At 39.5% G+C, this 144179-nt stretch overlaps 1 protein-coding gene across 2 annotated transcripts; it reads left to right on the top strand.

Annotated features, from left to right (window-relative positions):
• Window positions 1-30518: 30518 nt before the first annotated feature.
• On the top strand, window positions 30519-92772 carry APC6 (anaphase promoting complex 6). Of its 2 annotated transcripts, none has more exons than XM_087674732.1 (16): window positions 30519-30965; window positions 31253-31384; window positions 49157-49230; window positions 75917-75956; window positions 87267-87312; window positions 87555-87634; window positions 87775-87959; window positions 88118-88243; window positions 88646-88720; window positions 88807-88932; window positions 89019-89088; window positions 89333-89415; window positions 89501-89614; window positions 90895-90994; window positions 91084-91119; window positions 91407-92772. In XM_087674732.1, the coding sequence occupies exons 1-16, from the start codon at window positions 30717-30719 to the stop codon at window positions 91548-91550; spliced, it is 1680 nt and encodes a 559-aa protein (XP_087530858.1). In that variant the 5' UTR covers window positions 30519-30716; the 3' UTR covers window positions 91551-92772. The 2 variants fall into 2 exon arrangements, with proteins under 2 accessions (XP_087530858.1, XP_087530857.1); XM_087674731.1 differs by having other exon boundaries at window positions 30521-30965; window positions 31250-31384; window positions 91407-92771.
• Window positions 92773-144179: the final 51407 nt, after the last annotated feature.

Here is a 144179-nt window from a genome sequence, read left to right on the forward strand (position 1 = left end):
TGCATGTGCAGGTACCCCCTTGAAGAACTAAGATATTGATTTGGCACTGTTGTATGAGACGTATTTTATGATGTATGGATGTATTCTTGGCTGCAAATGTATGGAAAAATACTACTAAGGATGTATTTGTAGACATGAGAATACATATGCAAACAATGGTAGTGAATACAATGCTTGGAATGCATGGGAGAGGTCTGTGCATGGGGAATTATGCTAAGAGATGCTTATGACATGCTCAAATTTGGAATAATGTTGCAAACAATGAATTTGAATGATTGGGTGATGTATTATGCCATGTGGGATGACCTTTCAGTCATGCATTGACAAGTTGATCCCTTGCAACCCCTTTCTTGACCCCCACAGAAGGTGTTGTAAGCAATTTTCTTGCATTTACAGAAGTATACAACATAAAGTTTCATTTGATCTTGAGCTTTCTTTAAGTTCAGCTTACATTGCTAAAGTAGGTCCTACATCCTGTCCAATTCTTCATTGCTTTGAGGGTTGATCTTGTCATTAGAGATAACTGTGGGGGGAGAGGGACCTTATACCCATATAAAGCCTCGAAAGGTGAATCTCCAATGCTAGCATGGGTGGAGCTATTATAGGAAAACTCAGCCAAATGTAACCGTGCATCCCAAGCATATTGAACATCATGACAAAATTTTCTTAGATAAGTTTCCAGCCATTTGTTGACCCTCTCTATTTGACCATCAGTTTCGGAGTGATAAACTATAGAGGGAGCCAACTTAGTGCCCATAGAACCGAATACTGCTTGCCAAAGATTTCTCATAAATTTTGTGTCCCGATCATGCACAATGAACTTGCAGTAAACCATGCAATTTGAACACATGTTCCATGAACTGGATGGCTACTTGTGATGTAGTAAATTGGGCTTTAGTGGGAATTAAATGAGTTGCCTTTGTGAGCCTATCCACCACCACATAGATGCTATTCCACCCTTTCTTGGTGAGAGGCAAACCTGTAATAAAATCCATGGTTATATGAGTCCAACCCACCTGGCTTTAATGTGTTGTACTTGTTTTGCTAACAAGGCATGCATCTCAAGACAAATTCTTTAACATCTCTTCAAAGGCCCTTCCAATCAAAACTCTTGGAAATTTTGTCATAGGTTTTGAATACTCCCAAATGACTAGTTGTAGGTGTTGAATGCATTTCTTGCATGATCTTTTGCTTGAATGGGGAAGTGTGAGGGATAGAAGTCTTGCCATTAAGCCATAAAAGCCCATTTTTTAGTTGAAATGGAGAATTTTTTGGACATTGACCTGGCTATAATTTTTGAAACATATTGCTGAAATTAGCATCCAATAGGTAAGTCTCCTGAAGCTCATGTATCCAATCGCTATGCAATTCCATGATGGCAGAGACTTTACATGCCCACATTCTAGACAAGGAATCAACCACTACCTTGTCTTTCCCACGAGTATGGATAATGTCAAAGTCATAATTTTGCAACGTGGCCACCCATCTATGTTGCTTAGGAGTAAGGTTGGACTGAGATAAGAAATATTTGAGGATCCTATGGTCACTCTTGACTCTAAACCTACTGCCATACAAGTAATGGTACTATTTCATTATGGCATGAAGCATAGCTAGCATTTTCTAATCATAAACATTCATTATCATCTCGCTTTCAGCAAGTTTTTGGCTTTCAAAAGCTATTACCCCATGTTCTTGCAGCAATACTACACCAATACCTCACCCACTAGCACCAAATTGAATGGTAAATTCCTCAGAGAAATCAGGGCAAAAACCAAGATTAGGGTTGAAGTAAGAAAATCTTTCAGCTAATTAAAGCTTTTAACTGCACTGGCATCCCAGAAAAATGCTTCTTTCTTCAGCCTATTAGTGAGAGGAGCTGCAATAGTGGCGTAATGTTGAATAAATCTGTGGTAGAATGAAGAGAGAATCAAGAATCATCTCAAAGAGGTGGTATTTGCAGGTGTAAGCCAATCTCTAACACATTGCACTTTCTTTGGATCGGCTCAAATGCTTGCCTCACTAACAATGTGGCCCAAATACTCTACCTCAATCTACACGAATGAATATTTTGACTCCTTAGCAAAGAGTCTATGCTCTCTAAGTACATCAAATACTTGCCTCATGTGCAATAAATGAGCTTCCAATGAACGGCTATAGATGAGAATGTCATCAAAAAATACCAACACAAATATGAATAAAAATGGCTAAAGTATTTTATTCATTAGGCTTTGAAAATTGGCGGGTGCATTTGTCAAACCAAAGGGTGTAACTAAGAAGTGATAAAGCCCATGATCAATCCTGAATTCTGTCTTAATCTCATCCCCTTCATGCATGTGTATGTGATGGTAGCTAGACCTCAAATCAATCTTTGTGAAATATTTAGCCCCTTTCAGCTCATCTAATAAGTCATCCACCTTGGGGATAGGGTATATGTTCTTCGTGGTGATCTTATTCAACCCATATCCAATAAATCCTTGACCTACTTGGCCACTTATTCTCTTTCACATTTGGACAACTTGTAAGGAGGATTATTCACTGGCTTTGAGTGTGGTTCCAAATCAATGGGATGGTCAACTGCTTTCTTGGGAGGTAATGTTGTAGGTAGATAAAACAAATCATTATACTCATCAAGAAGAGCCTTTAAAACTGAATCATCTTGCACATTGCTGGAGTGATTTGTATTTTCCTTATTTAACTGCAATACAAAAATCTGAGAACATTTCTTGAACTCTTTCTTCAGTTGTTTGGCTATAATGAGCTAATATTCAATGTTGTTTTAGATTCCCTGCAAGTGAACAAGCTGTCCACCAGCACTAAAAAATTGCATATATAGCAAAGAGAAATCCATAGAAATGGTGCCCAAAATCTTCAGTCAATCACAGCCCAACACAATGTCTATTGGTCCCATGTCAAGTGCAATTAAGCCTACATCTTGCCCACAATTTTCAGCAAGTTGAATATGTACCGTTGGGCATTTTTTAGTACTAATTTTTTCACTCCCATTGGCAACTTGCAACATCAATGGTTGTTGTAAATCAGTGGCAAAAAATCTCAGCCTATCCATGACTTCTCTATTTATGAAACTGTGTGTGCTACCAGTCTCTACCAAGATAAACACATATTTCCCATGAATATTGCCTTGAAGACAAAGAGTATTAGGGACTCTTTGATCTTGTCCAAGTATCTTGGGAGATAGTACAAATAGTGGCAGTAGCATGTGAATCATTCTTGTCACCCGTATCTACACATACATGACCACCGGGGTCAAAAGGAAAGATGTCTACAGGGTCAAAGAACTCTTTTTGCCCAATTTCGTCATCAACCTCATCATTTTCAACAATGATTACAAAGGCACTTGCATCTTCATGGTCACCTTCTAAGTCTTCAAAGACCAGACTCTTACCTTTGCATTTCTATAAGCACATTTGGAAGCGTGTTCAGCTATGTACTTTTTCCCACACTTCAAACAAAGTCGTTTTTCTTTCCTTTCTTTGTACAAATCCATAGGAATGGATCGTTGACCATCAAAGACTGAGACATTCTTGTTCTAGTTGTCCCCTTATTTATTCTCAGCCTTGCTAATTTTTACTGCCTTGAAATTATTGGTTTACCTTGAGGCATTGAAGGTGGGATACGTGGGCACTCTAGGGGTGCTAAATGACATATTTGCACTACCATAACCGGCCCCAAACTAGCCCTGCTTTATAGCAGCTCTTTAATGTCCAAAATTGGATTGTGCATGCCCTCTAGGCTGCCCAAAATATGGCTGAGGCAAGTCTCTTTGCTATCCATACTGTGACTGAATTGAAGTATCCCTACGATACTTATGAGAGTATCTTTTAGCCAATTCAATAGCTTTGAACAAATCGAAAGGTGACTATGCTAAAACATCCACTGATAAACTAAGGATCCAAGCCATATATATACTTATGCAGCTTTGCATCATCACTTATGGACTCAATATACATCATGAGATTAAGAAACTGATTTTTGTAGTCTCGAGTTGTCAAGCCATGCTGCTCTAAGCTGTACCACTACCAAGCAAGCTTCTCTTTCTCTATGGGAGACACAAAAACTTGAACCATGAGTGCTTTAAATGCATCCCAAGTATCAACTTGCTAATTTTCCCTCGTAATGTACCACCACAATGTAAGTGCAAATCCTTCCAAGTGAATTGTGGAAAAGTGGATCTTTTGGTCATCGTTTCTTGACAAAATATCAAAGTAGCTAGGGAAGAGGATTGGCCATTAAATTTGGAGAAGATAATCTTATCTCTTAGCTCTCTCGTTCATGAGGTGTGGCTAAGAGTGATTCCTACCCAAAGATTGTTGAAACCTTGTTGAAGGCATGGGGGTTGATGGAAGCTGAGAATTTCCCAATGATGCATTCCCCAATTGGTCCTCTTGCCTCTAAGAAGGCTAGCCAATCTCAAAGCGACTATTGGGAATGCCCATTTCCCTTATGGGAAGGCGGTTCTTTCAACATGTACATGTGACTGATCTTCTTGCCCTTTTTCCTCAGTTGAATCTCCAACCACTTAGAGATATTGGCATTAAGTGTGTCCATGGTGGCTCTCATTTGGTGCATTTCCTTCATCAACTCAGCATGATTTGTTGTGTTTGCTGCTAGGCCTACAAGTATAGCCTCCTGTCTTTCCAAAATAGCCTCATGTCTTTGATTATGCCTTGTCTCATGTCTGCATAGAGTGTCATTAAGAGCACAGAGGCTTCCAATGTCATGAGGATACTCCTCGTAATCCATTTTAGAGTTATTCTCAGTCCTTGGTTCTTATGCATCCTTGATTTGTTGCTAAACATCTTTGTTGGCCTTGGTTTTTCCCTTATTCCTTGCCATGGTTAGTGCAATCCAGTTAGACAACTTGCCATGTTTGCATAGAGTGTCATTAACAGCACTGGAGCTTCCAATGTCATGAGGATACTCCTCGTAATCCATTTTAGGCTTATTCTTAGTCTTTGGTTCTCATGCATCCTTGATTTGTTGCTGAACATCTTTGTTGGCCTTGGTTTTTCCCTTATTCCTTGCCATGGTTAGGTGCAATCCAGTTAGACCACTTGTCACATTGTTTTGCACGTAACTTGAGCTAGGAAGCTCCAATTGACCTGCCTTTTTGTTCAAATGGAAGTCAGCAATGCCCTCTTCAAATTGAGCATAAGCATGTGCTCCCAAGTTTAGTAGAAAAAATTCTATAATAGGAAAAGTACTATTGTACTGTGCAGTCCAGAACCCTATATACGCCTATAGGAGGCTTGTTTTGACCTGTAAGTATCTTCTAGAGTCCCAATAGAGCTCCAAAACTAAGGCTCCAACAACAAGTTAGCTCACATGTTCTATAGGCCCTATCGGATTATCAAACGGGTGGGTGGCTTGGCTTATCAGTTGGAATTGCTCCCTTCCACCAAGATTCACAATGTTTTTCATGTGAGTCAGCTGAAACCTTTCATTGGATCATTAGTGGACTACTTAGAAGAGCTCCCTCCTATGGATGAAGAGAGTATCATCCAATACATTCCAAAGGTAGTCATAGGTCAAAGGAAAAATAAGTTGCGCTCAAGATCAATCATGGAATACTTGATCAAATGGCAAGGATTGCCCCTTGAAGAGGCCTCTTGGTGACCAGCTGCAATCATGGAAAAGTTCCCTCATCTTATGGATTCTAACTTGGCTGAAATGTAGTCAACGGGTAGCCTATCCCAGTTCAAACAAAGCCTGGAAGACAGCTCTCTGTTTTCAACCAAAATTGATTTTGAATTATGGTTTACATCATTTAGTGCCATACATGGACTGAAAATACTCGAAGTAAGCTATGTTTCTATGTGTCAAACACCCCAATCGGAGTTATCTATCAAAACTTATTGTAGATTTACTGCAATAGGGTCGTGTAGTAAACAGCATGATGTCCACTGTCTGCAACACTCAATTCCTCATTGAATATGGGTCAAAATTAGATTTTTCTTATTCCCCTATCATGGCCATACATCATATTGTATCCATGACCCAACATGCATACATAACCCCCACATGGTTTATTGAATAACCCCTTGTGATCATATAGTAGAGTAGTACTCTAGACTGCCCTGCCCTATTTTGTAATAAGTGCCTTTTTTTTTTTTGAGAGCAAAAACCTTTGGGTGGGGATGGAATGTAAGATAAGGGGAATATAGGGGAAAATACAGTAACAAAATAATGGAGGAAAAATACATGCTACACTGGCGGGTATATAAGATGTAAGGAACTTTGATATTTTTTTCCATCAAAATATAATAACAAGTCTCCTTCATCTTCTCTCACTCTCTCTAGCTTTCATGGCTTCCTTCCTTCCTTTTCTGTCTTTCTCTCTCTTTAGCTTCTATTACCCATTTATGCGCTTCAGCAGTGACTACTTCTTCGCGTTAAGGAGCTCTCTAATCATGACCTCACTCAACATCTTGACATCTCTTGGGGGCCATGGAATAAGCTTTATGGATTTGAGCAGCGCTTCCACGTAGGTATGGAGAGAGAGAGGGAGGGGCTCGGCTGATTGCAACAACAAAGCTTCATCACGTCAACAGCAGAGAGAATTCTACATGGGTTGTTGTGTGTTTCCTAACGTGATACTCTATCCATGTTTATATAGTAATGGGGGGGGGGGGGGGCAAAGAGAAGATGCTTGCTTTTTAGCATTTTCGATGACATCATCGATGATAAAAAGAGAAGACTTTCTTTTAGCGTCTTTGATGACATCATTGATGATGTCAGAGAGAGGGCTTCATTTTTTTAGTATGAAGATAAAAATTTACAAATATATGGGCTCACGACCAAGACTCGCTCCAAGGCTCACGACCAAGACGGTGACCAAGGCATAGACCTTGGTATCATGGCCCTTGCATACTTGGCAACATGCTACAAAGGCTTTGTTGGTGCCATTGGCTGCATATAAGAAGCTCCCACTAGCTCTTGTAGGAAAATCTTCTCAGAAGGTCACCCATCTTGGTAGTGTCATCACACAAGTGCACTTAACTGCCAAGTGAGTATCCACTAGGCTAGTTATTCTTGTTGTTCTATTCTACAAACATAGTTTTAATAAGCTAGTCTTGGGAGGGTTTTCCAATGTCTTTCTTCCATGAGCTAGCATATAAAACCTCATTAATAATAACAATTATCTTCATATTTAAAACTAGTTTTAAAATGTATTTTAAAAAATCATCATAAATAATTTTTTGGAATATATACGCACATTGTTTATTAAAATAAACTAAGTAATGGGAGCATTACAATATAGCTTTAATGGATAGCATGGCGTAAATACACAACATGGATTTCATGGGTAGCATAGTATTTATGGGTAGCATGGCATAAATACACAACATGGATTTCATGGGTAGCATAGTATTTATGGGTAGCATAGCATGTATGGATGGCAAGGTTTTCATAGATAGCACGGCCCCAATTTCCTCCATGATAAGATGATCCTCACCAAGTACAATGGACAATCACCATCCCCATCTGACTTGGAAGAATGAATATCCAAGCTAGGAAGGGTTTAACCACACATTAGCAACATGACCAAGGAAACATTAGAGTAAGGGAATACAAAAATTAGTTTTCATAAGCTTGACCATGTATGTTGAGAGCTTTAATGATAATGCCAAATTGCACAAATATGTTTATGGGTTAGAGCCAAGCCACTTTGTTGATGTAATGGCTTAAAAATCATCTACATGCAATCAAATTGGTTGAATGATATGCAAGAAAATACCACAATAATGAGAGATTTCAGTAAGGTTTTGGGAAGCAAAGAACTCCCATGAGGGAGGGCCAATATGATGGCATTTATAGAGGAAGTCCCATGCCTATTACCAACCCCAAAATCCCCACATACCCCTCCTTTACAATGAAAATTTGGGATAGCATTTAACCCACATGGAGATGGTAATTCTGCTAAAAATAGACTATGAAATGCATCAACCTAGAGTGGTCAAAGTGATAAAAAATTTATCGATCAAGTGTGAGGCCAACTATGTAGCACAGAGGATACACCTAACACTATCGGGGGTAAGGATAGTCACGACCTTTAGCAAGGGTGACCTCATCGAACCTCGAGGGAAAGGCAAGGAAAGTGCTGACATAATAGTCAAGCCTACTAACGAGAGCAAGGACTTGTTGGAAGAGTTGATACAAGCACATGTCGAACAACGAGAACCAGTGTGAGTGAGGCCATGCCTAAAACAAGAAGGTCAAGAGACAATGCCAAGGACGGGCTTTGGACTTACAAATATCGTAGAAGAACCCAAAAGAAGCCCAAGCCTTATAGACGAAGGCATCAACAGAGAGCCAATACAATGCCGAGATGGATATCCAAAGCGTTGCTACGTTCTCAAGGATATTATGCAGGTAACCGATGGATTTGGGTACCAAAACCCCCTGCTAAACCACCTCTATCAACTAAAGGCCAGATTGCATCAAAAGCAACAAAGCATAGGAGGAAATCTAAGAGAAACTCTAGGTCTCGAGGCAAGAAACCAAACATGAGTGTTCGAAAGAAAGAGCCTCAGTCTAGTATGCTTAATAAGCAGATGTCATATGTAACCATTGAGCGTGCACAAAGACCACTAGTGCTCAAGGAGCTTTTGACTTCCCAAGAGGATAATGAGCACCAGAGGCACAACGCTACTCATGAGAAGGCTGATTGCTCAACAAAGAAAATGGCACAATCGTCTAATAGCCTCGAGCAAATCATTCAGCCAGTGCCACGTCCACCTAAGAGTCCTAGATCTCCTACACTCTCTTTTCCCAAACAGACACAGGAAGCACAACAGCAGTCGTCAAGGGCGGCTGCTCAATCCCAATCTCTATCTCCATCTAAGCTTCCAAATGTCCAAGAGGTGGGACATGACACCATCCGTAGCTCTTGGCCCAAGGATATGCCTGTGCAACCTAATGTGGCTAGATCAACTCATGCTCGATCTACACAAGTGAATGCTCAAAGGGCAACAAAAGACACGACCACTTTCGATCGCCCTAAGGACTTGACACTGCACTCTACTAGCAGTAGAGCCAGTCCACTGAAATAGTTGCTACTACTTCCAATCAGGGATCACAGTAGTCACAGCCCTTGGCCATGACAATGCCCCTTGCGGAATGTGTCCTTAGTAGTTCACCTGTGGAGGAGGTATCGCAACCAACTTCCTTGACAACTCTAGCACTTCCAAAGCACCTAAAGCCTAGGCTAGAGGAGTTAAATAGAAGGAAATCAATTGAAGAGCTAGACTCTCCAAAAAGAGAGGTAGTTATATCCTCACAACCTAGCAAGGCTATTCAGCAGGCTGTGGCTATGTCCCAAGAGGACACACTAGAGAAAGAGAATGCTAAAGCCCAACTAGGCACATCAACGCGGCTGACCTAGTTCAGGGTCCTGAGTTGTTAAGTTATGCACCTTCACTGACCAAGAAAAAGAGGAGAAAACAGCGAAAATAACAGTAGTTAGAGGTGGTTGTGAACCCCAAGAACATTGAGACCGACTGGAGAGCTGGTGAATAAAGCATCGATTCCATCCACCAATGAACCCATTGATGTCTCTCCTAATAGCGGTAAAGCCTCAGACACATCCGTGTGCTCTGAAAAATCAAAGCAGCCATTACCATCAACGGTTGCTTTCAGCACTCAATCCATCGAAAATAGAACTCGCATTAACCAATCAAGAGTGGATACAACATTGCCACAATAGAGTGACAAATTTATATAAGTCACATCCAAGGAGAACCATGACACAATAACAAAGCCTCAGGAGAAACATGGAAACCCCGAGAGCATAAGTAATCCTAGCGTTGACCAATCTTGCTCGTCTAGGCCTGAGCCCCCAACTATGCTAAAGCCTAGGCAAACTCCTTGAACCTTGCATGAGATAGCAACCGAGCAAGCCCTCCTTGAACATAGAAGTGTCGCACAATGCTTAATTGAGTTGGATGCTAAGCTTAAGGTGTTCGCACATGTCTACGTCCTTGTGGACATGGGTGCATTCCCTAAGGAGCAGCTTGGAGAATACTTGCCATTTTCCCTATCCTGGGAAGAGCAAGAACATCTTAACGAGCACTATGATAGCCTCATGCATGAACGCATGCGAGTCACCTCTGACGAGGAAGCCGACGAATTACACTTAATTGTAACATTCAATGATGTGCTCTGCCAACCAAATCTCTTAGAGATAGAGCAGCTAAAGCAATAATCAGAGGGTCAAAGTCAATTTGAAAACGTTGGTTTGAAAGCGTGTTGCAATGGCCGAACTAGGAGCCCAGATTATGACAGTCTTAGAGGAGCAATTGGGGTCTCAAAGAGACCCAACCTATGTGGCACCAACTTTCTTTCGAGTGATGACTGCCATTCGGGGTATGGACTTAGCTGGAACTAGCCAAGAGAACTCTCTGGCTGATAAGGTTCTCACTTAGGAGGAGCTACATGTTGCAAGTAGACATGGACAAGGTGCCATGATACTTGACGCTGCAAATTGCCTGTTGTTATTAAGAAGGCTACCACGAGTACTGGATGCATGTGTCGCACTCTAGTACAATCCCGAGTTCTACAATTGGTTTTTATCCTCGTGAAGTGACATGGATTCGTAAATATGTATATAAATAAACAATGACTTTTGTGACCCTGTATAGATAAGATCAACACACACAAGCAATGATAGTCAAGTGCAGGGGGAAGAGTTGGGTTTGACAGGCTGAGCTCCTTAGGTCCTTCTCTCCCCACACATTGAGAAGTCCTATGACCATTCCCGCCTACAGGAGGAGGGCATGCAACCCTCATTATTACCATACAAAACCCTGACCAACATCTCTGATGGTATAGATGGGGCACCGTCCCTTTCTATATACCTTTCCCCTTTTTCGGTCTATCCTTCCAGGGATGAGCCCTGCTCCACTCCATGAAAACTAGTCCACGCAACTTAGCATAAGCCAATATCTGCTAATAGCTCGAGGCAAAATGAACATCATCATGGGGGCCATCCCTCTACAACAAACACTGCATGCCTCACCTCTCCCCTCCTCATCATATGCGCTTGATAACTCACTGTATAATCCCTTCCACGTGAATAGTTTTATCCTGTCTCAAGGCTTAATCCTTGGTCTACATTTTGTAGGTCCCCCTACAGTAGCCGTCATGGAGCACCCAATGCAGCTGGCTTGCAAGGACGCTATCCGCTGTCGAAGGGAGCATGCAGCACAAGCTCCTCTGCCAAGACGCTATGTACCTACCCTTAAAATGTACGCAAAGAAACAAGGCCCTAAACGACACCGCCCAAGACGTAGGCCGAAAACCCCCCAAGCCAAGAGGACAAGATCTCAAGGAAGCACACAAGGCGTGGCAACACCGGTCATGCGGGCCCCCAACAAACAATCAGGCACCAGGTGCTCGAAAGAGGAGAGGGCAGCTCGGGACAAGCAGGAATTTGACTCATTGTTTAAAAGTATTTTGGAAACAGTTGCGGCCAAGGACTACACCATCCGGGTTCCAGCTGATATCTTCCCTACCCAACCTCACAAGAGCCCCGCACCAACAGAACTTCAGTCGCCCAACCACCCGGAGTCGCCCCGCCTCGTACAAATAGAGTAGCCCCATGTTGTATAAAAGGCTTATCAAATGCTACCTGGCCATGACTTTTTGTCTTTAAAGGGTTAAGTGCTGACATGTTCCCCAATTGTACAAACTTTTCATATTTACATTTAATATATTTCATATCTTTAGCAAAAGAAAAAGCTAATCAAGTGCAGGTGATAAGTATCTAAGTCAACACCATGGAATTCAAATAAGCGATGTCTCCTTGTGTTGCACTGGTTTATTATAGTTGCGGCATATGCCGTGCATGTACTCTCATGAAGTGACAAGTGGATGCAGGATGACGCATATCTTTATGCGAAAGTGTTCAATGCCCAAGTCACCGCAAGACCACCGACCCCACAAAGAGCCGTGACAAAGGCACGTTTTTGAAAGCAAAAATCACCCTTGCCGACCACCCACATCGCATGGCCCAAAGCATAGTTATGGGCTACGCTCTCTTTCTGGGTCAAGCTCTACATTTGGCTCACGACAGTTGTTACCTCAATTGTACCAACATTGTATGTCGCAAAGAGGTTTGCAAAATCTCAAGATACAAAGCACCCACGATCATAGCACAACACTTAGGGGTCCTCAAATTAGGTACGTCCAGTGACCTTGGTCGACTAGCTCCGTCCCTAGTCCCCTAGCCCTTTAGCATCACCCACAATTGGTAAGGGCACATCAAGGGCAGGACATACCTAGGGAGCTTGTCTCACCTATGGTTAGACCTATCACCCTGACCCATTCGCACGATTCCCTCTTGCACTCTGCCTTAATACCATTGCAATCACTTGTGGTAAGCACCACACGAATGGCCATAAAAAGTACACCGTCCTCATCAAGCAGCAATAGTTCAATGAGGTTCATCTAGATTTCTCGAAATAGATTCTGAAAAAAAATGGACGGATTTGCTCGACACCTTTAAGTCCAATAGCTCCCAGCTACCGAAAGTGTGGTGTCCTTGTGTTCAATTATGCTACGTCGTGCAGTCACAACGTAAAGGATGTCTCAAACACCTTCATGCGTACTTCTTCTCCACATGGACAACTTTGCTTCATCCACACATTGTTACGAGAAACCAGCCCTCGGTCTTCTAACTACGTAATATCTAAGTATGCTCAAGCACTCATATAATATCTGCACTGAAATATATACACATTTTGGGTCCTCAAGTGCAGGACAATACTCTTAGCTTTCTTAGAGTTCGACCTATCTCCCAAACTAATTGAACTATGTCTTGTGCACGATAGAGAATACTAGCACTACCCCTAGGGAGAGACCACTCATGAGAGGTTTTCAAATTGCAGGTATTGAAGACTCCAACGAAAGTGTCGTTTGCTCTTTATCGACACCCAACTCTGAATGCTTATCCTTTATCATCCTGCAAGCCTACAAAGAATCATCATGTGCAGAATCCCCAACAAACCAACACTTGTGCTGGCCATCAGTGCAATCCCCAACAAAGAACATCCCTACCATCAACTCCAACAACCCTTCCACCAACCACCTAGGCCACCAACGTGCCCCCAAGGACCTTCCTCCACACCACCACCAACACTCCTCCACGGCAACCACAGGCGTCCTTACCACCCACGTCTTCGGTGCATGCTAAAGCCTGCTGCCTACGACAGTGAGTGCCATGGGACTGGCACTCGTCTAGGAGGGGGGTAATGTTAACTGGTAGACGAACAAGGTGGAAATTTTGGAAAAGCTAAAGTAGAAGACAAAGGCCAAGGAAAAGTAAAACGGAAGACAAAGGTGCACAAGGAGAAAAGTCGTAAATAAGGAAGAAATGTGCACAAGGAAAAGCGCAAGTCAATACTTTTGTAAAAGAGTGCAAGTGCATCATGATTTAATTTAAGGAGCGTTGGGCTCTCACCTGTGCAATTTGTAAAGGTAGATGGGTGGTAGGAAGGAAGCTAGGAAGATAGAAGGACAATGGGAAAAAGGGCCTAGGCCACAACCGGCCATGTAAAAAAGGGGATAAGGGGATTACCGCCCAAAAGGGATTCAGGGTTTTGTATATAAAGTTGAAAAGTGAATGAGAAGCTCATTCTTGTGTGGGTCTCCTCTTCTTCTTCTTCTTCTTCTTCTTGCTTGCTTGAGCTTATGCTTGAGAGAGGGAGTGTGAGAGTGTGAGTGTGTGAGGGTGAGGGACCGAGGAGGAGAAGCTCTCCATCTTCTTCTCTCTTCTTCTCTTCTCTTATCTTCTCTTCTCTTGCTCATGGCGATGGAGCTTGAAGCATGGAGCTTGAGGATGGAGCTTACTTGAAGCTTGCACTTGGATCGTGGAGCTATCAGAGTGCGCGGGAGAGGAGATAAGTCAATCGGCATGGAGGTAAGTTCACTACGCATGTAGATATGGATGGCGCATCGGCTATGTGAGAGGTAGCCATTAATGCTCGGCTTGAAACGCTTGAAACGATAAGCGGTCCGTGGGTCTTGGCAATTGAGTGAAAGCTCCCACAATTTTCTTAAGGACTTGACACCATAGTCTACCACCAACAGTAGCCAGTCCACTAAACTAGCTGCTACTACTTCCAATCAGTATTCACAGCAGTCACAGCATTTGGCCGTGACAATGCCCCTTGCGGAACGTGTCCTTAGTAATTCACCTACAGAGGAGATGTCGCAACCAACATCCTTGACACCTCCAGCACTTTGGAAACACCTAAAGCCTAGGCTTGAGGAGAAATCTCTCAAAAATTTGGCCAAGGAGATGGCACATCGTTCCAATGAACCAGAGATGAAGTGCTTGATGAAGCTTAATCACAAGCTGATAGCCTTCACATGTGCATATGTCCATGTGGAAATTGGAAGGCCAATACCAAAGCACACAAAGCTCATAGCTGAACCTCTAACTTGGGATAAGCAACATGTTTGCTTCTGCTATGTAGCTCTCACTGAAGAACTCATAAAGCGCATCCCAAAAGCCAGAGCTAGAGTATTGCACTTGATACCCTCACTCTATACTACTCAATGTGTGACAAACAAGGAAAAGCTTGTAACAATCAAACGAAAAGGGAAAGGACAAGGTGAGTTTGTGCAGAAATGGTACTCCAACCAAAGTTTGGCAGCCAAAATTGGTCAGCGACTAATGACACTCGTTGAGCAAAGGAAAGCCCTTTGGACATCAATACATGATTCCACGTACGTTGCCCCAACCTCATTACGAGTGTTGGCAGCAGTCCACGAGGTCCACCTTTCTGCCAAAAACATCCCTTGTATGATAAATTACTTCTAGAAAAATATCTATACATGGCTAGCAGGCTAGGAGTAGGGAGCATGGTTCTTGATGTTAGCGCACATGTCTTCAAACTCACTCAAGGCCTTGCATGCAACTCCTCTCTGACGACGAAGCCGACAAACTATGCTTGACTATGACATTCAAAGAAGTGCTTTGCCAACCAAATCTCTTTGAGATAGAGTAGCCAAGAGAACTCTTTGATTGATAAAATTTTCACTGAGGAGGAGCTACATGTTGCCAATAGACTCGGACAAGGTACCATGCTACTCAATGTTGCAAAATGTATGTTGTTATTGAGTAGGCTGCCCCACAAGTACTAGATGCATGTGCCACACTCCAATAGAATCCCGAGTTCTACAATCAGTTTTTATCCTCACGAAGTGACATGGATTTATAAACGTGTATATAAATAAACAATGTGTTTTGTGACTATGTATAGATAATACAAAAAAAAAAAAGCAACACATACATAAGCAATGATAATCAAGCGCATGTAATATGCATTGAAGTCAATACCATGGGATTCAAATAAGTGGTGTCTCTTTCAGCTGCAAATGTTCATTATGGTTTCTCGAAATAGATTCCGAAAAAAAATGGATGGATTTGCGCGACACCTTTGTGTTGCCGGCCCATTGTGAACATGTGCATGAACTCATTTCTTTGTTAATTGTATTACAATATGGTACATGTCACAATAGTTTAATCTCTCTTGTACGTGTTTGTGAACAGATAATCTTCTATCCAAACCCTCGACAACCTCGATGGTGGTATGTTATACCTTCATCTCCCCGAAGTGCGAGAGTATATGATCAAAGCGATGTTTTGAGCCTAGATGAGGATAATATGCAAAGAGAGGGGTCGATATTGCCAGGGGTGGAGGCCACCAAAATCTTGGAGCATGTAGAGGAGCTAGAATCGGGTAACAATGATGGAAATACAGGAGTCGTTAAGAATGAGGTGGACTCATCCTTTTGTGGTGGCATGTCTATCAACCTTTCAGTGTATACGGAGTTGTGTCATGAGATTGACATGGGACCATAGGATACTTCATACTTGGAGCATCCACTTACTCAATTCGTTGCCTAATCGCTTATAAGGGTACATAAGATATGCATTTTAAGTGAGATTATTTTTTTAGGATTTATATTACCGTTCTTTGTATAATTTAAATTAATTATGCTAACATCATTGTTTGTATGTGCAGGTGACCTTTGTGGATACTTAGGTCATCGGGATGAGTCGAGGGATGAGCGATGAGGAGTTGCAGGATATCTTCATGCGCATGTCTCTAGATCAAATGGCGAGACTCAGAGACATGGCAGACCAGGAGTTGTCTCGAACATTGTCAGGCCGCTCTATTAGATCTACTTCAGCGCGATCAGATGCTTTAGCTTCGAGTAGATGAGGTCGACGCTCCAAACTTGGGCCAGAGGGAGGGAGTGCTTCAGGGTCAGGGGGATCCTGCAGAGATACAGAGGCAATGAGCCCACGGTCAGTACGGGATACATGTGCTACTCCTCGCTCTCGTGGCTGTTCTAGAGAGCATGGCTCAAGTGGTTGCTGTGGAGGCACAAACATAGTGTCTCCATCTCGTCGTTCTACTGGAGTTGGATCACCTCTAGGATTTGTCACACCTGTGGGGACGTCTACTCCAGTTACTCCGGCTTTTGCTTAGCCATTCCACAGGTGGCACTCCTATGGGTGCTACACCGATAGATACTACCCCAGTTGGTACACCAGATGTACAGGGGTCTCCTGGATATGCCCATGAGCGTGGTCGCAGGTGGGAGAGGACCCATCTTAGGCATGCCCCAAAGTGGTATGCCTATCTTGTCGATAATAGGTCAGGAGCCATCATCATGAATGATGAGGGGAAAAGGATGATGGCTCGCATGAGAGAGTTGTGCCAACCAGTTTTTCGACACAACGTCTTAGATCATTGGAAAAACATATCGGAGGGGAGCAAGGACTACATAGTAGCATCCTTGCATGAGGAGTTTCCGGTTCCAGCCACAACAGATAGGTTTTCTACGGGTTGGATGATGGAGTGCATGCGTGCATATATGTCACACAAACGATCGGACGCACGCAAGGCACTCAAGAGTGGGGCTGCAAAGCCCGAGTGGCTAGACACAGAGGACTGGTGCCGACTGAGGGAGAAGGCTACAGATTCTCCAGGGCGTTGGAGTCAGCAATGCGAGGCGATGAGGGCACGACTAGACACCAGAGTGATCCATCATCTTGGGAGTGGCGGCCACAGGACATATCTGGAGAGCTTTGTAAGTTTTTCTTTTGTTTTTCTTGCTTATTTTTTTGCAATATCCTTTGTACTGACAATCATGTTTCTAACAGTTAGTATTGTGTTTCCTTTGTAGCACTCCATCACAAATCGCGATCCGACCGGCCTTGAGACTCGTTATGCAGTGAGGCACGGTCTCACTACATTGATCGACCGATTGTATAGACGCGACGGCCCTGTAAGTCACTCATCTTTCTTATCCGTAGTTACCATGTTTAATTAGAATACATTATTGTATGGTGGACTAATATGTAGTTATTTCTTTTTTTGCAGAGTCCATTCGATGCTCCTTTGCGGCGAGATGAGCTTTCGGATGGCAAGGATGTATAGCTCGCCCTTGGATCCCTGGAACCCACACACCCTTCTTTTTTAGTCAATTGATATGTGTACACATTTTCTATGTAGTAGTGATATCTTGCCATGATTGTACCAATCGCTTTCATTATGTGATCATGTATTTATTTCATGTATCCGTGTTATGATTTAAGTACACTTTGTCTTTATTTACTCGAGCATTGTACACTGTGTAGATACTATTTAAGCTGCCCTGCCACAATTTTTTTTTCATGTTACCGTCGCTATTAGCGTCGCAAATTTATATGCACGCGTCGTTATTGGCATCGTTATTAGCGGCGCAAAGCGTCATTATTTATGTCGGTATCAGTGTCGCATTTGCGACGCTGATACCAACGCAAATAGCGACGCTGATAACGACGGTAATACCGACTATTCTATGGCGTCGCCAATAACGATACTTTTTGCGACGACGGGGGCAAATTTATTTATTTACATTTACGTCGCTTTTAACGTCGATATAAGGCCTATATCTTGTAGTGATTTAATCTTGATCAATTATTTAATTTAGCTTGTATTTGTGCCGGTTGCAAGCATAGTTATTTTTAGTCTCGTTAGTATTTGCGTCGGTTCATGGTCATAGTCATCTAGGTTAGGTCCACTACTCCACGTCTCTAGCTAGCTCTCACATCAATTTGCTGCTGCACCTCTCTAACAAGCTAATGGACCACGATTGCCTCATCATCTTTGTCAACACCATTTTACCAATTTTGATTTAGCAATTAGCAATAGGTTTTTTTTTTCAATTAGTTCGTAGCGATTAGCTATTAGTTTTTTAAATAAAATTGTAACAATGAATTAGTCTTTTCTCTTGATTTATTATTCGCTATAATTTTTGAAAAATAAAAGCATTTGTAATAGCGATTAATTTTTCTTTTGAAGTTAGTTATGATTTATACTTTTTTTCTTTTGAAGTTAGTCACAATTATTTTTTTGAAAATAGAAGTAGTTAATTAGTATTTAGTTCGTTTATGTGTGCATATTGTGTTTATCATGTCTTAATTAATGCGTGGTATTAATCATAGTAGGTATCTTTAAAATTTAATTGCTTAGTTAATATTTTTTAAGTTAGTATTTAGTTCATTTGTGTGTCATGTCTTGACTAATGTGTGTCATTAATTGTAGTAATTAATATGTGGTATTAACAGTAGTATGTATGTGCCACAATTATTAATGTGTGTGGTATTAATCATTGTGTATATGTGTCATGGTGATTAATGTGTGTGGTATTAATGATAGTGTGTATGTGTGGTATTAGATTGTAATATGTAATAATTTAGTAATTAATTAGTAATAGTGATTTATTATATGTTTATGATATTTTTAATTAATTAGTTAATAGTTAATAATTATCATTTACTACTAATAGTGATTATAATTTAGATACTTTAGTAATTAGTAATAATCTAAAAAATATTATGTTTAGTAATAAACTTACTTTTAAAAACAACTATTTTAAAATAAATATGATTATTAAATTATAATTAGTTAATTATTTTAACTATTATAAACTTAATAAAAATTTGATTACCTAGTAGTCTAATATTTAGTTAAATTTAGTAGTTGCTAATTAATTCGATTGATAATTGATTAGTTAGTTAGCATGAATTTAATTACTCAATTAGTATCAATTTGATGAATTCATTTACACTTGGTGCTATATTTTTTCGATTAGTATGAACTAGCTTAGTTCGATTATTTGGTAGTTTATCAGTTAGTTAAATTTAGTAGGTTAGTAGTACTTAATTAATTTGATTAGTAATTGATTAGTTATAGTCAACACTAATCCATTGCTCCGGGTTATACTTTGTATGGTGTTGTTAGTAAATAATTATTTATTAATAATTAATTAATTATCTATTATTAATTTGATTACATGTTAAGTTTTAATTAATTAATTTTAATTCAATTATTATGGGCTAGTACTATATAACTAGCTATATATGATTGAATAGTGCATGATTGGTTATTGTTATTTTCCATCATGAAACTTAGATTTCTTTGATTGGGATTTGTTACTTGTTTGTCTTTGTCTTATCATTGTAGGTGTCATCTTATCATTTCAAGCTTCAATTTAGGAAACTAAGCTACAATCATCATATATATAATCTTTGGGACAAGGTTAGATTTTGCCTATTCCCCTTTTTTTTTAAATCATTAACGATAAAGCAAAGTGATGATTTTTTTTAAAAGTCCACATCTTCTCAAAAGATGCAAGAATGATACCTTCCTGCATTATTATAAAACAACAAAGAGACCTATGCTAACTCTTTGGCATGCTACTTGTATATGATGTTTATGTGTTATTTTTTCTTACTACTTTGCTTTTACAAAGTTATATGTTGAATCCTAAACAAAATTTGTTTCTAAAAAAATGTCAAACATAAAAACATATCTTAGATTTTGATCAAGTAAGCTTTTGGTTTTCCATTTTGTGTTTTGCAAGGTGCTCATCATCGACAAAACGTGTGAAGCTATCTGAAAACTTTATAAGCAAATATGATAAGCTCTAAAAACTCATAAGTATTGTTCATGTAATGCATGGTTTAAAAGAAACAGCATTTGATTTTGCTTAGATATAGTTGAAGACGTTTTAGGTTTTTTCAAGCATACGAATTAAGATGAAAAAATACACTCAATCATGAAATCATACTATTCTGATGGATAGATATATATTTTTATGCTAGTGGGATACACAACAATAATGGACTCAGCACATATGCCAAATCAAAGGAGTTCGTTAAGGTGTTCTAAGAAGAGGCAAAACTATGGCTTCTAGAAAAATGTCACTAAAACCATATGCTACAAGTTGGTATCATATATACAAATTTCAATTATATTGAGCAAATGAATATGCAAGCATCATGGATGCACTACCAATATGTTCAAATTGTGGAATAGTTACATTGCAATATTAAACTATTGCCTCATAAATAAGCAATAGATATATAGAAAAAATGCAAGCTTTGATAGCTTTGTCAAGGACTATCTCATCCTTATATGCCAATATTACACCACTAAGATATCATAATAATAAAATGTGCACCATGTCATGGAAACAAAGACCAAAACAAGTACGTAGTGGCCCTATTACTAGACTACGCAAAAAGGATTATTTATGCTAAACCATTACAACTACAACTTCTAAGCATCATTGATGTATCTATGCGAATCTCCAAAATGACTACAAAAATTGCAAACGAAACATGGGATCAAGGATCGGTTCTTGATAATCCCTCAGTCTCCTGGAATGATACACCACTTGTTCATCCATCCGCCAGACTTAACTTGACGACATCTACCATGGTTGATGTACTTGCGTTTAATATGGTGCATTATCCAAGTATCCAAATATACATCACAATAATGGAACATCTGCATCCAAACACGTGTCTTTGCATCCTTGGTAAGAAATCAATTGGAAGGATTCTAAAACTTCGTCGTGAAAGATCCTTGTTTGACTTGATGTTAGAAATAGAAAATGAAGTAGGTTATCCTTTACTCAAAAACAAAATTTAGCCGAGCTGATGACAAGCATTCAAAAAGGGCCAATCAACATGAGTCTATATGTATCATTCTTCGAGACAAAAACTAGCTTCTACAAAGAACAGCAATGCTCAAAACAGACGACTTACCTGCATATGCTCATTGTTCTCAAACATCACCTTGAAGAACATAGTATTCCCATTTCTCTTTTCACTTGGATGTGTTGCATACAATGGTAACATATATCTCAATGAATACATCAAGATGCACATGTCAATGCTATTTATTGTCTATAACTTACACAAGCCTTATATCCTAATATTATACCAACTAAAACAAGTAGCGTTAATGGGAAATAGCACAAGCACAACTTACTTACAAAGAGACATCAACATTTAGAAGCAAGCAAACAATGAAATTTCCAATGACAAAATGGTCATTCATATGCTTTACTATAGCATACACGCATCAATACTAGGGTCTCTTCTTTGCACTGGTGTAACTCGAATATCACAATGGTGGATGTATAGGGCATGGCTCGTTTTTTTTCTTACATTCACAGATGAGGTGACTACTACAAGTCAAGCTAAGATTAATACATTGTCAAGCTCAGCAGACTTATGGAAAGATTGCCGTGTCAAGTACCTTATCCTGTTTCATACTAGGTTTCACTTGTTTTTCAATCAACCCAACATTACTAGTCCTATGGTAAGCCCATATGAGCATTTAATGAGTAACAAACTCATCCATCTCATTCTACCTATTGAAGTTTGCAATGAAGTTGAGCCAATGGTTAGATTAAAAGCATTTACATAAAAGATGCCAAGAGACTAGGTGTGCAAGACTTGGAAGCAAAAACTAGTCTCAATTGCAATACGTTCCAAGCTAATATCTCCCATAGATGCTGTCTCAAATTGCACGCAGGTTTCATTAATAATAAGAATAAAATCTATTAAATACATAGACACCTCGCTTGCTAGGATATAATGATAGAAGCTCACAAGAACAAGGAATATCATCATGTACCTCATGGACTTATAGTATGCCCAACCATCATGCATAGACAATTTGATATTCTACGAGTACCACAAAATCTACAATATCACTAAGGATACATCTATCTACATATGATCTCGAAGTCAATCTATGAGACGCTTATGTAGACATTATCCAGTATCATAAAAGACTAATACAATTCATCGATTTTCATTTGGGCCAGCAAACTGAAGGTTTCCTCAACACATGATTGTAGTGACTAACATTCAAATTTGAGAACAAGCTAATACGCAACAAAATACAACACAATCATACTACATATAGTGTCAACTCCATTATCTCATTGTAAAGGATGAAGACCTTGGAATGCATGTCGATGAGTATACACAAAAGTAATTTACTTGGATTAGACCGGACCCACTAGCTAATGAATATGATCGTCCAAAAAATTCCATTCAATAAAGAATTCCCAATAATATTCACGCATCTCCAATATCAAACAAGTGCCAAAACAATATTGCATTAACACAAACTAAGATATTATAGCCAATAAAAGAGTTCAGAAGAATACATAGCATCACTTTAACAATAGAATAATAAATAGTCTACAACCTAAAAGGTGGAGTAGAAGTGGAAGCACAAGCAAAAGAAAGAAAGAAGCAATAGATATGGAGGTTCAAGCAAGAAAGAGCAAGACAATATGAGGAAACTCCAATAGTCATAGTGTGTGACCTGCCTTCCCTTATTCTATTGTCAGAGTAAGAATAAAGAATAAAGTAATAGTAATAGGTGGCTACCACTTGTAGTGTAATAGGTGTATGGGTGGTTAGTACAAGTAAACATAAATGGCTAGGCACATGTGACCTTTAACACCTAACAACCTTCCACTTAAAGGTGAAAGCGCCTTAGTATGGAGAAAACAATTAAAAAGTGACAAAGCACAAAGTGTATATAGAAGTACAATAGAATAAGAAACAGATATCATCTCATTGTATGCCTATAATCTTCCTAAGGAAGGTATAGCATTCCATTGGGAAACTTTTAGTGAGAAAATCTATAAGATTCTCATCAGTTTTGAGATATTTACAAGCTTTATTTGCTTGTCCTTAATCATCTCTCGAATGAAGTGATAACAGGCCTCAATGTGCTTAATCTTGCATGAAAAATTGGATTACGTGCCAATTGAATGGCACTCATATAGTTTGAATGCAATGTAGGAATCATAGTCATACCATGGTCTACCATCAGATGGCCTAACCATAGGGTCTCCTTGCAAGCCTCAGTCATCATTGCAATATACTTGGCCTTAGTAGTAGACAAGGCCATACATTTATGCACCCTGGACATCCAAGAAATACTACCTTTGGCAAAGGTAAAGACATAGGCGAAGGTGAACTTCCAATTAGTATATATAGATGGCTAGGTACACATGGCCTCTAACTGCGAACAAAACCAACTCATTAATGAAACATCCAACATATACATTGTCAACAACACACTAAGTAGTGGAAAAATATTCATCGTATGCTAATATAATTACAATCTGAATGCAATGATAACATTGTTTTGCTAACAACAAGCAATAGGAATAGTTGCGACTAGATTATCTAGCATGTCCACCATGGTCCACTACCAATTCAAGTTACCAATGTGTGCTTAATAATATCATGTATCATTGCAAGAGACGGATGAGCAGTTCATCACAATAAGAGAAACAAACACAATCATCATTGACAAGGTGTCCATGTTGACATAAATAATATTTGATATAATAGTATGCTAGATAGTTAACATTTGCCAAGGCTCTCTGCTCAATCCATGAAAAAAATAACTTGTGATATTGCTTAGTGATTGTGAAAAATCAAACTCATTTATTATCCTGACATGACAACTTTAGACATTAATTTTCACCATCATGTGTATGATGACTAAATCAAGCAGACTTGACTTAACTCTAGTTAGTATTATGGTCAATTTGACCTAATTAGTGTTAGGTCACTATTGTAGAGTGTGAAATATGAATAATGACAATGAAGGCAACGAAGAGTGCTCTCCTCTCTGAGCTTACCCTATTTCTGTGTGTGTGTGTGGGTGTCTCTCTCTAAATCTCAAACATGGTATAGTTAGTATTATGGTCAGTTAGACCTAATTAGTGTTAGGTCACTATTGTAGAGTGTGAAATATGAATAATGACAATGAAGGCAATGAAGAATGCTCTCCTCCCTGAGCTTTCCCTAATTTTGTGTGTGTGTGTGTGTGTGTGTGTGTGTGTCTCTCTCTCTCTCTCTCTCTCTCTCTCTCTCTCTCTCTCTCTCTCTCTCTCTCTCTCTCTCTCTCTCTCTCTCTCTCTCTCTCTCTCTCTCTCTCTCTCTCTCTCTCTCTCTCTCTCTCTCTCTCAAACATGATATGAAAGCTTGAGACCCTAAGAGCCAGTGACCCCAACATCGGCATTGCAGGAGTTGGAGAGTGAATCCATGTAGAAGTCCTCCTCGAGGTCACCATTCAGGATTGTTGATTTGACATCCATTTGGTAAAGTGGCCACTTCTTATGAGTAGCCACCACCACTATAAGTATTGTGCTAATAGTGGTCATTCTAGCACTTGGAACAAACAATTCTTGAAAATCAAATCCTTCGATGTGTGAAAATCCTTGTGCAACTAATGTAGACTTGTACTTTTCTAAGGTGCCATCGGCCTTGTAGTTTACCTTTCAAAGCCACTCGATCTGAGCAAGGAGCAAAGAACACACAATAAATATAAGAAGAATAGAGATTGCTTTAATTTTAAATGAACTAATACAAAGATGGCTTTGTCCACCCATGCACTTCCATTGTAAAGCTTAGATGGCGATCCATATAGAATAGACGAAGAGCTTAAGGATAACTGAAAGAACTTTGAATAGGTGAAAGATAGATTGATGATGGCTTCAAAGGGGTATTTCTTTTATAGCTTGAGAAGGTAGTCTAGTCGACATGTCCAACCATATTATGAACCTTCCCTAGTCAGCCAAGGAATATTCTAGGAAATATATTCTTTAGTGTCGGGCCCTGATAACTCCCACACTTTGCAACTCGATGCATAGTATGGTTAGAGATGCTGATAGAGTTTTACACTGATTATCACTATATATTTCAGATGTCATGGTAATGCAGATTATGAATTGCAAGACACCCAAAGGTGCATGGAATATCCTGATGTGATATTATGGTACTACCACCGATGCAAGAAAGATACAGTTGAAACATAAGCTCGATATTATGGACACGAAATTACACTCTTTTCAAGAGTATGTAACAAAGATGGAAACCATGACAGATCAGTTGGCAAATATTGGAATTGACGTAGATGACAAGGATTTGGTTGTAGTGACCTTGAATGGTCTTGGACCTGAATATAAGTTGTTTGACATGTCTATTGTAGTGAGATTTGAAATGCCAAACTTTAATGAGCTGGTCTCATTCCTTATTCATGAGGAACTGAAACTGGGTTTGGCTACTAGCTCAAGTAGGTTGAAAGGTAGAGATGTAGTTTTCTACTCTAATCAGAGAAGTCATGGTAGTTGTGGTAGGGGTTAATTCCATGGTCGAGGGACTCAACAAAATGCATCCCAGCATATGCAAAATCAACAAAGTCATAATGCTAGAGGTAGTGGATACTCTCGAGCAAGGGGGAGATCCAACTTTAGGGGTAGAGAATCCTGGTAGTCATAAACTATACATGATATTGCAAAGATGGATAAGGATTGTCAGTACCATGGCAAGTATGGCCAAATTGCTAAAGAATGTCAGAAAAAGCAAGCAAATCAAAGAGGCAAATAGTAGGTCACTACGCCTTGTCAAGTCACGTAGAGCATGAGAGTGGTGATAGGTTATTTGCCTTGACTTAGGTATGGAACAAGGCTACTCAACAAGAAAAGACACATGACATTTGGTATATTAATTTGAGAGTGTCAAATCATATGACATCACACGAGGAGTGGTTTGATGAAATGAAATTAGGTACAAATGGCTATGTATGTATTGGAGATGACACTCATCATGACATATCCCATACATATGTTATTCTATTGGTCATGCCTGATGGAAAGAAGAAGAAACTATATGATGTTTTGCATGTTCCATCAATCACAAATAATTTGTTATATGTTGGCTACATAGTTGACCAAAACTTGTAGATACGCTTTAACAAAGATGGTTGTTTTATAGAGGAATATGATAGAGATTACAAAATTGATTGCAAAGGGAAAAATACATACTAGAATATTCCTAAGCTGAAAGCTATAATGTTTGCTCATGATGATGTGAGTGTTAGAGACATAGATATCTGGCATAAATGTTGGACACATATATCTTCGAAGGAGGCTGAAAAAAGGAGATTGTTTTGGATCTTCCAAAATTCAAATATAGTGATTTGGGATAGGTATGTTCACCATGTTAGTTTGGGAAACAAGCCCTTTTCCTTTGTCAAACATACACAGAACAATAGTAGACTCTTGCAGCTTGTTCACTCGAATGTATGGGGACCCGCACATAATGTATCTCTTAGAGAGTCTTGATATTATGTGACCTTTGTGGATTATATTAGTAGGTATTCTTGGGTATACATTTTGAAGCATAAAGATGAAGTTTTGGATAGCTTTATGGATTTCAAATGCCATGCAGAGAAAGAGTTCAATGATTATGTATTATGCTTACGGTTTAATGGTGGTGGTGAATGTGTCAAATGAGTTTCACATGCACTTGACTAAGCATGGGATTAGGAGAACAACTAACATGCAATTATACTCCACAACAAAACGAAGTGATTGAATGAAAAAACAGGGTCATTATGGAAGTAGTGAGGGCAATGCTAAATGAGAAAGATATGCCTCTTTCTTATTGGGTTGAAGTAGTTCTAATTGCTATTTATGTCATGAATGAGATACCTATAGCTGACATACATGAGAAGACACCATCTGAACAACTTTGTGGTTATAAGCATGACATTAGACAATTGAAAGTATTTGGGAACATTGCATATGTGCATGTACCTTATGAAAAACGGAATAAACTTGATCCAAAAGGCTTTCTTTACGAGTTACTCATAGGAATAGAAGGCTTATAAGTGCTATGTTGCATCTACTCATGAGGCTTTGATTAGTCGTGATGTAGTATTTGATGATCTAGCATTCTAATGTGATGCTAAGCAAGTAATAGTTTATTATGGCTCTTCACAAAGTATATATGATGGAATGTAGGATACTACTATTACTACTACTAGTGGACCTATGCATGATGTATTTGCTAGTATGAGTCCTTGGACAGGAAGATTACACAGTCATGGATCTCATTCCATTGACACAGATGTGTCAATGAGGAGGAGATTGGACATGGATAAAGGCAAAGAGAAGGCACTTGATGGTGTAATAGGTTTGTTGACATCAAGATATGATTCCATTGATAGCTTGGAGCTTGGCATACCTGTAATTGTTACACCTAGTGTTAAGCAAAGGTATGCATTGCCTCATGAGAGGGCAGAATCACATAGTGTACTATAGCTACAAATATCACAAATAGAAAGATAACCTGTTGATAGATTTAACAAAGTTTGAATGAATGCAACCAAAGAGCCAATATTGCATAACTGCTTACAAGAAAAGAACTGCTACGAGATTGAAGAGATAGCATTGGAGTGACCGCAATGATAACAAAGAATATCACTCTTATCATAGATGCCACAAATGATGCATATGTAAAATTGATCATATCAATAGAACAAACGATGAGATGATATTTGGAATCCAAGTCATAACGCAATCTATGAACCAACAACTAATACTACAATGTAGCAAGCACCCACACAAGGCATTGAATAACAAAGTGGTACCACAAATCAACATTCTCACTAATACTTGCTTGTACAATCATCAGTTTGTAAATCTCAAGGATCACTCAAAAAGCACTTCTATACATAAGGAGAGTGTTCATGCTTAGACTAGTCTATATGATGCTCTCTTGGGGGTTTTTTTTGGGGGTATAGTTGGACTTCCAAATCCATCTACCTTTGCACCAATATTGTACACAATACTATCATTCACACATACATAAATAACATATTTCGACACAATTCAACATAGATCAACTACAACACACTGCATCTTAAAAACATTGCAAAGACTTCTTCCAACAAGTAGAAAAAGAAAGAAAGAAAAATTATTTTTCAAAAACTATCACTTGTATTAAAATGTTTTTCAATATACTAACACAATTACATTTCCCTCATTTCTATAGATTAACAACATCTACAAAGGTAAAGATGACTCCAAACGATGTATATACAACACAAACGATGCTACTTAGAATCCATAAAGCTCTAACAGAGGGATCCATGTTTCATGCTATGGTTGGTCATGGTATTGTCTCTTTTGGTATGTAGGGTACACATCTATCTCATATGCAACTAGAAGTTCATGGACTTCATTGGGCAAATGTATCCTTGAATGGTTGATAGAATGCAAAATCCATGCACAATTCAAGTATGCAACTGGGCATATTTGGCAATGCATTAGGTTCTCTAAACATGTTTGGTGTACATGAGATTGGCATTGGTAAACTAGATGCAATGTAAAATAGTAATCAAGTTGGAATTGTGGCAAATTTGCCATTTTTGCAATGATATGAAAGTTTTTAGGATCTCGGTGATCCTAAGGATAAAATACCTAGAATATTGTGCCCATGGGTGTGTTTTGGGGCAAGCAAGGTTAAGAAGTTAACTTTCCATGTAAATTCATCTAACCACATTGAATTATGTATGGAGATGTCCAACCTATACATTCAAAATCACAAGAACACCCAACAACAAATTGAGTATTATCCTATTCATACACAACATTGTAGGTACTTGATAATAAACTAGATGAGAATGTGAATGTTGTCGGTCAAAGACCATCTACATACATTGATGGCTTCACAAATTACAATGATCTCTAAAATTTGATGGACACATCCAAGCTTAAACTCAACAAGAACTCGATTTGAGAATATAACAGGATTGTAAAATGGTATAAACCTTTTTATTAACTTCAATATTATCTTTTTCATTAGAATCTAACTCCACTAACACAAACACATTTGATATGTAGGACTTTTAAAAGATATACTTGACAAATTTGAACTCCAATACGAAGATACACACAGTAATCCACTACAAATAAGTGTTGCCCAAGTTTTACTAAACGCAAAAACAAACAACATCTCCATATTCATAATTGAAATTCTACATTATGGATTCAACATCTTGCTTGAGGCCTTGGTAGAAGTAACAAAAGAAGAAGTTAACAAAACACCAAAAATATACATGCAAAAGAATGACTACACTCATGGTTGTGAAAAGCATATCGTGACCATTGAAAAGGTAATGTAGTTACTTAACAAAGAGGTATACAACCTAATCTATGGCACACAAATTTATCCATTTAGTGCTATCATATACCTCCTAGGCAAGTATTCACACACAATTTTTTTAAAACTCACAATATATTTAATTAAAACCAAAAAACTATATCTAAAAACAACAACATTTCTCATAGAACAATAGAATCCAATAAACTAACAAGAAATCAAACTTCTAACGGCACTAGAACAACAACCTCATCTACTATGAATGCTGCCATTAGCTCAAGCACAGCTACATTATCCAACACAAACTCCAAGTAATACCTACCCATCATTTCAAAAGTAATATAAAAAATAAACAAGATCAAGCATTTCATCTACAACATCATATGCAAACAAAATGAAAAGGTCTACACAAGCCACAACTAATATTGAAAAAGAACTCTAGCAATACCATTAAAAAAATCCAACAAAAAAATGAAAAAAGACTGCCAAACCTATTAGTCATTCGAAGAAAAATTAAGGTTAGCATTGAGATGATGGAGAACAGCATAGAGAAGGCCAGGAACTTAGAGCAGAACATAAATTTGAAAAAGAATGCAACTAATGCAAGATACAACAACCTATATGGACACCCAATAAGATATAAAACATATCACTTTTGAAGATAAGAAACTTGATTTGGCATAGAAATACATTATACATGATATATTCCATGCTTCTTGATGCTGAATAAATAAGTACAATTACTCCACTTTGTACATGATTATTTAAAAAAATGCATATTGAAGTAAATTCGTTGTTTCTTGAACTACAATAAGATATACAATAATGTTTAATAGAATTGTTAATTTTTCAATATTCATGAACAAAATAGCTTATCTACATTAGATGTTAATTGTTTTGCAGAAGATTCACAATGCCAAAACAAATGTGTTATGTTCATCTTTCATTTCTTAGTAACAAAAACTAAAGCACCGATCTCCAAACGATTCAAAACCAACCGCATGATTGCATGTGTCAACCTAGTTCATTCCATATTTTAGAAGGATCATGGCTCTTGGTCACATGTAGTGAAATTCTTAAGATCCCTTACTCCACGTAGTGGATGAGTAAGAGCAGGTCTTCAAAAGAAGGAATACTATCTTATGGCAGGTTATTAGGTAGCCCCTCAGCTCCCTATACAGCTGCTCAAAACGCTTGCTTATGAGTCGCCCACTATCTAAATGTCCTACCGATTTTCCCTCTTCTTTTCGAAGTCACTCTCGGAGAGAGAGAGAGAGTGTGTGTGTGTGTGAGAGAGAGAGAACAGCTGCGCGGGCGCAGAGAGAGAGAGAGAGAGAGAGAGAGAGAGAGAGAGAGGATGCGCGACAAAGTGCTGGAAAGGCTGCGGGCCATCGTGAGGGACTGCTTGAGCAAGCACCTTTACTCCTCAGCCATCTTCTTTGCAGACAAGCTGGTGACTATGGGGGGGCATGCCACCCAAGACCTGTACATGCAGGCGCAAGCCTTGTTTCTGGACAAGCAATATCGCCGGGCGCTCCACCTTCTCAGAAGACATCAGCTAGTCACAGCAGACCTTCGATTCCGATACCTCGCAGCAAAATGCCTGGTATGCATGTAAGGCTCATTTCTCCAGTTACATTTTCGATATTCCAATGGATCACCAAATCTTCATGTTATTGTTTCTGTTTGAGCTTTTCGACTTTATCAATCGTGTTCTAATTTATGAATAAGATTGACAAGAGCTCATCCTTTGACAAAAAATTCCTCAAAGTTGAGGGAATTGATGTGTGCTTGTAGCAAGGCATGTTGGAAGTTTAGTTTGTGCTATTTCTGTTGGGCTCTGATCTAATCAATTTACAGCAGCTTATCAGTGTGTTGCCTTCCTGTCAGGAGGAGGTTAAAGAGTGGAACGAGTGTCTTTTAATGCTGGGGGATAGTGATGTTGATGAACAGTCGAATGCTCATATGTCAGATGATCAAGATTCTGACTTGATGGAGAAAGATGCTGAAGATCAGGAGATCAATGTGAGTGTCGGTTTGCATGAATCTCTCTTATCAATTGAATTAGTCCATGGACTGCTCGTTCTGTGAAGTCAATCTTCATGCAGACTCAAAACATTGAATTGTCAAACTACTTGCAAAATTCTCCATTCTTAGGAGCCTTTCATACAGTAATCAATCATTTAGACAATGATCTACTTATTGTAGTCTAGCAGATTTCCATACTGGAGCTAGACAAGCTTACCTTGCTTATTGTATGTTTATTTTGAGCAAGTGGAGGCTTGGAACCGATGAGTAAAATGCCATTTTAGTAATGTACTATGCTGATGTGTTCATGAATTGATTAATAAGTCTTTACATCAATTGAGCGTTTTAGAGAGAAGTGAAGAGGGGACTCGGGAGAAACAGTTGCTATGAAATGTTTGCAATAGAATTTAGATTCATCTAATAGAATTTAGATTCATCCGATGTTTAGCCTAGTCAAGAGTTATTTTGATGGCTGTGTTGGAACATTTGAAAACTAGTAGTTTCTAACAGTTTGACTATATATCCTAGTGTAGACTACAAGAGTATTTCAAGTAAGGTGGTATTTTTCGATGTGTGGATAATTGTTGACATGTGACTAGTATGCAACATCGATGTGTGAACAATTGTTGACATGTGACTAGTACGCAATATCTTCCTTGTAAGTAAAATCTATATTTGGGTATGAAACAAAAATATTAATACTACGCGTTCGATTGCTCCCTTGCTAGGAGACTTGGGATATAGTAGGCCCACCCTCTCTTGGTGAACTTGTGAAACAACAAACAAATATGAAGCTTAAAACATGGAAGGACAAACCACCACTTATGGAAATACACTAGGGCTAGTGGAGAGGCATATAAGTGTATGGAAACGAAATATTGATATTGCATCTTGGATTGCTCCTTAACTAGGAGACTTGGGAGACATAGTAGACCCAAATTTCCTTGTTGAAATCTTGAAACAATAGACAAATAGAAAGCTTATAACATGGAAGGATGGGTATCTATGTGTGAGAATACACTAGGGCTAGCAAATTGTTATAGAGTGGATGAGCAACACAACCAACATAGTGAACTCAATGAGAAAGTGAGATCCAAATAAGTAATGAATCAATGTGGAGTACTAGGAATGGTGTTCATATTAGAACGAGCCAAACCAAGTGTGAAGACTCAAAGCAAAGGATGGAAATTGGAGCACATTGGTCAGGGATACTTCGAAGAGATGGTATGATTTGTGCAGAATTGCAAGACAACATTGAAGATATCATGAACATAGGGAGGGGGTGTGAAGTCACCCAAGTAGGTTTTGGAAAGCATAGACAAGAAATACTTGATACCAGATAAGTTTGGGAGCAACCCAAATGTGGTTGTTTAGTGTAGAGGTTGAAGGATAGCAACGACACATTTGGAGATTGCCCACACAATTGATATGAGCATATTTGATGATAAGGTAGCTTGATGTATTTGTGTTTTGCATGCAAGACAACGATGTGTCAAGTATAGGCAACAATAATAGTAGTAGGTATCAAGAAAGGATTGAGCAACCAGAGAGACAGTAGGGTTTGCAGGGAGAAACGTAGAGTGTGTGTAGCAAACACTGAGATGAGAAGAGAAGAGAAACTTAGATGAATGAAACGAAATAATGAAGTGAATTTGATACAAGGGTGCTGTAGCATGAAGGATGCCGTGGAGCAAGGAGATTGCCAAAGAATCCTCTAAGTGTGCAAATGCAGGGAGGATGAGGTGTCGCTTTGAGTAGGGAGATTGCCAAAGAAGCCTTTGAATCTACAATGTAGGGATGATGAGGTGTTGCCTGGAGCAAGGAGATTGCCAAAGAGGCCTTTGAATCTACAATGCAAGGATGAAGAGGTGATGCTTGGAGTAGGGAGATTGTTGTCAAAGGGTGAGGAGCCTCCAAGTTGGCAAATGTAGGCCTGAAGGTTGACGTAGCTGTTGGAGAGTGATGGTGGAGAAGATGGAAGAGCCAGAAAATGAGAACACAAATGCCAATAGTCTTTAACGATGATGACGCCAATTAGGAAGTGTGACATTTGATGAGGGGATCAGCTAGGATGCAAAACATAAGATCCAACTAACTTTGATGATGATGCTTGCTAGTAGATGAAGACAGTCAACAAAGAAAAACCGCCCCGACAGTCAAACGCAAGGTCAAGATGAATGCTTGGAGGAGGAGGAAGCTATTGGCAAGGTTGGGGTATTGACGCTAGAGTGAGATGTGTTGTCGCCAAGTTGGAGAAGCTAACAGAAGAAGAAACTCGGACACAGAGGAAGAGAGAGACAATTTGCAAGAAGAGAAATCTCATTCAACAAAGAATGAATGTTGAATAGAGAAGGACTGATCAATCCTTGTACATAGCCCACAGTGCTAGTGAGGCACTAAATTAGGCTGATGATGACGGCAGCACTACAGACGGAGGAAGATGATGTAGCCAAAGAGCGCACTTGCCAAGGAAGGAGGGAAGATGATAATATATTTGATTGCCAAGTGGGTAATGGCTAGAAATAGCCAAATATCCCAAAAACTGGTTGACTTGAAATTTGAGGCAAAAAATATGGCCGACTAGCATTTAATGTTGATGCTAGAGATGCTGAAAAAAATCTTGGAAAGGGTAGATAATGTCTAGTAGGTGAGGCAAATTGAAGAATGTAGAAATTGCTCGGGAAATGCATATAAAATCTTGATTGGAGGAGAAAATGCATTGGAATGCAATAAATTGAGTGCTCTAGAATGAGTTACCTTCTTTGTCAAAACAAGTGATAGGCATGTTAGAGCTCCTAAAGTTCTCGTTTGACTTAGATCGAGGCTCACAAGCAGGAGATGATAAGGCATGGCAAACATGATTGCTAATATCTTCTCTCAGATCTTGGATGTGGTGGAAGGCCAAGGGAGAAATGGATCTTGGTGTGGCAAGAGGAATGTCAATGTTGATGACATCTGTCAATGAAGATTGTCGATGAAGAAGTGTTGAGCTAAGAAATGTCATTAGCCACTTAAACAACCCCTAAATGGCTTATTTTATGCCTATTTTAGGCTTACTATACTTAAACCCTAAAATAGGGCGCGGTTCAAGAGAGTCAAGAGTGGGACAAACTTTCTCTAAATAGGTAGTTTGCCCTCCACTCTTCTCAACCTCGTTTTTGCAGATATCATGTCTTTTTGCTTGTTGTCCACACCTCAGACGTAGAGGATATCGTGGTCCAAGCTGGCCATTGTTGTCTACAACAATCTGGCGCCTGTTTGGAGTCCATTTCAGCCTGTTGACTGTTACTATTGCGTTTCCTTGTTGTCACTAGCTTGCCATGCCATCAACCGGCTTGTGTTTTGCTGTTGGCACTGTTGCTTGCACAGTTTTCTCTCTCCTTAGCTATTGCCTCATCCTGCAAGCTGTCGCCTAGCCCTAACAAGCTGCATTTTACTATTTTCTCTCTCCTCAATTTGCATTTATTGCATATTCTCTCTCCTCGTTGTTTGTATTAGATCCAGTACTCACTGTTGCGTTTGGTAGTGTTCGACATTCGGAGGCTGCCTTGTTGCATTTTGGGATCTGTTTGAAGCATGACACACTCTCCAACTCATTACCCTTGTCCTAATCCTCCAGATACAAGAGTTTGTGGTACAATATTCACTCTTTGCATAGTGTGTTTGCTGCATGAGCATCGTATATTCAATAGTCATTTACTTTTTTATTATTTGTGCTCATTGTCTCTGAGTTACCCTAACCCTTATTGTGTTTTGTATTATCAGTTTGTGCTTTGTCGTACGATTAGTATTGTGTTTTTGTGTTTAGAGCATTTCGTCACATGGTATCAGAGCCAAGTTCTCTTTGAGAAACCTTAGACTTGATTGGAGAGCTCATCTGTAGAAGTAAGAACAACAGAAGGTTTAGATGACTTTGAACATCGACATACCGTTGCAGACTCTATAGGCAAGCATGTCAAGAAATGAGCAGGAGTAGGCCTCCTAGCTTGCCCTTGCTAGATTTGGCATGGGTGAAGAAACTTCGGACTACCATGGAGTCCATTGAGCGTACGAGATTTCAGCCATTTACAATCTCATCCTTATGCATAGTGCTTAGTAGCAGATTGAAGGTAAGCTTGAGTTTTCTTCTTTAGATTCAGTCCACAAAACTTTTAAGCATGTAGTTAAGATGGAATTTGCACTTTAGATTGACCATCCTCAAGTGGAAACTGACATGGATTACATACCACTTTCATCTTACTTTTTTTCTTCAATGCTAGGTATACATAGTCTCGTTTTTTATTCTATGCTTTTTAATTCTTCTATTTCTAATGGTTAAGAAGATTCTCTTGAAGAAGAAGTAATACATAATATCTTTTGGTTTAGAAGTAATTAGAAAGATAGATATTTCTTTAAAAACTCGAGACAAGGTAAGAAAAAGAAGCAAGAACTTGTAAGTATCCTTTCTCCTCCTTTTCCTTCAAATAATTTTGTATCTCATGGTCATATTGGAGTAGATACATCTCATTTTCTTTCCTTTAATTGACAAAAGGAACCCATGACGTTTCCTGCATCTTCTCTCGTCACAAATCCATTTGGGCTCCATCCATCCCTCCCTCATCTTTTGTTGCACATTCCTTTCAGTCTTCATTAAGTGCACCTATGTATTCACTACACACCACACTGGGGGGTCCTCCCTTAGACAACTTTTGGGACTCTTTTTTTCTCCTATTCGGGTGGAGTCCTCATGATGAGATCTCATCCTCCCATATACACACTTTCAAGTTTTCCCCCTTCAAGGCATTCTCCGAGTGTGGATCATTTGGTGCTACAATTTGCCTCTATGATTTTGCCTAGTGGACCACTTGGTCATTCTATTGTGTCCCAGTCTACTATTAGACAAGATTATCGTGTCCTAGTGCCTCCACCTCCACCTTCGACACCTTATGGAAACACTTTTGTTCTAGTGTCTCCGCAGCAGTCGACACTCATTGGACATCAGTAGCCTATCTTTGCCTATCCTACTTCTTATCCCCTTCCTTATTTTCCATTATCTTATCCACCTCCATCGATACCACATGGTTCTAGCTCCTCATCTGCCAAGAACTCATTCAATGAAAGACTCATTTCAATGGGTCTAACTATACCACTTGGTCTAATTTGACAAGGAATTTTGTAGATCTAGAATCTATGGGATCTTGTGCAGACCTGCACTTGTTTCATAGAAGGTTAATTGCTTATGGAAGGCTTGTAATGCATCCGCTATAGTTGAGTTGATGCAGGGCTTACTACTTGAGTTTCATTCTTAGCTTCAACATTTTGACTTAGCATCAGACCGCTCGGTATACTTGATTGACTGCTATGTGGCTTGGGATAGGACTTCTTTGATTAATCTTGACCATAAACTTTAGATTTTCACCATCAATGATAATGATGACCTTAAGATCAAGTTGTTCGAGTATCGGCAACTCCTTGTTGAGTTTCCCACAAGGGGGGCTCCTAAGTCTCTTGATGACCAACAAGGTCACATTGTTTCTAAACAAGCTGCTAAGGAAATACTTTAACTTTGTGCGGCAGGTCATCTTGCAGTTCACTATGTCTACATTTTATGAATTTGAGTCTCAGCTCTTGTGTTATGCTAGGCTAGTTGATCAGTTTCATGGGGCATCTCTTGTAGTGGGGGCCCTTGTTGCCACTTCTTAGAAGGGACAACAAGGAAAGGGTAAGAGACCTTAAAGTTTCACTCATACCTCATCTAGTGAGAACTAAGAGAACAACCAATCTTCTCAACTCGATCATCACACCTCGAATGCGGCATGCATATGGGAGTCCACTTCCACTTCACCAGAGAGCAAGTTAAGCTAGACACTATTTGCCTAGAGTTTGTGCCTTTAAGTAACAATTTTGCAGACATTTTGACCAAAGTGGTTAATTGGCCGATCTTATAGTACATCCTATCTCGGATTGACTTGGGTCCACCCTCCTCTACTTCAGCTTGATGGAGAGAGGGTGCTTTCCTCTTGCTTCTCTCTTTGGTTTGAGAGGGGGTGGCTTCTTCTCTTGTTCAATGAGGATAGTGTTGATGTTTACAATATAGCTTTAGACATTTTAGACATTTATTATTTATATTGTGCTTAAGGACATTTGTAACTTTCTCTTGCTTCTTTCTCTGGTTTGAGAGGGGGTGACTTCTTCTCTTGTTCAATGAGGATAGTATTGATGCTTACAATATAGCTTTAGACATTTTAGACATTTATTATTTATATTGTACTTAAGGACATTTGTAATGTCATCCGCACTGTGAGGATGACATGATTGTAAAAGGCATTGGGATAGGTGAACAATTCCCTTGTGAGGGCACTGTTGCATTGCATTTTCCATGAGCATGATATCTTGCATAGCCCTTTGCATTACCCCATGCATTGGCGTTCTGTTTATGTAAACGTGCATCTATGCGTATTTATTCTTTTTTGGTCTCTCATGAGTGGTCGGCTCTAGATTCACCGTATTGCACATGGCAGTTCTCCACTGTTTCCCTTGTAAAATATTGCACGGCGTAGTGAATAGAATCTGAGAAAGAGATAGAGAGTACACAACAGATAAGAGAAGAATCAATAAATTCTTTAACTCCAAACAATTGATACAAAGATGGCTCTGTCCACCCGTGTGCTTCCACTGTGTGAAGCTTAGATGGTGATCTAGACAGAAGATAGGTGAAGAGCTTAAGGCTAGCTAGAACAACAACTCTGACTGGGTGAAAGATGAGTGATGGACGGCTGTGAAGGGGTTTAGCTTTTATAGCCCGCGAAGGCTGTTAGGTCGGCCTGACTGACCTACCATATGAGCCTTCACTAGTCGGCCAGGGAATATTCCAAGGAATATTCCCTTTACCATCGGGCCGGGGGCGTTGCCCTCGGATTCTCGCCAGGGGGCCGTTGGCCCCCTTGGGACCCCCCCAGCCAGGGGCCGCTTCCGCGGCCCCCGGACCCCACAGTACGGGCCCCTTTTAACTCCCTTACCCCGCAACTCGGTGCAATGCGCCTCGAGTTGCTACCAGCTTAACCACTCCGTCTAACCCAAAGATTAGACCCAGAATGGTCACCTTTTTGCCATTCGGTCACATAGATCTCATCTGATATATAAGTCAGGACTCAACCAATGTCTGGGCTTGCATTTGGCTTCTCCTGATAATGGGGGCCTTACAACTTTGAGCACCATGGATCATTGGTAGCACCTAATGAGGGTGGGGCACTGATCATATCTAACATCCCCATGCTTCTTAGCCCACTTTTCTATCCTAGTTTTGGGTTTGAGAGGGGATGTTGAGCTAAGAATTGTCATAAGCCACTTAAACAATCCCAAAACAACTTATTTTATGCCTATTTTAGGCTTATTTTACTTAAAACCCTAAAATGGAATGCGGTTCGAGAGAGTTAAGTGGGGACTCCCAAACTTTTTATAAATAGGCAGTTTGCTCCTTCCACTCTTCTCAATCTTGTTTTTGTAGATTTTAGGTCTATCAGCTTGCTGTCCACACCTCGGACGTGGGGGACGTGACAGTCCAAGTTGGCTATTGCTGTCTACAATAGTTTGGTGCTTGTTCTTAGCATTCCACCCGTTGTTAAAAGTTGATTTCAGCTTGTTGACTGCTGTTGTTGAGTTTTCTTATCTGTCGCCAACTTGCCATGTCATAAACTAGCTTGCGTTTTGCTATTGGAGCTGTTGCCTGCACAATTCTCTCTCTCCTTAGTTGTCGCTTCATTTTGCAGGCTGTTGCCCAGTCCTAACAGGATACTTTTTGTTGTTTTCTCTCTCCTCACTCCACGTTTATTGCATATTCTCTCCTCTCTGCCATCTGCATGAGATCTAGCACTCACACTACTACTTTTGTTGGTGTTCGAAATCTGGAGATTGCCTTGCTGTGTTCAGGGATCTATTCGGAGTATGATACACTCTCCAGTTCATTATCCTTGCCCTAATCCTCGAGATATGGGAGTTTGTAGTACAGAATTCACTCTCTGCAGAGTGTTTGTTGCATGAGCATTGTATATTCAACAGTCATTCACTTCATTATTATGTGTTTATTGTCTCTAAGTTACTGTAACCCTAACTGTGTTTGTGTTATCAGTTTGTGCTTTGTAGTATGATTGGTGTTGTGTTTTTGTGTCTAGAGCATCTTGTCACAAAAAGCTCTCAATTCCCTTTGAAACAATAGGGACTAGAAAATCCATAGGTGCATCACCGAGATTGTACCCCTCTGAAAGGGATGGGGGGAATAAGGGAACCACCAAAGGAGAGGGTAGGGAATGGGAAGAAACATGTGGAAAAGATGGTACACATGTGGGAATGGGTGTGGCAAGAGACAACTGCCTCGGAGGACCCTACATAAGAGAAGGGGAATGGAGCCTGTAAAGCTTGTTCTCTTGCCAACCTGTTGCGATAACAGCCCTTGTAGAAAAATTCTCAATACAATGGCTTGTTAATGAAGACAACTCAAGTATCAAGCATAATAAGGTCACAAACTGAGAGGAGTAGAAAGTCCAAGTTTGGAACATAAAGGGCTTGTGAAAGGGAGCTTGATGCGCGGTTGGGAAATAAAGACAAAGTGCCAACACCACGAATAGGCATCGAAACAATGTCACCAATAGTGATTGAATTCTCAGAAGGGCATTGATCTTGCAACAAATCACCTTGTGGAGTCGTATGACTAGAAGCTCCATTATCAACCAACCAAGGCCTCTCAGAAGATGAGGCAACTAATGAAGAAGGCTCCTCCAAGTCAACAATATGAAGGAACACTGACATATGGGTAATTGTTGGAGTAGAGGTAGAAGGCTTAGATGTTTTAGCTCTATCCTTCGCTTGCAGACGAAGATGAGGGTACTTTTTTCGACATTTCTCCTTTGGATGTGTCACCTTTCCACAATATGGGCATTCGGGCTTTTGCGAGTCGGAGGCGGAACTTAAAGAACTCTCATGTCTTTTAGCCTTTGACTTTCCTTTCTTCTTTGTCCCCCCTCTCGAAACTTGCAACAAAAGCTTTGGTGGAGGTGGATCCATTTGCTACCTCTTTGGTGTGCTTGTCATGCTCCAAAACAAGTGGGGAAAGATTCTCCCATAGGAGCTTCTCACAGGTTCTTAATGTAAGAAGGTTGGTGTAGAAGACATCAAATGGGGGAGATGACAACTGAGTCAAAAGAATCATGATCATATCCTCTAAAGAGATTATCCTACCAAGGCTTGCAAGCTCATCCCTCATGTCCTGCAACTTGTTGATATGATCCTTCATGGAAGGAGAATCATCAACAACGAGCATCCATAATTTCTTCTTGAGAGTAATCCGGTGGGAAAATGTCTTTGGATGATACAAAGAAGCAAGCTTTGTCCACACTTTTGCCACTTTTTGCAACTTGCATACATGCACTAGGACAGAATCTTGTAAGCTCATAAAGAAGAAAGATCGGGCTCTAGAGTTAAGCCAATCCCATAAGGCCACACGATCCATCGATGATCCAACGGTGGGATGCTTCACTGGATGGGAAATAGGCGGCGGGTAACAAATTCCCAAATATATTGAAGGTACCAAGGATACACTCCACCTTACACGACCAAAGCGAGTAGTTGGAACCAAGCCGGTCTCCTTTGGGTAAGCAAGGGAGTACAGGCACCTGTATCGAGGTTGCCATGAATGCCATATGAAGGCTAGTAGAACGGGCCTTTTGTGAAACATGGAGAGAACAAGGAGGAGAGGGATCTCATACAAACGAGCTAGATGACCTCTGGTCGTTGCGTGAACTAGTATGAAAATCTCTCTGTCTCTTAGAGGAAGGAACAAAGACCTCATTCTTTGAGTCAGCAAAGAAGTGGTATAAGACTTCTTCGATATCCTGCAAGACACCCACAAGAAATTTGCGTTTTGGCAATAGACATCCCTAAAATAGGAGGAAATAGCTATAGGATCACAAGAAAGTTGATGTAGAGGGTTCGCGTGGGGGAGATAGTTGCATGCACAAGGACTATGTCCATTTGCTGACGAGAGTTGTCACCTGACCAATGAACACCACATTTGCAATAGAAGATTGTTGCTTGACCGAGGGAGCTTGTTGCCTCTAGCAGGAGAGGAAGTGAGCAACAAAACGGGTACCCTGCACAAGAAATAGTAGATGCCTCCAAGTAGAAAGTTGCATCTTCAACAAAACGCTAATGTGGCAAGGCCGCCTGGCAGTCTAAGGTGGTCTCATCTACAAGAAGTCAGCTTTGTGTCTCTCTTAAGCAATGATACCATGCTCTGATACCATGTGAGTGTGCAACGGAAGAAGGAACTTGAACACAGACGAAGAGAGAGAGAGAGACAATTTGCAGGAAAAGAAGAAAAGAAACTTGTAGTGAACAAGGAACAAATGTTGAATACATAAGGATTGATTGGTCCTTGCACGTAGCCCACAACATTAGTGAGGGCAAGAGATTAGGTTGATGATGACGGTAGCCTCGGAGACGGAGGAAGATGACATAGTCGGAGAGTGCACTTGTCAAGGAAGGAGGGAAGATGATCATATATGTGACTGCCAAGCGGAAAATGGCTATAAATAGCAAAATGTCCCAAAAACTGGTTGACTTGAAACTTGGGGCCAAAAATATGGCTGACCAGGATGTAATGCTGGTAAAAATGCCATAAATGCTCAGAAAAATCCCAAAAAGGGTGGATAATGTCCGATAGGTGAGGGAGGTTGAAGAATGCATAAATTGTGTGGGAAATGCACATAAAATCTTGATTGGAGGAGAAATTCACTGAAATGCAATAAATTGAGTGCTCTAGAATGAGCTACCTCCCTTGTCAAAATAAGTGACAGACAGGTCAGAGCCCCTAAAGTCCTTGTTTGACTTAGACTAAGACTCACAGGCAGGAGATGATAAGGCATGACAAACATGATTGCTTACAAAGTTGATGCTAGGCTGGGAATGGACTCCAAATGCAAACTTGATGTAGAGTAGATAGGGTGCTTGAAGAAGATGATGGAAGGAGAGAGGAGAGACAAAAGTCTCAAAAGAAGTGAGGGTGGTGAGACTTTGAAAATGGGGAATGTGCCGTATATACCACCTATCTCGAGTCTCACCCACTAAAGTCTTTCAAGCAGTGCTTTGACTCTCTTAGAAGGCCCTAGAAAGCTTTTTTGGGGCTGGAAACTGAAAACGAAAATGAAAATGAAGAAGGAAAACTGTATGGAAGCAAGTGCAAGTTCTAGAGCTTGTTGATTGAGGTTGACATCTTGTGTTTAGTGGTGCAAGAGCAACATCATGTTGATGTAGACTTGCATGGACAACACAAAGCTGCATTTGGACAGCCACTAGGTTTACTATATTGGGATGATGAAAGCACCAGCAATAAGAGCACGTGTGGCGGTTGGAAATCAAGCATTGAAGTGTGGAGTGATGGGATGAAAAATGGCACAATCCTTGGTTTGTTTTTATAGAACTTTTTGTAGAGAAATACTTGTCCAAACATAACAAACACAATTGTACGACAAAGAGAACATAGTTAGGGTTAGGGTAACTTAGAGATAATGAACATTGAAGAAGATAATGAATGCTAAATATATGTATGATGTTTAATACAACAAACACACTTTGCAAAGGTGAAATATTGATCCCAAACTCGTGTTTCTAGGATCAAGGTAGAGAGTATGAGCAAGAGAGTGTCATACTTTGACATATTTTGAAACGTTGGAGACAACTTTTGTGAATATGTTTGACAACAACAAATCCCAACAAGATGTACATTGGTCGCTAGCTATGCAAGAAGAGTTGGACTCTATTGCCAATAATGGTATTGGATCTTGTTGAGTTCCCGCTTGGTAAGAAAGCTATTGGCACTAAATCAGGTTTTAAACTTAAGCACAAGGCTGATGGCACCATTGATAGGTATAAAGCACGTTTGGTAGGCAAAGACTATACCCAGAAGAAAGGCATTGATTATGAGGAGACATTTGCTCATGTCTCGCATGAGTACAATAAGTTGTATTATTGCTACGGTTGGGCATCATGGTTGGAAAGTGTATGAGTTGGACATAAAGATAACATTCTTGAATGGTGACCACAAGGATGTTTATGTGACATAACCACTAGGGTTTGTGGTGAAAGGAAAAGAGCACTTAGTTTGCAAGTTGCATAAGGTTCTTTATGGATTGAAACAGGCTCCTTGTGCATAGTATTCAAAAATTAGTGCTTACTTAGCCATCATTGGGTTAAAAGACAGTCCAACTGCTCCTACTCGCTATGGTAAGAATGAAGGGGAGGACTTGCTAGTTATCATTCTTTATGTGGGTAATATGTTGCTCATTGGACCTAGAGAGGATAAAATTGTAGATTTTAAGGCTGATTTGAAATATGCTTTTGCTATGTTAGATAGGGTCTGCTTACATTATTCTTTGGGAATTCGATTCACCCAAAATCAACATGGTATCATCTTGTCACAGTCACAATATATGGACAAGCTTTTGCATATGTTCAACATGCAAGACTGTAAATCTATGAGTACTTCGAAGGTGCTAGGGCCGAAGTTGTCCATGAGCACTCCTATGGAGCTAGGGCCAAAGCTGTCCATGCATGATGGCAGTGAGATATCTGATGTCGGAATTCACAGCCAAGTTGTTGGCTGTCTTATTTGTCTTTGCAACACACGCCTAACATACATTTTGCAGTATCTTAGGTGAGTAAGTCTATGCATAGCCTATGGACAGTACATGGGCAAGCGGTTAAGTGGATCTTTCGCTATTTGCAAGGTAGTCAAATGTATATATTACCATTTCTCGGGGGGTGAAACTTGCAACCACAGGCTTACAACAATTTAGATTGGGATGGTGACTCAAACACTCGGTAGACTACTAGTGGACATTGTTTCTTTCTAGGCCGTTCATATGATCTCATGGCTTTGCAAGAAACAACCGATAGTGCTTATCTCATCTTTTGAGACTCAGTATAGGGTTGCTCTCATCGCAACAATTGAATGTGTATGGCTGCATAGATTGTTGGCTGATCTATAGATCTCATTGGAGGGTCCTACATGGATTTTTTTTTTTTTGACAATTAGAGCGCTGAAATCCTATGTTTCATAGTCGCACGAAATACAATGAGATTCACTATCATTATATCAAAGAATGATGTTATGCAAGAGAGATCAGCTTGATGTATGTTTTTACATCGGAAATATTGTAGACGTTTTCACTAGAGCATTACCACACGAGAAGTTTGAGGCTTTTCGAATGTCCTTGAACTTACTACCCTTTGGTGATCCATTTTTATTGTACTTCATCCCATTGGTAGTGCAGGGGTGTTAGAATTTGCCAATTTTGGGCAGTGCCTAATGTAATTTGTGTGGCATGAACATTTATTAAAGTCTCAATATATAGTGTGCACCTATTGTCATAGGATATCAAAGTAGTGACATTAGGCTCTAGAGACTAGAGTAAATAATCATAACTCTAGTTAGTAGGTGGAAGTGTGGTTAGGTCAACCTTAGGCCTAAACCTTAGTTGTACTTTCTTTTATGTTTTTGTTTTTAGCAAGTAAATACATTGCCATTTAGCTCATAGTCTATTGCTCACTGTCTACTCTCTTGTTTCTTTCTCCTCCATAGCTGGCTGCTTGCTTTCATAGCCCTTTAGGATGAGGCTAGCTCGTTGTGAGGACTCTAGCCCCCTCTAAGAGAGTTTATGGAGATTTTCCCTTGATAGGAAAAACTAAGTGTAAGATGAGGTTGCTCTCTAGATTGCCTTTGTTTTTGGGGAAATTATAATGTTAGGCTTTATGCATGCCAAAGTCGAGCTCTAATATGCTAAGATGATTTGCCTTGAGTAGAGGAAGAAGTCAGCAAAAGATAGCTTGAATAGATTTGGTTTGCTTTGCTCTCACGAAGCCCCCTCCAATGGCAGGACTTGAAAGATGCACCACATACACTTGAGAGTGGATAAGATGCACTTAATCATGCAACTCTTGACTTAATCATGATACCAATGTGCTCAAAGGTGTGAGAGGATGAGATTGGGATCTAATACCATGTTGCAAAATGCATTATAGATATAAAAAACAAGTATGGAATGCAAATGTGATGCAATAAGGCACAATATACAAGAGGGGTTTCTTGTTTATTAGTCGCTCACAATTACAACTAGAATGCTCTCGCTCATTTGTCGAAGAGCTCTTTGTGGTCCTTAACGTAGGCACCTCTAAATAGGTTTAGGTAGCCCCTACCCTTAAGTTGTGTTTACACACAAGCCCTTATCTCACCCTTGTTCACACGCCATTGTAGGAGGCCATAAGGAAGTGAAAGAAGAAGACTCATCAAAGATATCCATGTTGAGGAAATTCAAAATTATACTTTATTTTTCACAAGCACTAGATGCTTGAAGATGGGAGGGGCTGTTCATCAACCGCAAGAACTTCAAGTTGGTCGAAGGGGATGTCCACCTCAACTTATAAGGTCAAGGACTGCAAAAAATGTATCCTTTAGCTTTCGCAAAGGCATGACTTTTTAACCTAATGCTCTTAGGACAGTTACGTTGGGATATTTAAGTTGTGCATATGTGAGACTGGGTTTATTATGGGGCAGTGAGTAAGTCCCATAGATTGAAGGTGTGGGGGTTGCACTCCACATTGAAAGACCACAAGGAGGAGTTGGAGCCATCCAAATTTTCCCTCTTGGGAAGGGAAAGTAACACAGGCGCCTGAACAAAGGGTGAATGATAGCAAGGTGTGGATTCTTTGTGGCATGCGAAGTGAAGGTGGGTGGGATGGAGCCTGATCATTGTCCAAATTAGGATCCGGTCTATGATATCTTTAGGCGATGATCCTCTTCATGTCTATCTTTTCGATCCCACTAGTCTGCGTGATCCTTGTCTTTGTATCATTCATCGTGGTTTTCATCATATTGACGGTCCATCCGATCATGCGAGTCGTATTGGTTATCCATTATTCTTCAATCAAGATACCTGCAAACACACAAGGAAACACAAGAAAACTGCTACATTTGAATGTTGGGGGCTCTATAGAGTGAAGAGGCTCCACAAAGGCTGAGAAAAGAGGGCAGCCTGCTGTAGAAGGGTCTTTGGGGCCAGGGATGATGAAATCCTCCCAAGAAACTCGTGTTTTGTTGGTGTCCAACAATTGGGAGGTCACATTATGCTGGAATTGGTGAAATCCCTCCAAGAGAACTTGTGTTTTCATGTCCTGCAAGAACAGGAAGGCCAGATAGGGCAGTAATGTAGAAAATATGGTGTAATTACAGCAATTCTATGAAGTTTGGTCTTTGGGCCCTGGGGGACTGCCCGAATTCCTCTTGTTTGGCAATGATATCATGCGAGAATGTGCAGTGGAAGGTGATGAACATGGAGAGGGAAGGGAAGAGAGAGACAGAGGGAGCACAGAGAAAGGAGGAACAAAACTGCACTGATAAAAAATGGAGGCTAGATACAGGTTTGCTTACTGCTGATCTGTGTCAGTGAGGGGGCCAAAATGAGGCAGAAGATTGCTGAAAAGCAGGCGATCATGTGAGAATGGAGGTGCTCAAGATCTGATAATAACAGACAACCTGATGGCAGCAAGCAACAAATAGGGTGTGTGCAGCAAATTGACCAACCTGCTCTTGTAGAAGGGGAAAATGCTGCCGACCGGCATGTAGTGCTGACGCTGGGTCTGACTTGCAATAAATGCAGCTGATTGCTGCTGTAAATCTGCTGCTTGCTTACCATGTTGCAAAATTGCAATGCAGCCACGAACAGTTGGAACAGGCCTGCAATAAATGCTATGAGGCTGGGAAAAAATGTAATCAGGTTGGAACACTGAAATGCAATGCAAAGATAGACAGAGCTCCTCTGTCTCTATCAAACTTTGACAGAGCTCACAGTGAGAGGGAATGCATGAATATATGGAATGCTAACACGGTTCCCATAGCACCAGCATTCCTTTGAGAGTGAAAACACAGCACTGGCAGGTTGGGAGCACCAAAATGAAGTTTAAAACAGTAGATGCCAGGCTGGAAAAGCCTATGACATGTGCCTGGATGACCAGAAGAGGGCTGGCAGGTCAGATATAGCAAACAAGAGCCGTCATCAAGGTTGCAGTCTCTGTTGCCAGCTGAGAGAAGTGGTGTGACATTGCAAGAGCACATTGTCATGACTTGAACAACATGATAAGAACGATATGGCTGAGGAACCTTTGCTTTAGTAGGATACAACAACCAATGCATAGCTGGTGTATAGGGATATAGACTGGAAGAGGTATTGGGCAGCAAGCTTACAATGAAGTATGCAATAATGCCATGTCAGAGGTGTAGTCAGTGTAGTCACTAGTGGAAGATGATGCATGCGAGCAAGAAGAGAAACATTGAATAAAAGAAATAGGAAGATGAGAAACTCAATTGAATGATGAAAGGAAGCTGACACAAGGCTCAGCCATTGCATATGCTATAAGTGTAGCTTCTGTGAGGGTGTTGGGAGAGAGGAGGTGTCAGACATATGCCAATGTCTGAAGTGATGTTGCCAAATGACAAGTGAGGCCTATAAATAGGCAATACTAGCCTAAAGGACAAAATGATCAAATGTGACCAAAATGATTGGACCATGACAGAGCTCCTAATGTCCCTCATTGACTCAGTGCAGGGCTTACAACTAAGAGATGACCATGACTGCAAACAAAATGTGCTTATTTTAAAAATGCTCCTAGTTGCTCCCATAATCCATACTGAAATTTGACTAGTCTAATCTTGATGGCTTTCCCAAAGTTTGAGATGGGCTGTACAACTTTAAAGATTTAATGGACTGTGCAAACTTTGGTCCAAGTTTTCAATTTGTGTGGCCATGCCCTGAACTGTGGTCAAAACTTTCGCATAAAGATTAAAAACCTCTCTTTCATACTTAATTCAAAGTTTCAGAATCTAACATTTGGAATTATAAATTCCAATGCCGTGCCCATGTCTTCCAAGGTTACCAATGCAATGTTCATCATGCCCATTGTGTCTAGAATTTACTTGATTGCTGGTGACATGAGTCTTGTGAATACCTTAAGAGGCTTTGTATAGACTTAATGTAGGTTGTAGCTCTAGTTCTTTTGTGGAATCTCTCAAGCCTTTATTATTTCTTGATTTTCTCTGATCAATACATTTAGTCGCCCTTCTCATTGCCAAAAATGTGAAACATTGAGTTGATAGGTGACACTAATAATTTTTCTTTTCTGTAATATCTGTGACACAAGTAAATGGGAATATTGTGGTAGTTTGAAAGATTTGACTTTTTTCCGTAGGATTATGAGTAACTTTTACTGATTGCGTGGGGCTACCAGCCACAAATATCAAAAACAATATCTCATATAGAAGCTTTTGTTACATTGCTAATTAATGAAGGAAATTATTAGAATAGTTTCTTATGATTGTGAGTGATGCCAATGTGCTTGAGAGGTTTGTGTTTGGACTTATGAGCAATGCATATGCTCCATATACTTGCACCTTTAACTTTGAGAATGAAGAGAGATTTGAGAAAGTGAGTTTGTGATAGTATTTGATGCCACACATTGCACTGTTACTTCTTCTAAAGGAACATGACTGTTTGCTAATTTTGTATCCTGTATTGAATATCATGATGTTGCCTCTATTTTAGTTTTGGAAGGTCTCACTTCAGATAAACTGCTTGTAAGTGATATAGCTGTTAGAATACAAGATCGTTTGACAATATGAGATTAAAAAACAAAGGGAGGAGGAAGGTAGGTGCATAACATAACATAAATGACCCATGTCTTGGACAGATAATCGCAGCAATCTGCTTGCTTCGTGGTAGGGCATTTGAGGCGTTGGAAAATCGTGCACAAGCATTACGATGGTATGTGTTTCACACCTCTACGAGTTGTAAAAGATGGATGCTGCTTTTTTCCAGTTTTCTTGTGTTTGGTTAAAGTTTTACATTAATAACATTAATATTTATGTTAATCAGTTGAAACCGCCTATGTAGGTAATCTCGCCAGGCTTTATCCATTTCTTGGTGGGCCCATGGGGTTTTTTCCATTTCCTGAATGAGAACCATCCACTTGATGCATAAGTTACACTTAAGGTTTTTTCCCCATAGAAGTGTTCTTTGACCAAGCAAGGATGCGAACCCCAAGAGACTTACTTGGCAAAAAGCTGCTGATTCGATGCCTCCTTACTTCTAGATAGTTGTCCATTGGGCTTCATCCATTTCTTGGTGGGCTTCTTGGGGCTTTGCCATTTCTCAAAGGCTCGCCAAGAAATGGATAAAGCTTGGCGGGCAACTATCTACAAGTAAGGAGGCTGCCAAGTCGGCGGCTTTTTGCTGGGCGAGTCTCTTGGGGTTTGCATCCTTGCTTGGGTGAATAACTCTTCCATAGGGCAAAAACTTGAGAGTACCTTATGCATCAAGTGGATGGTTCTCATAAAGTTTTGATGAGCTAGATTCCATTCTTGCCATAGGGGTACTTAAAATTAGTGGTGCTTTGCCATATGATATTGGTTTATTTGTGGTTGGTGTATCTAAGTATCGAACATTTTGTTTATTTCCTTCTCAGGTCAATTGGCTTAAGTTATAATAGTACTATTGGGCTTTTTCCTTTTTTGCTGCACGTAGTGGTCATATGATTTTAAATTCTTAGTTTTTCCATTATCATTTTGATGTATGGTAAACTAAGGATACATAGTCTCATATGAGTCATTAGCAAAAACAATCTATTGAAAGGTGCTTAACAAATTTTCATACAAGAAGGTTGGAGTGTGCATTGGCACCTAGGTCAAGGTGATTTGAACATGTTGTGGGTGCTGAAATGAGTCAAAACTAGTGTCATGAAAAGATATCATTGCTCTTTGTCTTCATTATAGTGTAAGAGGAAGTTTACCATAATGTCCTCCCTATTGAATGATGAGCTTGAAGTAGAATTAAATGAGAAAACTACAACATAGATGTATCTAGATCACCCTTGTATAGTGCTACAATTTTCTCACATACACATACCAAATGCCCACCAAACCTTGGTGCCCCTTGCAATATTTGTTCATTATTATAGAAAGAATCGAATAGACTAGATAGTTGTGATATGCCCTCTTAACCTTGTCAAGAACAAGCATTACAAGCCAACTTATCTCTTAAGTAGGGTGCTTAAAAGAGTGCCTAGAAGTTGTTACCTTTGTAAGTGGACAGATCTCGAATTGCAACTTGTTGAAAAATGGTCCAAAATAGAGAAATCTCTCTAGGATTCCTCTATTGCCTACAACTCAACACTTATGTAAGATATGAGCAAATCTCAGAGCTTCGCATTGCATCCTTGAATGCACACACAAATGTGCAAACTTAGATTTGGCTAGAAATGTGTTTGCTAAATCTCTTACTAAGTGTCACCTAGTAGGAATTTCATGCATCTTGTAGCAATAATGATGCTAGAAGAAATAGACAATAATATGGGCGTTCAAAATTCTTGTTTGTCATGTTTCTCCAACTTGTCATGTTTCTAAGTTTGCAGAAAACGGGTAGACAATGGAAACTTAGCTATTTTTTGTACAAAAATAGCGTTGTTAGTTAAAAATAAAAAGCACAAAGTTTAGATAGTTTTCTAGAAACAAAATCAAAATTTCAATTGAAATTGATCTTCCTTGGTTCAATTTCGTGGCAAAAATGCCAGGCCATCAAATTCAACATCACCTTATCACTATCATATCATTGTCATGTCACCATGCTGCAACATGATGTTTACAAATAGACGAACTATCTTGGAATGCTCTTTTCAAGTTTTTATGCATAAATTCTATATGTGCCAAAATCCTTGATTTCAAGTTCATCATTACTAAAACTATCAACTATATTCTCCACCATAATATCCTATATAGTTACTAATCCTATATGTGCTAAAATCCTTGATTCCAAGTTTATCATTACCAAAACTATCAACTATATTCTCCACCATAATATCCTATATAGTTACTAATTTCTTTACTCTACTACACATATACATTATCGTTGTAACGTGATACAAATAGGAATTACAAGGACAATAGTTGACAAGAGTTTGCTAGAGCCTAGAGTTACTCAGGTTTGTAATATACTTCCTCTTGAAAAATTGCAAATTTCCTTGATCACATTCTTGTGGGATCAAAAGAAAGCTAACATGACATGCATGCAATCATTTTTGAATATGGTCAATAGTATTTTGATAGAGCTTTATACAAAGACTACTATAAGACTCAATGATTTCAAATCTATTATACAATGCCAATTGGTTGAAAAGTTTCCAAGTTGCAAACGTGCTTGAAAGAATTAGTTGAAAAGTTTTGAAGTTAAAAACATGCTTGAAAGCTTTCTTAAAACAAATGAACTCTCTAATGTTACATTGTTCAAAGAGCGGTTGACTATAAACCTTACCAACAATACCAAAAACTCATGTATCTAGGACACATAGCATTGAAGTCTCAATAGCAAATCTATGAGTTGCCCACATCAACTTGGGTGAAATCATAAAAGATCACCAATCCATGTTTAGATTTGTAGAGTGTGTTTATAAGACTAGGTAGTGGAAGAACTTTTGTCTTGAGTATCGGGTAATAATCTAGAGTATGCCTGCTGCCCTTGAACGAACATTTTCAATGTTAGGCTTGAATCCAAAAGCTTCAAACTAAACTTGCAAAACTGAAGGTGATTTTGCTAGTAGATTAGACATCTCATGTGTGAGTCCATGTATATTTTAGTGGGCATTTATTAGTTTGTGCCAGAGTTGATGCGATTGATTGCCCTATTTTTGGGTTTTAACTTTTTAACTAGTTGACTTGATATTTTGGGCGTTATTTGGGCTGGTTGATTTGTTCATGATTGTGGCCTATTTATGGGCAAGCAGGCTTCCTCGTTCACTATAGTCATCACCATACTTGCAAGTGTTGGAGATAGGGAGCCAATGCCCACAAATAGTGACTCAGAATTTGAGTTCTTGTAATGTCTTGTGACTTGGTATATGGATTCCATGTCTCGAGCATAATTCTCGAGTTCTTTTGTACTTTACAACGTTTCTTTGTCGTGTTTGTGTTTGTGCAATCACTTACAACGAGTGGGGACTATTCCTCTTTTATTAGATAGACATGCTTCTCTAGCCAAAGTTCTTTATGTACTTGGTTTAGGTTTTAGCCTTCTTTTTGTCTATGGTTTGATATAGCTAGAAACACAAGTGGTCTTCACCATGGATGTTGTGATCATTGAGGATTCTTCTATAGGTTCTATTCTTTGGATAGGTACATAGGAGGGTGGGCTTTACAAGCTCATCACCCTTGTTGCATGGACTTCATAGGTTTGGGCTACTTTGGCATGCCTGTTATGGACACTTGAAGTTTGACTTCATCATACACGCTTCTCATAAGAAGTTAGTGGAGGGACTTTCATATTTTCCTCTCATTCACATGTTATGCCCTAGTTGCTTACGGGATAAGCAACATAGGCAACCTCATCCATTGGTTGCTTCATGTTCGGCTACTACTATGCTTAAGTTGGTGCATATTGACTTGTGCAGCCCAATGGGCATTGCCTACATTGGGAAGCCTAAATATCTAATGCTTATTGTCGATGATTTCAATAGGTACGTGTGGCGGTATTCTTTGGAGTAAAAGAGTTAGGCCTACTTCAACTTTTGGCTTGGAAGGTGTTTGTTGAAACACAAACTTCTTTCCAAGTTCAAGTTGTACGAGATGATCATGGTGGAGAGTTTTGTTAGCAGAGTATTTGTCAGCTCATGTGTGAGTCTGAGCTTGATCTGGGCTAGGCATTTTTTATTAGGTATTTTTTTGGTGTGGCATTTTATGCCAGTGGAGCATTTTATGCACCAGTCGGCCAGCATTAATGCTGTCCGACCAGCATTATTGCTCCCCACTTTTTCAGCCTATTTATACTCAGTGGCTCCTCCTCAGTCAGTAACTTCATCTTCACCATCTGCAGACTCTGTGGAGAGAGGAGCCAGTGCCAGTGCCAGTGCCCACGCAGCCAGTGACTCACTGTTGTATGCGAATGTCTCGTGTTCAGATATATGGATTCCATTTCCCGTGCATACATCTGAGTTCTCATCTGTATCGTGTTCTTTCTTTTCTCTTTTTGTCTTGTGTTTCAGCAGTTTATTTCAGCACATGTTTATGCTTCCACCGCTGCTCCACTTCTGACAAGTTTTGCTCCTAGGTATTTGACAGTTTAGCTGGGTATTCGAATGGAGTATTCTCATTCAAACACACCATTTGAGAATGGTGTTGTAGAGCGTGTCAATAGAAACATACATGAGATGGCTTGTTCAATGTTGGAGCATTGTGGTCTTCCTTATTCCCTTTGGAGTGAGGTGCTTGCTACAATGGTATATATTTGCAACAAATCTTTGATTTTGGCTTTTTAGGACGTGACTTCCTATGAAGTTTTCTTCAGGAAGAGGCCTTCCATTCCTCTTTTTTGCATGTGTGGGTGCATTGCCTAGGTTCATATGGATAAGAAGAAATGGAACAAGCTTGACGAGAAGGGAGAGAAGCTTATCTTCATTGGTTATAGCACGACCATGAAAGGCTACATTCTCTATGATCCCAAGAAAAGAAAGATAGAGGTAAGTTGGAATATGGTATTTGACAAGGCTACGGCTTCGAATGATCCAATTGATGATGTTTCTATTGTAGTTGGTTCATCATCATCGATTGAAACAACCCTAAACGGTGCCCTCCCAAAACAAAAAAAAAAGAGAGAAAAAGACAGAGAAAACAAGAAACCTCACCACCAGCCCCTCCCCTTCCTTCTAGGTTAAACATTGGCACTCCTTTGTCTATATTTCTCCCTCTCCATCTCCTTCTTCTCCCCTTTAGCTTGTGAAATTGGTCTTCTAAAACAATCTAAAGGGTAGTAATTATAAAATAACTTGCACACACATGAAATAAATTAGGAAATAAACAATGCTCTTGCCCGGTAGATGACACACATTAGACCCCAAAGGTTGGCTCCCCTTTTGGTACTCCTTTTTCATTTAAAAATGCACACAAACACGAGCATTCGCCAAGACAATTGTCATGTGTAGGTCCATGTAATCCCACATTGTTCCTCTCACACATAGAGGGATTTTTTGCAATGAAACTGTGAGAAATCACATTTTTCATGACAAAGTTCTCCAAGAAGTGCACTAGCTTTGGGATCTAATAGAAGAAAAGAGAATCTCAGCCCATAGTTTGCTAAGAATTAGGTAAAAACCAGCAGCATACCTTATTGCAAATGGAGTTACAAAGCTGCCCAATGGATTCTCCATGCCGAGAAGAGAAGATTGGCTGCTGTCCCAACTTCATACACGCTTTCAACTCATATTTCATAGCTGAAAATTGCACGCAAAAAAGAGAAGAATGGCTGTCTTGAACTTAGGTTGATTTAAAATGATAGAGAAAGAGACCCCAAATAGTAAAGCCAAGTGCTCCTTAATCTAATCCTTGTTTTGATTAAGGGCCAATTAATGACTTGGCTAATAATAAGTGAGCTCCTCACTAGACCAAACTTAAGCTTGTGGCTTGCTTTATAACTTAAGTGAGTTGCTTATTGACGAAACTTTCAAATAATCATTAAACTGAAGGTGCAAACTTTCAATGAATAGAAGCTAAACATTGCATCTTGTTTCTTTTTCCCCATCCTTATGCCACATAGCTTGTCCACTTGTCCATTGCATACCTGGGTATGAAATCATTCACTTTTGGTGCAATGGTCACCATACCAAGGGCTAGGGGTACTGGAATTAGAGTTTGTTGTTCATTAAATCGTTAAGCCTATTTTTTCATTTTGGTGATAGCTTTGCTTCTACCCTTGAAGGCTTCTTTTTCTACTTTTTCATGGAGTATTTCTACTCCTTTACCATCCCCTTAGGTGTCTTTCGAGGGTATTGGGCCCTCCAATGATGAGCCCTCTTTGTTTGATGAGGAGAATGTACCCTTTCTTAGCGAGGGGAAGTCCCTCTCCTTGATAGGTGCATTAAGGGTATGGGAGGTCTCTTAGTCTCGATCGTAGTAGGATGAGCCTATTGTTATTCCATAGTGGTATAGGTAGCTTCTAAGCATAGGGAAGAATATGAGAATGACAATACTTTGAACTTAATCAACTTGATTCATTATCACCATGAAAATTAGAAGACAAAGGTGTTGAGAAGGCACATCATCCTGTAGAGTTTCCCTTTTTCATTTCCATTTTTGATTTCAATTTTTAGTCCCAAAAAGGCTTTCTAGGGCCTTTCGAGAGAGTCAGAGCGTGGCTCAAGACATCTGTGGTGGGCAAGATTTTAGACTATTCGTGCCTATATATTCGGCACCTCCCATTCATTCTTCACCACTTCACACCATTCTCACTCACTTTTGTTCATGAGACCTTTGTCTCTTCTCTCCTTCTCTCTCTCTCTCCCCCTTCACTCCTTCCATCATCTTCACCTCCTACTATCAGGCATCAATCTCCACCATCATTAGGGTTGTGTTTTGGTGGCACCTCCCTCTTCCTCAGCTGGTGCTTCTCCTCTACCCCTAGTGGCAGCACTTCTCTTGGCGTTGGCTCCTAACAATTGGCGTCAGCTTCCTCTCCTCCAAGTGGCATCACCAACTTGTGTTTGGTTGTTTGGGCGGCTGCTCCATCACTTGGCAACTTCCTCCATCATCTTGGTGTCGGATTTTCAGCCTTTGCACCTGTGTTTGGCAATTAAGAGGCTCTGCCTAGTTTTGTTTGTTGCTTTTGGGATCTCCTTCATAGCTAGCAATCTACTCCTCCATGAGGTGTCACCATCAAAGGCTACCTACATTTGCGTTTTCAGGTTTTGGCTCTTCCTTCACCAGCAGTATCACTCCCTAGTAGCTGGCATCAATCTTTAGGTTTGCGTTTGCAAACTTAGAGGCTCCTCACACTTCAATGGCAATCTCCCTGCTCCAAGCATCGCTAATCATTATTGTTACATTGCGGGGTTAGAGGCTCCTCTTTGATGGCAATCTCTTTGCTCCAGGGGATACCTCATCATCCTTGGGTTTGGAGACTTAGAGCCTTTTGGTAGTCTCCTTGCTCCAATGCATCTTTCGTGCTATGGTACCCTTGTATTAGATTCACTTCATTATTTCATTCATTCATCATCTTGTTCATTCGAGTCTCTTCTCTTCTTAGTATTTGCTATATACACTTTGCGTTTCTCCCTTCAAACCTTACTATCCCTCTGGTTGCTTAGTCATTTCTTGACATGGTATGAAAGCTAAAGGTGCTTAGTGAGCCGCAAAGATGCTCTGCATCGAAGAAGGCAAAGATAGGTTGCAGGTTCAACATCAACTATTAATTATTACTCTTCTTCCATTGCGTCGCCTAGCCCTCTGATCCTCCCTTTTACAGGTTGCCACTCCGGTACCATGGCGTCTCCATTGTCAGATTGCCACATCAGAGTATATGCGTCTTCCACAAGACACACTTGTACTGTCTTTCTTTTTTGGGCCACAGAGATTGTTTTGTCTCGGCTCTCAAGGTACTATGTTCAAGGCAATAAGACGCATTCGATGCGCACTAAGTCCTCACGAGCAAATGTAAGCACTAAGACATCACAAGACGATCAATCCTCTCAAAGATCACCACACTGTGCGGAGGTTGTTCCCATCCATTTTTGGATCCGATGGTAACCACAACTCACATCTCCTTCACAATCTACTCCATGGAGAGCCCATGATTGTTCCCCACTCTTGGCTCCCCGTGATCTGCTTCCTATCCCACCCTCTTCTACTTAGGTTCGAGAAGACACCTTTGGGCACTCTTGGGCTTTCGCTCCTCTTGAGCTCTAGATACCTTCTTCGGCATGACCCGCAATACTTCCTTTGTCATTAGACACCTTGGAGTCCGTGATCCTTGAGTTGGAGTCCCTATCTCTCTTAGAGGGGGATACAAAGGGGAATCCTTTTCCTTTACCATCTGAGGGGGCATCTCCTTTTTCTTGAGCTTCAGAGTTGGCTCCTAGTTTCAGAGAGGGACCTTACTACTCTCGAAGTTCTTCACACACCTTCTTTTACTTTGAGGTTTGGCTATTCTTCGGGCTCTTCTTCGGGCAATTTTACCTCCACTGAAATCGAATATCTAGAGGAGCTATCTTCGATTGGGACCCTTGGATTTTCACGAGTGACTTTATGATTAGGCCTTCGTATTCCTTCCAACATGGTGTAATAGAGCTAGTGGCTTCTCAGCAGAGGTTGTGTTTCAAGTTTTACTCATCCAGTCTCTTGATTGTCTTCATAGCTCTCCTTTTAGGTGACATTCTTGGATTATTGTTTGGATCTTCTTCTCTTCACCTCACTTCTCTTTTTGCTCTCTTTTTTGGGCTTGAGAGGGGGTGTTGAGAAACCATATCATTTCGTTTGCATTTGGCAATTCGAAGGCTCCATCCAGTTGCGTTTGTTCCTTCTAGGATCTTCTTCCCACAGTTGGCAACTTGCTCCTCCACCAGGCGTTAGCATCAAAGGCTGCCTACACTAGCGTTTTTAGTTTCTAGCTCTTCTTTCACCATCGGTGTCACTCTGGAGTAGGCTTGTGTTTGCACACTTAGAGATTCCTCACCCTTCGATGGTGGTCCTCTTGCTTCAGGCATCACCAGTCATTATCCTTGTGTTGCGGATTTAGAGGCTCCTCTTCGATGGCAATCTCCATGCTCTAGGCAACATGTCATCATCCTTGCGGTTAGAGACTCAGAGACTTCTTTGGCAGTCTCCTTGCTTCGGGGCATCTTTTGTGCTAAGGCACCCTTGTATCAGATTCACTTCATTATTTCATTCCATTCATCATCTTGTTCATCCGAGTTTATCTTCTCTTCTTAGTGTTTGCGGCACACACTCTTTGTTTCTCCTTGCAAACCTATTGTCTCTCAGGTTGCTTGGTCGTTTTTTGACAAGAGGGAGAGAGAGAGAAAGGAGTGAGTTGACACCATGTTGAGCATTTTCTTCAGATTCAACGTAGATCATGACTTCATTCTCTTCTTTTCTTGTTGTCTCTTTTCTCTTTTCTCTTGGTGTTTGTCTTTCTCTTTTGTTTTGCTTACTCTCACTAGGAGATCAACTTGATGGTTTGAACTACTCCCTTTGGTTTTGTAAAGTGGAGTGTATCCTTAACACATTTGACTTACGGGAGTTTGTTACTATCCTAATCTCTTGTTCAGTAGACGGTCCTTGTAGTAGTTCTGCAATGGAGCAAGCAACACTTTGGGATCAGCTCAATTCTAGAGTGCAATCTTTTCTCTTTACGACTCTGCAAAATTCTATCCTTGTGCATGTGCAGAGACTTCGGACCATAGGGGAGGTGTGGACGAAGCTCTCTTCTCTGTATCGTCAGAAGACCTTTGTCCATCGTATCACCATAGAGAAGAAATTGCGAATGCTTTTTGTTGATGATACCCTCTCTATGCAGGATTATATCAACAAGATGGAGGATATGCGAGATGAGCTTGCATCCCTTGGTAGGTCAATCTCACCGGAGAACATGGCTGTTACAATCTCATTGCAGGACAATCTCATTGGATGGAGCTAAATTATTTGAGGCATCCTCTACTTCAACAGTTATACACAAGTTTGTGTTTCTTTCCATCCATGAGATGGTGGATCCTTCTTCATTGGCTATAGAGATGCCTTGGCTTATTGACAGCGGTGCTTCGAGTCATATGACTCCTCGAGGAGATTTGTCGTTGGATCTTTGTCCCCATCAGAGGATATAGTCACGATTGGTGACATATTTTTGTGCCTATTAGTGGTGTTGACACTTTGGTGTTATTGTCTGATTATCTATTGAGCTCCGTTTCAAAAGTCTTATATGTTTTGAACTTGGGCTTTCTCTATGTTCATGGCCTTACTTTACTTGGTAGTTAGGTTGTCTTAACTGAGTAGGTAACCTTTATCAAAGATTCTTGTACAAGAGCCATTTTGGCGACGTGTTTTTATTGTAAAGGGTTCTTTGAGGCAAGCCTGCCTACCTGCACCCATTTCGGATTGTGGGCCATCTATCCCACATGTTTCATCCCATCTTCCTACCATCTCCTTTGGCAATTTGTTGGTACCTCCCTTCCCTTTTCTAGGATGCAGCTATGGGTTTCTTGGTCCCTTGTGTTTCAAAGGGGGATTCTTGGGATTATGAGGTGCTTCTTTTTTGATGAACTTCATCGATGAACTTCTTTGGCATTGGTACTTCTTCTGCCCACATTGGATCCATTTTGTCTGCTTTTGGCCTTTAGCCACATTCAAGATGTGAGAGGTGGTGTTGGTAGTCATGAGTACATGGCATAATCATCCCCTGCATGTGAGCCTTAGTCTGAGTCAGATGGGGATATTAGGAGCTTTGACACTCAGTCTGTTTGACGGAGGATGCAACTTTGTTTAGAGCATGCATTTCTTTTCCTGTTTGTTTTACGTGCATTCACACTGGGTGAGGTTTATTTCCAGCCTTCCATTACTTTTTTTGTGATTTGAGGGTGTATTCACACTGTGTTTGTTTGACGGAGGATGCAACTCTGTTTAGAGCATGCATTTCTTTTCCTGTTTGTTTTAGGTGCATTCGCTCACAAAGTCTTCCAAAACCCGAAGGGGGGGATCCAACGATGAGAGCACACTTTCAAGGTTGAAGTTTTTAGAGAAAACCTGGAATATCTCATCACCCTAGTTGGCAAAGATAGTCTCGTGGATCCACTCATCAAAGTGTGCACGAGCATCTATCGTAGCAGGTAGGAGGGATGTGGTGGATATGAAGAGATGAAGAGAGTGGGTTGTGTGCAAGGATTGATAAGTCCTCTTTGTATTCCACATTCTTTTGGAGTTTAGCCTTGGTTTTCTCCTTCCATTCTCTTCTTTTGTTGTAGTTTTTCTTTTTCCTTCTTTCTCTCCATGTTTGTGTTTCCTCTTCTTTTGTGTACTCTCACAGTTAGAACAAACAATCACAATTAATAACATGGCACTATCATCAATCGCTTGTTCAATGCATATATGTATGTTGAAAGTTTAGGATGCACATATCTTTGTATAGAAATGTTAGCTTGGGAATGTGGTAGTGACATAGCTTTTATATGATACATGTATTGGGGGTTCTTACATTTTAAGAGCCTTAGAATGGCCCAAAAATGCTAACCTTAAAAAGTAGCGATGATAACCTGAAAATATTAAGTTTTTGTCTAGACAGCTTTTGATAGATTTCTTTGTTCCCATTCATGATAATTTTTAGCCAACATTGGAACTGCCTTAAAGAGGAACCATGCAGTTACTATTCAAACTTCCAAGTGTTTCTACTTGTCCGACTTCACAACATGTGGATGGATACTTATATTGTGCTGCCCCAGATTCCCTCTTTGCACTCGAGTCTACATTTCCTTATTAAAAGAGCTCTCTTTCTTTCATTCTACATCAAGTTAGTTTGCTGAAATCTAGTATACAATAGCTGAAGGTTACCCAAAGTTAGCCGCAACACTCTTCATCATTGTATCATTTAGTTATTCCTCATATTGCATTGCCATTTTTCTTATTAGTTAAGATATTTTCTTTAATTTTCGGGTTGTGAAGAAACTCATTGTAATGAACTGCTCAATAAGCGTAAAGAAAGGTATCATGCCACTCTTGATTTTTGCTGCCATTATACCCATGCTGCCTATTTGCTGCAATTTTGGAATTTCTTCCACCATTATTGGGCTTAGAAGTCTTTGTTTTAGGCTCGCTCTTGTTGCTCTTAAAAGCAATAAGCAATTCATCAGCTGCAAGAGCATTCTTTATAGATTTAGAGATGCTATGCACCTTGGTCTTCATAGAGGAGTCTCTAATCTGCTTTGGCATTTGCAATGATATCTTTGCATTTGTTTTTCCATGGTAAGCTCCCTATAGCAACTGATGGATAGCAAAGCCTCCCAAAACTTTTTACTGGACTCTTTTGAGTCTTTGCAATCCAATGATTACAATTGGTTCCAAGTAATCTTCACTTCCATCTCAAAGATGCTAGTGGGCCACTTGTAGCAAAGCTTGAAGGATACCCAATTATTTGGTGCTTTTCCTCCAACCCAAAGACTTGTTCACCACTGTTGTGCATTCTCTTTGAGGACAAATGCCTCGAGCACCTGAGCCCATTTAGTACAATATTCTCTTCAATGAGCTATGTCAAACTGTTGGATGAAAGACAAGGCTTTCATTTATCTTGCATCCCATTGAAAGTTTCAAACTTTACGGATTGTCTTCCCTCTTTGTGATCTTTTACTTTCTCTTTGTAGTGAGATTGTAATAAACAGTTGGGTGAAAATTTGAGCTGACTTGCACTGCCAATTTTTTGGACATTGGATGCTGAATTTACATGACTTGGATCATGTACCAACATGCTTGGTCGCTGAGTTTGCACACTAGCTTGGAAACGTGGTTGAGTGCCCAGATTTGCATACATCACATTAAGAAATTTAGTCTGCATGCTTGTGAATGAGTAGATTCCCTTGTAAACCGGTGGGTTCACCGATGCTAGGGCCTTGGCTGGCCTAAATATGAGTTGCCATAGCTTGAAACCTTGAGCATCCACCAAACTAAGTTGAATGAGTAGATGTTGACTGAACTGCATACTATAACTACTGAAAATTATTCCCTTGGCCATTAATTTCAGTACCAAAGACAGGAGCAGTATGTTGAATCAGAGCACTAGTGGAATCTTTATGCTCTATCCAATGACAAATTGAAGTCCTATGGCTGTCTCCCAACCACACTTGTACTTGAATTGGTGTATCTTGTTGCCTGCCATTCGATGGCTACAAAGAATCCAATAAAGCATCAAACTTAGGATTCTTCATAGCCTGGGCAAGCATCTTCATTGCCTTGGAAGCTTAAGTAAACCTGTCACCTGCACTAAGCACTTATGCTTTGAATAAAGCATTGTCATCAGTCTGTCCAAAAGATCTCTCTCTCTTAGGAAAGTCCTTACTTTGTTCCTTGTGAGGCATCCTTCTTGTTTGCTTTTGTTGCTTGGTTGAATTCAAGACACTAGTGCATTCACCGTTAGCAATCATGGACTCACCCCTTTAAGGAAGTTGGTGATGTCTTGGCAATGGAACCATGAAATCGTGCTTTGGCCGGTGAAAGGATTGTGAATCTTAACTTTGCAAGCGTGCAGTCTTAAACACAAATTCAACAAGAGAACAATAGACTAAATAGTGGAGCTAGAATGTTCCTACACTATAACATAGATAGATTGGCCCCAAGCTCGGCATGGCTTGTGGTATTTCTTTATCATTATTGAAATATTAGTACCATTTTTTATGGATTTGTGGTGCTTTTGCACTTATCTCCAAATGCTCTCCCTAGTTGACACCAAAGATACTATATCTGAACCAAACTTACTGAGATTCCATGAAGGCACGCAAAGACGCACTTGTTCGATATTGGATCTTATTAGAAAGACCTAATCTAACAAAATGTGTTGCAACAGATCTCTCTTCAATAAGCCTTGAATCTCAGCAAAGTTTCTAAAAACAGTCATATAATTTGTCAAAGAGCTCCAAATCAGCTTTGTCCAGGGTAAAACAGCCTTTGCCAATAGCCATGCTAATACTTAGATGACTTTGTCCACTTGAAAACACCTTTGTCTTGGCTGGGAACAGCTTCGCCTTGCCAGAGACCGCTCTGCCTAGGTGGATATTAGCCTCACTAAGTCTTGAGACAGCATAATCAGTGGTAGAGTACTTCAGAACAAATTCTGCAAGTGATGATTTGCTTATATTGACATGGATGGCTCCTATTGCCGATGGATTCTCTTGGAAGCACACCCATCTTTATAATGATCCTTGGCAACAAAAAAGCTCCATTTTGCATTACTTTTGGGTTTTCAAGCTTTTCCTTGCATTAACAGAACTTGCCAAAAGAAATAATTGAAAGAATTAAAATCAACTATTATAATTTAATTATTTCACCTTGAATTTATAGAATTTAGGTATCCCATCTTGAAATTTTAGCATGTGCCCAATTTCAATAAATAAAAAACGAAAATTTATCTTAGGATTTTTAAATAAATTATTAAATCTATGCACCAAATGTACACATTAGCTACTTACGTTTTTAAACTAAAATTTTAATTATTGATGCACTTGCGCATATCAAGCACAAGTTGTGCATTTTTTTGGACTTACTATTAGAGAGGACAAAGATAAGTCACAAGCAAGGTGGGCGAGCTAGGGTTTGATCTACTTTCGATATAGCAATATTTTGCATGTCACTTTCATAGTTGCCAAAAATCTTATTTTCTACACATGAAATGTAGGAAATGGGTAAGGCTTTTAGGAACAGGAAAGTCAAAATTGATATTCCTATTTACAAAATTTCAATTGGCCTAGCTTTAAGTTGGGATCAAATTTTGCTTGTTTGAGTTGGATCAAACCGTGCATTATGCCCTATTATATTCATGAAGTTTGGAATATGTATAATGAATTGTCAAATATAGTGTACGATATATGAATTATGTAAATATTATAGCTTCTATAATTTTTATATTTGATGAAACTTGATGTAAAGAAATACTCATCTATGGATAACAAACACAATTGTACGACAAAGCATAGATTGATGAAAGAACTCAGCATGGTTAGGGTAACTCAGAGACAATGAACATAGAAGATGAACTAAAAATGATGAATAAATACAACGGTCAATGCAACAAACACACTATGCAAGGTGAATAGTGAGCTTTGAACTTGTGTCTCTAGGACCGAGGTAGAGAGTATGAGCAAGAGAGTATCTCGTACTTTGATGGATTTTAAAACACTTCAACCAAGCTCTAGATGCAATCAAAAGTAGCAGATTCAGATCTAAAGAGTTTGGATCAGGTTGAATAAGCGGTGGCAGCTTTGCATAGTGGGCATCAAGCTATAGATGATATGTAGGATGAAGGCGATAGCAGTTGTCTGCAGAACATAGCTGCCAGTTGACCTTGGAGTAGGGGATTATTGGAAATTGTCAAATACTGGCTAGGGCTTGGCTGCTACAAATGCAGCAGTTTAGGGCCTCTTTGATGGTAGATGACGGGAATAGTGCGAACATGCTGGAAAGCTGTTGCTTGCAATATAAGCATGGTTTAGAGTGTAGTAAACTGATTGCTTGGTGTTGAAGAAGGCTACTCATTGCCATGAATTGAGGTACCCACCATGAAGGGGTATAGATAGTAGTGGTGAAGTTGGCACCAACGATGAGGACTTGAAAATGCAAGATAGGGTTGAGTGGTGGATAACGTGTCTATTTATACTTGAGTTGATCCTCCCAAATTAGGGTTTTGACTTATGGAACAGACATTATCTAGGACCATGCACCCTTTAATGAAAATTTGGTTAATTTGAGTTTTGGGATTGTAATAAAGAGCTAATCAGTTTATAATACATTGTTTAGTGCAACACCCCCTCTTAGGCCTAAAACTCAAACTAGGAAGGGAATGCAAATAGGGCTCAAGCCCATAATCATTCCAAGGCATCCCACCCCAAGTAGCCAAGGTATCGGGCGAAGGGTGCATGTCGATTGCATAAGAACCTACCAAGACTATGAGGTGATGGTGGTGGCCTTATCTCATAGGGGTCACCCTAGAGAGGCCAAGACATCGGACAAAGGGTACTTGTCAACAGTTTCATAGTGGCCTATTAGGGCTTGTAAAGGCGGATGCAACCATGTTGAATCTTTTGAAAAAAGATTTTTTGATCTTGTAAGTATTTATGCCCCCTAGGCGAGATGAAAGGGAGGGTTAGATCCAATATACTATAAAACAAACAAGCTAGCTCGACCACTTGTGGGCGTCGATGAAGAATCTATGTGTGTGGAGTTGCCATAGGAATTGCCCAAGGGGATTTCCATGTGAGGAGCACTAGATATGGTGAATCTAGAGTGTACCAGTCACTGATCGAAATGCGATAAATGCATATTGATGCATATTTACAAGAACAAAATGCCAATGCACGGGGTAATGCAAACGTAACACAATATGTCATGTTCATGGGAAATGGCTTACAATGGTGCCACCTGGACAATACCCTTGCAAGGGAATTATGTACTTGCCCAAGGGCTTTTTTTATAATCATAATCATCTTGATGATGCGGTTAATGTTAGATAGTACAAATAATAACCTCTTTGAAGTAACCAAAATCTTGTAAACAACAAGAGAATAATACAATTTCCCCCACCATTGGACTGTGGAAGGGAAAGTGAGCACTATTGAACTAAAAATACATTAGCTTCACTTAAACAGCCCTAAAACATGCTTAATTAATGAAGTAACTTTGTTTATTTAAAAGAAATGCGTTCCTAGAGAGTATCTGTGTCCCATAAGCACAAACCCATTTGGGAGGGGCCAAACTTTCTATAAATAAGTATGCTGTCGTCCATTAGGTGACAAATCTCGTTTTTGTAGGTTTTATGCTTTTTCAGGTTGCTGCCCACACCCTTTCGCGGAGGACATTGCAGTCTCAGCTGTCCCTTGCTATCATCTACAGTCTGGCGCTTGTTTCCAACCTCTCACCCACAGTTTGCAGTAGTTTACAGTAGAGCGACTGTTGTTGATCGCTCTCTAGCTTCCCCCTGCTCAGTTTTCTCTCTCCTCAATTGCGTTTGACAGCTTTCTCTCCTTGGCTTGTCGCAACAGATTTTCTCTCCATTGTGTACGTTTTGCTGATTTCTCTCCTGTAGCCTGCGTTTTGTCTTTCTTTCTCCTCGCCTGCTTTTTTAGTCTTTCTCTCTCTTGCATTGTTGTTTGCATTAGATCCAACCTTCCTTGGCTACGTTTGTTGGTGTTCGACATCCGGAGGCTGCCTTGCTGCGATTCGGGATCCTTTCGGAGTACGACACACTCTCGAGCTTGTTATCCCTGCCCTGATCCTTGAGAAATAGGAGTTCGAGGTTTAGTATTCATTCACTGCATAGTGTGTTTACTGCATGAGCATTGTATATTCAATAGTCAAATCATTTCATTTATGCACTATGTTCATTGTCTCTGAGTCACCCTAACCCTAACTGTGTTCTTTTATTAGTCTGTGCTTTGTTGTACGATTGTTATTTGTTTTTATGTGTTAGGGTATTTCTTTACAAGCAACCCCTCTCTCCCCCTCTCTCCCTAAGATATGAGTGCACCCCCTCTCTCCCCAAGGTAGTTGCTAAACCCTAATTTTAAATTTAAATTAGGGTTTATAGCAAAGAAAATTGGAATTCCTCAACCTCCAAGGGTCCAAATGTCGAGGACTTCGAAGCAATTTTGTGAAATGGTTGGGGAATGAGAGAGAATGCTAAGGAGATGGAAAATTCAGAGTCTTGTCGCAAGAACTGATTGAAAATCAGTCAAATGTAGATACTGCTCTATCCCAAAAGTAATAAAATCTTTGCTTGCACCTAGAGACCCAAAATTTGCTGATGCCTTTAGCTTGGGGCTATCATCAAGCTGCCTAGGATCTCGTGCAGCCGTCGGCTGCTCGAAATTTGCAAATGCTTGTTGGTAATGGCTGAAACTCAGCTCATGATGGTTGCTCTAGCTCCTCATGATGTATTTGTAGCAAGAATGAATGATTCTCTCTTCCCCTTAGCCTTTATATTTGCTCTCCAAGCCTTTTCCACGTTTTTTTGAGTGTGCCTTTAGAATAGTTAGTGGTAGCCTTTCTAAATGAATTTCCAGCATTATCCACATTATTGTATTAATTTTCAGTCTAAAAATTACTGAAAATTAATACAGTAATTATTTGGATGCTCAAAATTTTTTTTTTTGGTCAAGCAATAATTGAATTGGCTAGGCCACTTTATCTCTGGAGTGTCCCTATGCCATTTTCGACCATAAGATCGGTGTTAATTACCATTAAATGCCACATCCCTATTGTCACAAGTTGACACTTATGGCCAAATATATGACTTAGGCCAATAATTGGCACTAGATACCACCTAGTATCTGTGTGATATTACTAATTGCAACATTTTCCTTTGATATCCTTTGATTTTCTTAGGACTCGGGCTTATTAATTTGCACTATCTTCAATTGCATCTCACATGTGTGATATTTGCTTTTAAAAATTAATCCACATGTTAAGTGGGGCTTGCAAAAATACATGTTCTTATGATAGCCCCCCTCTATGTCAGAGAGGATTTATGGTGGTTGAAACTTCTAGGATAGGCTTCTATACCTAGGGAAGAGGCCTACCAAGTTTGGTTGTTATCCGAGTTGGTATGCGAAAGTTACAAGGACAAGAAGGTTGATGTTTAGCCAAGATTGTGTGTAGTAAAAGACAGTTGCAAGATGCGCAGAAACTTTTAGGGTTTAAAATATTTGAAAATAGTTTTGAGTTTTTCACCAGAGATGTACATCAAAATCAAGCTACAACTTTGCACAAGAAAGCTCAATGATTCAAGTTACGGATCAAAAGATATGGGCAGTTTTCTTCAAGGTGGTCCTGTAGGACAATTTTTTGGGCACAAAGAGATTGAATCTAAAGAATGTAAAGTATTGAATGCGACATATACTTTAACAGAGATGGATAGGACTGACTTGAGGATACCCGGAGAAGGGAAAAGGTTCAAAGTGTGTAAGAGAAGAGATATAGAAGAGTATACAATGGAGGACTTGACAAAAGAAAGATACAGATGACAGAGTAGATGAAGAAGCACCCTTTTCCCTGCCAGGTAGCCTCAAGGCCTGGTGTAATTCACCCTGGCCATAGCATTACATTTTCATCCCTTTGATGCTTGGGTGGTGCTCATTAAGCCCCATATACCTTCATTCTACTCAATGAAGCACCTAGAGTTGTTGCTTGATAAAGGGGAAGCCTATTTCATACTACTAATAGTTGTGGTGTTGCCCGAGATTAGAGTGTCATTGGGTGGCTGGGCTAGAGGCATTAGTTGTCCTCTCTCTTGTCTAAGCCATGATTCTCTGCCTCACAGGTGGACTACTAGAGGAAACTCCTATTTGTAGGATTAGAGATGATGTCTATACAATTGAAACAAAAGGGTTCTATGGAAACAACCTGTGTAAAGATGCAGTCCAAATTTCTTTGAAGAGGGCAAATGAGACCATTGTTCAATTACAGCAAGGACTAGAATTGGCCACACTGAGAGTTCAAGGTTTGATACATGTACACTGCCTTAACAGAATTAACAAATGTACTAGTTTGTCCAACCACCAAACAAATAAAAAAATTCACAATAGTAATTGATGTGTAAACTACTTCACTTGTTGGTGATAGAATTTGCAAGACTTACCTAATGTTATTAGATATAATTTGATGGGTGCTATTAGGAAAGAAGTTGTTAATGACAATGACAGATGTCGAGGTTACTAAAGAGATTGATTGTGGATTACACCTCAAAAGGGGATTGCAATTCGTCGATGAGGCCAATCAGTCAGTAGGCTGTAGTTAAGGCGAGCCACCCTCCTTCTACACCCTCTCTACCCAACTAGTGAGTTCTCCAAAACCTAACAGGCCTAGATTAAGGATCTGTAACATCGAATGAACCAACCCCCTTTGGGAGGAGAGGGGGTGTATGGGAGCAGACTTCAATCCATATTTGTATGTCTAATGTGATCGAACATAGGTTAATGATGTGGATCTTTGATCTTGGCATATTCCATGTGATATACAAGATATTTCAAGCCAAAAGGGATGTCTTTCATGTATGTGCGCCTTCTTGGTCAACTATCCAATGGATGTTTGACCTAGATGTATCAAAAGCAAAGTACAGCACTGGAATTTCCACAATGCATCATAGTGAACACAACATTGCGCGCTCTTGTCCAAACATTCTATATGTCTAACGCATACTGAAAATTACTAGCCAATATAGTATAAAAATAAGACTCACAAAAATCTCAAAAACTTTGCTAGATTATCATGTGATGGATCCATTTATCATGAACTCAACTAATTTCACAAAGCTAAACCATAGTATAGCATAAAGCAAGCATAAACCATGGCTGAAACATCAATCATCATCATAACATATGCTGCTATCCATAAAATCAGCTGAATACGATTGAAAATTAATGACCATACATTGAAAACCAGCATTTGGTAATCAGCCCTTGATGATCAGCAAGTGATGGAAATGTGTAATTTCAAAGCTGCAGATAATAAACCATACTATATGCATACCAAGCATAGTGCGTAGGACATTGAATAGTGATCTCTTGGCAAACACATTGTCAGCTACCGTACCTTGAATGTATGCTGAATACATTCAAGATCCAATACATGTAGAGTTGTCCATCATTGAGGAGCGAAGGTGCTAGCTCCGTCACACGCATCAAGTAATACTTTGGACCCTCGCTTTGTTGAAGCGGACTGAGTGCAATCTAAAGTCATCTCTAATCGTACGCATCAAAGTAAAGCTGCAACAGCTTGAGATGGTTTTGCCAAGTCATCTTCCTCCATCTATTTGGCATCCATTGGTGAATAGTTCTAAAACTTCACCATGTACCATCTGGAAACCTTACCCTTGATCCTCTGCTCTTTGTGTGCCCAAATCTGCTCTGGTACCAATATCTCATCAAGCTCTTAACCTCATGCATAATTTTAGTAGAGTACGTCCTCTTCACAATGAATAGGCCTAAGCAAGCTCACATGAAAGGAATTGTGTACGTGCTAGTGTGGAGGCAATTTCAGTCTATAACATGCATTACTCATCCTCTCCAACACTTGAAATGGCCCATAGTATCATGTGCTCAACTTTTGATATAATCTCTCTTTGCCTTTTATCTGTTTTAGTCGTGCCTTTTCAAAACAGAGCAGCACATAATTGCCCTTTGCAAAGTGCAAAGCATATCATAAGCTGCTCTCTTTTGCTTATTGTATGATCTTTGAAGTGCATATTTAACCTTTTGCTGTATCCATGCTCTCCACATAGTGATTAGCCTCAAAGATCTTTTGTGTGTAAAATAAGGATTTCTTTCTTACCACCCTCTACCACCTCAAAAGGAGCCTTACTAGTGGAACTATGCATCATGTTTTTATATGCAAAATTAACCAACAGCAAATAATTTTCCCACTGCGCTTTGTGGTTTGATACATAGCACTTCAAAAGATCTAAAACTGTGGAGTTAGTCTCCTTGGAGTAACCATCAGTTTGTGGATGGAAGGATGAAGAGAATTTTAGCGTTGTATCCTTATCCTCACACAATCATTTCTAAAACAGTCTTGTCATTTGTGGGTCACAATTACTAATGATCGACTTTGGCATACCATGGTACTTAAACACAGTGCATAAAAAGATGTGCCATATGATCAACCTTTATTTGCCAAGGCCTATCAGGAATAGGCAAGGGTTGCAATAAACTCAGTATCTTTTACCTATTATACATATTTTTTGGCATACTATGCATTTCTTGACAAACTGCTCAACATCATGTCTCAAAGCTGGCTAATAAAAGAAGTGCTCAATTGCCTTAACTATGGCATCAATACCTCTATGATCCACATAGGGAGGAGTATGACTCTCAGTCATCACCTTGGCTCTCAACTGCTCTAACACAAAGTCATCCATGCATCATCAGAAAAGCCCTCTCAAAGTACAAATCATCATGCCTCTGGCCATTACATTGTTTGTGGCATCTATATACACAATCTGAAAGTGAAAATAGACAAGAAGTTTGCTCACTGTATATGCTTCTCAGATAACTTCGTTTGAGTCGAGAAGTAGCGTAAAGTGTGATGCTCTGTTTGCATTGTGAAATCAGCCCCTAAAAGGAAGTGTTTCTATTTGGAAAGTGCATGAATTACAGCCAAGAGCTCTTTCTCATAGACTTGCAAATTCCTATGTGCACCATGGGAATACGATTCTCATAAGCAATTACACGGCCATCGTGCATTAAAACAGCCCCAATGCTGTTCCCACATGCATCACACTGCACACCAAATGACTTCTTGATATCAGGCAATACAAGCACACGATTTGAAGTCATTTTATCCTTTACTGCATTAAATGCCGAAATTTCCATTGCTGTCCATCTAAAATGCACATTCTTATTGTGCAAAGCATGTAATGGAGAAGCAATTTGAGCAAAGTTTCATACTTATTTCTTGTAGTACGAATAAAGACGAATAAAACTGTGGTTCTCATGAACATTCAAAAGATGTGGGCATGAATGAATTGCCTTCATATGTCCTACAAAGTTTAGTACTAAGATGATTGGGTTGATTTGCCACTATATCAGACACTAGACCAGTAGTGGATTTGCCTTTCTGTCTCTTGTTATCGTCTTTTTCAGCTTGCTGCCGATTATGCATTTCTCTTGTATTATTTGGACACATTGGGTGTGGTGAACCATGCATTGGCTATTGCATACCATAGGGATTCGTGCCATACATTCCCGTATGCAGTGTTTGTCCAACCATAGCATGAAAAATGATACCTCCACTAAAGTATCCTTGTTGCTCCATGATTACATTTGCATGAATACCTTGCTGTCCATACTCCCATGGATTGGCACTACCAAGTTAGCCATGCATTTGTACTTGTTGTTCTAGAGGTACCAATTGTTTGTGCTCATCAAGCTTTTTAGGCTCTTCTAAAGAAGGCTTAGGCATCTCCTTTGGTTCTCTTGATTGTCTAGAAGCTTTAGAATAGGTCTTCTTCTCTTTGCCTTTGTTGTCCTTCCTTGGAACGGTCAAGGATCCAGTAAATTGGGGATCCTTTGCCAATTCAGCGAATAGTTTTGTAGTTGTTCGCATCAAATCCTTGAAGCTATCATCGAATTCTATAGCTTCTTGCTGGTCATCAGTGTCTCTTGATGCACAGAAGTGCCAACATTTGGGTCATTTTCCACCTTTTCAGCTTGCTATCCATGTTGAGAACCTCAGCCTCCAAGGGTCCAAATACTGACATCTTCGAAGAAAGGCTGTGAAATGGCTAGAGAATCAAAGAGAATACTGAGAAGAGAGAAAATTCAGAGTTTTGTCGTGAGAAATGACTCAAAATCAGTCAAATGTAGTTGTTGCCTTGTCCTAATAGTAGTAAATGTTGTTTGTTGCATGTGGAGACCCAAAATTTGTTAAAGCCTTCAACTTGAGCTCACAATGGTCGCTCCAGTGCCTCACGATTTGTTTCTAGCAAGAATGGATGATTCTCTCTCTCCTTAAGCCTTCGTGTTTGCTCTCCCAGCCTTCCCCTTGTTTCTCTGGGCCGTCCTTTAGAACATTGAATAAGTGGCAGCCTTTCCAAATGAATTTTCAGCATAATAATTATTTCTGTGCCTAGAAAAATAGTTTGACGAGTCAATAATTAAATGGCTAGGTTAGTTCATCTCTAGAGTGTCCCTGAGCCATTTTTGACCATCAAATTGGGGTGAAGTACCATTAAACGCCAGATCTCTAGTGTCAACAATTGACACTTATGGCCAAATAAATTACTTAGACCAATAACAGGCACGAGATATCACCTAGTATATGTGCGACATAACTAGTTGTAACTTTTGCTTTTGACATCCTGTAATTTCCTTGGAATCCGGGCTCATTAATTTGCACTAACCTAAGTTGCACCTCACATGTGCAACATTTACTTAAACACAGTTTTTAAAAATTAATCCATATGTTACGTGAGGCTTGTAAAAATACGTTCCCTCATGATACGAGTGGTGGTGAATTCAATGAACAAGTGCCAATACTCAGCCAACTTGATAGTCAAATTATCCCTCTCAATGATTTTGAACTCTTAGAGCTTATAGTCAAGGTTGTTTCATCGGGTATGATCACGAGCCACAAACCGATGAATTAGATGTGCCCAACGCTCAAATGCAAGGTCAAAGTTTTGAAGTTGAGATTAAAATTCAAGCATAAGGTCTTGCATCAACTTGATGATAGCTGTGGCATTTATGCTCTTCCAAGAGCAAACCACCTCAAAGGAGAACTAATGGGTTTAGACTAGGGTTGCTCTTGAACAAGTTTCCATAAGCTTTGTGAATCTAAGGCATGTTGCATCAAGTTAGACCAAGTGCTAAAGTTAGATTGGTTGAAACAAGTCTTATTAGTACATGCATGCTTGGTTGATGTGAATGAATGGATGGCTTGAGGAGGAGGATAGGTGGGTAGTATAGGATAAAAATGTGGGTAATTAGGTGCTACACGAGTCATTGAAGTGCTTGGCATGGTGACTTTAGATGTGTGCCCTGAAGGAGGTGAGTGACTTGTGGATGGTTCATTTGTTGAAAAGGTGTAGGAAGGCCCATTAGGTATTATCATGTTGGCAAACTATGTGGCCATCTAGGAGATGTGAGAATAGTGTGGGCTTTGAGTTGTGTGGATGGGATAGCTATGCCTATAGGTTCCCTTGGATGGTTGGGTTGGGGGATGAACACCCATTGCCAGTATGCCTTTGCTACCTGGATGTGCAAAAGCAGAGAAGATAAAAATATCGGAGGTGCTTATACTTGAAGAGCCCTCCCAGTGTGGTGTATGGTTGGATAGGTGGAATGTTGAATGGTGATGTGGAAAATAGTGTAAATGTAGATGTGGATGCAACGATAGAAAGGTTGGGATGGGTGGAATTTCACATTGTGTTGAAGATGTAGTGAATGGGATGAATGATTTTGAAATTAAAAGGATATTGATGGTTGAAATGATGATGCACATACTTCATTTTAACTTTTAAGAAACAAAAACATGAAGGAAAACTTGAAGAAGGAAAAATTTTAAGGTTTTATTATATGGAGCTCTTCTCATGTTTACATAAAAGTATTTGTCCTCTTCAAGACTTAGATTGTTATGAATTGAGTGAAGAGTACTTTTTCTTGAATATCACCAATATCTTGCAAGGAAGTAGAAACATAAGGAACGAACATAGCAATAAACACTTGTGTGCCTAACACTAGAGTGGAAGGGGGGGAAGTAAATGGAGATTTGTGCTCCGTGTTTCTCTCTCCAATAGGATGGCTAGTACCATATGGAGGTTCCATTCTTCCTATAAGATTATTAGACTTGTATGCATAGTCCAAGGGTAAATAAACTATGTTACCTTTTGATTGTTGGGCTCAATACATGAGGATTCAATTGTATTTGGCGCGTGAGATCTTACAGGGTTTGTGGACACCATGATAGTCAAATGTCTCTCCACTAGTGTTAGGGTAGGGTGTGAAGCCAACTTCTACTTGGTTCTCGCCACAGGACATACTGGATATTGAAGTGGAGTGGAGTATATGAAGTCATTTCCTTTGAGAACTTATTTTTGGTGGCGAGCTCTCCAACCAAAAGCCTAGGTTGCAACCATAACATACATCAAACTACCAACAACTGAAGCATATGGTATCTTGGCCATTTCAGCCTTCTTATCATCCGATGTAGGGCTGTCCTCTGCACTGAGCTTTAGATATGGAGGTTGAAGCCTATGATGGAGGGCCAGAAAATATGAGATAGGGCTGAGTGGTGGGCAGCTTGTTTATTTATAGATGAGTGGATCTAAACCAAATTAGGATTTTGACTTATGAAACAGACACTCGCTAAGACTACGCATCGTTTAGTGAAAATTTTGTTAATTTGACTTTTGTGGCTGTAATAAAGAGCTAATCCGTTTATAATATACGTTTTAGCTCCATAAAAAGCTTGTATGAAACTTTGGAAACGTTTTTCATACATCTTGTTTGTGAAATCCATGGCAACTTTGGTCCATTTATAGGGATGACAATGCTTGTTGGGAAATGCATTATGTTAGAGCAAATCTAATATTGTGAGGAGTGTGGACATAAGAGCTTATAGGAGCTTAGGAGTTACTTTGAAAGTTACTTGAGTCCAATTGTCCACATATATAGATGCTATGATACTCTAGCTTCTGATTTTGTGGGGATGATCTAGTCTAGCTTATTGTGGCTGGGTGGCGAGTGTGCTTGCATACTCACCACTCAACAACAATAAGCTGTTTTCCTTGTGTTGGTTAGGATTTGCTGTTTTTGTGCTTTTGTTGGTTTTTTGTAGATAATCCAAGTTCTTTTGGTGTATGTTAAACCCATTAGAGTTTAGCAATGTTATTCTTTTTTTTTTTTGTGTGGTTTTTTGGCCTTGCATTCTTGAGTTACAAGGAGCTAATAGTCACTTTTTGGATTAAGTCTTTGAAAATTTTTGTTGATGAACGAGCTCAATTTTTGATTGTGATAAATTGTGTTATTGTTAAGTCTTGCTTTCAACTGTTGTTAGAAGTTAATAACAGATAACTATAGTGTTATTGTATTTCGAATTGCCATCATCATATGAAGGGTTAAAGTTACACTATAATCTCTAAAGGCATATATCAATCTAAAAATGACAATCTCTTGATTAATGTTTCACATGCAATTATGCTTTTTGGGCCCTGGATATGTTTGCTTAGTTAAAAACATTAGTGCTAACTAAAAACATTGAATTGTTTTTTTGGATTAAGATAACTACAATATACGTAAGATTCTAATGTATTTAGTTTTTTGATTAGGATAATTGCATTATACATTCAGTCATGACTATACTTTTGTTGTTTTTTTAGGTATGTTGATTTGTCTTTTTCCTAGATGTGATTGTTTCATCCTTACATGTGATTGTTTCATAGGGTACTTGTAATTTTGCAGGTATCAAGCCGCTTTGAAATCAGACCCTTATTGCTACGAGGTAAGAATGAAATTTGAAGAGTTACTATGTTTTTGCAAGTACATGTATGCATGTATTGCTATTGGCCATGAGACTTTTACAGTTGAGGATGTTATGATTTAGTCTTAAATTACCTCCAAGGGATATGCTAAATATGGTTAGTCACATTAAACATGTTAAGTATAAACCCATGATTATTTGATCATGGAAAAATTCTTGGAATGTAAATGTGTGAGAGTGCGCACCAATAATAACTATACTCTCTAATGGTTGAAGATCTTATAACAAAATTTCCTAAGGAGCCATATGACTTGAAGCACCACTATCAATGAGTTGAGGTTTCTTTGTAAGACTAGACAACTGATGAAGAAAGCTTCTCCATCTCATAGATGTGAAGGAACATTGACTCATGATGAATAGTTATTAAAGAAGTAGAGGGGGGACTCAGATGGTTTTTACCCTTGCCTTTAAACTTGAAAATGATAGCTGTCATGAGGACATGTATTTTTGAAACCTTAACACGTGGATTAATTTTTAATCACATGGTTAAGTAAATGTTGTACATGTGAGGTATAGCTGGGGTCAGAGTAAATTTACGAGCTCGAGACTTAAGAAAATCATGGGATGTTAAAGGTAAAAGTTGCTATAAGTTATGTCACACAGGTACTTGGTGGTATTTGTGCCAGTTGTTGGCCTAGGTCATTCATTTGGCCATAAGTGTTAGTTGGTGACACTAGGGAAGTGGCGTTTAATGATACCTAATGTCAATTTTATGGTCAAAGATGGCACATAGACACTCGGGAATGGAAGCTGCCTAGCCAATTTAATTATTGGCCAATTAGATTATTTTTCAAGGTATTGAAATAATTATTAGATTAATTTTCAGTATTTAAAGACTGAGCAAGATTGAAAAAGGTCTTAAGAGGTTGGAGAGAGGTATTTTTAGTGTATTTAGTTTGCAAGAGAGAGAGAGGAGATGTTGTTGGTTTGATTTGTAGCCATTGGAGGACCTTTTGAGGTAGCCAAGGGTAGGAGAAGACCAATCAACAGCATGTGACAACATCTATAGGTTGTTGAGACAGGGCAGTAGTAGGAAATGACTGATTTTTTTTGGTTCTTTGCATCTACAAGCTGTTGAGATAGGGCAACAACAGTAAATGACAGATTTTCTTCAGTTGTTCGCAAAGAAAGTCAGAATTTTCTCTCTCCTGGGCATTCTCTCTCATCTCCTAGCCTTTCTATAGCCTTGCTTTAAAGATTACAACATTGAGATCACGAGAGGCTCAGAAATTTCAGATTTCTTTGTTGTAAACTCTAATTTGCATCAACAGAACTTGGGATTCAGTAGCAGCCCTGGGAAGCGTGTCAAAAATTGGAAGCTCCAAGACTTGGATTCAATAGGGCTGAAGTTGTTTTTAGTCAAATTCAGGTGGAGGGACTAGTAAATCAATGAAGTTGGGCCATTTTCCATCTCCATCAAAGCGGGTGAAGGCCAATTGATTGCTTGAATTAAAGGGAGAATTAGATTGAAGTCTTGTCAGTTATTTTGGACAGCAAGGGGAGTTGGAATACGGAAAGGGATTGGGAGAATCCCATTGTACATGTACTTTTTCTTCAATTAAGTTAAATAAATATCGAAAGAGGCGCGAGTTTTGGGGCCAACAAGGTGTGTAATATTCAATATTATATGGTAAAGTGTGCATTTCAGTTTTGTGAATTTGTTAATTGCTCTAAAGAGTGCTTAATCAGATTATTCACCACCCTAACTGAAGAGGAAGACTGGTTACAATAGCCACATCAGTTGAGTGCAAAGCAAGATTCTTGTGAGATCCATGTTTACATTTACCAACTCTTTGCAAAGGCAAGAGATCTAAGTTTCATTGTAGGCATCAAATATACACTAAGTATGTCCCATGCTGATTTTGAGGCCTTAGAAGATCGAATGTGCGCAATAATTTTTCTTTTCATTGACAAGGCAATCAAAGAAAGTGTATGTGCATCCTTTGAGTCCCATTTCTTCTGATTCTTCGTAAGAGGGGGAGAAGGGGCAGCAGAAGCAACAACACTAGCAACTTGTCCTAAAGTGTGATGTTGAGGTGTTTGAGGAGTGAGACCACTTGGTCGTTGCAAGTTATCGATAACAGAGTTCCACAAATCTTTCACAACAAGAAGATTGCAGACTAGAAAAGCCGACAATGGATAGTTGGAGCCATGAAGCTTGTTCTCTTCAGTGAGAACACCAAGGATGTTGCTTTAATCATTGTTGCCCTGAAGTGTCATATTGTCAGAAATGAGGAAAAATTTGCAGCCAAATACATCAAAGCAGAAGTATAGTGTATGTACTCCTTATAGTACTAGAAAGTTCTCAAGATTAGCCAAACAAGTGCCAAATTATCACACAAATGCCAAAGTATATGCTTTGTCATCCAAAATAGCACTCTGTGAAGAAATAAGAGCAATGCACTGCTGTAGACTATTGTACCACACCTACCTTGAAATGTGTATTCTTAAAAGTACAAATTACAGCAACTTAATGTTGATTCTCACCAAAATTTATTGAAATTTTCCAAAAACTTCTACTCAATTTGACTGTGGCAACAATTAAATGCTACTATACTACTTGTTTCTTGCCTTCGAATACATATTGGGCAAAAGCCTCACATTTCTTTGTAAAATTTCAAAGAGATTGAAGGAATTTGTATCTTATAGTTTGAATTTATGCAAAAATGTTGCCTTGGGATGTGTGTCAAAAGCAATCAGTAGAGTTGGAATCTGCTTCATGATGCATATCGGAGCCAAAAAACTGAAAAGCCGTAAATTTGTCCTACTTATGTTGAAGAAATTGTGCAATGTTGGCAATCGGTGGAAATTCATGCAGGGAACTTGAATTGGAAAAAGGTCCCAACTTTACTTGAAGAAATTTTAGAAATCGAGAAAGTTAGTAAAAAATTCTTAAATTTGTCGGCTTGAGTGTGAGAAATTCAAAATTTCTTTGAACATAGATATGAGATGAGCAAAACAACTAAGAAATTGTATAAACTGTTGGGATAAAGGCCCAATTTAACCTCCGTGTAAAGTACACACACATTATTTAGTTGTACATGTGAATGCACCCTTACGTGTCCTTAGTATAAATACATTTTATTCTTTGTGTACCAAGACATTGTTGGTACACTCATATCGCATTGTACTTTCACTCTACTCTCTCTCTTTGACTCTCTCACCAGCCGTCACACACTCACGCTCACTCCTCGAACTTTTGCTACTTTCAGTTGAACTCCAAAAAGTGGTATCGAAGCGCAAATTGCGCATGCTTCTAATAGGTGACTGGGCGGTGTGTGATTGTCGGGCAACATGTGCATACGACGTTCAGCAGCACGGGCCATCACCACAACAATAGATAGGTCGCGACCAGGCGGTAGGCACATGTGGGGACCAGCGTGGAGGCCAGGCGGCACGTGGAGACTAGGTGTGTGACTTGGTAGCGGGGTCCAGCAAAGATGAACCAGGCGACAGAGGCGTTGCGTCAGTCACGTGATCGGTCGACGAGTAGTGAGTAGCTGACGAGGCACATGTGGCAGACAGGCGGTCAGACTTGATGGAGTAGGGTCCTCCCTAGTCATTCCGTCAAAATTTTTTGAAGCTAAAAGCTTTATTTTCTTTCAAATCTCTTTTGAATTCCTTTCCTTTGATAGGGCTTCATGTGTTGAAGTACGGGTTACAAATTTGTGCAAATCATGCCCAAAAATTTGGGGCTTTTCTTGGTTTTAATCTCGTTTATGCTTATCAGCACCATTCAGGTTAGAAATTGCAAACCTTGCGTGTGGCGACCTCAATTAAATTGGGGATTTTGCCAAATTTGTCGGAATTTTGCACTTTTGAGTAAAATTTCTTAACATTGAATCCCAAAAATTTGGGCTTTTCATGTAATGGCAAAGTTTTGCTCAATTGGGTCAGATTGTCTGACATTTATGCAATTTTAGACTTGAAACTTTGGGGATTTGCGCAGAATTTGGTAAATTTTTGCATTTTTGTGCGTGTGGTGGTTGGTTCGTATACAAACAACAAAGATTTATTCCTCGTTGAGAAAGAACATGAGTGTATTTTGCTAGTTCATCTTGTGCTTCTATAGTTTAGTGGATTTACTCTTGTGTTCGTGATAAAATGGCTGCAACTTCTTCCAGTTGAGACATCAAGAGTTTGATGGAAATCAAACGGTTTGATGGTGATGGCTTTGACCTTTGGAAAGACCGCATGCAGGGCATTTTGTTCCTAAAGGAATGTAAGGATGCTTTGTAGGAACATAAACCCACACTAATGTCTATTGCAGATTGGGCCAGAGTAAATAAAACAGCTGTGGCTTACATTAAGATGGGTGTCACTGATGACATCTTGATAGACATTAAGGGTTTAGAGACAGGTTATGCAATATGGGAGAAGCTGAAAACTACCTATGAGATCACCACATCTGTTAATTAGGTGCATTTAATGCGCAAGTTGGTGAATATGCGATTGGATGAGTCAAAGCTTATAGCTGAGCACTTGAGTGTATTTACAGGGATTCTAAATTAGGTTAAAGATGCAAATTTGGACTTTGATGATAAGTTGAGGGCGATCTTTTTGATCATGACATTGCTTGACTTAGCAATAAGCCCAACCTCTCATATGATGGGGTAAGGGGTTCTATCTTGAATGAAGAAACTAGACGTATGTCTAGTGGAGAAGGCAACAACTCAGCTTATACTGTAAGAGACAGGGATGAAAAGAAAAATTTAGACGCAAGGCAGAGAAACAAGAGCAAGAGCAAAGGAAAGGAAAAGAGTGACATTACTTGCTATCACTGTGGTCGGAAGGGCCATAAGAACCCTGATTGTAGATATTACAATAAGGAACAAGAGAGAAAGAAGAATGCAAGAGACGAAAAGAAGAAAGAGGATAAGACAGTTGTATCTGAGGTAGCCAAAGGCAAGGAAAAGGTCAATGTGGCCTCCAATGTAGTTATAGAGGAGCTTTCGGATACATAGGCTGATGTATTATGTGCAGTTGATTATGATGTCCTTGTATGTCACATGCAGGATATGCAGATTACCAAGGCTGATGTGATTGATGCACTCTTATCAGTTGATGATGATGTTACTCAAACTTGGATTGTAGACTCTGGTGCCTCTTTCCATGTAACTCCTTGCTTGGAGTGTTTTGCTATGTTCAATGCAGGCAGTTATGGAAAGGTGTATCTTGGAAATAACCATGCTTGCAACATTGATGGGATTGGTATTCTACACTTGTTGTTAGACAATGGTCAAGAGCTTGTGTTGAAAGATGTCAGATATGTGCCTTGCATTAAAAAGAGTTTACTATATGTTGGTTACCTTGACTTGCATGGCTATGCCACACTGTTTGGTGGTGGTTTGTGGAAAGTGAAAAAGGGTTCCATGCTGATTGTAGAGGGAACTAAGAAGGGCACTTTGTATTGTTTGCACTGTAAAGCCTTGAATGGCAAGTTTCTGGCAGTTGCTGAAATTTGTAGCCACTTAGAGTTATGGCATAAGAGATTAGGCCATATGAGCCAGAAATGACTTGATGTCCTTATCTCTCTGAAGAGGGTTGATGGAAAAGGCTCTAAACTTGACTTTTGTAATGAGTGTCAGTTTGGAAAGCAAATAAAAAATTCCTTTTACTCTGGTGTCTCTCGCAAGTCCAATGTCTTGGACTTAGTACATTCTGATGTATGTAGTATGCCTGTGAAATCGTTGGGTGGTGTTGCATATTTTATCTCCTTCATTGATGACTGTTCCAAGAAGATTTGGGTATACTTGCTGAAAAAGAAAAGTGAAGTGTTTGCTGTTTTTAAAACTTTTCATGCATTTGTGACCATGCAAACATGTAGAAAGCTCAAATGCTTGAGAACTCATAATGGGGGTGAGTTCACATCGACTGAATTCAAGTCGTTTTGTGACTTGCATGGTATTAAGAGGGAGCTTACAGCCCCTTACAACCCTTCTTCAAATGGGGTGGTTGAAAGATATTATAGGACTTTATGTGAAGGAGTGCAGTGCATGCTGTCCATTGCTAATCTCTCTCATGAATTTTGGGGAGAGGCACTTAAAACCACAGTTCACAGTTGCAACTGCTCTTTAAATAGGGCCTTGAATAATGGCATCCCTGAGGAGGTTTGGTCTGGCAAATCAGCCTCATGTAACCATTTATGTATATTTGGTTGTGATGCATTTGTGCATGTTAGGGATGAGCTGAGGAACAAACTTGAACCAAAATCCACCAAAGGCATTTTCACGGGCTATGGTGATGAGGGTGAATTTGGCTACAAAGTGTGGTTACCTCAGCCCAAGAAAATTATTCGCAGGCGTAATGTTGTGTTTAATGAGGCAAAATTGTTGAAAGGTAGTACTTCAGCCTCTAATGAAGATATGAAAAATGTGAAATTTTAGAGTTTGCAGCCACCTAGTACTTCAGAAAATGAGCCTCAAGGTGTTGTAGCACAGGCTGAAACTGATAATCAGCCTGTTATTTTTGAGCCAGATGATGATGGACAGCAAGTAGGAGCACAAGGAGGTCATGGATAGCAAGATAGGCTTGCTGATTATGAAAATGCAAGTGCTAATAATGAAAATAAAGGTGCTTTACAGCATGAACATCATGCTGAAAATGGCTTATAGCAGCCAATAAATGTTGAAAATAATACACCTCCAGATGTAGACCCAATTCTTGAAAATGTTAATCATTGGGTACGTAGATCTACACGCATAAGAAGGGCAACCATATAGGTTTGACCCCTCCTTGCATTATGTAATGCTTACAGATGAGGGTGAGCTTCTTACATACAAAGAGGCCAAGTCACGTGAGTTCAAAAGTAAGTGGGAGCTAGCTATACAGGAAGAGATTAAATCTCTATATGCAAATGATACTTGGGATCTTGTGTCATTGCCCAAGGGAAGGAAGCCACTTCCAAACAAATGGATGTACAAAGTAAAGACAGTTGATGGGAAACCCAAGTACAAGGCAAGACTGGCTGCCAAAGGGTATGCATAAAAGGAAGGGATCGACTTCCAAGAGGTATTCTCACCTGTTGTGAAGATGACCACTCTACGTGTGCTTTTTGCTCTTATTGTTGTATTGGACTTAGAGCTGTATCAAATGATGTAAAAACAACTTGCATGGTAACATTGATGAGGAAATCTACATGAAACAACCCGAGGGCTTTGTAGTTCTTGGAAATGAGCAGATGGTGTGTAAGCTAAAACACAGCCTGTATGGGCTGAAGCAAGCACCACGGCAGTGGTACAAAAAGTTTGACACTTTTATGCTATCTCATGAGTTTACACGCAGCCATGCAGATCATTGCTTGTACATGAAAAAGAATACAAATGGCGGCCCCATCATACTTGTTTGCTGTGAAAAGAAAGACTAGCTTGGATGCTCTCAAAAATCAGCTTTCTCCATAAAAGATTTGGGGAGTGCAAAGCATATTTTGGGCTTGAGGATTCGCAGAGATAGAATGCAGAAATTGTTGTTTTTATTTCAAGAAAAGTACATTGAAAAGGTATTGGACAGATTTAACATGGTTGAAGCTAAGCCTTTTGGGGTAGCCTTACCTACTTATCTTAAGCTTAGTAAAGCCAACAATCCAAAAGATGACGTGGAAGCAAATGCTATGAAGGGAGTGTCTTATGCATTCGCTTGTGGCTCTCTTATTATGCTATGGTTGCTACTCGTCCAGACATTGCTCATGCAGTGGGAGTTGCTAGCAGGTTTATGTCGAATCCTGGCAAAACACATTGGGAGGTTGCCAAGTGTATTCTTAGATACCTCAAGGGTACACAAAGAAAGTGTATTTGCTATGGGTAGGGTGCACTTACTTTGCAGGGTTATTGTGATGCAAACATGGTAGGTGACTTGGACACTCATAGGTCCACCAGTGGGTATTTCTTTACAATTGTTGGTGGGGTTGTTTCTTGGTGTTCCAAGTTGCAGAACATTGTTGCACTGAGTACTATTGAAGCTGAATACATATCAGCTATTGAAGCTTTTAAGGAAGCTATATGGTTGAGCAGCCTTGTAGAGGATCTCGGCATGTCTATAGGTATTGTAGTTTAGGGATGTGATAGCCAGAGTGCTGTGTATCTGGCTAAGAATGCCATGTATCATTCACGCACAAAGCATATAGATGTGCAATATCACTTCATCAGACATATTTTGGAAGATGATCAAATCACATTGACTAAGATCAAAACACAAGACAATCTTGCAGACGTTCTCACTAAAAGCCTAAGCAAAGCTCAACACGAGCATTGCATACGACTAGTGGGAGTTGGCTAGAGATTCACATTGGACCTTTAAGTGAGAGGTTGTTGGGATCAAGGTCCGGTTTTAACCTTCGTGTAAAGTGCACGCACATTATTTAGCTGTACATGTGAATGGACCCTTACGTGCCCTAAGTATAAATATATTTTATTCTTTGTGTACTAACACATTGTTGGTAAGCACTTTCACTTTGCTCTCTCTTTGACTCTCTCACTAGCCGTCACACTCTTATACTCACTCCTCGAACTTTTGCTGCATCCAGTTGAACTCCAACAGAAACTTTCGAAAATCTTCCAATTTGAGAAATTATGGTTTTTGCATTTTTTCTTAGAGCTGTAGAAAATGGCGAGCAGGGCTGAGAAAATGGCGAGAAAGGTTAAAAAAATAGGGACATGGTTGAGAATATTAGGAGCAGGGTTGAGAGAGGTTGTGTGTGCAAAGTTGTGTGCAAGACTATATATGGGATTGCATGTAGGCTGAAAACAACAGCAACACCTTCTCCAAAACAACTTCCCTTCTAAGTAAGTAGCTCGTCCCTTGAAAATAGTAGCTCCTCTACCTTTATCGATTGAGTAGACTTAGGATGGGTGGCACTAGCGCGGCTGAGCGGTGGAGAGACATAACCCATGTGTCTAGCTCTGATACCAAATGTTGGAAATGGAGAAAGAGAGAATGAGAGTGAACACAAGACAATGAGCAAGATTTGGCAGCAGCTCAACATGAAAGGGCTACTGTAAATGTAGCAAAAACAATTCTGAGATGGCTGTAACAAACTCTCTAGGTGAGTAAAATGGATGTCCCATTACCTTAGCGTACTAGACAAGTTGCTAGGCATGCAACACACAATATAGAGGGGGCATATTTGATTGATATAACAAAAGTAGATGATTGTGATGAGCATGTGTTTGTGAGCTCACTATTGGATGATGATAAGTCTGCTTCCATGGACGAAGCTCAACAAGATGTACATTGAATGCAAGCCATGTTGGAGTTAGACTCCATTGCCACTGACTCTACATGGGATCTTGTAGAGCTACCCCTTTGCAAGAAGGCCATTGGCACTAAGTGGGTTTTCAAACTCAAATATAAGCTGATGGTAAAATTGGCAAGTATAAGGCACGGTTGGTTGCAAAAGGCTATGTGTAGAAGAAAGGCATAGATAATGAGGAATTTTTTACTTCTATATCGCATATGAGTATAGTGAGATGTGTGATTTTGATGGTTGGACATTGTGGTTGGAAAGTACATTAGTTGGATATTAAAATAACATTTTTGAATGGGGATTTGCATGAGGATGTTTATGTGTCTCAACCTTCAGGGTGTGGTTTGAGATTAAAGGAAAAGAGCACATGGTATGCAAGTTGCATAAAGCTCTTTATGGCCTTAAATAGGCTCCTCATGCATGGTATTCTAAAATTGATGGTTGTTTGGCCAGCAAAGGTTCAAAAATAGTCCGTTTGCTTCCACTCTATACATTAAGAATGAAGGGGGGACTTCTTGATTATCATTCTTTATGTAGATGACGTAAGAATGGAGGGGAGACTTGTTGATTATCATTCTTTATGTAGATGACATGTTGCTCATTGGATCTATGAGGGGAGAATTTCAGATTTTAAGGCTGAATTAAAACATGCATTTGCTATGTCAAGTATGGGTTGTTTGCACTAATATTTGGGGATTTAGTTCACCCAAAATCAGCATAGTATTATCATGTCAGAGTCAGTATGTGTATAAGTTGTTACATAGGTTTAATATGCAAAATTGCAAACCTATGGGGTCAAGCTTAAAGCTGTCTATGCATGATGGTGAAGAGATGTTTGATGTTGCAATTTACAGCCAAGCTATTGGTTGTTTTATTTATCTTTGCAACACATGCCTTGACATTTAGTATGTAGTATCTTAGGTGAGCAAGTATATGATTAGCCCACAGACCATACATTGGCAAGTTGTTAAGTGGGTCTTTAGATATTTGCAAGGTAATAAGTCACATGCATTATTATTTCTCGTGGGGGAGACTTGCATCTATAGGATTATAGTGATTTAGATTGGGCTGGTGATATAGACACTAGGTAGTCTACTAGTGGACATTGTTTCTTTCTAGGCGGCTCATGTATTTCATGGCTAAGTAAGAAATAGCCTATTGTGGCTAACTTGTCTTGTGAGGCTGAGTACAGGGTAGCCTTCACTGCAATAGTGAAATGTGTATGGTTTTGTAGATTGTTGATTGTTTTACAGATTTCTTTGGAGGGTCCTATATCCATTCTTTTTGATAGTTAAAAGTGCTATTGCAGTGGCACGAATCTTGGAGTTCATGCTTGTACTAAACACATTGAAGTACACTGTCATTATGTGAGAGAGAGATGCTATGCAGCCTTCATCACTTGCTAATTGGTTTATTGCCTTCTTTCACATCAGCATTTTTGGCATCCATTTCACTTCACCTTTTGCTTGCGCACACATTTATACAAGGTTTGCTCTTGACCAGGCAGGCATAGAGGGCTGGCCAGCAGTCAGTGGCCCTTGCTACATGATTTAGGATGGGGATACTCCAGTTTGCCATCTGTGTGCATGCACCCTTCATCAGGCTATTAATAAAACATTTGTCACTAGAAGATGCTAAATCTGCTGAACTAAAGTGCTATTCACTTTTTAAATAACAGGCTTACTTTATAAGCCATTCAGCTCTATTGCTGAGCTATAACCTGACCATTTCACTTTTCTTTGAAGGAGTTATACATGAGAAGACATTTAGATTTGAGCATGTGCTCTTGCATCCACTTCATTTTGAAAATTAGTACTCCATATGACTTTTATATCCATATGCTAGCTGATCTGTCCATCAGAAACTTAACTATGCATTAAACTACTCATTCAAATGATCTTTGTGTAACTCTTGGTTTCTTCATTCTGCAATAAAGGAAACGTTTTTTGATGCTGTTGCAATGAATTGACTTGCCATTGTCCATCTAAGAACTTACTGAGATTGAATTTAGTTATTTCTGATGATAACAGGCTTTTGAACGGCTGATTGAAAATCATATGCTGACCAGTGATGAAGGTGAATTTTACTTGTTTTTTATCTGAATATGATCTTCCTTATTCACCAAGTTTGAGCGCCTTTTCAAATTTATATCAGCCGTGTGCTATCTGAGTGCAAATGCATGCTACTTAATTTTGATGTAGGAAGAGCACCTTGGTGTTATAAAATATGAGTGCATGTGCATAATGATTGCCCAGAAACCGTCAACCTTAGTGATGTGCTAAAACTGGTCTTTTTGTATTTGCTTCTTGGTTTTGTAGAAGCAAACTTGCTTTCGGCACTAAAGTTTGAACCAGAAGACCAGTGGCTGTATTTGTTATATTCCTGCCATTTAAAAAAGGTGAGTCTGACAAATCAGTTTATCTCCAGGTTTGGTTAGTTCATAATTGACATGGAAAATGGTTTACTCAAAACATACATCTGAACCTTGCATCGATTTGATTATTGCTGATGCATAGTTCCTCGGTCTGCCAAGGATAGTATGATCAATCCAATTCAGTGGAGGCCAAATTTTCGGAGTTAGAAAAGGAGCCTACTGACACTAGTTCTGATGGAGATGGCACAGCATGCTACTCTCTCAAGGATAATTCTGATTTTCTAGCTTGCAAATCAGATTACCATTATCATCGTGGGGAGTACCAGAAGTGCTATGAAACAACGAAAGCGTATGTGAGAGTTTGGATTTTGTTTGCCTTTCTAAAACCCATCGGGCTAGATAACATTTTCTTAAGACAATGCACATATTTGCAGGATACCAGTTTTAGGCCTCAAACTTTTTGCTATCAAAACCTGTTGGTTTGAAATTCAGGCTAACTTCCTACAGGTTGCTGGAAGCAGATCCTTACCACTTAAAGTGCATGCCGATGCATTTAGCAGCTGCCTTAGAGCTTGGACGTAAAAATGAATTATTTCTAAAGGCACACAATTTAGTTGAAGAGTATCCTCAAAAGTAAGTCCTTTTCCGTTTCAGTTCTAAATCATTTAGTGCCTAATAGAGTATCATGTGTTTGATATTATTAGCAAGTTGGAGTTCTATGTATGATAGAAGTTGTCCAGATGTTTTTAAACAAACTTTAGGTTTGTGGTAACCTCATTATGTGCATGAGTTCTCTCTCAAAGAGAAAGCAGCAAAGCCATCATAATATGAACCATGCTGGAAAACTTACAAGAAGGAGAGCATTTATAGTTTGCACCGTGACACATAATGGACCAAAGAGATCATTGTAAAATGTTGGAGATTTATTTAATGACAAACTCTCATTAGACTGCCTGGTATCTACTGCTTCAATTTGCTACAGAGTTTGTTTTTTCATACTTATAAATTTCACCATTTTCTAACTCTCATATGTAGGGCGATAGCTTGGTTTGCAGTTGGATGCTATTATCTCTGCATCCGTCAGTTTGATCACGCACGCCGTTATTTCTGGTATAGATGTTGTATAGCCTGTAGCACTAATTTAAATGCACATGTTTGTGGAGATATGAATTTATGATGGATTCTGCCTTTTTCAGCAAGGCAACTACATTAGATCGTGCATTTGCATCTGCTTGGATAGGATTTGGGCATGCTTATGCAGCTCAAGAGGAAAGCGATCAGGCAATGGCTGCTTATCGAACTGCAGCTCAACTTTTTGCAGGGTTTGTGGCTGCCACCTTCAAATCTTGTTTTATACTGAGCATATTCATCCAAGTGAACTCTCTAAATTGTGTCCTTTGGTCATCAGGTGCCATCTGCCAGCCTTATGTATTGGTATGGAGTACCTTAGAACAAATAATCTCAACCTTGCTAAGCAGGTATGCCCAGTGAGTCCAGATTGGATGGCTCAACTGCGCATGTGACTCTGTCAAAAGCTTGCCATGATGTTGCTTTCTTAGCTTGCCGATTGAAAGTGTTTGCACCTTTTTTAACTTCACACTACCTACAAATGGTTTCTGCTTTGGCTGCACTGACTCAATTTGAATTTTAGGGCCTAATAAATTAGCTGCACTGTTTCAATTTGAATTTTATGGCCTACTAAATTAGCTGGAAGGGCTGCAGTTTTTTATGCAGGCAAGAAGAATATGTCCAACAGATCCCCGTATTTTTAATGAAATGGGTGTCATGGCATATCGGAACAAAGAGTGAGTCTCTACTTTTTTTGATTTGGACTTGAACTTGCCAAGAGGAGCAGTTTTCAGTCCTGAATTTTCATGCACATATTGATAGCTATGAAGCAGCTGTTCGAAACTTTCACACAACATTGCGGCTGGTTCCTCAACCTTGGACAGAGGCTTGGGAGCCTACTGTTGTTAACCTGGCACATTCTCTGCGTAAACTAATGTAAGCTGTTGCTTTTGATATTCTACGAGAACTTTTCATTGATTGAACAATACTCTTGTAGAACAAAATTTGACATATTGAAACATTCTGTACTTAAAAGGAAGGTAGGTCTCATGAGTATAAAATGCACCTAAGGCAAGAGTGTAAGGGCGAGAATCTGTACCGCAACCCACATGTCAAGTGCACATTTGTTTGCATGTAGCTTCATGCCAATCTAACAGCTTAAAGGTGTTTTCTAAATCTGGAAGTCACTGCATGTGTTCCTACTGTATCTTTTAGCAATGTATAATTTGGAAGCATTGAAAAGGATAAACATGCACATGTGCCCTCAGATGATGTATTCTACTGGGATAGGTAATTGGCCCGGAAAATAACTGATGATACGTTTTTGACTTCATATAAACATTCTGTATCTGATGTGCTCAATAGTGATCTGACCCAAGGTAAGGTGACCTTGCAAATTTTGCCTGCCTTAAGCATGTGTGAAGGGATGGAAAAGTAGACGTAGAAACTTACAGCAATGACCTTTTTCATAATCATCACTACAGAAAGGAATAAGGATTGGAGCTGTTTCAAATCCAATGTGGCATTGTATCAGGTGGTCCTAGGTGTGCACATGAATTTTAGCTGGTTTGCTTCTTGAGACATGCTGTTCTCCTGTACCTTGTCCTTGACGTCTTTTGCAAGGAAGTCAGTTGTTCTTTTGTGAATATTCATGTTCTCCCTAACGCCCTCTTAGACACTCTCCATCAAGAATATATCTGAGCCACATAATGGTTGATTTCAGTACAGACTTAAGAGACAAATGTTACTACAATAAGGTAAAGTATCGATGTGAATTGAAAGTAAGTCACCATGCAGTAACTGCTGTTGTGTAAAATTTACTCTATTAAGAAGAGGCATTCTCTCTGACAAGCATCAGAGTGGTATGAGGTTTTTCAAGCATCAATCATGGAGTCAAGATTTGTTATGGCTGATTAACTTGAGTTGCGGTATCATGAAATTTAAGTGGTTGAAAACTCTTATATTCACGTAGGAAGTACTTTAGAAATCAGGGCACTTTGATGTAGATGCTGATAAGACTTTTTCAGCACAACCTTTCATGATCAGATTTTAGATCTGGGAGGAATTCTTTAGGCTTTGTTGATGATTTAGACACAGGAATACACTTGTTTTAACAGGTAACTGTGCTGAGGCAAGCACATTTTGTAGTCACAGAGCCTAGTTAAGCTGTCTTTGGCAGATAGAGCACTTGTGTTTACAGTCTTTCATGTTAGCAGGTATTATGCCGAGGCAATCACATTTTATGAAAAAGCTTTAGCGCTTAATTCTAGAGGAGCAGGTACTTTTGCTGCTTTGGGTTTTACTCACCATTTGCAGGTAATGCTCTACTCTTTATTTCACTGGCAGTACACATTGACATGATTTTAATGACTTGGATATTTATATTTACCATTTTTTGTCTGCAGGGTAGCACATTAATTGCCATAGAGTTCTATCACAAGGTAAATCCAGCTCTCCGTAGGGTGTCCACCTCATTCATCATTTGTGCTCTTTTGGTTGGCCTATTAATTCAAGCCCTCTCCACCAGACATTTCATCGGTTTCTTTTTCCCTCTTCAAGAAATGCACCTTTTGTTTCTCAGCATAACATATAGCCTAGCATGTGATCTGGAGGTTCTATTATAGATGTTTATGGCTTGCATAAGGCAAACCCACATGCACATAAAATCGCTTAAACACACAACTCTCTGACATTCAAATTCTAAACATCAAATGTCTTCTGAAATCAGGCCCTTGGTCTAAAGCCCGATGATACTTTTACAACTGAGTTGCTGACAAGTGCCATAACAGAAGAGTGTATTCGAACGTCTGCTGTCCGTGATTCTCAGTATCATTCAGCTGGTATTGGATTCTCACAGCAGCATACAATTTAACCTCTCAGTATCTGACTGAGTCACTGATTTAAATCTGTGGCTATCGTAGAAAGATCCACTAGATGGCTTACTTCTCAGAGCAGTTACTTTTCTTCTGGGATTGGTCCTTTATCAGGTTTGTAAGACCTGAGACAACCTGCTTTATAGGGACGCATTGTCCCTGACTGAGATCTGCAGTAAAATTTTATCCACTGTTACCTTCAAATTTGATAATGATTGTTTCAAGCCCTGACATTAGGTTTTCAGAGAAGAACACTGCCATGTAATGCTGCTGATGTCCAAATGCATGGTAGATGTCCTGAATGTCTCCTTAGAACAGATAAAAGGTTGTGTCTTAGTGGTGTATTCTTCATGATGTAAACTACACGTAGTCTATGTAAGCTATTCAGACAACTGTACTCTCTCTTGGCACTACCGTGCTGATACAAGTCTACAGAAGTTCATTAATACACTTACGATCTGATTCGGTTGAATTTCTTGTGGGATGCACTGTTGGCAGATTCCAAAGGACCCTTGTTCTTACTATAGTTGCATGGTGAATCATTGGAAGCTCTTGCTAGTGAACGTGGAGACCTCCAGACCTCAAGTTATAATTTTCATGATATCAGAACTGGTAGCTCTTGCTCAACATCTATGAGGTGGCAATTCCAGAAGATAAGAACCCATACATTGTTGTGCTTCATGTGGGGACCCTTGTGTAATACTGAGCTTCGTTGCATGTGGATTGGTGTTCACACTTTGGGATATACATCAAGTGCCTTGCATTAAGGACATCCTTCAAGCATTAATGAAATAGAGACCTCAATCCTGCTTAAAAAGTTAGCTGTTAAAGGCACATATGCTTTGGCCATGCTATGGGAAGTGTTGGTTGAGCATGTTGACTAGGAAGATCTGGTTTGGGAATGCATCTCAAGTATATATTGGAAGAAAGATAAGAATTTCCTTGTAGTGTATCCCATGCTAAGCCTTGATGGCAAGAGAAGTTGGAGAACCAAACATGTATTGAGTGCAATGAAATTATCGGTAGCAGCGGTATCATACATATTCTGCTTGCTTCGTACATCAAGTCGACGATGTTTTATCTCGTGCAAGATAGCTGCGAGACCTCGTGTTTCACCTTTGGATAGGTCTGAAGCGAAATGCTAGATGGACTGGTTGAACAGTACATGTTGGATAATTTTCTTTATATATAATGAAGAGTAGAGACCGAGCATACGTACTCATCGCGTCGTGGAAGAAACACTTTCGAGGCATCATGGAACTTTGGTCTATTTTCATTGATTGGAAGTAGTTTTTTGTTTAGTTCGTTGACTCCTATACATGCATTTCTCCCAAAATTCAGATTAAGATTGGTAGTTGGACAATTTGATTCATGGTTATTTAAGTTATTCTTTGAAGGTTCTCAAACAACTTTGGGATTATCAAATTGCCCCTTAAGAGTAATCTAAACTCATTGTATTGTTGTATTGAGTTTGGAGTGGTATGTTTGTCTCTAGGCATGTTTACTTAAGGAGGTCTCAAGTAGTTATTATTTTTGTAAAATTTTTTGTTGATACACATTACATTACATTGAAGGCATGATACACGTTGCCCAAAGTGAGATACATGGTCCTTGGATAAGAAAAGAATCACTAGTTAAAAGCCCCACGAAAGAGCATGCACACTAAAATTTATCATATAAAATCTATATTGACATTTGAAAAAGTGCATTGTGTCCCCTTTATATAATGCAAGAATTCACCTAATAGTTCAAAGACTTAAAAGTCTTTCTTATGCTTAGCTATCTTAGTTGTATAAGAAATTGGGTGCATTTCAAGACACTATGTTTTATATGAGATTTGTATTTATGTACACATTTCCTTGGCAAGTATTAGGTGTCACTCCATTACATGTCAATCAAATTGCTTAGGGTTACCTTTGACATCTTGGGACTTACTTGAAATCAAATTCTCAGAATGGTGCAAAAGATTGTGAGGATGATTGTCCTTATGCTAAAGCACCACTACATATATTATGTTAAGTAACTATATATTAGAAGCTAATATAAACTAATGTCTTTGGCAATTCTATTATTGTTTGGTACCATGTCCTTGGGGTGTGCTTGAGCTTCAATATCTTCTTAGGTATGCAAACCTTGCTATTTGTCCAAAGCACCATATGTTTAATGTTGGAGCTTGAGAAGGTATACAATGCTTTTAGGTGTTTCCTCAAATAGTGTCATTTTTAAAATCCATAAAAGCGATCATTCTTGTAAATATCAAACACTAGTATTTCAAATGATTGTCATTCATGTGATAAGTATGCGAGTCTCTACACGGCATTTCATTTTCTAATGACCCATGAAATTTGTAATTTGTCTTCCATTCACATGTGATATGGATAACTTTCCTAGTGGGAATTATCTTAGTGTCATTGGTGATATTTATACTCCATTGCATTGGAGTTTCAAATTTGGATTGGTCATAGCTTTTTCGAAACTTATATTCTCACTCACTCCAATACGCTTAATTGTCAAGGCTATATTGATAATGTCCTTAGATATCCATGTTATGATCTTTATTTTCATTTACTTCTAAAGTGAAGCTTCACATAGTTCCTCCTTATGTTGTTTAGCTTCGAAGGTGAGGCTTGATAAATAATAAAAAGAATGCTTATAAATTAGCGAGTGGACACTTGTAAATGTGTGATATGACCACTTTTAATGCCCTCTCTCAAAGCACAAGTGAAGAAGAAAAGAATGAGAAAATCCAAGATGCACTATGAGTACTCTAAGAGCATGCACTTCATTGTATGTGCCTTGGTAAGAAAGCACCCTAAAGGAGCCTAAATGCCATAATTTCTCTCCAATGAATGGTTATAATTCAAAAAGATTTGGAGAAACATTTGTGAATACATTAGTAAGGAAAGATAATGAATCTAGAAATTGTTGTTCGACACCTTTCACATTGTAGTAACATAAGCTCCATAGGTAGCTCACTATGACACCAAGATTCCTCCATGAGAGTATATGCATGCCCGTCGGGTCTCCTCATGTGAGATGACATGAATACATCATGTCATACGTCCCAATATGAACTTGGCATTGGCCACACTAGTCCAAGGTTTGGATGGCGAGATGTGCACTTGATGACACACCAAACCCACCAACAATGTAAGAGCATGAACATGCCCTTTGTTCACCCTCACACTTTCCCCTTATGGCTAGATGCATGTGAGGGCATGTAGTTGTTGAGAGTATATGCATATGAACCATCCTTATGCAGGAGTGGATAAGGGCAGGCATGTGTAAATGGTCTTGAGGAAGGGGAAACCCTAACCCTAGCTAGTTGGGGCTATATAAACAACCCATGGGTCTACATCAACTTTTGAGTGAGAGTGATCCAAGTTGTACTTTCATAAGCAATTTAAGAAACAAGACTTGTTATTGTACTTGTGTGCTCTTCTCTCCCTCTTGTGCACACTCTCTAGCTTCCACTCTGATTTTGCACAGGGTATCAAAGCCATCTCTGATCCTTCAGCTTCCCTCAACCTCTCTACACACGTAAGTGCACAAGAAGAAATCTTGTTCTCTCATTTACCCTTATTTCCACCATAGCCAGCTTGACCCACCTCTGTTGGAAGACTTGGGGAGAGAAAAGGAGAGCATTTCAGCTCCTGATTTCTTCTGAAGAACTCCTCCCTAGCTCAAGGTGCACATGTGGTATGAAAAACCTCAACATTGTGGGCGCAGGATGGCGACATTGTTGAAAGAGCAAGAAAAGGCGTAGTCTGGGCAACGTGGCATCTTTGAGTGTGGCGTGATCTACGAGTGGTGCATTATTCTCCGCCACCATAGGGTTTTCATAGTCTACCTACTAGGCCATCTCCCTCTAAGAGGGTTTGATCTCATTCCCTCTCTATTGCTCACAATCAACAAAACCCTAAATGTGGGTTTCTTGGTAGCCATAGCTAGGAAGCTTCAAGCTCTCTCATTCTCATTTTTTTTTCAATTTGGGCATTATCAAAAGTGATTTTAATCACTGAAAAACCCTTATCAAGATTTGTTACTACCATGTGGAGCTTAAATACAGAGTTTCTTCTCATTCCATGGGCAATATTAAGCTCGTAAATATCGACCTACATTATGAGTAAAAGAATGGAAGTTAGTAAGAGTTCTTCTTAGCACTACTAATGCATTCAACTAATGCTTCTTACTGTTTGCTGGTGGTAAATCAAAGAAATGAGTGTTATTGTACTCTCTCTGATTCATCCCATAGCATAAAGTTGATTGATAAGCCGTGTTCCACCAATAACTTTTCTAATAGGCCACATTACCAAGAGGAGCCAGAAGTCTAGTCAAAGTTCACCTCATTGAAACATTGGAAAACAATAAAACTTAAATCAAGGGTTGTTCAAAGAATGGGACCGCCAAAATCCTACCTTGAGATATTACATATGTATTATTTCCAACCTTTTTCATCCTTAAAGCTTTAAAATTGGTTATCATTTGTAGGGCTATCAATTCTGCTATTTGGTTCGTACTTGGCCACCTGTAAAGGACTAGACACTGCCATTGCCTAAGGCAATATGTAAGACCTTCCTATAATGGCCATGGCCTAAGCAAATGTAAGGCCTCAAATTCGCAAGTTCAATGGAAAATACTTCCATCCCTAGCAAGTCTTGGTAAAATATAAAATGATGGAACGAGGCTACTGGCCCTTCATAAAAGGGACCAAAGTTATTGACCCATCAAATCTCCTTGATGTAGAAGACGATGAAAGAGCTTAGGCCATCATCATGCTTCATTTGGATGAACCTTTAATTCATCATATTGACCAACTCTCCACTGCAGAGGATAAGTGGGATGAGCTTGAAAGGCTCTATGGTGCTACAGGGAAGAACTCCAAGATCTTTTTAAAGATTGAGTTTTTTAGCTTGGAGTATAAAGAGGGATAAGATCTAAGTAAGTTTATTTCACATATGGAGGGGCTCATGGCACAGATGGCCTCCGTTCAAGCACCAATTCATGATGAAGATGCCATTGCCATCCTTTTGAAATTTGTAAAGAAGGTCTTTCCAACCCTTGTTACTACCCTTACTAATATCCCAAACCCAACTTTGGCAAGTACCATTCAGTCATGCCTAGATGAAGAGAAGAGGAACCATAATGAAGGCTCTTTAGCATTTACTTTCTGTGAGCAAGTGTTAGTCCATACAGCTTCTATAAAGTGCTCCTTCTGTCGGAAAAAAGGGCATATTGTAAGTAATTGTTGGAAGAAGTATCCTGAGAAAATGAAGTGGAATAAATGCAAAAAGGCTGAGTATATCACCAGTAGGCATCCTAGTGTTCTAGAAGTACTCAAGGAATTGGAGGCCAACTTTGTCTCCCAATCCACAGATGATCGACTCTTTTGAGTCCTGTATCCCTTCTACATATAACCATCCTTGTAAGCCTGTTCTATAAAGGCATCCAATTTGGGTTAAGGGGGGGCATTCTCTTATGCTTTGTATTTCAATGCCATTTGGCATTGAGGGGGGGTGTTGAGAGGCATATGAACCCTCCTTATGCAGGAGTGGATAAGGGCAGGCGGGTGTAAATGGTCCTGAGGGAAGGGGAAACCCTAACCCTAGCAAGTTGGGGCTATATAAACAGTCTAGGGGTCTACATCAACTTTTGAGTGAGAGTGACCCAAGTTGTAGTTCATAAGCAAGTGAACAAACAAGACTTGTTCTTGTACTTGTGTGCTCCTCTCCCTCTTGTGCACACTCTCTCGCTTCCACTTTGATTTTGCACAGTAGTATCACTAGAGTAGAGAAGAAACGTTCACTCAAGCCATCAATAGGCCTTGAGTGAGCCAAGATGAAGTTGATGTGTATGGGTTATCATGCTCTGCCAAGCATGACCGTGACGTCCATGACATGAAGTCGCATGATGCCTTTCACCTCTTTCTTCTTTGCAAATATGATGCTATGCCACACTATTCTTTCTTGGCACCATCATATGCATGCCCACCATGCTACCGTATCATGATTGAAGTAGATATTACTCCAAAAACTGGAGCAATCCAACACCCTCTCTAGAAAGCACTTCCAACACCCTCTCTAGAAAGCACTAGTGAGCACCATAGCACTAAACCAAAGCCTCGTAATCATAAGGAAACAAATAAGACAATAATGAAGTGCAATGATAAAGGAAAGTATTTACATGTTAGCTTGGTCAGCATTGGAGGTAGGTCTACTGCAATCCAAACATCAAAACATAGGTGCAATGCACAATAGATGTAGAGAGAGTTGACATGTCATTACAATAGACATCAATAACGACATGTGTATCAACATAACAATGTTGTCAATTGAGTCAAAGCAACCACCACTAGCCAACAAATCACAATAGCAAAACACAACTATAGAGAGTGTGTATATGCTTGGCAACATGACACAACAACAATAAAACATAGTCAGTAAGGAAGGTGTATATGCATGGTAGCTCGACACAATAGAAAAACTAAAAGATCAAATCAAAATCAATGCACATTCACAATAAATCTTTGTTGAAATAAACCTTAATGTCTTATACCACGTTAAAAGAGCAAAACTTGTATATTAATATAAGACACAAGATTTATGAAAAGAGATAATGCACAAGGTGTAAATCAAGAATAGGAATCGACTATGGCAAGAGTTACATTAGTTGAGTGCCATCTCACACTCTTTAGAAGCTCCCTCTCTCAACATGTAGAATAGCCCCAAAACTCAACCAAAATAAGGGGAAAATATGAGATATAATCAAAATAGAGAGTTGTCCACTAATTGTAAGTAACAGATTGTGAAATCCAAGTATCTTCTCTCATAAAAAATGTTGAAATATGTAATTACAATAGTGCTGTAATAAATGCAACGATATGATAAGAACCAACTATGGGTAACTGATTAAGAAAGGCTAGGCTCCTACTACCAAAAATATTTGGGAATAATGGAGTTATGAAAAAGCAACCAGCGGTGAATAGGCATAGAATCGATATTAATATCTGTCACAATCTCAATGTATGAGTAAACCATATATCTAATAGGCATAGATGCCATGCATGTAGTAGATCTCAGGGGTAACAAAAGAGAGCTGCCAAATGCACAATAGACTTAAAGAGTAATGAAGCTCAATACATAACCAAGACACGTGCATATATCATTCACATCATGTTGATAGAAACAAGTGCCAGTCCAAATCATGTAATCAAACCATCCTACTAGTAGAGTAATTGCATCCAATGAGCATCAAGAGAGCACCACATAGGTCTAGAGTCCCATTGTCTCAAGAGATCAAGCTCAACTGCATAAAGGATCCAAAGCTCTAATGTTTGTAGCAAGTATCTCCCACTGAAAAAAATCCAAATGTCAAATGAGCAATGCAAGCTCAAGACATAAAGTACATGACATCTAGAATCCAAGATACATCAAGCATATAGCCAAGAGCATAAAACCTCAAGTAACTCTTCAAACTTGTAATGTCAAACACTGAAGTAATTGAAGCATAAGACCAAATCTCGAAAGCATCCAATGTAGCTCAAATCTAATTGATAAAGCAACACATAATCATATCCAAGTCCAAGTAGCAATGCTAGACATCAATACATGCAAGTGTCATATCTGAATAGCATCAAACCTCAACATGCATAACCTTTCCAATTTAAAAGCTTGTTGTCCAAAAGTGTTCGAATAGTAAAATGATTGTCAAACCACTAAGCTATGGTAGCTCAAACCAATCTAAGAGCATCCCAATACATCAACCAAGCATCTACCAATGATTCGACATCAAGTAAATATGTATCAAGAGAAGCATGTACGACCTCCAAGAAATGAAGAAAACCATTGAGAGACCTATATACATTAGATAACTACTGTATTCAACAAAAACTAGAGGTATATGAGCTTCAAATTAGTGTCCTATGCCAAATACTAATGCTGGGGATTTGCCAAAGGGTTTTTGGAGTGCTTGAGCACGAGTGCAAACTGGCAGAGAAATATGGCAACACAATAGGTGCAATTCACATTGCCTATGCTAATCTCTTTGCTGCTCTTATTACTTAGTACAAAGCTCAAACATTGATGAGCAAGGTTTATTGCATCCCTAGAATAAGCCTCAAGAGGTAGAAATGAGGCGGGAAGAATATTAAAGTCAATGCATACCTCGAGGTATTGAAGCCATGATTATCATGAAAACCTTCAAGCTGTAGTAGGTATGGAATTCAAGCTGAAGCAAAATAAAGAAGAAGCTCCTTGAATGGTTGGAACTGATATCAGTTGAAGGGAGAAACCCAAGTGAAAGCATGAGCAAGCAAAACCAAGAGAGATGCGAGATGAGAGAGAGAGAGAGAGAGAGAGAGAGAGAGAGAGAGAGAGAGAGAGAGAGAGAGAGAGAGAGAGAGAGAGAGAGAGAGAGAGAGAGAGAGAGAGAGAGAGAGAGAGAGAGAGAGAGAGAGAGAGAGAGAGAGAGAGAGAGAGAGAGAGAGAGAGAGAGAGAGAGAGAGAGAGATGTGTGGGAACTCCAACAGTCACAATGTGTGGCTAGCTTTTCCTTATCCAATAGTCATAGAAAGAATAAAGAATAAAGTGATAGTGATGGGTGTAGAGGTGTGGGGTCACGGTGGGTGTAGGAAATATAGGGTGGTGCAGACACATGTGCCTTTGCCTCCAACAGTAGAGAATTCATAAATTTGACCACTCTAGCAAAAATGTGAATGCATTACTATAAAAAGTTAAACATTAGTCAACAAATAATATTGAAATAAATCACAAAAACTTATTCTTATAAGCCATGCATTTTTTGAACAGAAGCAAAAAAATTCTCTAAAATAAGATACACATTCATAAGCATCTAACTGTATAGTTTGCCCATCCTCTTGTAGCTCATTGGAACAAGTTCCTCAATCTTCTTCTTGTAAATCTATTCCTTTGTTTCAAGGACTTCTTTCATATTTTTCTCATGAACAGTCTTATATTAAGCTACAAACCTTGTTGGATACTCATGAATCACATCCTTAGCATTCAACCCTTTCTCTTTCTTGACAATTTTGTAGGATTTTCTCTAATGTATCTCCATGCATAATACCATGTTGACTTCCACATTCCTTTTTTTAGTGTTGGAAGTTTTGAAGGTTGATTAGTTGGAATGTTTGAAGGCTCAACATGATTTGGAGGAGTTGGAACTTCACCATGGTTTGAAGGTTTGGGCTCACCAACATTTATGAGACCTTCACTAAACTCTCTAGGAGTTTCACTAGCAATTGAGAAGGATTTGCACTCACTAGAATCTGTAGGAGCTTCACCAATGTTTGTGGAAGCTTCATCTATCTTGAAGTGATGATTGTTGATGTCATGCTTCCTTATTCTTTGCCATGGAAAATGAAGAAATATATATGATAAGGGGGTCTAAAACACTATTTGAAATGGTGCAAGGAGAGGGATGCGATTGCCGCCTTGGAAGTTGCTATTTGCACTAGGAGGAGGGAGTGACCGAATTTAAATAAATGCCTTCATACCATGTTGGAGAAAAATAGAAGTTTTCCAAAATGATATGAGAGGAGGGTGTCCTCGACAAGATTGGGTATGGCTGGCAAATTCTCTATCCAGGGAGGTGACATCTCATCCCAAGGAGTGCATCCTTTGAGGCCAATTAGAAGAGTTTGTGGGCGTGCGATGGATGGAGTGTCTGAGCCAATTCACCACTTGGAAGGTACTACCCAATCTATACCGTCAATACCAAAGGAGACAGACAGCCTTCGAGACTTACCTACAATCTTGGAGCCTGAGATGGAGGCAATGATCCATGCATTGATTCCCATGGGTGTCGAGACTTCTGATCCGCTTAGAGAGGAAGCATCCATACCATTATATGATGGGTGCCGAGTATCTCACTTGAAGACATTACTTGCACTCCTAAGTGTGCAAGCAAAATACGGGTGGAGCGATGCAAGTGTGATCGAGCTAATCAGGTACCTTGTACATACGCTTCGTCGATTTCTTTTCGGCACTATCATTAAAAACATTTGTGCTTTTTCAAGGTGTTTTATGATTTTTTTCAGGTTACTGAAGTATCATATAGTACCACTTGCAAATACCATGCCTGAGTCTCGTGATGATGCACGATATATTTTACAAAAGCTTAGCATGGACTACACCATCATGCATGTATCAACGATTGCATACTATTTCGAGGAGAATACGAGACTATGGAGACATGTCCAAAGTGTGGTTCTAACAGGTATTGACAGGACTTGCAAGGGCAAACTATCCCTCAAAAAGTTCTTAGAAACTTTTCACTTATCCTCCACATAAACCACATGTTTCCTACGTCTGGCATGGCAAGCTTGACAACGTGGCATGCACAGAATAGGTCCATAGATGGAGTTCAACGAATATCTGCGGATTCACGTGCATGGAGCCACATTGACTATATCTTCCCAGGCTTTGCTCGAGAGCCAAGGAATCTTTGGCTCAGTCTTACAATGGATGGCGTGAATCCATTCGGTCTGCGCTCAACTTCTTGCAATGTGTGGCATATAGTCCTTGTCAACTACAATATTTATCCATGGCTTTCTACGAAGAAAGGACATCTCATCCTTAGCTTACTCGTCCCCGACCGCTACAAAGTCAAAAATATGGAAGTGTATCTTTGTCCATTAGTCGATGAGCTTAAGATTTTGTGGGAGAAGGTGGTCACCGTGCAAGATATGAGCAAGTGCGATGGTCGACGGTCCACCAATATTTGAGCCATTCTCATGTGGACGATGCATGACTTTCTGGGATTCGAAGAGTGCTTAGGTAAGTAGGCTTCCATTCTCGTTGGTTGGTATCTATCATAGCTCGTTCATGTTTGTATTCACTATATAGAGGTGTTGGGACAGGTCTGGTTACCTCAGCTTATCATCCATTTCCATTGTGCGGGCCACAATTAGACTACCGAAGGTCATGTATCATGAAGAAGATGGTATATCAAGGAGATGCCGCTTTCTTGCCAGAGGGTCATGAACTCAGGGAAGGTTTTCTTGGACGACCTCCAACACGTATGAATGCCCAAAGCTGGTACGAGCTGAAAATGGTCCACACGGAGTCACATCCAAACGGAATGCGACGGTTCTCAGTTTTCTATGAGTTGCCATATTGGACCCACTTACAGATCAAACACTTGTTGGATTCCATGCATATTTTCAAGAACATGGGCAGCTTGCTATGGGACCACATCACAGGAGAGAGAGACACTATAGGGGCACGAATGGATTTGAAGGAGATAGCAAGATGGAGGCGCTTTGGCCGCAATCGAGTGCTGATGGTTGCTTGCAGCTACCTTGTGCTCCTTGGGTTTTGTCCACTAAAGAAGAGCACATTGTGAAGCAAATAGTCAAGTCTATCCGCACTTCAACGGGTATGATGCATTCTCTCAGGTTTGTATTTTCTAAAGACAACCAATTATCAGGGCTAAAATCCCATGATTGGCATAAGATATGTCAGGTTTGTACTATGAATGGATTGTAAGTGGCCTGGGTATTTTGCTATTTGGAGTGTAGTCATTGTTCATAATGCTTTCTCATTTGTGGCAGTTTGTACTACCGATCGCGATCGCATGATGCCTTACTCTAGAAATATGCGGGGCAATTTATAGGTTGTCGACTTTAGTGCAATGGATCTCACAGAAGGAGATTAAGACGTCCTCTATTGAATTTGCGAGGCGGGGAGCAGTGGAGACGGTCTGTCTCTTTGAGAAATACCCGCCTACCAGCATGCTCACGATACAAATCCACCTTCTTGTGAATCTTGTAGATAAAGTGGAGATTGCTGGACCTTTCCATACGCGATGGATGTTCTTCTTGGAGCGCTTCATGAAAACCCTGAAAGGCTTTGTGTGACAACGAGCTCGGCCAGAAGGTAGCATGGGGGCTGAAGGTTGGTTGGTGTCTGAGGTGCTAGTGCATATTTCACAATGGCTACCAATGGTGGATATAGATAATAGTATGCTATGGTCGCTGAAGGATGATGATAGACTGACCAGAGATGTGGTAGTTGGAAATGGGATAAAAAAAAGAATGGATGCTGCAATGAAGGAGAAAGTGAATTGCTTTTGTATGTTGCACCATGCCTCTATGGAGACATGGCTCGCTAGGCACCAGCAAGCTAGGCAAGATTGAGAGGAAGCACGATCTGAATTTTGACGTAGTACATGCCATTAACCGATTAGATATCCCGAGGGCATGGAGGAGATGCCCCGGTTTATGTCAACGCGATGGTTGCATGGAGCTTTGACCGCAGCATCTCATGAAGGGACGGAGGTCTCAACTGAGGAGTGGGAATTCTCGAGGAGATGTAGTCCAAAGGTGATGACATGTTTAGGGTTTGTCGTATCTATATTTTATATGCGACAACTAATTGAGTGTTTCAATATACAATACAAAATATATAGTGTAGCGTGGTCGCATGGACGAAATTTCCGCGTGGAGCATATTGACAAAATGCGCTCCACAATAGACTGTGGTATTATGGCAAGGTTCGAGCAAGAGAGCCGACGACGAGCAACGGATCCAAACACGGTTATATATGAGATGGAGTATTTTGGGAACTTGCAAAGTATTGTTACGGTGGATTATCGTAGCTTCTCCATGATACTATTCGATGTGCAATGGTTCAAAGTGGTACTTGAAGGAGCTGGAGCAATAGTTCAATGAGGTCCATCTGGATTTCTCGAAATAGATTTTGAAAAAAAATGGACGGATTTGCATGACACCTTTGTGTTGCCGGCCCATTGTGAACATGTGTATGAACTCATTTGTTTTTTAATTGTATTATGACATTGTACATCTCACAATAGTTAAATCTCTATTGTACGTGTTTGTAAACATGTAATCTTCTATCCAAATCCCCGACAACCTCGATGGTGATATGTTATACCTTCAGCTCCCCGAAGTGCGAGAGTATTTGATGAAAGCGATGTTCCGAGCATAGATGAGGACAATATGCAAATAGAGAGGTTGATATTTCAAGAGGTGGAGGCCACCAAAAGCTTGGAGCATGTAGAGGAGCCAGCATCGGGTAACAATGATGGAAATACAGGAGTTCAAGAATTCTTTGAGAACGAGGTGGACTCATCCTTTTGTGGTGACATGTTTATCGACCTTCCAGTTTATGTTGAGTTGTGTCAAGAGATTGACATGAGACCATAGGATACTTCATACTTGGAGCATCCACCTACTCAATTCGTTGATGAATTGCTTATGAGGGTACATAAGATATGCATTTTAAGTAAGATCATTTTTTAAAGATTTATATTACCGTACTTTGTATGATTTAAATTGATTATGCTAACATCATTTTTTATCTATGCATGTGATCTTTGTGGATACTTAGATCATTAGGATGAGTCGAGGGATGAGCGATGAGGAGTTGCAGGAGATCTTCATGCGCATGTCTCTAGATCAGATAGCGAGATTCAAAGACATGGCGGACTAGGAGCTGTCTCGGACATCGTTAGGCCGCTCTAATAGATCTACTTCGGCGCGATCTGATACTTCAGTTTCGAGCAGACGAGGTCGACGCTCCAGACTTGGGCCATACGGAGGGAGTGCTTCAGGGGGATGCTACAAAGATCGGATGCAGTGAGCCTGCAATTGGCTCGGGATATAGGTGCTACTTCTCGCTCTCATGGTGGTTTCAGAGAGCGTGGCTCAGATGGTTGCTGTGGAGGGACGAACACGGTGTCTCTGTCTCGTCATTCTGCTAGAGTTGCATCACCTTCGGGATTTGTCACACCTGTGGGGACATCTACTACAATCACTTCGTCAGCCGTGTGCAAGTGGCACCCCTATGGGTGCTACTCCGATAGATACTACCCCGGTTGGTACACCAGATGTACATGGGTCTCTTGGATATGCGGAGGAGCGTGGTCCCAGGTGGAAGAAGACCCATCTCAGGCACACCCCAGAGGGATATGCCTACCTTGTAGATGATAGGTCAGGAGCCATCATCATGAATGATGAGGGGAGGAGGGTGATGGCTCATATGAGTTAGTTGTGTCAACAAGTTTTTTGGCACAATGTCTTGGATCATTGGAAAAACATACCGGAGGGGAGTAAGGACTACATAGTAGCATCCTTGCATGAGGAGTTTCCGGTACCAGCAGTAGTAGATAGGTTTTCTATGAGCTGGATGATGGAGTGCATGCATGCATATATGTCACACAGACGATCAGACGCACGCAAGGCACTCAAAAGTGGGGCTACAAAGCTCGAGTGGCTAGACATGGACGATTGGCGTCGACTTAAGGAGGAGGCTATAGATTCTCCAGGACGTTGAAGACAGCAGCGCGAGGCGGCGAGGGCACGACTAGAGGCCGGAGGTTCCATTATCTTGGGAGTGGCGGCCATAGGACATATCTGGAGGACTTTGTAAGTTTTTCTTTTGTTTTGCTTGCTTATTTTTTTGCAATATCCTTTGTACTGACAATCGTGTTTCTAACAGTTATATTTTGTTTTCTTTGCAGCACTCCATTACAAATCGCGATCCCACCGGCCTTGAGACTTGATATGCAGAGAGGTATGGTCTCACTGCATTGATCGACTGATTGTATGGATGTGGCGGCCCTGTAAGTCACTCATCTTTCTTGTCCGTAGTTACCATGTTTAATTAGAATGCATTATTGTATAGTGGACTGATATGTAGTTGTTTCTTTATTTGCAGAGTCTGTTCGATGCTCCTTTGTGGCGGGACGAGCTTTTGGATGGCGATGATCTATAGCTCGCCCTTGGATCCCTGCTGGAGCAGCTCACACACCCTTCTTTTTTGGTCACGTGATTTGTGTAGACATTTTCTATGTAGTAGTGATATCTTGCCATGATTATACTAATCGCTTTCATTATACAATCATGTATTTATTTCATGTATCAGTGTTAGGATTTAAGTACACTTTTTTTAAATTTACACGAGCATTGTACACAATGCAGAAACTATTTTGTATGGTCCAAATAAAGCACATAGTGATATATGTGTTGCTCTGCCACACAATTTTTTCTTCCCTGTTACCATCGCTATTAGCATCGCAAATTTACTGCACCATTGTTATTAGCGTTATTATTAGTGTCCTTATTTGCGTCGGTCCAAATATACAATACTGATTGTTCTATGGCGTTGCCAATAATGTCATTATTAGCATCGGCCCAAATGCATTATTGTATAGTGGGCTGATAACGATGCTAATACCGACTATTCTATGGCATCACCAATAACGACACTTTTTGCAACGACGGGGGCAAATTTCTTTATTAACATTTTCGTCGCTTTTAACGTTGGTATAAGACCTATATCTTGTAGTGGCTCCATATCTTTTAGCACATATTACATGCTCATGGATGATATTTTTTGGAGAAGTATGGGTCTTTTGAAATGTGGAGCACCCAAGGTATGGAGAGGTCTCATTACCAAGCTCCTAGTGCATATTTCAAGCACACTTACTATGGAGGTGGCAATGTCAAAAGTGCTAAGGCTATTGCATTGGCCAAATCTCTCAAGCAAGAGATTCAAGTGTGTAATGAGGAAAGGTGGCAAAACATATCTACAGTGAATACACGTGAAGTATAGTGCATGACAAGGCAAAGGGAAGGCTCAAAATGAAAACATTGTTGGGAAGATTTGCAAGCAGGGCTAGAAAGACATAGGGTCTTTGTGAGTGGTTCAATAAAAGGAGGAAGATGAAAAGATGAAGAGAAAGATACTTATAAGTTGAAACTCATTTCTAATCCATGGTACTTTATCTTATACAAGTTACATATTTCATCATATAACTTGATCAGAAACCCAAAACTCTTGAGCAATCACCATAATTTAATAAGAACCGTGAACGTAAGTACCTTCAACTCATCCCCATTACTCCAACACACATATCCCAAATAAATACATCATATAATCATAACCTTCGATTCACCTTTTCTTTGCTCTCTTTTGTAGTACACACATTTTGGCACCATCCAATTAAGATTAGCATAGAAGTGGAAGTAAATCAAGTTCCAATTAGCATCATATCTTGATCTTCAATCTTGCCATGCATTTTTCTTGTATAGAGATGACTTCATGCATTATTTTTCTATTTGTCATATGTCTTGCTTATCCCTTGTAGTCCTTTTTCATGGAATTGCTAGTGTCATGTTATCACATGGAAGATAGCCTCCCTTTGAATCAGCGTCCTCTGATTCATGCATACATGAGTTGTTGGCTACCATCATGTGGGTCAAGAGAAAAAGCTACATTAGTTTTGCGGTCTATGTTAGAGACAATGGCCATCACATTCTTCACGTCTTCATAGCAGCATAGGCCTATGAACTAGCATCACCTGCTACTGGCTGTCAGCCAAGGGATGAGAAGATGCCCATCTCAGAGTATGATACTACCAGTCGCCTACTACCCCCTACCCCCCCCCATATCACCTAACCCCCCTTATACCACCCTTGAAGCTAATCATCGAAACCCCCTACATATGATATCGCGAGATGAGGGTAGTGTCGACCTTCTCCCAACCTCTATCACACTGGCTTCGTACCCTTGTCACGATCGAGGAAGGGACCTTCAATCATCACATGGCTCTTGCTTATAGCTACAGCCACCCCCTCCAATTTTGTTGCAGACGCTCTCTCCCCTCAGCCGTGAAAAACTACACCCTGTCTCCTTGTCCGCCATAAAATAGATTTTTCTTCTTAGCTACGCCACCTTTCTCTATTTTAATCAACTCATGCTAATAATAGTGTCATCTTAGCATGCTTTTCATGCCTTTTGGTTTTAGCCATACGCATGCATACTGTTGCACAAGAGTACATTCATATATGTAAACAAAGATGGAGTCACATTTGCCAAAGGGAGATCATCGTCTAGGCAAACCTTCAAAATCCTTGACCTTATCACAAGCACATCCCCTCTGAACCTCCACATCCCCTAGATGTGCCATACTATGCATCTCACCGAGATCAGAACCCATCTCATCATGCCTAGAGTTTTCTTGCGTTAGATGATAATCCATTCAACATCCACCCCCTCTAAACTTGCGCATTTCCCAAAGTGCCACACTTATGCAACCCACAAGGATCAAAACCCATCTCATCATCACCCAAAAGATCACGTGCTCAAGCATCCTCCCACTAGGATCATAAACCCAAATCACAGGCATCTACAAAAATGCATTGCACTCCCAAGCATGCCCACCTAGATCATAAGGCCATGTATGCCTTGCCCAAGAAAATATCAAATAGACCATAGGTTGTCCCCTGGATCATGTGGCATACACAACCCCCATGGATCACCAAGATTATAAGGCCACATAATCCTCTTGCATGCATTTGTGTTAGGATAGCATCCCTTTGTAACCTCCATAGACATAAATTCTATTTTCCCATATGCTACATATAAAAACATCCTTATTCATATTGTACCTAGTGCATTGGAAGCAACCTTTGATGGCACTTTGCCAACACAACCACAACATCACTCAAAGCATCAAGTGCTTTAGTATCCTGCATCACTATATTCACTACCATCCCTATCAACATATATGTGTTGTACAAATTATCATCGGTAGACCCTTTCACAATAACTTCAGTAGCTAGCTAATCCACATCATCGATAGCATCCTATATCTCATATTATTATCCATAGGTAGTAATACATCTTCTTCTGCTAAGGTTTCAGCTCGGCCCTCTATCACAATATCTACTGGTAACACATTGATAGTACTAGGTAACACATCACATAAGGCATTTATATCATCTGCAATTCAAACCTCTTCTCAAGGCATGCAATCTTCCAATGTAACTCATGAAATGCATGCGAGAGTTCTTGAGCTTCATCTTACACATTTTCTATTTGCCTTTTGTCTTGAAATCATGTAACCTTCAATTGGAACTCTTGCATTTCCTATCCTAATGCTGCCAATTTTGATTTGTGAGACCTTGTAGATGCTTGATTTAGCTTGATCTTGCACTAGATCCTACATACAATACTTTTGTTTGAGTTGTCTTTTATCGAGCCAAATTCTTTACACCTTCCTAATCTGTTATCAACCCTCTCTTTGTATTAGCATCTTTCAAAAGATCCAAAAAACTTAATTGCAATACAGAATATGTTGCATGAACAAACAATTTGCCTTTTAGTATCTCGAGTGTCAGTTGATGCCTTCTTGATAGTTGCACATATCTAAGCTTTAATTTCTATAATAATGTTGACATTGATAACCCCTTATTGGGTTTATCAACCCATTCCAAAGGAACTTATTGTTGTCATCTACTCCATGGATGAATTCCCAAGTTGATTGACTCCATGTTGGGTTTACTAAATGTCAGGGCATTCAGGAAAGAAGACTTAACCATATGGATTTAGATATGAAGGTTGCAAAGAGTTGAAAATTCAAGAGACACAGGTAGAGGTGCAATAAATTTTTTTAAAAAGGAAAGCAATTCTGTTACATCCAGTACATTTATACAGTGCATAAGAAACACTAACTCAAGACAATTGCCCAAAATACTCTCAAACTATAGCTTAGCAAAAACCCTGATATAAGTCAAGACTCTACAATATATAAGCCATATCAAATGTTAATCACCTCAAAATACATGCTCAATCCAAGAAAACATGGAAAATTAAGAGGCTACTAACATCCAAGCGGCATAAGACCAAGTGTCAATATGCACTGACTCTAAAGAAAACCCTATATGGGCCTCCATTCTTCACTCGAGCCTATATTTTCTCTTTATATAGAAGCCAAAAAATTACTCTTAATTGCCCCAAAAGTCTTCAAAGTATGCTTAGCATAGACCTATTAACAATCATGGATCTAGAGCATGGCAGCTATGGAGGTTGGAAGATGAAGACTATGTTCATGTTGTCATAGACAAAGAGAGACTGGCTGTTACACAAGTGAATTAGGTTCCAAGATAGATAAGCTTGGACTCATAAAGACAATCTTGTGTAATGAACTGACATTGACACGATACTAAGCGAAAGTATAAAGCATCATGATATTGTATTCATTCCATAGTCAAGTACAATGCTTTATAGAAGTTGGGTTGTTCCATTCTCCTCATTGTGCATATGGGATTCATGACATCTCTTCTTGGAGCATACATCATTTGTTATTTCTCAACACCCCCCCTCAAATGATGAGTCAAGTTACTTTTGAGTAAGCTGAAAACTCAAGTGCCAAGAAGAACTGTTTGAGTATCAATAGATACTATGTCTTGAATGAAGACCTTGATGTTGATGCTTAGGCTTCTCAAACCTTCCTCTTGTTGAAGTCTTTGCTAGAGACTGAGTTAAGACTCAGATCCAGGTGGCAGACATTGGAGTGAGAAAAATGAGGAGTTTTATGAGTTCTTAGTGTAAATGAGTTATTGGGGAATTAGGGTTACACAGGCAGGCGATTGATTTTTTGATTGGTGCAGCTTGTAGGCACATTCATATCACACATCATATGATGAGGAAGAAGCATATGACCCAAGCTTCCAAAGTCCTATGGTCTTGGTAAGCATTTGTATTGCGAAGTACAAGTGTATGAATGACTAATAGGCACATTTCAGGGCAGCACATTGAATTTCATTAATGCTAGAGCCAAGAAGCAACAATGTCCCACTGTAATGTGCCAGGAAAGAGTGTAGGGAGTTCAGGGATGTTTCTTCAGAAGAGAGCTTGGAGAGATATAGCCTGTATGTGGAGATCCAACTCCTCTAAGTAAGGTAGGTGCTACTGTCCATAGAAACAAATATGGCAGCAACTTTGAAAATAGGAAACTTTGAGGCTATAGTTGCCCAATGTCACTGATTGAGGTGCAAGGGAGGAGCTCTAGAAGCAGGAAAACACTTCTTTAGAAGGAAGTACAAAGAAATTCGGCCTATGGAAAGAGATATAAAAGATTCAAGCTGACAGGGTACTATTGGCTAAGGCTGCCATGGAAGCTTTATTGAAGGTAGAAATGTAAATGAAGTTGGAGATGAGATCCATCACTCAACTTGAGCTAAGAAGAGATGGAGATGAGCTAATCCATGCCCGACTATTAATGATCATGGATCTAGAGCATGGTAGCTATGGAGGTTGGAAGATGAAGACTATGTTCATGTTGTCATAGACAAAGAGAGACCGACTGTTACACAAGTGAATTAGGTTCCAAGATAGATTAGCTTGGACTCATAAAGACAATCTTGTGTAATGAACTGACACTAACAAGATAGTGATAGTAAAAATCATCATGATATTGTATTCATTCCATAGTCAAATACAATGATTTAGTGGGTTGTTCCATTCTCCTCAGTGTGCATATGGGATTCAGGACATCTCTTCCTGGAGCATACATAATTTGTTAGTTCTCAACAAGACCAAGCATTTTCTTTGTGTAGGGAAGCAAATACTCCAAGAGATTAGCCAAGCTATAAATTGAGGAAAACAGTGTATTTCTACTACATATAACCTATGAACCCTTTTATTCCTTGTCTATGATAGCACAAGAATGCATCAAAACTCTTTTGATTGCTAAGATCAACACCTTGGATGATAGATTAGTTGTTGCCATGTTTCTTCTTTCCAAAGCTTGACAAAACCTTGTAGTGATTGAACGAAAAGAGATTCAACATTAAATCCATGTTATGGCAACATAAATCCATGTTATGGACTAAATCTTTGCTGTACAGACACTTGAGGCATATACATCAGCTTCAAAGTTCATCCTAGGAAACCCAATAAACTCAATTGTAGAAGGTATGTCCCACCATCCAAGTAGTCATCTAAGTGGTGGAATAAATAAAGGATATAGGAAACCCTATATGAGATGGATTTTGGTACTTCAGCCCTATTATTTATTGTTATGAAAGTAGTAAAAAAAACCCACAAAATTAGCTCCAAATCGCTTCAAAAATGTCTTCTTGGATAAGCCAAATCCTCTAGCTATTGTAAATAGATAGTTGCATCAAGCCAAGACCTTGTAACCAATGAAACATGCTTCAAAACCTACGTACAATAAGATTAGACACTTGAAAGCATTTGGCAGCATTGAATATGTTCATGTACCTGATAAGAAACGGAAGAAGCTTGATCCAAAAGAAGTGAAGACTGTCTTTATTGGTTACTCATAGGAACGAAAGGCTTATAAGTGCTATGTTCTATCTACTCATGAGACTTTGATAAGTCATGATGTAGTATTTGATGAGCTAGCATCTACCTAATCATGAGACTTTGATCAGTCATGATACAATATTTGATGAGCTAGCATCCTAGTACAGTGCAAAGCAGGTATGAGATCATGATGAATCTTCACATAGTATATATGCTGAAAATGGATTATAGGATACTACTACTGCTAATGGACCTATGCATGATATATCTATTAGTGTGAATCCTTCGGATAGGTAGATTGCATAGTCATGGATCTCATTCTGCTAACACAGATATATCAGTGAGGGGGAGATTAGACATGGATAACATGGATAAAGACAAAGGGAAGGTAGGTCCATTGACATTAGGGTGGTATGATCCCACTAATAGTCTGGATAGTGAGTTTGAAATACCTACAGATGTTACACCTAGTGTTAAGCAGAGGTATGTACCACCCCATGAGAGACAAAATCACATAGTGCACCTCACCTACAAAGATTGTAGAGAGAAAGAAAACATGTTGACAGATTTAATTATAGTGGGTACTCAGCTAAACACTATGCATACATGAAAGAAGTAATGAAGTACAAAGAACCCATGTCATTTGCAGAAGCAATTAAGGATGAGAACTAGTGTAAAGCAATGGATGAAGAGTATGATGCTTTGTTGAAAAATGAAACTTGGGATTTAGTTAAGCTTCCTGAAGGCAAGTTGTCTATGTTGGATGCAAGTGGGTTTACAAAGTCAAATGTAAATCAGATGGCTTGCTTGAGAGATACAAAGCCATGTTGGTTTTTGTGAAGGGTTATGCTCAACAGTATGGATTGGAGTATGAAGAGATTTTTAGTCCTATTGTGAAGATGGCAACTATATAGACTTCATTGGATTAGTTTCATCCAAAGGTTGGAATCTATATCAAAAGGATGTAAAGAATGCTTCCCTAAATGGTGATTTGATGGAAGAATTCTATATGGATCAACCAGAAGGATAAGTACATGCTGAGTATCCATCTTATGTTTGCAGATTGAAGAATGCATTGTATGGAGGATTGAAGCAGGCACCACAAGCATGGAATGAAAAATTTACCTCATTCTTACAGAATCTTTGATTTTTTATGGGTAAATTTTATCATAGCTTGTTTACTAATAAGAAGATAGAGAATGGCTATGTGATTTTGGTGGTGTATGTAGATGATGGTCATTATAGGTGATGACACACACGACATTCATGAGATCAAATATATGCTACAAGAAGAGTTTTAAATAAAGGATTTGGGAGAGCTGAAAATTTTCCTTGGTATTGAGGTCATATGGACACGTTTGTTGCAAAAGTGATATGCATATAATATGCTAGAAAAGTATGGTATGCTAGAATGCAAGTCCATGGATACTCCACTAGAGTAGAATGTGAAGTTGACAGTGGATACATGAAATGAGATTGAGAATGTGACTATGTATAGACAGATGGTTGGTGGCTTGATTTATCTCACCATCACTTGACCTGATCTCAGTTTTTGAGCTGGATTGATCAGTCAATTCATGAAAAGGTCGAGGAAAACTCATTTAGATGCTATGAGGTGCAGGATTACGATGTATGTGAAGGCTACACTACATTATGGATCATTTTATGAGTATGCTAAGCCTCTTAAGCTTACAATATACAATGGTGAAAATTGGGCTGGATGTGCATACGGCAAAAGATTGACAAGTGGGTATGCATTTGGTCTTGGTAGCATCATGATTAGCTAGAGTAGTAAAAAGTAACCTATTGTAGCTCTCTCGAGTAGTACTGAAGTATAATATAGAGGTGTAGCCTTAGCCACATGTGAAGTTGTTTGGCTGGTGGCTGGTTAAGATGTCAGATGACTTGGGAGTACATGTGGATAAACCAGTCAAGTTGTACTATGATAATATAAGTAGTGTGCTTCTAGCAAGTAATCTTGTTTATCATGCCAAATCAAAACACATAGAAGTGTATTACCATTTCATTAGAGAAATGGTACTTGGAGACAAGATATATCTTATTCATGTGGAGATAGAAGAGTAAGTAGTGGACATCTTTACCAAATCACTTGGTAGGGATAAGTTTACTCACTTCAGATTGCTACTTGGGATACATGCTGTGAATTGAGCTTGAGGAGGAGTGTGAAGAATCAAGCTTAGTAAATGTACCAACTCTCCCCATCACTAGGTTAGCTAGATGACAGGTGTGCCATAATAGTCAAAACTGGCTGTACTAGTCAATTAGTGACTAAGTCTCTTTCACATCATTATGTAGATGTAGGTCCTACTTGGTAGTGTGTGTGTAAGTTAGAAAAGAATGAAAAATAAAAATGAAGAAGACTGTATAGAGGATTCCCTCTCTTTGATTTTCACATGTGTGTGTCTCGAACAATAATACTTGATACTAGGACAAAAGATCTAGTAGAGATCTTATCTCTTTGTGAATTTTGTGCCTTAAAGGAATTGCACAAAGCTAGCAAAAGTGTGACCCATTGTGAGAGAAGGGGTGTAGGAGGCAGGTACAAGGGTACTTGGGAGAGGAGCAATGGTTGGAGAGTTAGAAAGTGAGGCTAAGAGAATGGTCTTTATAGGCAATGGACTTGAAATTTTAGTTTTTTTAAAACCATTAATTTTTAAAAAATAGATATTTAACAATAAAATATTAAATAAATTAAATAGATCTCTAAAATATATATTTAAAAACCACAAAATAATAAAAAATATAAAATGTTAGAGAATCTAAAATACTTATAATTATTTAACAAAATCCCTCATTGTATTGATCATGAATCTCTAATATATCATCTACTTCTGCACAAATTCTAACTTGCTATTGTAAAGCACTTGATACCTTATAAATTTTCTCCATTCTTTTGCCCATCTGAAAGGGAAAAAATATTAATAAGTTTTGAAATATAAGTGTCCCAACCAAATAGAATAATTCTAGTATTAAACGTGATCATCTTTCTACCAACAATATGAAAGTTAAAGATGTTTATATAAATACTTTCCATCAATACAAGATGTTGCCACTTCAAGCACCTCACTCCTTGGTAGGCCAAGGAATATGGTATTGATCAACATGGCATTGACTACCTCTTCTAGATAACCACCTTTATTTTGTTACTCAATGAAGGTAAAGACCCCCATTGCAATCATAGTGAGTGCTAAAGAGCATGGGAAGGTTGGTGAAAGATGTTCCTAACGCAAATAGGAAGCAAAGACTGCAAAAGAGGTAAAATCTTTAGACCTTATGGTTAATAGAGCTATAGTTGCTATGAACAGCACCATGGGGAGTGGCTCTCAAGGGGCAAGTGAATGCACCATCTATCATCAATGTAAAGCATAGATAGCATGACCAAAGTCTTTATCAATGACAAATAATTTTTACTCTTCCTCAACATTGATGACTTTGCAAGTCAACTGAAGAGTTAGGAAGTGTTCCAGAAGGATGCCTCAATAGGGTACTATATTGATTGAATCCCCACTATTGACATAGCCATTGTCGATGCTACATTCACTCTAGATAGGGCAAGCTCAAATCTTTATCTTAAAGGCCTTACAAAAAATTCTCTTTGCTCCCATCACCCCGAATGTGCACAAGATCATTCTGATTAAAAAGAAGTTGACGATGAAGTATCTTTTTGGTACATGCCTGCATGTTGAGATGGCAAGTTCAACATGTGCGAACATTCATGATGGACCACCTGGCTAGATGGGTATGCACGTCTACACATGTTAGTGGTCATTATGATCCTCACATGACCATTAACTTATCACTTATTATACTTAGTTTGTTGCACTTACCTACAACTGGCATAGTTATAGCACCAGTCGTCAATTAGCATAGTCAGTTATGTATTGTTTGACTTCGTATACCACTTTCCTCAGCAAGAAAATGTTTTGGCCTCCATCTCTCTTGTCATGTTCTTGATTGAGCTTCCTCTTGTGTGTATGGTGTGTTTTTGGTGTAGTAACTCAAGCAATCATTCATCACTTTTATGTATGTACGAAAGCCATTTCTAGATTTTGATGAATTGATCTCCCTCACGATCACCGAAAAGATCAACATACAAGATGAGTCATCTGAAAGAAATGATGAAAATGTCCAAGATTTTTACTCAAGTTCTGGTAATTTTGTTATTGTTTGCCATTACTGTGTCAAAACAGGTCATATTGCAGTCCATTGTTATGCTAAGAAGGATGATATGTGTAGTGGTAAATTGCAACAAGGAAACTATGCATCCTCTTCACAATAGAATGAAGATAAAAATGAGAGTATGTTTGTTATGCAAGATATGATGAATGTTGTTACAGAAAAGGGGTTGGAGAGATATAAGATTTACAAAATCCAGGTTATATGAAACAAATAATGATTCATGCCACCCAATTTCACACATTGGAAAGATTTCCTTGTCCTTGTATGATGGAAAAACCAAGAGTCTATGAGATGCATACATGTGCCTTCAATTACAAAGAATTTAGTGTATGTTGGCCAGATAATAGAGTAAGGGTTGCAAGTTCAATTTAATACAAAAGATTATTTTTTACAAAACTTTAATGATAAGTATAGGTTTGTTGCAAAAGAAAGTAGAGTTGCTACATATTCACTTTAGATGCTGGAATTCCTACTATGAATGCTGCTATGTATGCTAATGAAAGGAGTGGTTTTGCATACATTGAAATAAGACATAAACATATTGGGCATGCAAATATACAAGGGCTGAAATTCATGCAATCCAAAGGATTGGTTAGAGGTTTGCTTGCTTTTAGAGTTGCAAAATTTCATAAACTGTGTGAAGCATGTTAGTTTGGTAAGCAAGCAATATATCTCTTGGTGGTAGCAAATACTTTGTCATGTTTATTGATAATTGTTCAAGAAAGCTATGGATATATTTCATGAAGGAAAAGAGTGATGTATTTGAGTACTTCAAAACTTTCAATGATGTTGTTGAAACAAAAACAAGCTTAAAAGTTAAGTACTTGAGGTCGGATGGAGGGGGAGAGCACCTCTCTAACGAGTTTAGTGACTTTTTAACCTCTCACAAGATAAAGAGACAATTTACTTGTAGGTATACTCCATAGCAAAATGGGGTTGCAAAAAGGAAAAATAAACAAATTATAGAAGTTGCACAAGCACTGATGGATGAAAAGAATATGCCAAAATATTTTTGGTTTTGAAGCTGTTCATAGTGCTATTTATATTATAAACAAAACTCCCATAGTTGCAATTCATGGAATGATCCCTAAAGAATGCTTTACAAGGAAGAAGCTCGATGTGTCTGTCACACTTGAAAGTGTTTGGATGTATTGTATATGTTCATGTGCCAGATGAACTGTAAAATAAGCTTGATTCAAAGGCTAAAAAATGTATTTTTAATAGATAATCTTTAGAGAAAAAAGGATATTGTTATTATAACCCTGTCATAGGTTAGTTCAAAGTGAGCATGAATGTAATTTTTTATGAGATAAGCAATTGGTATGCATCTAATGGTGATGCATTAGATGATGATCATCATCATGATAGTTATATGTAGAAAGAAAAGCTTGATTCAAAGGTTGAAAAATGTATTTTTATTAGATAATTTTTAGAGCAAAAAGGGGATTATTATTATAACCCTGTCACATGTTAGTTCAAAGTGAGCATGAATGTAATTTTTTATGAGATAAGAAATTGGTATGCATCTAGTGGTGATGCATTAGATGATGATGATGATCATGATAGTTATGTGCAGAAAGAAAAGCAAGAATTGTGGAGCCTTAATGGACTAGAAACATGATCCTGGTACTACATCTACAATTAGCCATAGACTAAGGAGTAGCCCCACATCTTCAAGTGTACCTATACATATTGCATGTAAAGACAAAGGGAAGAAGAAAGTATTGGATGGTAATGAAGCATCTACTAGTCATTTGGGATTGGATGGAGATTCCAGTGGTTTAGAGTGTCTGGATGGTGAGCTTGGTAGTAGCTTCGTTTGTAACCCCAATACTCATCATTCCATTTGTAGTGATTGTGTTCGCAACATCATTTGTAGCTTCTACCTCCGCGACCTTCGTAACTTTCTTCTTCGAGGCCATGGTCTTTAATCGCAAGATTGAAAAGGGGATTTTGGCAAAGGAGCTTGGGGGTAGTTAGATTGATGGAATTTTGATTGATGGGGGAAGGTGATCACCAAGAATTTAGAAAAATCAAGAAGAGTCTTGATTCCACAGAGAAATAGGATAGAAGGGATGTAGAATTTGATTACAAGAGTTTGCGGAATATCCTTCTTGTCTTCATGACGAGGGTTCTTGTCCTTGCGCTTCTCTTGCCCCACTTCCTCTCGCTTTGTACTCCTGAGAAGGGCCTTTCCTCTCTTGCTCAGACTGCCCTTAACGGCTCCCCATGCCTCGTATTTATATCTAAATTGAAGAAGAAGGGTTGTGGCCAAGAAGAAGAGCTCTTTATGGAGGGTATCTTGGCAAATCACTAATCTAGAAGCTTTCAAGATGCAATTTGATGTTGGTGATTTGATCTTTGAGGCCTAAAGAGGCTGGCAGAGATGCCATGACTGATTTGCCTTGCTTTCGGATGATATTGCTTCAATCCAAGCCTCTCGTCAAAAACTAAGAAGAGAGGGAGATTGTTGGAGTTAAGTACTGAACTACAGAAGAAGAATTCAGGATTTTTCATCCAAAAATAGGAAGTCTAAAATTTTGGGGGTTAAGGTGCCATTTTTTTTCAATAAAAAAGGGGAGGGGCCTATTTGTCGACGTCTTCTTCACCTTCTTCTTTATTTCGTAATCTTGTAAGCTTTAAATCTTAAAGCTTTGTGATTTATCTTACTTGCCAAGTTTTAAATGGGTTTGGTCAAATTCAACTTATGGCCCATGACTCACATTCACATGGTACCTTCGGTAACGGACGGCTACAATCCTTATCACTCCAGAAAAATGTCGGGTTGTGAACCTTGGGCCATTTTGCTCGAGATCTTCTTTATTTAACTATTTAGAGTTCTTCAAGTCCATTTTGCAAGAAGTCGGGAAGATTTGAAATTAAAGTGGGATATCACAGAAGACATGAAAAAAGTGTTGGTCATGGTCTCTCGTGTAGGCTGCGAAACTAATGAATCTCTTTTTTTAAACCTACAGAATGGTAGGGTATCTGGCTTGGTTGGTGTTAAAGCTACAAGAGGAGGATAAATTGACAAGGCCAACAATTCATGTATGCATTTAGGGGGGCTGATTTAAAAGGAGGCTATCTTGCATAGGAAAAATGCATGGTGAGATTCAAGACTAATATATGATGCTAATTGAACCTGGAACTACTTCCACCTCTATGCTAATCCTAATTGGAAGGTGCCGAAATGTGTGTCCTACAAAAGAGAACAAAGAAAAGGCATGAAAGAAATACATGGAGTAGAATTGAAGTTATGACTATATGTTGTATTTATTTAGAATCATACATGTTAGAGTAAAAGGGATGATTTGAAGACACTTAGGTTTAGGGTTATTATTAAGTTATGTAGTGACTACTCAAGAGTTTTGGGTTTTTGATTCAAGTTGCATGATCAAATATGTAACTTGTATAAGAGAAAGCACAAGGGATTAAAAATGATTTTCAACTTATAAGTGCCATTCTCTTCATCTTTCCATCTTCCTCATTTTTCTAAACTACTCTCAAAGACCAGTGTCTTGTTGAACCCACGCAGGATCTTAGTGTTCTTAGTGAGTGCAATGTTAAGCTATTGTTTTGCCATTTTACGACCCTCGTAAGTTCTTGCTTTCAAGACATGATGCTAAACCACTCAGAGTATATGATTGAAGTTCAAGTTTGTGTAAGTGATAATTTCCAAAGAGTGTGAAAGAACAAGTTTAGCTATGGAGGGTGAAAGTTAGTAACAAGAGACATGATGACTACTCAAGTGAACTAGGTTCCAAGATAGATTAGCTTGGGCCCACAAACACAATCTTGAGTAGAGAGAGACAAGATTTCAAGTACAAAGTACAATAGCATTGCATTCAAATGATTGTCAAGTACACTCTTTTATAGCTACACGATGGTACCACTTTCCTTTACTATGCCAATGGGATAAAGGCAACTCTTCCTACATTGAGCTGCATGTTCCGTACCTAGTATTCCATACAAAGAGGCACACATGGGTGTGATTGCATATTTATCAACACCCCTCCTCAATCACAACCATGAAAAGCACTGAGTATACAAAGGGTTTTATGAGTAGAACCTTGCTAAGTGTGGGCATACCACATACATGGCTAAATATCCAAGGGATGTTACAAGGCCTCACTAAGTGTGTAGAGGCTATGGTGCATAGGTTACATGAGGAGTACAAGGCTTATGATAAAAACATTAAGGAAAGTATTAAAAATGCTATAAAATAGTCAATCTGAATAGTGGGAATAGAAGGACTAATGAGGCTTGTCCTTCTACTCTTAAGTGTCTTCTTCATCATGATTTTCTTCTTCTTTGGCAGTTGCTAGGTAGTCCTCTTGTGATCTTTTCTAGGCATAACAAAAATCTTCAATGTGTCCCATTCTTTTGCAGAAGTCACATACAATGTCTTTCTTCCCTTTGTACTTGTTATTAACATAGAGAACATATTCTCCCTTTGAAGTGCTTGCTTCTTCTTTACCTTTGAGCTTTTTCTCTTCTTCTAGGAGCGATGCTTTGATGTCTACCAACTTTGGATTTGGCATATTAATTAGTGTGGTGGAGACATTACCAAATTCTAGAGGAAGACTCTTAAGCAAGACTCCAATGCATATGTCTTCTTCCATTTTTAAGTTAATCCCTTCAAGTTGAGTTAGAAGAATTTCCATAAAACTAAGGTGAGTTGCAAGGGATGTATTAGCCTTCATATCCAACCTAAAAAACTCAATCAATAATCCATATTTTGAAGATTTAGATTGTGCACCAAATAGTGTGTCCAACTATTTCCAAGTCGCATGAGATGTATCACATGTGTCTACATGGTGGATATAATTGTCGCTCAAGCTTGATGATTGCTTGGGCTTTGTCATCATTCTTTTTCCATACTCTTGCAAGATCTTCAACATCTCTTGGTCTCTTCTCTTGGCCACTGGTTATTGACCAAAGGCCCTTCTTCATCAAGATCAAGTTGATTCTTTTTTGCTAAGTGTGGAAGCCCGTTCCTTTTTGAAGCAACATGATGGTGAATCTTTTCCCATACTGGATGGTAGGAGCATCAATAAATAAGCACTAAAAATCTTAGATCAAATAGCAAATGAGTTGCTTGGATTTGTCAAGAGACACAAGTGCCAAGAAGCACTAATGAGTATCAAAAGATACTATGCTTGTTGAGCTTGATGTTGAACTTTGAAGGTTGAATCTTCCCTTAATTACTAATTTGATGTGGAAATCTTGCTAGAACTTCAATGGTATAGTAGATCAGAGTGGCAAACAGCTGAATGAGTTGAGAGGAGTGAGAAAATAGAGTGAAAAATGAGCTTGGGTGAAAATGGCTATGGCTACCCTTTAGGGTTTCCTGGGCCTTTGACTGGTTTTTCAAAGAGGCACATACAGGTGTGAATGCATATTTCTCAACATCTTTGTGGAGGAAAACTATGGGGCAATAAAGGGAAGAAAAATTGTGCCATATTTTTGGGGTGCACAAGCTTGGTTATATTGCACATGGAATAGGGTAGCATGATTATTGCTTGAGAGGAGAGCTTGCAATCATGAAAACTTAAGGAAGGGAAAGCGGATTACTCTTTGATATTGAGGGAAGGGTTTTGGGTCATCAAAAGGGCTTTTATGGTTTCTTTGGACTAAAATACATAGTGTTTTGATAGGGGCATATTTTTCTCATTCAGCATTACCCTGGGTGGCTTCCATAATCACCCTGGTTTTCCATTCAGCCACTTTGTTTTGCTGCAGAGTATAATTACATGTCAACTATCCCCCGATCCCATGCTTAGTCAAGTACCTATCAAACTCCTTTGACACATATTCACCACTACTAGACCATAGGCATGAGACATAATAGTTGAACTCTTTCTCTACATGACATTTGAAATCCATAAAGCTATCAAGAACCTCATCTTTATGTTTTAGAATATGTACCCAAGTATACCTACTGAAATCATCCACAAAAATCACATAATACCTAGACCCTCCAAGAGATACATTATGTGTAGGTCCCCATACATCTAAATGAATAAGCTACGAGGGTCTATTGTTTTTCCGTGCATGTGTGACAAATGGAAAGCGGGCTTGCTTGCCAAATTGACAAGCTAAGCAAACGTGTCCCAAATTAGCATATTTAAACTTTGGCAACCTTGAAACAATATCCTATTGTTGCATATTTTTTAGCCTTTGAACATTTATGTATCCAATGCATTTATGCTAGATATCGATGACTCTAACACTTGCATCATCATGAGAAAACATTGCATTTTTCAACTGAGGAATATTTGCATCCAAAGCAAACATTCTTCCATGTCGTTGCCCTTTGCAATTAGCTTGTAACCTCTGCCATATTCCTCAATAAAATAGCCACCTTTGTTAAATCGTATCTATAGTTTTTGTTCAACCATCTGACCAATAGATAACAATTCTTTGTGATTGATGGAATATGCAATACATCATACAGTTTCTTCTTCTTTCCATAAGGCACAACCAATGGAATAACTCCTATATGAGTTATGTCATGTTGGGTGTCATCTCCAATGCATACACAATCATTTGTACTTGCTTTAATTTCATCAAACCACTCACCATGTGGTGTCATATGATTTGATGCTCCTAAATCAATGTACCAAATGTCATCTGTTTTTTCCTTTTGAGTAGACTTGTTCCATGCATAAGTCATGGTAAATAACCTATCACCACTCTGAGGCTTTACATGACTCGACGAGGTGTAGTGACCTTGCTACCTACCCTTTTGGTTCACTTGATTCTTCCAACATTCTTTCACAATGTGGCCATATTTCTCATAGTGATGACAATCCTTATCCTTGTTTGCATTATCACGCATACTTTGTGATTGCCAAGATCCTCTCCCTCTAGAGTTGGATCTCCCCCTCACTCGAGAGTATCCACCACCTCTAACAGTATGTCCTTGCTGATTTTGTACATGTTGAGATGCATTTTATTGAGTCCCTTGGCCACAGAAGGAACCCTTTCCATGGCTATCACAACCTCTTTGATTAGAATAGAACATTGCATCTTTGCCTTTTGAGCTACTGGAGCTAGTAGCTAAACCCAGTTTCACCCTTTCATGAATAAGCAATGCAACTAGCTCATTAAAGTTAGGCATTTCAAATCTTACTGATATAGACATGTCAAATGACTATTCAAGTCCAAGACCATTCACGGCCACTGCAACCAAATCCTTATCCTCTACTTTAGTTCCAATAGTTTCCAATTGATTCGCAAGATTCTTTATCTTTGTTACATAATCCTGTATGGACTGCCGTCCTTTCCTCTCCATGGTGTTGAACTTCTGCTTTTGCTTAATTTTGCATGCACTAGTGGTAGTACCATAGTACTTCATCAAGGTTTCCCAAGCATCTTTAGGAGACTTGAAGTTCATTATCTGCATGACCATTGAATCTGTAATGCACAATGAGAGCCAGTCCAAGACTCTACGAACACATTCAAGCCAAGCACAGTGCACCTTCTATTGTTCAGGAGCTAGATGTTTGTCTGGAAGCTTAGGTTTATCTTCATCACCTATCACAAGATCCCAATAGCCTTTTCCAATGAGAAAAATTTCCATACGGAATTTACACATATCATAATTATTCTTGTCTAGTTTTTCATCCACTATCTGAGTGACATTGTCAATATTTTTAGCATTTTTTGTGATTACAGCTTTATGTACTACTATAGTCCTCAACTGTCAGTGCTTCACTACTATGAGAACCAAGTAAATCTTTCACTGAGCAAGATATTTATATATAATCCAAACAACACAAGTACATTAGTTTGTACCTTTCAATTATTTATCTTCAAGTCATCTGAGCATATTGTAGACATCGAAGTTCCAAACCTTTCATTCTGGATGCATAGATAGCTCACTATTAAAGCATGAAAATTCCGGTCCACTAACTTTATGACAGTAAAATTCTATAATGACTAGTAAATTTCAGCTTATATACATGCCAAAAACATCCACAAACATGTGGCAAAACATCTAGACATTATAGCTTGTTTACGTCTACTTCATCTCTTGCATACCCCTTATACAACCAAGTTGTCTAACATGTAGTAGACAAGCTTCTTACAAGTTATAACTAACCAATCAACTATGTAACTAGCAAAAAAACTTTCCAAAATTGAGCATTCAATGCCCATAAGTAGCCACAAGTCAGCTCACAATCATATGGCACTAATCAAGCATTGGTAGGTGCAAATACATACTTTAGTGCTAGATCAAGAATGCTCTTAGTCACTACCATTGCAAGACAACCACTATCAAGGACAATTTGAGCTACTGTCCACTCAAATTTTAGATACTTTTTAGATTTGCAAATGATCTTTTATGGACATACCACAATGCTTGAGAGGCTCCAAGAAATAGCCACCAAAAGTCCCAAGGATATCATGCATATATACTGAGCACATGTTATATTGCCCATATACCCTATTGTCCTACCAAGTAAGGATCAATAAATAACTAGAAGCATGCAGCCAGACTTCTTGCTGCAAATGGCATAATGTGACGCTTAATATGAAGTCAATGATAAGCACTCAATAGTGATAGACATGCCCCATACATTAGTCCACAACAATCATCATGTATGTTAGTTGATGTTGCTCATTTCCCATGACATAAACTAGGCATAGATCCATTGCAACTATGCTGAATCATTTACTAAATATGCTACTATAAGTGAGGTATTTTATGCTCATATTCATGTGCTCTAGTATGTAGATATAGTACCCAATAGCATAGACTTGTGATAGGTAAGTGGTCAAGTATGAATCAATGCATTCAGTCAAGTCACACTACTTAAAAACAAGCACCATTATGCTAAAAATATGCAAACTTGCTACTGCCATTCATGATGCCAATTACCATTTTCAAGAGCTCCATTACATGCCAACATATCTTGCCTACAATCCTTAATAGGCTCTGACAAACATAGCCTCCAAAACTCACTAATACATACCCTTCAAGTGTTGGTTATGACTGCCATTGTTGCAGGATAGATTCCTTCACAGGCTTCGGATGACAATTGGCTTTTGTCTTCCTACTCTAGCTCCTGCAATACCAAGCTCACAAGCTCTTAGGATCTCATGGCTCTAATACCATGTTCGAGTTACAAAGAGAGGAAGAGATCAACACACAGAGATGTGAAAAGCATAGAGAGTGAATCCTCTCTATGGTCTTCTTCTTTTTTATTTTTCATTATTTTCTAACTTATACACACATTATCAAGTAATACCTAAGGAGGACCTAAGTCTACATAACAGTGTGAAAGAGACTTAGTCACTAACTGACTGACATTATTATGATATACCTGCCATCCAGCTAACCTATTGTTGGAGAGAGCCGATACATTTACTAAGCTTGATTCTTCACAATTATGATATTGTTGAACTGCTACTTTAGTTGGATCTTCCTTGCATGTTTGACATTACCATAATGCTTCATGAGTGCATCCCAAGCATCCTTCGGGGAATGGAAACTGGTAATCTGCATAGCCATCACATTGGAAATGCACAAAGAAAACCAATGTAGTACTTTACTAGCTTTTTTTGACCACTGTTGGTGAGCTCTCCCGTTGTTCTTGTGTTGGATTTTGTTCAGGCAATTTGGGTTCACCTTCAGCCCCTGTACATAAATCCCAATGGCCTCTTCCAATCAAGAAGTTTTGCACCCTAAACTTCCATAGAGAAAAGTTTTTGTTATCAAGCTTCTCTCCCACAATTTGAGTGATGTTATCAGTGCCTTGCGTATTTACCATATTTGCAACTTAGGTATTCAGTGCTATATACAATCTGTAAGTGGTTGATTCCTTGTTTTTGGGAAGTCATCCCATTATCCCATTTTTTACATGACCGGCCATGGCCTAGGCCCTTTTTCCCATTATCCTCCTATCTTCCTAGCTTCCTTCCTACTGCCCATCTACCTTTACAATTTGCACGGGACTCTTAAAATAAATCATAATGCGCCTTGTGCTCTTTTACAAAACTATTGACTTGTACTTTTTCTTGTGCATCTTTCTCCTTGATTTAGGACTTTTCTACACTTCTTGTGTTTCCAGATTCTTCTTGGTGCACCTTCGTATTCTGTTTCACTTTGCCTTGGCCCTGTCTTTCGCTTTAGATTTTCTAGATTTTTCACATTGTCCGTCTGAGTGTTAACAACTAGGACATGTCTCTAGTAGTTTAAGGATATTTTTGAGTTGAGAATATCCTGATTATTGCAAAGTTTATATTTCTGGTCATAACAAGCCACTTGCCTATCATAAACTATGGAAAGTCTAGTAAATGTCAGCATCAGTTCTATGCATCTATTGATGCTTGTATGGACATAGTTTGTTGCTGGGATGTTTTGCCACTACCATAGAATGTTTTAAACTGATTTGAGCTTGGTTTATGCTCAATTGATTGTGTTTTTTCATTGCTGGAATACAATTTACAACAAGCAGGTTATCAGGAAACTGAAATTGAAGAACTACATGAAAATGTTCATAAACTACAAGAAGATCGTTTCTTAACTACAGAAAGTCTATTCCTGAACTGCAGGAAGACTGTTCTTGAACTACAGAAAGTGTATTCCTGAATAATTGGAGTTTCCTACAAAAACTTATGCCCTTTTTATTGAAAGTAGGTCCTGTGGACTGCATTCAGATGTCTGGCCAGAAAGGCAAAAAAAAGGCCTAACAGGAACTCTAGAGGGCAATTAGAGACTCCAAAACCTCCATGAATGAGGAACCAAGCTCTGCACAGGATTACCATGGTGACATACATGAGGAAATGCCCGAAACGGACCCGTAAACCCTTCTCAATCACGCCCTCTTTCAGCATGAGCTTCATTATATGGAACGACATAATGACATGGTCACCAACCACTGCCAAATGATGTCCAAGTTTGATGAAGCAATCGAGCACATGGCTCTCTCAAACTTGAAGACTCAACAAACCTTGGAGCAGCTCACTATTCTTGTTACTCAGTTAGCGGCCACTTCATCCCAAGAGAAGGCCAATGACTCTAGGCATGAGTCTAGATGTCCTCCATATCAAGAACCATTGCATGGTCCACATGGTATACTAGGTGCTAAGGGAATTCCCCCTTCTACCTACAAGATTGGTAAACCCTCTCATGTGCATGATGAGCCTCTGTTTAATTCCCCCATCCACCATGCTACTAACATCTCATTGAGGCCTTCTCCCACCCTTGGTTGAATTTCCCCCGCTCTCCCTTGGAGCCCTCATGCACCCCATATGAATCAGCCCCATCAAGGACAATATGGTACAAATGGCCAGCATGGCAATCATGGACAACATGGGCTTAATCCACTACATGGGATGTATGGACAACAAGGCATGTATGGCTAGCACAGGATGTATGGACATCAAGGGTTTCATGGGCAACATGGCCCTAATGAATTGTGTGTATGGCCAGCACAGGATGTATGGACAATAAGGGTTTCATGGGCAACATGGCCCTAATGAATTGCATGACAAGATCATCCTCACAAAGTACAATGGCCAATCCACCTCATCAATCCAAGTTGGAGTCCTACTTCAATATTCACCCTCGCACCGATGATCAAAAAATCCTTTTTGCTTCTCTTCACTTGGAAGGGTTTGCCCACACATGGTGGCGCTATATCAATCAAGAGAATCAGTAGTTCATTGATTGGGAAGATTTTAAAATGCATATGGTCCAAGTTTTTATGTCTCCCATGGAAAAAGAGCGGTTGGCAAGACGATGGTACACTCTTGACCAACATAACCTCACTGCACATGAATACAAAAATCAATTTATGAACTTGACCATGTGTGTGGAGAGCATTAGCGATGATGCTAAATTGCACACGTATATCTATGGGTTGGAACCGTGCCTATTGACAAATGTCATGGCCCAAAAACCTACCACACTGTTTGATGCAAATTAGCTGAGAGATATGTAAGAAATTACCACAAGAATGAACATTTTCAGCAAGGTATTAGACAGCCAGCCCCGCATTCCTTCACAATCAGACGGAGGTGGTTTTCGAGGCACTTCTATGCCTAATAACAACCCCACCCACTTACCGCACCTTCCATGCTGAAAGAAAAATGGGTACTTTTGGGACAACATTTGGCTCTAGTGCTAAGAATAAGTATGCTGAAAATAAACAGTCCATTGCATCACCTTCCATGGATATAGCAACCAATGGTTCATTTCCCCAGATGTTGTGAAGGAACAGAAGGAAAAGGGCCTATGCTTTAAGTGTGGAGATAAGTACACTATTGATCATTCCTCCAAATTCCCATAGAATACAGCTAAGGTCAAAGTTAATAGCATGTATGTCATTGAAGATTGGCACAATGATGAGGATGACCTACCCACCATTGACCAGGTTGAGCCTACGGAGGATGTTGATCATGAGTAGTTCTATGACTCGGAGGATGGGTTTCCCTTCGACCTGGGCGGTGATCCATCATAGATACTTGATTTGACATTCCACCCACCTACCACTTCCCTTTGCTTGATCTCTTTGGATTCTTGGACAGGTGCTCGCAGCCGCAACACCCTTCACATTCAAGGCAGTATTAATGGAAAGCATGTCTTCATCCTTGTGGATAGTGGTAGCACTCACAGTTTTGTCAATAAATCAGCCATTGATTGGTTGAAATGCACCCCTGTGGCACTACAACACCCTTGAAGGTCCAAGTAGAAAATGGAGAAGAAGAAATTAGCACACATGTATGTCTCGTTGTTCCCTTATGCTTGGCTGAAAATTATGTGGCATTGGTTGATCTGATTGCCCTAGATATGGGCCCCATTGATGTTGACTTGGGCTGTGATTTGCTGAAACAATTGGGAAAAATTGCTATGGACTTCTCTCAGCTCTACATGGAGTTTATGATGCATGGACAACCTATCCACCTAGAGGGAGTTCAAGATCATGCTGATTTTTAGCTCATTATGGCAAATAAACTCAAAAGGGAGTTTAAGAAATGCTCACAAATCTTCGTTTTGCAATTGAATAAGGACAATTCCGATCAGCCCTCTATAGTATCTAATGATTCAACCTTGCAGGTCTTACTTGAGGAATACAATGACCTATTTCAGATGCCTATAGCCCTTCCTCTTAAGAGACAAGTGGACCACCCACTTGACTTAGAGCCCCATTCCAAGCCAGTAAACAAGCCCCCTTATAGACTCTCTAAGTGTGAGCATGAAGAGGTTGCAAAGCAAATCAAGGAGTTGTTAGAGATGGGTTTCATTGAACCGAGTTCTGCCCGCTATGCATCCCCCCTGTCGTGTTAGTCAAGAAGAAAGATGGCTCCTTTCGCATGTGCATTGACTACAGAGACTTGAACAAAATCATGGTGAAGAACCGGTATCCCATCCCATGGATTGATGACTTGCTGGATGAGTTGAAAGGGGCATGCTTTTTCACTAAGATTGACTTGCGCTCTGGCTACTGTCAAATTCGTATGAGGGAGATGAGGTCAAAGCAGCCTTCAGGGTTGATTGTGGACTTTATGATTTTCTAATGATGCCTTTTGGGTTGACTAATGCCCCTACCACATTTCAAAGCCTCATGAACGAAATCCTACAATCCTTTTTGTTCAAATTTGTGCTTGCTTTCTTTGATGACATCCTCATTTATAGCAAGTCATCCAAGGAGCACTTGACACATGTTAGAAGGGTATTTGATATAATGAGAGTGTTGGAAGAGAGGGAGAGAGATAAAGTGGAGCGGAAGATGAGCCTCAGCTCATTGTTGTTCTTCCATTATTCTTCCATCATACTAATGAAAGAGAGTTACACACATAGGTATGACTAACCAAAACTAACTGTGGTTAAGCCACTCACTACATCGACTTATTGAATGTCACACACATGTACAACTGTATCCAGCTAATGTCAATCACACACATAAAGATAGACCGACTGAAGAGTAATGGGAGCTTGATATTCTAACACTCCCCCTCAAGCTCAAACCATTTGATAAACTCCAAGTAGCTGTTTGAAGTATATGAATTTTTCTTTACCAAGAACTTGGTAAATATGTCTGCTATCTGGTCTTCAGTCTTCACATGAATCAAGTCAATCTGCCTTGTAAGAACCATTTCTCTGATGAAATGGTAGTGAACCTCAATATGTTTGGACCTAGCATGGTAGACAGGATTGCTAGCCAACATAACACTGCTGAGGTTATCACAATGCAATCTCACTTTGCTTTCTAGCTGTATTCCCAAGTCTTTTAGTAGTTTCATTAACCAAACTACTTTGCAAGCCACTAAGGTAGCTCCCTTGTACTCAGCTTCTGTACTAGACAATGCAACAATAGGCTGTTTCTTACTCTACCAACTAATCATACTCCTGCCCAATCTAAATGCATAACCCTGATTGACCTCCTATCATAGGCACAACCAGCCCAATCAGCATCAATAAACCCTGTCAAGTCAAGAGATTTTTCATATGCATAAAAAAACCCATAATCTGTAGTACCCTTTACATATCTCATGATCTTCCTAATTGCATCTAAATGTGGTTTGCGAGGCTTCCACATGAATTGACTAATCAGCCTCATTGCATAACATAAGTCAGGACAGGTGATAGTCAAGTATATCAAGCTGCCCACCATCTGTCGATACATGGTCACATTCTCTATGTTATTCCCAACATCAATCTGCAGCTTGACATTTTGATCAAGAGGTGTCTCCATAGGCTTGCATTCAGCCATACCATACTTCTGTAACATGTCATGACCATACTGATCCTGTAGCAGCCATATACCTTGAGGCGTAGAGACTACCTCAATCCTAAGAAAATACTTTAGTTCACCAAGGTCTTTGACTCTGAATTCAGCCTCTAAACATGATTTAATTTCAGCAATGCCCTCTTCATCATCTCCAGTGATGATAAGATCATCTACATAAACCACTAGAAACACATATCCATGGTCTGTCTTCTTCGTGAACAGACTGTGATCTATATCACCCAATCTAAATCCATGTTACTGTAAATAATTGCTGATCTGAGCATTCCATGCTCCAGGTGTCTGTTTCAGTCCATATAAAGCCTTTTTCAGCTTACATACATGTGTAGGAAAGTCCAGGTGAACATAGCCTTCACACTGCTCCATATATACTTCCTCAACCAAATCATCATTCAAGAAAGCATTATTGACATCCATTTTCCATAATTTCTAGCGTTTGCATGCTGCCAAAGCAATGACAATTCTGACTATTGCCATTTTAGTCACTGGACTGAAAGTCTCCTCATAGTAAAGGCCATACTGCTGAACATACCCTTTTGCAACCAGCCTGGCCTTATAGCGTTCTAACAAACCATATGACTTGCACTTAACCTTGTACACCCATTTGCAGCCAATGGGGAATTTTCCTTCGAGCAACTCAACCATTTCCCTTGTCTCATTTTCAGCCAAGGCTGCATACTCCTCATCCATGGCAGCACACCAGTTATCATCTGTAATTGCATCATCAAACTTTGTAGGTTCTTTGTAACCTGTCACACTAGCCATATATGCATAATGGCGTGTTGAATAACCAGTGTATGTAAACCTGTCAACTGGTTTTCTGACTCTCTTAAATCTTCGTAACTTTGGCTCACTCTGAGCTTGCCTCTCATGAGGCGGTACATAACGGCTCTGCCTTGCTCCAGGAGTCATAATAAATGGAATGCCTAACTCACTATCCAAACTATCGCTGTTAGATGCCTCATAACCTGCTGTAAGTGGACCTATCACATCCTCAAGCATCTCTTCTTTTTCCTTATCCAATCTTCCCCTCACTAACATATCCGTGTTAGTGGATGTAGAAGTATGACTCTGCAAGTGTCCTACTGACCAAGGACTTATTGTAGGCGACCCATCACCTATAAGACCACTCATAGATGTACTCACTGTAGGTGTATTTTTAGCATTACTAGTGCTGAATGATCCATCAGTAGCCATTGCAACAAGATTACCATACCACGATGCTAGCTAATAAAAAATATCTATGCTAATCAATGTCTCATGTGTAGATGGTACATAACACTTGTAAGCTTTCCGGTCTTGTGCATAACCAAGGAACACTCTTGACAGCTTTAGGATCGAATTTCTTCCTCTTTTCATCAAGAACATGCACATATGCAATGCTGCCAAATACCTTCAAGTGTGAAATACAACCTCTCATATGGAGTTACATCATGAATCCTATTATAGGGGTTCTATTAAGCACATAGACAATAGTTACTACTGCTTTAGCCCAATAATCATTTGGCAAACTCTTCTCTTTTAGCATAGCTCTTGCCAATTCCATTAGTACCCTATTTTTCCTTTTTGCTACACCATTTTGTTGTGATGTATAGCTACAAGTTAACTGTTTTCTGATCCCATGTTTAGCAAGGTACTTGTCAAAGTAATTAGAGACATATTCTCCACCTCCATTTGATCTAAGTCATGAAATTTTACGGCTCAACTCATTTTCAGCATGCTTCTTGAAGTCCTTGAATAATGCATCAAACACATCATTCTTATATTTCAATATGTGAAGCCAAGTATACATGTTGCTGATCAAATCATCAATGAAGGATACACAGTAACGAGCACCACCAAATGAAGCATTATGAGACGGACCCCATACATCTAAAATATACAAACTGTAAGAGCCGTGAGCTATTCCATACATGTCTCATAAATGGAAATCGAGCTTGCTTTCCAAACTGACATGCATCATATACATGTCCAAAGTCATGATACTTGAACTTAGGTAGTCCAAGCACAATCTCCTTCTGCTACATAGATTTTAGCTTTTGTACATTCACATGGCCAATCCACTTATGCTATATCTCAACATCGCGTATAGCACCGTCATCATGTGCAAACATGGCTTCTTTCAATTCTGGAATTGACACATCAAGAGTAAACATTCTGCCATCTCTTTGGCCTCTAGCAATCAATTTGTAGCCATTACCATATTCTTCAACAAAGCATCCATCTCTATTAAATCTCACTTGCAGATTCTATTGTGCCATTTGTCCAAATGACAAAAGATTCTTGGTTATTGTAGGTACATGTAGTACATCATGCATGCTCTTTTTCTTGCCATCAGGCATCAACAAAAGTACAACTCCTTTATGCTGAATAGTATGTTGGGTGTCATCCCCAATACACACATAACCATGAGAACCTAGAACCATCTCATCAAACCATTCTCCATGGGGTGTCATATGATTTGAAGCCCCTGAATCAATGTACTATCTCTCATCTCTATTCCACCTAGATGCATTCTTAAACACATGATGCATGGCAAACAATCTGTCAATCTGCTCATCATGAGTACCGCTAGAAGATGCATAGTGCCCATGTTGTTTGCCCTTTGCCTTCATATCTCCTTGCTTCTTGTAACAATCCTTTGCAATGTGTCCATATCTGTCGTAGTAATGACAATCCTTATCTCTGTTTGACTGATCATTTGACTGCCATGAACCAGATCCACCACCTCTACCATGGGGTGATCTCCCCCTACCTTTAAAGCCGCCACATCCACAATGTCCCTGTGTATTTGTGCCATGCCAGGCATTCTGCTGATGTTGTCCATAAGTGTTTTGAGTGTCTCCTCGACCTCGAAAAGAGCCATGGCCTTTGCCGCCTCTACCACATTGGCTAGAGTAAAGAACAGTGTCTCTGCTTTGAGACATACTAGAACCTATATTCAGCCCAAGCTTAACTTTCTCATGTATCAGCAAAGAAATCAGCTCATCCCAATTAGGGGATTCAGCTCTCACAGAAATAGATGTATCAAATGCTTTATACTCTTTGCCAAGTCCATTCAATGTCACTACAATCATATCATCCTCAGACATTGAAGATCTAATGGTGGCAAGCTGATCTGCTATGTTCTTGATCTCTATAGTGTAGGTCTGAATGCTTCTGTTATTCCTAGACATGTTATTGAACTGTTGCTTTAGGTGAATCTTTCTTGCAACTATAGCAGAAAAGTTTGGGTGTATTTTATGAAAAAGAAAAGTGAAGTGTTTGGGTATTTCAAAACTCTTAAAGCTATGGTTGAAAAAGAAACAGGCCTGCAAATAAAATGCCTAAGCTCAGATGGAGGGGGAGAGTACCTCTCAAATGAGTTTGCAAGGTTCTTGCAGGAGCATGGCATAAAGCAGCAATATTCATGTAGTCATACCCTCCCATGCATCCTTTGGGGAATTGCATCTAGTAATTTGTATAACCATAGCATCTGATATACATAAGGAAAACCAATGTAACACATCGCATGCTCTCTTAATCCATAGATTATGAGCCCTTTTCTGATCATTTTTCAAATTCCTTTCATGTATTTCAGGTTCAACCTCATCACCTGTACATAAGTCCCAATAACCTCTGCCGACCAAAAAATTCTTCATACGAAACTTCCATAAAGAAAAAATTTTGTTGTCCAACTTTTCTCCCATAATTTGAGTGATATTTTCAGTCCCTTGAGCATTTGCCATGGTTGTAGCTTAGGTATTCAGTGATGTATACAACCTATAAGTATCTGACTCATTTTCCTATAGTTCAGGACTAGTTTTCTGCTATTCAGGACAATTTCCTATAATTTAGGACAATTTTCCTACAATTTAGGATAGTTTTGCTATAAACAGTATTTCAATCATGAAAAATCACAGTCAACTAAGCATAAACCAAGCTCAAATCAGTTCAATACATTCTATGGTAGTGGTAAAACATCCCAGCAACAACTATGTCCATACAAGTATCAATGTTTGTACTATATCCAAGTAGTAGTACCAAATACAGCCAGCCCACTGCTATAACTAGCAATATTTTCTCTATTAAAGCAAGAGTATTCAGACCTCAAAATAGCCCCAAAACATCTCATACAATTTTGCCACTCTATGCATGAGTTGATACATGTTCAATCGGTCAGATTATATTGCATGTATGTCAAGTAAAGATGATAAGGTATTCTTCCTGCAGGCAATAACCAGTCAATACCCTAGTATAACCATCAAAAACAAATTAGACCAAACATTGGACTTTCAGCACTCACAATATCCCAAAAAGCATCTACCACTCAAGTGGTATGATCCAAGCATTTGTCAGTGTAGTAAATAAGCATAATAGATACTTCAACCCTATAGATATATTGTTTCTAAAATCAGGAAAGCAACCGGTTCACTATTTCCAGCATGTAAAAATAAGCTCCAAAACTAAGCATTTAACACTCCAATATCATGCTCAAATGCATGATAATAAGGGCATATACATTGTTAGGATGAAAGCCAACAATGCCCCGGAATCACCTGCTGTTTACTGCAGTAAACAACCAGTCTGCATAGGTCTGTGGTGCTGAATATCTCAAAATCTGTGAGGAATTTGAAAAAAAAATCTTCTACAAAGTTGTAGATCACGTTGAAATAGTCAAGAAGAGCAGGCCATTTCTCCAAAAATAATTTTTGTAGCAAGATATAGCTTCTGCAAAAAAATGGGCTACAAGCACAATCTCCTTGGATGATGTTTTCTTTAGATATGATGTCTTGATGTCAAATGGCCACTACCAAGCCTTCAGGCTTTAGGCGTTCAAGCTCTGATACCATGTTGGAAGAGAGGGAGAGAGATAGAGTGGAGCGAAAAATGAGCCTCAGCTCATTTTTGTTCTTTCATTATACTTCCATCATACTAATTGAAAGAGACTTACACACATAGGTATGACTAACCAAAACTAATTGTGGTTAAGTCACTGGCTACACCGACTTATTGAATGTCACACATGTGTATAGCTATATCCAGCTAGTCACACACATAAAGATAGACTAACTAAAGAGCAACATGAGCTTGATATTCTAACAAAGAGAGCATCGAATCTTTGCTAAGGAGAGCAAATGCACCTTCATGCAGACATTTGTGAAGTACTTGGGACACATTGTGAGCAAAAATGGCATACGAGTTGACTCGAAGAAGATGCAATGTGTTAGAGCTGGCCCACTCCTTCCACCACCACTTCTTTGCATGGCTTCCTTGGTCTCTCCTCATTCTATAGATGCTTCATCAAGCACTATGCCACCATTGCAGCACATTTAACAGATCGCTTAAAAAAGGAGTCATTCTTTTGGGATGTCACTATCGATCATAGCTTCAAAGAGTTAAAGGACATGCTTACCTTAGCCCCCATCCTCGTCTGCCCTGACTTCTCTAAGTTGTTTACCATTCATTGTGATGCTAGTGGCCGGGGTATTGGTGCAGTATTGTTGCAAGAACATGGTGTAATTGCATTTGAGAGCCGCAAACTTGATGAGAAGGAGATGCGAATGAATGTATATATGACCAGGAGATGTTGGCCATCCTCCATACCATCAAGAAATGGCTCCACTATTTGTATGGCAGCTGCTTCCAAGTAAAAGCGATCACCGAGTCCTCCAGTACTTCTTGACTTAGTCCACTTTGACTCCTAAGAAAAGGCGATGGGTGGCAACCTTACAAAACTATGACTTTGAAATTTCACACACTCAGGGTAAGGATAATATTGTGGCAGATTCACTCTCTCGAATGTGAGCATGCAGAGTATCCTCTATCTTTGAATTGCACATTGATTGGGTTAAAGAGCTTCAAGAGGCTTACTTGTTAGATGATCACTTCAGCCACATATTCTAGAAATTATAGCATGGGGTCATGGCTGAAAACTCCCAATATCAGCTCAAGCATGGCCTTATTTGGTCCCATGGCAAGATTGTCATCCCCCACACTTCCCCCTTCATGCAGAAGATCATGAAAGAGAGGCATTCTTGCCCCACTGCTTGTCACTTGGGTGTTTTCAAAACATACGACAAGATTTCCAAGAGCTTTCATTGGAAAGGCTTATAGAGGGATGTTAAGGACTTTGTGACCAAATGTGTTCCATGGCAACAAAATAAGAACAGTGCACCTAGGCCCACTGGCCTCTTACAGCCTCTCCCTATCCCTGAAGGGAAATGGACTCACATCATAATGGACTTTATCACTGGCACTCCTGCAACCAAGAAAGGGTGGAATAGTATTTATGTGGTTGTTGATCGCCTCACCAAAGCTTTCCACTTTATCCCCAACCACTAAGACCCAATACACTGCTTCTCAGGTGGCCACTCAGTTTATGGAAAATGTCTTCAAGTTGCATGGCTTGCCACAAGTCATAGTACATGATCGGGATGCAAATTTTATGAGCAACTTCTAGTAGATGGTTTTCACCTCCATGGGGACCAAGCTTGCTCCATCCACTGCATACCACCCTCAAATTGATGGCCAAACTAAAAGAGTGAACAAATGGCTTGAGACATATTTGAGGCCCTTTTGCCATGATAACTCCACACACTCTAGCATTGGAGTTTCCCCTTTTGAGGCCTTATATGGGTGTAAGGTTCCCCTCCCCATAGTCTTATTTAATGATAAGATTAACCCTTAGAGTCAGGCTGAGTTGGATCCCATGCAAGCCTTACTTCAACAATGTAAAGTGAACCTTCAAAAGGCCCAAAAACACATGAAATTCTATGCTGATGAGAAAAGAAGGAATTTGGACTTCTAGGAAGGGAAATTGGTCCTTTTGAACGTGCCTAAATCTCGCTACCTGACTCTCAAAGAGGGCATCAGAGTAACAAGCTAGCCCACCGCTTCTATGGCCCATACCGAATCCTGAAGAGAGTTGGTGACTTGGCCTATCACTTAGAAATCCCCCCTACCACCAAAATCCACAATGTGTTTCATGTTAGCTAGCTGAAACCCTTTGTGGCATCCTCAATGGACTATGGGGAAGAACTTCCCCCCATAGATGAAGAAGGCATCACTCTATATCCCTAAAGCGATCATTGGGCAGCAAGATAAGCACTTATGGTCTCGATCCATTAAATAATACCTCATCAAATGGAAAGGCCTACCCTCGGAAGAAGCTTCTTGGCGCCCAACAACCATTGTCAATGAATTCCCCTATCTCCAAGCGGCCCCACGGCTGGAAGACTAGCCAGTCGTGCTCCATTTGACCGCCCTCTGCTACCTGTAGATTGCACACTGTTTTAGAACAATTTTGTACTTATTCAAATCCCAGGCATGTGCATCCTACATAGGATGAAAGTACTCATCATAAGCTCCGTTTCGACATGTGGTATTCCCTATTTGGAGCAGCCTATCAAAAGTCATGACCTGTTTACTTTAGCAGGCCATTGGTCTTGGACATCATGTTATCCCTAGTCTTTACCCACCCAATTTTCATTGTCAAAGGACTCAGACTAGTACTCTACAACCCTCCCTTAGCCCACCCATCACTCCCCTCTACTTCTCCTCGTTTTGGAGGGCAAAAACCTTCAGGGTGGGGATGGATTGTAACAAGCGGGATACACATCGACTAGGGTTTAGACACCCAGTCACACTAATCGGGGTATATAAAGTGTAAGAGCCCCATATTAGGGCAATTAGTTATTATCAAGATCATACTCTTCACCTTCATCTCCTACTTCCATGGCTTTCTCCTTCCTTCTCTCCTCTTTTCTGTCTTTCTCTCTCCTCTTATAGTCTCCTTTTCCCTTCTTCTTGCTCTCTTTCTCTCTCTTCAACTCTTCCCCTTTCTCCTCTTAGCTTCATTCATTACAAAACCAAACTAGAATCCTTATTTTCTTTCCAGGAATGAATAGAGATTTAAGAAGAGAAGTAGTTTCTATTTATGGCATGTGTAAAAGTGTTAAAAATATTGCTTTATGAATACAATAACTTTTGGATTTGGATATGTGATCTCATGGTCTTGTGGTCTGAGTGTATATGTAAATTTGATGTTATCCATACAATGAGTGCAATCACATATAGCCCAATCTTGTAGGATTGGAAGATCCTATCCTCGGCTAGATAGTTGTCTTCTCTACAAAGAGATGGTGGAGTGGTGGTCTTATATTTTTTAAAAAGTAACAAAGTAATAATTTTTAAAGTGTTTGTTACTTGTTAAAGATTGCATTCACGAGTCCTATTTAATAGGATAGTAAAAATTAGTATTTATATGTTCCAACAGCGTGGTAGTATGCCTTGCTATTTAGATAGCTAATACAAATCTAATTGAGAAAATTGGGAGGCCTTAATCCTGACAACTGATCACATATGGCTATATAGACCCAATAAGTCGGATGGCTTTCTAACACTATAGATAAAGCTACTTAGTGCATGACCCTCCTCTTTTGGGACCGAGATTAATACCATTTTAGGGGGCTAGAGCTAAGATTTTACCTTATGAATATAGGGGATTGAGTTACACTCTCCCGCTCTCTCACTCTTTTTGAACCCAATGAAGTGTGCTTTGCTCTCACTCATAAAGTGACCTTTCTTAGGTAGATCTTAGACTATTGTTACTATTGATCTATCCACAATTTCCTTGTAAAGTGGAATCGAGATTCCCATGCTCAACTAAGTTTGATGTTTCTTGAAGGGATATTGGGACATGATGTGTATGGACATGGATTTTACTCAATTACTAAAGGACTCCTTGGGTTTATTAGAGGAGGCACCTCCCAATCATTATTATGGATGCTTGCAAAGCAATATTGAGAAGTTTATAATGATCAAGAGGACATATAAAATGATTTAATATGAAAGCCATGAAACAAAATTATGATGCTTATGAAGCCTCTTTATGCATGAATTGTGTCTTAAGCTATAAATCACCCTAACTATCTACAACACTAATGCAAAGCATTGACTTGATGCCATGCTTTGCACAACACAGGCATAGAGCTTTGCATGAATCCTCTTCCCACATGAAGTGTGCCTTAGGACACAAAGTGACATACGATTAGAAAAAGTTAGAGGAAATGCTTCTCTTTCAATAAAAGGATAAGGGGGTTGGTAAAGTTATAGCCCTCCCCAATAGTGTTATGATTTTATGTGGTGAATAGGGACAAGAAACAACACATGTGTTAGTGAGGTGATCAAGGTGCTATCATATGATACCCATTCTATAATGATAGATCAAGGGTTTAAGTTCTATCTACTTTACTAGCTCCATGTTGTGGTTTTTCCTTCATTGTTAGATGATAGCAAGCATTTTGCGGCACTCACAAATTGATTGTGAGTCTTTAACTAATGCCTGGGAAGCTCAATGAAGGCCATCAAAAAGAGAAATGCTGAAATATTTTAAATTCTATCCCTAATTGTAAGGATTAAAGGGTTGCTAGTAGCTACATCTCTTTGAATATGTGGGGATGTTACATCATATCAAATTTCCAGTCCAACTGTCTTCTTCTTTCTACTTCTCTTTTTGGTCCTAAAAAGTAGAACCATTGTAGTTGTGTAGTGTCATGTTATTTTTCCTTATTGAAAAAGAAGAAAATAATAAATCCTAAAGAATTGTTTGTTTTCTAGAGCACATAAACGTGCTTTTACACACATCATTTTCTAAAATCTACATCTAAGTTATTTTAGGTTTGCATTCTTACTGAAAGAAAACTTAAGATAAATAGATAAACACAAGCATGCACACGAAGATAAGATAAACATAACAAATATTGAAAAGTAGGCACAAAGAGAGAGAGAGAGAGAGAGAGAGAGAGAGAGAGAGAGAGAGAGAGATGTGAAAGTCCTTAAAGCCATTGTGTGTACTCAAAGAAGAAGAAGAAGAAGAAGCTACTTGTAATGAAGCATAGTCTTACAAAAGAGTATAAAAGGTTGACATGTAACAATGCTTGTTATCATTTTTGCAAATGTTGTTGTGATCATGGCTATTTCATATTTTCTTACGCATTTATTGGTTATGAGAAACTGAATTTCTTACATTGATATTAGAGTAAGTCTTTGATTTAAGTAGGAAGTCATTGCCATGCATTCGTGTGGTCCTATACATCAAATATTTGGTTACAATAGTTAAGGATCTAGTCTTTGATCTAAGTAGGAAGTCATTCGCCTTGCATTTGTGTGGCCCTATACATCAAATATTTGGTTACAATAGTTAAGGATCCAATCTTTGTATGGTGATTCCCTGTAACTTGACTAGGTAGGTTCTATTATAGCAAACCATGGTCATTTTGGAAGACATTGATAATATCTTGGAAGAAATGGCAATGGGCTGGCCATTTTAGTAGGTCTTGAACTTTCTTGAGACCAATTTTGATGGTTCTTGGACAAAATGGGGTTTGGTGAGTTTAGAGAAGACTAAAACTATGACTACTTTTCAAGAAACCCTAATTTCCTCTTTCTTCTTCAAGCTTCATTCAAACTCCATGGTAGATCTTTACTTATATCTCTTCCACATGACTTGTGATGCACAAGAGGCTTGCCAAGCTTGATTCCTAGGATCATTTGGAATCCAACAAGTGCTAGACAAGAGAGATTTGATTCCATGTGTGGTACTACTCACTCAGTGCAGTCTGCGTTGCCCATTCTAGCTAAAATCCTCCATCTCCTCCTCCACATCTATATGATAATGCTTGGTCTTCTATCTTCTAAATGCTCTGTATTTCTTGCCTCTAACCTCTATTGAAGATCATAATGCTTCCCATGAACCAATTTCTTTAGTTTTTGAGTTGAATACACTAGACAATGGCACAGTTCTTCATCTTGTAATGTGTCCGCTCATCCATTTGTGGGACATGTCTTAGCAGCCCATCGAGAAGAGAGTCTAGAAAGCGCTGCCTGGCACTCGCAAGGAATGTCACACGGTTTGTGATCTAGGTCTTCCTCCCGAGTTTGCCCCAAGTGGAAGTATCTGGCCGTTCCCACTTAGGATTGACCTGAAGTCAGGGTTCCTTTCCTAACGGCAAAGTCTCTAGGAAGTAGCTAGCGTCGAGCTCCAAATGACCCACTTTGCGTAGGAACAACAGAGTCGAAGCGGATTCATGCTGCACTTGGTTCATGAAGAATGGGAAACAAGAGGGATGCGAAGCTCAACCTCTCTGCCATAAGGCATAGTCCCATTCCTTTCCCCTAAAACATCATAAATTGGGATTCTAACTCTACTGATGCTAGGTCTTCATAGTCTCGTTATCTCCTCTTTTGAGAAAAGTTCCCAGCTAACCGGGACCACCCTTCCGTAGGATGGACCCAAGTCACGTCCACCGCACTTTCCTCAGTTTGCGTTAGTGATCTAATTACCTACCACATTACGTTTGAAATGCAAAAGCAGCTTCCTTAATTAATCAAATTAATCATGGGTTCCTTCACGTAACTTAGGCACTGACACAAAAACAATGTCAAGCAAGTTCCTTTTTCTCAAATATATGTTCTTTATTTATCATAATTCTGGAGTACATCCAATATCATGCCGGAAGGCTATCCCAGCAATCTACAGGATTGCTGCTCCAAGTTCCGCCCGTAGAGCCTCCCCTGGCACCCAAGCGTCCTCCCGCTCGAAGCAACACCCACGGAGAGACCTCTCGCGGCGGGTTAGGTCCATATACCCGGCTAACAACCCCCTTGGATAGGGCCAGGCAAACAGTTGGAGGTAATTGTTCTTGCCTCTCCCTCCAAGCTTTTAACATGAAGCATTAAGTGTTTTTCTTTGAATTAGTTCCTTGAGAAAAGGAAATCAAATAATGTACCTAAGTGTACAATCACAAACATTTCAGAGGCTGTTTGTACGACCAATTGTTAAGGTGTGACTCCTTTTTCCCATATGCTCCCAGCTTCCGATCCTGGACCTTTTTCCTAGATGCTCCTAGCATCCAATCCTAGATCATTCGCGACTTGGCAAGATCCCAATAATCTCAAACAAGATCATGCAAGCAAATTTTCTTAGGAAGTTAACTTATTTTGACTTGCTCTTCCCCTTGGGTTTTTCCTTATGGTCTCTTAACCCTAACCCAAAGCATTAACTGGTCAACCAAGGCAACAGACATGCCTTATTCACAACCCAACCAAGGGTCTTTTATTCTTCCAGTTCTAACCAAGTTCAGCTAACACACTTGGCAACGCAAGATTCTTCATCTAGGCCTTCAGGAGGATACAGTCTAGATGCATGCGTCCTTTCCATCTCTCTTAGTGTGGTACTATGCAGAGTTTTCCAATCATCCTTACCCATCATGCACATGGTGCATTTAGTATATTTGTACATCCTAAACGACTTTAACTCTCTTTATATCTGGCAACAAATACTTATTCCTAATGCACCGGATCACATGTGACTTGCATATATGGAATTCTAGGTTTCTATCTATCGGTGCAATTGCATCTTACAAACGGAAACTAACATTTCATGTGTTTCTTTTTATCATGATTGCAAAGCATGAATTCTAAATGACTATTCATACACTGAACTGGTTCAAAAGCTATTATTTTATGTGAAATAATGCAAAAACTTTATCATTCTATGTGTGTAAAAGCTATCATTCCATGCATA

Source organism: Lygodium microphyllum, chromosome 3, assembly GCF_053477565.2.
Source record: "Lygodium microphyllum isolate KBCC chromosome 3, Lygodium_microphyllum_v1.1.10, whole genome shotgun sequence".
Taxonomy (NCBI): Eukaryota; Viridiplantae; Streptophyta; class Polypodiopsida; order Schizaeales; family Lygodiaceae; genus Lygodium; species Lygodium microphyllum.

Excerpts from the sequence above, each read along its gene's own strand:
- APC6 (XM_087674731.1), top strand. The coding sequence starts at position 30,717 with ATGCGCGACAAAGTGCTGGAAAGGCTGCGGGCCATCGTGAGGGACTGC. Across the intron at positions 90,995-91,083 it reads GTTTTACTCACCATTTGCAG|GGTAGCACATTAATTGCCAT; the intron begins GTAATGCTCTAC and ends TTTTGTCTGCAG. Across the intron at positions 91,120-91,406 it reads CCATAGAGTTCTATCACAAG|GCCCTTGGTCTAAAGCCCGA; the intron begins GTAAATCCAGCT and ends TTCTGAAATCAG.